The 124,856-nt window shown below is 42.4% G+C and overlaps 3 protein-coding genes across 4 annotated transcripts; 2 read left to right on the top strand and 1 right to left on the bottom strand.

Moving 5' to 3' along the window:
- Positions 1 to 24,516: 24,516 nt before the first annotated feature.
- Positions 24,517 to 30,214, bottom strand: ndufa10 (NADH:ubiquinone oxidoreductase subunit A10). The gene is made up of 10 exons (XM_079169852.1): positions 30,080 to 30,214; positions 28,175 to 28,343; positions 27,813 to 28,028; positions 27,545 to 27,631; positions 27,229 to 27,350; positions 26,912 to 26,991; positions 26,743 to 26,797; positions 26,561 to 26,646; positions 26,158 to 26,266; positions 24,517 to 24,674 (listed from the first exon to the last, which is right to left on the bottom strand). Exons 1-10 carry the CDS (start codon positions 30,152 to 30,154, stop codon positions 24,606 to 24,608), a joined length of 1,068 nt encoding a protein of 355 aa, XP_079025978.1. The 5' UTR covers positions 30,155 to 30,214; the 3' UTR covers positions 24,517 to 24,605.
- Positions 30,215 to 43,718: 13,504 nt separating this feature from the next.
- LOC306703840 (aryl hydrocarbon receptor-like) lies at positions 43,719 to 72,545 on the top strand. Of its 2 annotated transcripts, none has more exons than XM_079169962.1 (11): positions 43,719 to 44,291; positions 52,084 to 52,274; positions 63,884 to 63,987; positions 65,391 to 65,480; positions 65,651 to 65,765; positions 65,989 to 66,122; positions 66,678 to 66,874; positions 67,048 to 67,157; positions 67,661 to 67,802; positions 67,968 to 69,642; positions 69,850 to 72,545. In XM_079169962.1, exons 1-11 carry the CDS (start codon positions 44,233 to 44,235, stop codon positions 69,925 to 69,927), a joined length of 2,895 nt encoding a protein of 964 aa, XP_079026088.1. In that variant the 5' UTR covers positions 43,719 to 44,232; the 3' UTR covers positions 69,928 to 72,545. The 2 variants fall into 2 exon arrangements, with proteins under 2 accessions (XP_079026088.1, XP_079026087.1); XM_079169961.1 differs by having other exon boundaries at positions 69,847 to 72,545.
- Positions 72,546 to 80,034: 7,489 nt separating this feature from the next.
- LOC306703722 (aryl hydrocarbon receptor-like) lies at positions 80,035 to 115,320 on the top strand (the record flags this gene model as incomplete). Its single annotated transcript, XM_079169779.1, has 11 exons — positions 80,035 to 80,075; positions 85,319 to 85,506; positions 101,368 to 101,471; positions 104,550 to 104,639; positions 105,751 to 105,883; positions 107,419 to 107,552; positions 108,087 to 108,289; positions 108,513 to 108,622; positions 111,085 to 111,226; positions 111,515 to 113,129; positions 115,171 to 115,320. 11 exons carry the CDS (start codon positions 80,035 to 80,037, stop codon positions 115,318 to 115,320), a joined length of 2,910 nt encoding a protein of 969 aa, XP_079025905.1.
- Positions 115,321 to 124,856: the final 9,536 nt, after the last annotated feature.

The following is a 124,856-nucleotide window of genomic DNA, read 5'->3' as shown; positions in this document are numbered from 1 at the left end:
TTTGCATACAAGTTTTTATTTGAACATTTTAGAAGTTATTCATGTGATTTGCACAAAAGCAATCGCATTTACATAGAGAGGAGCTTATTGTCATTCAGTTCTGCAAAACCTATTCTGCATAGAATAAAAAAAAGGACATTTGAGTTCCCCTCTCATGCACAACGTCAGCCAGTTGACCATCAGTAGTGTTTCTCTCACCGCCTGTTTGAAGTCGCATAGAAATTGACAAACCTAAATCCTCTAATCTTCTGTCAACACCTTCAAGTGTTTCAGGTTTTCAAGTCTTGTCCCCAAAAATAAGCATTCAGATCGCGTTCATTTTGTTGTAGGGATTTCTAGCCGATAACGTTTGGATTTTATTTAATTGTGCAAATTCTTAATTTATTATTTTAAAGGAGCAATGTGTAAGATCTGGCCACCTGCTCCAAGAAAATAGAGGGAAGCATTTCACCTTCACTACTGGGTTCATACAATCTAAATGTGCAGTCATCAGATGTTAAAATGAAGCCAACTTCTAACAAACAGCACGGCAAAAGTACCTGACTCTTAAAATAACACCGCTATCTTACAATGTTTATTAAAATGAAAATCGAATGAGAAAACAAGCGGTTAGCTGTAGCAACTAGCATTTAGCCACCACAAAACCCACATCAGGCTGGCTCGGGGTCTCATCAACAGAAAGTCCCCCGGTCCGGGGGAGAGTCGGGGCGGATCCCTGGGATCAGTGCACTGCTGCTAAATGTAAGCTAACTGCTATCTGGAGGTTGGTAACTGGGGGACGAGGCAAGGATGCAAGTCAAAGCAAAGTTTTGTCCAGATCTTACACGTTGCACCTTTTTTAAAGTATGTAAGATTTTAAAAGCAATTATGTACATTGAATCATGAAGGTAGCAGAAATGGGATAACTAATGGAGAGGATTATCATATTTACATATATACAAAGCAGTCATGCAAGCAGTAAGGGTTGAACAGTCAGGAATCTCGCCAAACTTTGCAGGCAGCCGGTAATAATATCTACAGGAACAAAAACCTCTGCATCTACTGATACTGGTATTAAATCTGGCAAAGCGTTGAAGCTCTCAAGCGGTATCTTTGGTGTTCTTTAGCAAACGGGCAGCAGTGTGGTACTGTATGTACAGGAAGCGTTGAGCTCGGCAAGTACTTATAGGAGACTGGGTTAAACCAGCCGTGGGAGTCAAGTTTTGCAGTAGTGAAAACAGCTTGCACAGCTACAGTTATCTCCAGGGTCGCGACCTTCTCTACTACACTTTGCCACAGTACTTGAGTGAGTTTGTACCGCTGTTTGAGGTTGCAATGCTTGTATCTCAGCCCCCAGCCCGGCCAAACTGAAACTGTACACCAAACCGATGCAAAAGTTTAGTGTGTGTGTTATTTTTGCAGCGCTGGCCAGCTTAGAGCTTTTTTGCAACCAAGAAAAAAAAGGCCACATAATATGTTTATTTATTATCTGGATTACAGGGATAAGTGGTGTTTTCTATATAGTTCAAGCTGACTACTTTTTATATACATCTTACACTGGTTGATCCTGAGAGAGAGAAAAAAAAGAAATCCATAAACACACAACCAAGGCAAAAAGTCTAGAGCCTTCCTAGTGGTCCTGTAATGCACATTAAAACACCAGAGAACAAAAAGCAAAGCATGGATGAGAAGTGGAGACTTAGCTTTTTGTTTATTTTTTAGATCTTTACCACTTGTGAGGCTAAAACATACTAAGTTGGACCTGCAGGTGGTGTGAGAGGAAAAGCGATGTTACCTACATTTCTAAATCAGCTCGTTGGGCTCAGCTCAACAGATTTAGCTCATTGTCCACTGGCTTCAGCTGCTCCAACGCAGGTTAGCTGTCCTCGTCAGTGTCAGTAGTAGTTTTGAGCTGAACATGCTAAAAATAAGGGTTAAGCCCAAAGAAAAGCTGAATCTGAGGCTGACAGGAATTGTATTTTTTCCTTCGGTATCCTGTCATGAATGAATGAAGTCATTAAAATTCAACCACTTGGGAATCATAAATATCTGTACAAAAATTGAAGGAAAGCGATCCAACAATTGGGAAGATATTTCAGTCTCCTTTTCCAATTGTTGGACCAATGCACCGATGGACTGACGGATGGAAAAGACTGATGAACATTATCGTCCTCTCTGACGCTCCGCCGCTTCTGTCTGGCTAAAGCTCACGTGAGCGAAAGTGACGCGAGGTAGTGGCATGGTCGAAAGATCATATGGGTCCCATCTGTGCATGTCCTTGTTATTTAAGTTACCAGTGAATGAATACATACCTCTCAGAGTGTTTTGGTTATATTGCAATGGGTTATATCACGTGGTTACTTCTTCTTAATGATTTGTATAGCTGCAGTTTTATTAAGGATCTATTGTATAGATGTATAATTTAATAATAAAAGTGAATATATTGATTAATTCTCTGTTGTGAAATGGCTTGACTTCAACAGCTTTAAATGTGTTGTAAATAAGATCATTTCAAGGTGCATGACCCAAAGGTTGGAGCATTTTGATTGGCTGGTAGCTAATAGTGCTAACAGTGCTAACGGTACTAACTAGGGCAAACGTGCTAACAGAGCTAACAGTGTTTACCGGAAGGGGGAACCGGAGGACGGGTGCTAACGCTTCCAGGACCACGCAAATAGTTGTTTGAGCTATATTAAAGCTCCGATTGTAAGGTGTTTAAAGGCGTTTACGTCTGTGTCTTGTTCCTTGTGGCAGCCCAGCAGTAATTTCAGTCAAAGTACAACATTGTTCGCCGGTGGGAAGCCGGTGAGGGATTTACATCCTTATTGGGATCTGGAGAGGGATCTCATGAACCTCGCTGGCAGGTGAAAATATGTATTGCTTGTTTAATTTTTCTAAATACAGCTGCAAAAGGGTTGGGAAATAATGAATACATCTTGATACAAAGGTTGTAAATTGGCAACAGTTACTCCTTTTGAAGTCTCGACTTTCTCGTTGTGCCGTTGTCAAGAAATTCAGAAATTTCAAATTTCATCAAAACAGATAAACTGACAGACAATTATGCTAAGTAACTGACCTAAATCATGTCCAGAAATGAAAAGGGCTTTCAGTGCGAAACACAGTCAGACTCCACAACCGCTGACTTGAGGGCATTTTAAATTATCATGTTGTTATAAGTGAAATTACTTTCGATGGCTTCGAGTATAATTGAGTTACAATTGCACAGAATGGTCATGAATCATGGCAGTTGATGTAAAGTACACCATGCCTATGCTAATTTGGCAATTACATGGGAAATATTATAAAACTAATCAACTATTTTCAATTGATCCAATCATATCCTGTACTCATTTTGATGAATATTGCCTTGCCTCGCATATCCATAAAATAATCTTCACTGGACAATTGCTGCATACGAAGATCAATGAAATAATGATCCATCCATTATCTTCCGCTTTTCCTCGGCCTGCTTGTGGAAGCAGCAGAGTTTAGCAACGTATCCCAGATGTCCCTCTCCCCAAGATCACTTTCCTGCTCTTCCTGGGGAACCCTGAGGCGTTCCCAGGCCAGACGAGATATATAATCCCTCCAGCGTGTTCTGGGTCTACCGAGCGGCCTCTTACCAGTTGGACTCGTCTGGAAAACCTCTAAAGGGAGGCCTCCGGGGGGATCCTGATCAGATGTTGAACCACCTCCGCTGGACCCTGTGAAAGAACCTTTAACCTTTCGCAGACTTTTTTCCTTACTTTCCTAACAGTCTACTTTTAAGCAGATGACACCAACATCCTTTAGAGCCAAGGTATAAAAGCCTGATGTAACTTTAGTGCTGCGCTCTTGTGCTGTGGAGACGATTGATCTCTATATAAATCTGAGCCCATGTGCAAATGCTATAATAAACTCTTGAAAGACAATGTAGATATCAATCTTAATTTCAGGTTTCCACCGCACCTTTTTCGACGCAAAGGAGCAGCGTCTCTACTCCGAGTTCCCTCCAGATGTCTGACCTGCTCACCCTATCTCTAAGGCTGAGCCCAGACACCCTACAGCAGGCGGCAACCTGCGGTTCTGCTGAGTGAAGCCAATGCGGAAGTGTCTTAAAAACCTGCATTCTCTTTACTGACCAGCAGGGGGCGACTCCTCTGGTTGTATAGAAGTCTATGAGAAAATGACTCTACTTCTCTCTTGATTTATTACCTCAGTAAACATTGTAAACATGAGTTTATGGTCTCAATCTCTAGTTTCAAGTCTTCTTCAACACAGCATGATGTTCATTTAGTAGATTATGGTCCATTTAGAGTCAAACAGACCGTAAAGCAGGGTATGCTTAGGCTTACTGTGATTCCACCGCATTCGAAATATGGTTACTTCTTTTCATTGGCTGCAAAAAAAACAACATGGTGATGGCCGTAATCCAAGATGGGAACGGCAAAATAGCCGAAACTCAAGGCTTCCAAACGGCACCGATGGGTGACGTCATGATGACTACGCCCACGTTTTATATACAGTCTGTGCCCTACAGAGGAAGGCACTTGTATCCGCAATCTCATTCTTTCGAAACACTACCCAAAGCTCATGATCATAGGTGAGTGTTGGAAAGTATATGGACCGGTAAATCAAAAGCTATCACTGCCGACACTCCACTCGCTCCATTTCACACTCACTCGTTAACACGATCCAGAGATACTTAAACTCCCTCGCTTGGGGCAGTGACTCCCTCCCAACCCGGTGGGCGAAATCCACTGTTTTCCTGCAGAATGACATGATAATGATAATGAAGAAAGGTTGTTATACTTGGATCTGATGTCAGGAAATGTAATTTAACATGTAGAGGTACAGTAAAAAAAAACACAAGCTCAAGCTGCCAATAAAATGAGCTTTTCACAAACAATGGTTTACACATCCTCTGCTAACAGAATGTCAGGAGTGTAACGTGCAGAGGGACTTTGAAAAGCGCATGACAGAACCAGTTTGTCGCTTATGTAAATGTGTTAATGTTGTACTGCTTATTAATTCAGAACTGCCTGAACAGGTATTTTCAAAGAAAACTAATTGGTACATGGTGTCACTGAGCTACTCGAGCCTTCTTTGTTATGTTTCGCAGGCCGTTGAGTTGTGATCACAAACAAAAGTAAATACAATTTCACACTTTTCTTTGCATTTAATGGCTTCTTTCTTTTTTCTGGATGTTGACCTACTTTTCCTGTTTCTGTTTCCTTTCTGTTTTGTTCAGCATTATTTTTTAAATGAATGCACATGTGTTCCTGTTCACAGACATGAGCACAGCCACATCTTAGAAGCAATCAATCACTTTGAATGATGTTGGGTGTGCTGTGTTATAATATTGGTGCACTGAAAGGTACAATCATCAGGTGCCATTCTGGCGTATTTACACTTACTAATTGAAGTGTGTTCACTTTGGCTTTTTTCTATCCTTCAAGGATCCTTCAACACGAGACAAGAAGCTGCTTCCTTTGTGCACATTTTATACCAACATGGATGAGAAGTCTGTGGGTTTGTCAACTCTTGCTCATTAGTAAACATCTAACTATGTTGACTGTCTGTCTGTCTGTGGGTATGTAGATATGTGCTTTGCTTATCAAGAGAACCTTTCATTCGTTTCGGGGGTTTTGCTGGCGGCCCAAGAACATGCAGTGTCGAATGCGTAGACTGTATATAAGAAGTGGACGCAGTCACCGTAACACCACCCATTGGTTTGTGGACAATGGTTTGACCGCCGCCATCTTGGCATTTTTGCAACCAGAAGTGACACAGGAAGGCGGAGCTACAACCGCATGTCGAGTAAGACATTATAGTTGTCGACCAAAATTTGACCTTAAACTCAGAAACAATATTGCTTCCTTTCTTTTCATTGATTTTCTAGGTCCAGAGAGTCTTTCCATTTAAGCCACGCCCATTTCCGTGTAGATTGATTTTTACACCATTTTGAATTATGTTCAAACCTTTTTCTTTGTTATTCCTCGTATAAATGTTGAGCAATTGTCACAACAGACATGGTACAGACCATCTCTGGACAAAAACAAATCGTAATATAGCTCAAATGCCAAACATTTTGTAAATATTTTGTGCTATTGCAACCACATTTTGATGGCTTGTATCAATATGAAGTCTGAGTGACCGTGACACATTTACATTTTCTCACTATATAAAGGAAGGATTCTCTGTCTGCCTGTCCGTGTACGTGTGGATGAATGCCCTTCACATATCTCAAAAAGCGATCACGCAATCAGCCTCACACTTGCCAGGTGCTGGCAGCAATATCACAGCTCTCGACAACGCTGCATGCAGCACTTCTTGGGGAACATAGATTTCCTCCTCGACAGATAAAGACTAACTTACTGGCTCACCACTGCATCGCTTTTTGTTTGACTTCTTTAGGCAAAGCATTGCCTCACCACCACGTGAGTTTTGCCCTCATTTAGATAAAGATTAAAATGTTCAACTGAATCATCATGAATCTGTTTTGTAGATGTACAAATATGAGAAGAAAAGAAGAGAGAGACCGGAGGGAATTACTCGAAAGCTCCAGAACGAGCGAGTAAGTGGACCTTGAGTTGAGATTGTTCTGTCAGCTAAACTTTAGTAATCCAAAGTAAATGACAAAATATGTCTCTGTAAAATAAAACCCAAAATATGTCTCTGTAAAATAAAACCCAAAATATGTCTCTGTCAAATGAAACACCAGCGTTATCTGATGTGATTTTGGTTCATTGGATTAAGTGCGCTGCAGTGTCCCACATCACAAAACTCTGAAATGAATTTATGGAAACTTGTGCATGTGCATTCCTGCCACATTATTAATTATTCATAACAGTTTGTCAGAGCTGCAAAAATGCAAAACTATGCACATCACAGCATTTTCTTTTTCCCCGATATTTATCGATCCAAGGTCTTGATGCTCAGCTCCGAGCGCCTCAAGACAAGTTGAGCCTTTCGAGGCTCACGGCAGAGCAGTCAAAGTCAACATTTCCACAACCCGAGCCGCTCTCCAGCCGCTGATATTCTTACATTATGTTGACAAAAACCCGTAGCCATGCACGACACGATGTAACATGCATAATACATGTTAACTCTAGTTAACTTTACCTTTGTCTGAGCTTTCTGACAACACGCTGGTGCACACGGTGTGAGAGATTTGCCTCTTGTTCTTTTTTTTCCTGCCCCTGGTGGCTCTACCTTCAGCTCACAGTTTCTCTCCATATGTCTCTGCTCTGGGTACAGAACAACCCTGTGCCCTACAGTTACTTCTATATGCAGCTATTCTGCATCAGCAATTATATTTAATGTGGCAACATCCGGGTGTGAAAGTCGAGTTCAACCCCGCCACTGCAGGTTAACATACAATCACGAAGGCAACACTGTTTTAACGGTATTACTGTCGCTATGCCTGTCAAGCTTTGCACTCTAGCTCGACACCTACGGAGAAGAGAAATAACAACGACAGCTTCACCGCTCAATATGTCCGTCCGTTAACAAGGACATGAATGTCCCGCAACATGAAAACGATGCCAATAGAAAGTCAATTGGGATCCTTTATAGTGATGGACACACTAGTTAAAGGTATCCAACTATGTGGCTTTCTTGCATAAACCTTCCACCGCCTAGTTATTTTAATTAATAACAATTATGTTTTTCCTCAACATAATTAAGCCCAAACCTCACTTTCGTTTTATAGATTGCATTTTGTGACTATTTCCCAAACAGTCTGACTGATTTGTCTTAACACATTTAATTCCTCCAATCAGAAACGAGATAGAGTGATGACGCTTACTCTGCACATGCTCAGTAGGCGTCTCTGTCTGCCTGTGGAAAAGGAGATCATTTCACCTCGGAAACAGTTTTAATTCTCCAATTCTCTAATTTTGAGGTATGAAAGTCACTTTTTGCTCTGCTGTCCAAAGTTTAGATGACTGAGAATTTAAACTTGCATTCATTTTATCTCAAGGTAATTGGTTCCAAATGAACCAATGGGAATATAGGTGTTGCTTGCTAGCATACAAAATGTTGTCACGGCTGCAAGATCGAGGGCAATTGTAACACAGTGTTGCAATCATGTCCCAATGTCAGCTCCTGTTTGTCTGTGTCGACATATTTCACTTAATTCAAACGTAGAATGACATTCAAAAGGAGTGTATTAAAATAGTGTTTCATCTGGTATAGCAGCACATCAATAAAACACTTTATTTTAGAGAATAATGTAGGTTTTTATATGTATTCAAACAATATTAGATAGTAACATAAAGTGTGAATATTACATATTTATACGTATTATATTTGAGGTGCTTTTATTTGTGATACAGTGTGTTAATATAACTTATATTGTCAGTGTTACAATTTCCCCCAAGATTCTTATTTTAATATTATAGTGTTATCTGTTTCTTATATCAAAAGATGTACATACATACATACATACATTCATTTTGAAATAATGTGTCCTGGACTAGCAGTAAGCTAATTAACATGAACTGTATGTTAGTTGAAGCCATTTCCAGCTCACTTTTCAATGCATCTAGCTGACATGTGTGAATGAATGAATGCGCAAGGCGCCTGTGAAGGTGTCGTGAGTAAACATATATGTGTGTATATTTGATGTCTACATGCGTGACAATGTGATAATGTAGCACCACGTTCTGATGGAAATAAAGAGTGAAGACCGAAGCATACGACAAACCACCGGCTGAACCAACTGGAACTAAAGAGGAGCCGGCAGCTGACGAAGAACACATTTAATGTCATTTTGTCACAAACGTGTGCCAGATTCTGAACATTAATTCAGCAACACGCTGCAGATCCAGTCACTCCCTCTCCACTTACTTACTCAGCTGCTCCCCATTTACTTGATTAGTCCATCAGTATTTATACCGGCCCCGTCTTCACCCGGCACTGCAGATCTGTTCCACAATTTGGTGATGCTCTGCTTTGCCCTTTATTGGATGAGTTTACCCGATCTCACTCGTCTGTCTGGTTTTCACACTTCCCCTCTTTTTGACTAAAGTAAACTTGAACTTTAATGTTTTGCTGGGGGTTTAGCGAGTGGCCAATTAGTGTGGCCCGACAGTCAAGCCCAACATCAAACCGGTCATGCTTGTAATACAGCCTTTTGATATGTGTTAATTTCAACATTCATCTTTGCAATGAAGAGCCGCGGCAGGCCGTCGAAGCTGTGTGAGACGGCTCCATCTGTGCACATAGAGGTTACCGTGAATAATTGCTCACTTCAATCACGCTAAATTGGGCAGAAAATATACAGTGCCGGTCACAAGTTGTGATAAGTGAACCTCTTTGATAGAAGTAATGTAATGACTCCACATTGGTAACAGCCTCAGTCACAGCTGGTACTCATTTAAAATCCCTGCAGATGGATTCACATGTATCCCATTCACCAACTGTTGGCCTCCATGTATTTGAATTTCTCCCTCCTTTGTCCCTGAGACGCTCACACACATGCGTGGGCGCACACACACACACACACACACACACACGTCTAACAAACAAGAGAAATGAGATGAAGTGGCTGCAATCACCTCCGCTGCTTATTCATTAGTTCTGCTATACTTTTGTGTTTTCACTTCAGGGCCACCTACGCAAACTCCTGGGAGCACAGGAACTGTTTTTAGTATTAAGAAAAGTCACAGACAAAGTTTCTTTGCACCAAAACTTTTGAGTTAATGAGCGGCGGTGTATGAGACGCTCCTTTTTGAGCATTCTTTTAACTTCCTGTGTGAGAGCTGCTCGACTGGAACTAGAATGTAAGAGGATTCATTGTAAAGACGTGCATAGTGACACGTTGTATTTTCACGGTATTTTCACGGTTTCCCGTTATTCCGACACTGCAGAAGAACGAGATCGTCCAATGTCCGTTTTTGCCCAAATGGCAGCAATGCACTACATGTCATTCACCCATTTATACACTGATGGCAGGGGGCTACCATGCAAGATGCCAAAACATCAGAACTCTTAAACCATTCAGCAATTTGGGTTAAAGTGTCTTGCCCAAGGACACATGGACCAGCAGAGCAGGGGATCAAACCACAAATCCTCTCCACCACTGACTCCACTCTAACAGGATAACAGACTGAACGTACACGAGTGTTTATCCTGAAAACACTCGTCCATTTTTCCCGATGGCCCATTATTTCAACATTCCACTAGCACGAAAATAGTAACATTTTTATCCAACAGAAGGTTATCTCTAAAAGAAGAGTCCATTTTTTCTAAAGGCCGATTTATCCCCCAAAAAATAAACTCTCCGTGCGACAAACGGAAGCACATGGCTAGCTTTGTTCAGAACAGCATCATTGGACTTTCCTGATTTGTTTTCCTGCTCTTCATGACCCACCGCTCTCTCTGCCTCTTACCCAACAGAGGCAGAGTCGGGCGGGTCAAATTGCGGAAGCCGGCAGCGTTGAGACAGAGGCAGCCTTTTGAAACTAATTAGAATACATTAAAAACATGCAACAGCAAAGTACAACTTGCTAATCGAAGCTTCTAAATTGGACACACAAGTTCCAAAAAAGAAAACAGCATGAGCATATTTCAGCTTTTCAGCAGGAACGACTAAAGAAACCCTCTATATACTGATATACTGATGCCAGTAGTCGAGCCGTGACAGGGTGGGGACTAGTACTTCTCAGCAGAGTCTGCCCGCATACAGCCGCTGATGAGATGCTTCCTGTGGAGGATAGAAATATACAGAGCGCTGCGAGGCCACCATGAACCCACGACAAACGCCCACATTTGGCCGCCTGTTGGCTGATCCATCGAGCCGTCAATCCAAATGCAGCTCATTGCTTCTTCCGCTATTGTTGTTTGTTTTTTGGGGGGGGGGGTTCCGGCTCACGGTGAAAACAGCATCTGCATCTTATTGGAGTTGTTAGTGTTAGTTGTTTTATTCTAAAATATGAGAGTCGTCTGCCCTCATTATAATGTGTGCGTAGGTGCAAAAGACGAGGTACCAAAAAGAGAATATAGTAGCTGTCAAAGTGCCTGCAAGAGGGGCTATCACCTGCAGAAATTACCATTAAGTCCCAATGAGAAACCCAACACAGTAATTGTCTAAACATTCACATCGAGTAAAAGTAAAAGAGCGAAATAAGTCAGCTCAACTGTAAATTTACAGTTTTATTTTATTGTTATTTATTCAGTTTACTTGCTCAGGGACAGTTCATATTAATAAACATTCATGTAAATATGGCAGAATTAGTCAGGAGGCTAGTTTTCATAGTCTCTGGCCGGGTGTGAAGTTGGCAGCCTAAAATCAGCCTGAACTCAAGAAACAAGTTTAAATCAATAATCATGATGGAAGGCAAAAAATCTACTGACCCTTTGTAACCCTTTGTTTCTCCAACAGGAAGTGCCCGTTGGTGAGTAGCACGAAAAATAGAAGTTTGAGAAGAAGAAGTATTCTTCCTCCGTCGTTGTTACCTGCCGTAGCAAGAAGAAAACCGAGGCGTACTGGAACAATACATATACGGATTTGTATACAGAAATCAAATGAAACTTCTACTATTGCGCCTGTGTGTTTAACTTAATGCTCATTTAAATGTCAGGCTAAAAACGTTGTTAATTATGCTATTCACACTTCTTTTGTCATATCTAGTCAACCTTTTCTGCTTTGGACTAAATCATGGAGACATGTGCACCCAGTGAAAGCATTTTTTTCATCAATGTTAGATAATGTGAGACTTGTGTTGTAATATGTGCATATTATGGAAGCCCATTTTCGCCAGCAAAATAAAATGAAAAATCCACCCGAAAAAAATAAAATCCACCCAAAAAGAATTATATATATATATATCCACCCAGAAAAAAACAAAAAAGATTATGTTTTTTTTTTTTTTTTTGCATGTCGTATTTGTTCCGGAAAAAATACGACATGCAAATCTACACAAGGTAACTATTACTGGTGACTTTTGTTAGATGTTATATATCATTATAAGTATTAATATGTAGAATTGCATGTCGTTTTCATGGCGAGGAGATGAAGGGACCTGTGAGGAGATCGTCACTGAAGCGCATGTGCACTTCTAATCTCTTTTGCTAGCAAAAAAACAAAAAACATCATAATCTTTTTTTTACTTTTTTCCGGCTAGAAAGTAAAAAAAACTGTCTTTTTTGTTTTCTGGGTGGATATATATATAATTTATTTTTTGGGTGGATATTTTTTTTTTTATTTATTTTTTGGGTGGATTTTTTTGCTGGCGGGAATGGGCTTCCATAGGATATGGCGTATATCGTTCTGTTTTTTAAAATGTATTCTAAAATTGTAATCCACATTTTTACTGAATGCCATCTGATTTTGTCTTTTTTTTCTGTAATTGTTACGGAACACAGTTGCGTAACACAGATTTCTACACCTTCAACGGTTATTGCCAGCTGCCGATTGTCTGCACGGCTTCAGCCAAAAGACTATATTTATCATGTATATGGAGAATATGAATAGGATGATTCCTCTGTGCTCATGTAAATGCCACAGCCCTGATCTGATCATCAACGGGATAATCCTCCTAAACGGGTTATCAGTGTCCCTGTAAACGCACTCAATGGTGTTAATGGTTCTGGCTCTCTAACCTGCCTTTTCTCACATATTCACATCAATCTCATCACCATAATGATAGTAATTTCAAGTACATTGTGGACAGCAATTATAATTAGCATATACTAAGGCAAAAAGTGTGTGTGTGTGTGTGCATGTGTGTGTGTGTGTGTGTGAGACCTGGCCCTGTCACCATCCGACATGTCTCCTCTTGCTGGCCAAGGGAAAAAAAAATCCAATTAACCAACAGCGTGCTCTCAAGTGGAAGTGAGAGATTGAGAAACTCAGACAAAAGCATGGACACAGGAGTGACCGGAATAACAATACAGCAGCGACAACACACTTCAGTAACAACTAACATTACTGGCCAGGAAGAACTAGAAAAATAACCGAACCAGTTCTCACAATGGCAGCATGTGCATCACTTTATTGACAGTAAAACTCATAGACTGTATATAAGAAGTAGACGTACACAGGACTGTCTCAGAAAATTAGAATATTGTGATAATCCCCATACGTGTGATTTAGTTTACTGAACCAAGCTGAGTGTTTTTCAAGGCTCAGGAAACCCTTGCAGGTGTTTCGAGTTAATTAGACGATTCAAGTGATTAGTTGAATACCCTACTAGTATACTTTTTCATGATATTCTAATATTTAGAGATAGGATATTTGAGTTTTCTTAAGCTGTAAGCCATAATCAGCAATATTAAAAGAATAAAAGGCTTGCAATATTTCAGTTGATTTGTAATGAATCCAGAATGCATGACATTTTTGTTTTTTTAATTGCATTACACAAAATAAAGAACTTTATCACAATATTCTAATTTTCTGAGACAGTCCTGTAGACACCGTGTCATCACCCATTGGTTTGTGGACATGTATTTTGAAGCCATGTATTTTGGCCGTCGCCATCTGTTGTTTTTTCACAACCAGAAGTGACACAAGAAGGCGGAGCTATAAGTACAATCAAACGCTGAATATTGAGTAGAATGTGAGCTGAAAACATACTGTGAAAGGGTGAAAGTTCTCGGACGAAAACACAGACGACTCCCAGATTGGACAACGCCGTGGTAGCGACCTGTCAATCACTGTGTAGCCCCGCCCTAAAGCATCCCCTGCTTTATGGTCTGTTTGACTCTAAATGGACCATTATTTACTAAATGAACATCATGCTGTATTGAAGAAGACTTGAAACTAGAGATTGAGACCATAAACTCATGTTTACAATGTTTACTGAGGTAATAAATCAAGAGAGAAGTAGAGTCATTTTCTCATAGACTTCTATACAACCAGAGGAGTCGCCCCCTGGTGGACATTAGAGAGAATGCAGCTTTAAGGCTCTTCCACATCGGCTTCACCTTTAGAAACCGGAGGTTGCCGCCTGGGGAAACTGTAATAACGAATATTCATATATCAACAATGGAAAAAAAATGAATGTGAGTAAGGTGAATGGGGTCACTTGTACTGACAAAAAATGACTATCATTACATTTGGTTGTGTGTCTCAACAGCAATAGAAATTATGATTTATGCCTCCGAAATCTCAATTTCCAGCTCATTAATGAGTGAACTGTTGAATGTCCATTAAATAAGGAGTAGTAAATGAGGAATGTGTTGTTTATAATTGAATATCTGTCATTAACATTTTAACGGAACATAATTGACGGCAGAAGACACTCGTTGTGACAAATCACCACGTCTCTCCACCATATTTCACAGTAGACATTTTGACTTGGGAGAAACACGGGCGTCACTAATAGCATTAACATTGGCTCCATTCTATTTAAGTATTCAGCAAAGTCGGTGTGACAGTGAGCCAGCATGCACACAGTGGCAGGACCGTGAAACTGAGGCAGCGTAATGGAATTCAGAACATCATGAATTTTATTTTTCACACCTGTGCTACTGTTCTACTGTGACGTGTCAAACATGTTGTCCGTGAAAAGGACCCGCTGTTTGCATCCGACAGAAGCAGAAATCAGTGATAGCCTAAATGCAAGACAGCGAGCTCAGCTTGGGTTTGCCACATAGCATCAGTGATTCCCTCAGCAATCAAGTGAAAAGCCTTTTTATTCTGTTATTATGGGATATTCATTCTGGATCCAGTAGAGCTGATGAATTCATTTTCTTTATTCAGAATTCTTTCATTCAAATATTAGTTTCATTGTTTTCTTGTTTGCTTTTATTTCTAGTCATTGCTTCCTCGGAGCTCTACTTCCTGGTTGAGGATGATGCTTTCATAACGGCACGCACATGAATTCCCCCCAAAATAAGCTTTATAAAAATAGCAACAAAAAAAATGATTTTAATATAATTTTAATATTAAGTTACAGAAATACAGAGATTTAAATCTGCATAATATCATGACCTGCTCTTCACAAACGCTACCACAGATCCAGTGTTGACTGTCAGAGGGACGAATACGTCAGTCACTGCAAAATAACACAAATACCGAAACAGCAACCGCTTAACACAAACAGATCATAATGTGAATAATGAAATGGAATTGTTGCCATAATGTTTGTTTTGTTCATTTCTTTGATGCTTTCTATGCTCTCAAAATAACTCAGCGACAGCGACTGACACGACTGTAACACTGTCCTCTAGTCTACGGACCTCCTACGTACAGGAACATGAAAGATCAAAATCAGTTTGGTTGGTATTTAATCATGTCATAGTTTCCACACATTTCCATTCATAGCAGGTAGCTTAAACTCTGGAGATGTGTAGGCACAGCTGTTTACTTTAATCCTGTCACTATGTATGCGCACAAGAAAGTCATTTTGTTTCCACAGCGAGGTCGCTGACTCCAGATAAGGAAATGATTATTGAGTGATCAACATGATAAGCTGTCAAACTATTTTACATCATGAAATCAAAATAACACCAAACTGTTTTCTTACGATCGTTAACAAGTTGTTACAAGAACCAAATGACACAAGTTAGTTAAATGGCAAAATTTTTATATTTATTACAGACATGAGCAGCCCAGTCGCCGGGAAACAATGTCGGCATCGTATGTTTCTGCAAACCACAGAGACATTGACGTGTGGACGTTTTTGCATTCAGTCGGAGCAAGTGTAGAAGATTGACCATCATTGAAAGTTACTTGGTATAGTCTTGAACATATAAAGCGAGGTTGGAAGGGTCAAACAAATACAGGACTGTCACCCCAGAAACCGCTGTTCGTGTCCTGCGTGAAACCCCAACATTTGGCCCCAACTTTCTGCTTGTAACGTACCATTAGAATTGTGTTTGACGGGTCGATGCCCGAACATGACTTTGAGCGCGTCTAAATATTTAAAAATGGTATGGCAGGAGCCCATTGTTCCATTTTGCTTCCTTGCGTCAAAACATGTTTTTTTTTCAAGTTTCCCACCGGTGGCTGACGGTGGTTTGATCGTGTGAACACAGCCTCCCTCTTTCATTCCTTCAGACGCCTTCCTGAAAAGTTCGGCATTCGCAATATTTGCGCATATCCAAAAACCTGTTCGTATCCGAGTCCTTCATAATGCTTAAAAGAAGGTTTGTTTCTCCTTCTTTTCTTTTGGGCATGCATCTCTGCTGCAGCTTTGCAAACGGTTGGCTTGTTGGGTTTGTGTACAATAAACAGAGCTGGTCGTAAACAGGAAATGAGTCAAAACCCTGTTGAGACGCATATTGTGAACACGCTGTATTCATGTCCAAAGAATCCTAAACCCTGAATAATAAAGGCAAATCTCACATGACTTAATCGGAAAATGCTACATTCGGAATTCCAGAAAATCCTAAAGGATATGATGTTTACATCAAATTCTAATTATTGTGATATTCTGAATAATAGTGGAACATGAGTGTGCGTGCCTGTTCTTAACATTCCAGACTCTGTTTAGCTTCTGTTTAGTTCAGCAGTTCATTCAGGTTCTCAGTTTGGGTTTCTTGTCTGCTTGAAGACCTCTACTTTCCACCTGAATCTCCCCCAGGAAGCCATTATCCGTTTCCCTTTGCCTAACTGCATTGTTTAAAGTTTGTTTTGAATCCAGATTGAGAGAAATTGTAGGCAACTTCAGCCAAACTGTGTTATTTAGACGAATGAGGTTTCACCTGAAAATTCTTCCCTTGTGCAGCTTAAACACGGTGAAGCACGTCCTTGTGCTGTCCAATTCCCAAACTTGACTTCTTATTCTTAGTGAAAGGGCAGTAGGTCCAGCAAGATAATTCCTGCACTCGCAGGGGAAGATTAACAACCCCACAGAGGGCTCTGCTGAAGCTTGTCAATCAGGGAACTCACTGCTCCTTTTCAGCGCTTTGTTCTTTGAGCTGATGCAAAGGGCACCTAGTCGTGTCCATCACTCGCAGCTCCTTGAGAATATCCTTGCCGAAGTGCTCCGAGAGAAACAATCGAGGATGAGGAAAACGTTGCCACTATTGTAAGATGAAACAAAGGGATAGTTGTCATTCATCTCATGATTTCGTTGCTGCACAAGTATGAGAAGCAATGCTTTTTGTGCGGGGGGGAAAGCAAGGCAGAGATAAGCAAATGGCTTGGAAATTACATTTGCTATACAACCATTTGTACCAGTCGCAAGATAACGAAGGGAAATTCTATTCGCATTATCGTCTTCTGCAGACTTATCAAGAACCAATTGCAAATGCATCCCGCAAGCATGTATCAGGCACATTAATTAGCAGAGGAAACCAAGGCATGCAGTGTGTGTGTGTGACCATTAGTCAGATATATGCTGTGCAACAAATGCAATGAAATAGTCTCTTGCTTAACTGTTTTTTTTTTACTTCTGAAAACAAAAAAGAGGAAGTCTTAGCTTGGGCACCAAAATTTCATCGAAAAAATACCAGATGACACAAATTATTGTCTTGAAAGTGTGTCCGAAGAAGTGTCACGATGCACTGACCCGAGCGGGGGAAGGGAAGGGCAGCGCGGGAGGCGGGAGGAAACACTCAATCACAGCTCGAAGATGGCACACAGGGCGGTGTGATTCACAACATACAGCCCTTTATCGTCCCTATGTGCTGTGCATCCTGCAGAGACACATTTGGGACTCTATTGGTTTCCTGCCTCCACATGTCCACGATTACACAGCAGGCAGGAAGTTAGCAGTAAAGTGTTGTAACACTTATTAATGAATAGTCTTTGTTAAAATGCTTTTACTTCAGGAACCGGCAGCAGATGCTCAAAAAGGGAAAACATTGATTTTAGGAGAATAGACTCCCTACAACTTAGAATATGAGAATATAAAGAATACAGAAACGTATTCAAATCAAACAGAAGAGAAACTAAAAGCGTCTCTGGCTCAACTTTCCCAATCAATACATATCAGGTTATGGCTGCTATCAGAGATTTGACTGATGTTGCCCGGGCTAGTAGCTGGCACTGTTATTAGATATCAATACTAAGTCCACACAGTCCTTCAGGCACATATATTCCGGAGAAAATAAAAAAAATGTTGGTAGCGCATTTTGGAATCGGGACAGGATGAAAATAACAGGTCAGATAAATGGTGCACGGCATCCATAAAGTGTACAGTGTAATGCCGGTGGAAACATCCACAAGTACTCGGAGGCACTTTCACTCAAATATCACACTTGAACCACAGCAACACATAAAGCACCGGGGGTGACAGATTATCAATAACCCTATTATGTGACCCGTCAGTGGATGTGACAGAGAACTCTGCCGCCGTGTCACATCACATCATCCTGCAAACGTTCCGTCTCGCTGTTTTGTTTCTTTTGCAGTCAGCTATCCAAACCGATGTTGTTACATTCACACACTCGGGTGTTAGCGGCATGTGTGAACATTGGAAATGGAAGTGTGCTCTCCGTGATAGCAAGTCGAAATGAGTTGCATACAATCAGGGGAAGGTGCCGTCGCTAACCCTTCACAAATAGGACCATAGAGGTACATGTGTATATTCACTTAATTTCCAATTCTTTAATGAATTAGTAGTTAACAGTTATGAGGTGAACAGTCACAAGAGGGATTTAAATCAAATGCTTTGTATTTGATTGGTCCGCTAAAAAGTGGTATAGAAGTCTATGAGAAAATGACTTCATCTATTCCCTCAGTAAACATTGTAAACATGAGTTTATGGTCTCAATCTCTAGTTTCAAGTCTTCTTCAATACAGCATGATGTTCATTTAGTAAATGATGGTCCATTTAGAGTCAAACAGACCATAAAGCAGGGGATGCTTTAGGGGCGGGGCTACACAGTGATTGACAGGTTGCTACGTCACTTCTCCGTCGTCCAAATATGGTCAATTTCGTTAAAAAAAAAGCCAAGATGGCGACGGCCAAATCGCCAAACTCAAGAAACATCAGTCCACAAACCAATGAGTGACGTCCCGATGACGACGTCAACTTCTTATACACGTCTTTGGTTATAGATCAAAGGGAGAGTATTTTGCCGATTTTCAACCTGCATGTATCTGCACTCTGCATGTGCTGCCAGCGCAGCAGTGACACAGAGTGACAAGTTTCCCTCGAATGAATTAGATCTCAGCCGTATTCTTTTGGAAATGAAAACTATGTTTTTGCCCACTGATACTCAAACACACATCTCTTCCTATCTCTCCATAGGATTGGTCCGTCAGCTACTACTGCGATCCACAAACACGGTTTTATACGACCGGTTTGGTCTCATTTGATTGGATGATTCTGAGTGCAGGATGAGTCATCAAACATTTGAAACCCTTTATACAGAAGAGAAAATACAGGGATTTTGATGTAGAAATTATTACATATGTTTGTCTTATAACAAGATATAAATGAACAACTAACTGAGGGAAATGTATTTGTCATTAAGGTTTAGCTATATGGTTTACGGGGGCAGCTATTCCAATGATTGACGGCATGATAAATGCCTTTTCAAGGCAATGTTTTGGACGAGGTAACATGATTTGGCAATCAACTGCTGTTCTAGTGAATTATTATAGTCACTACGGTTGGTAATTAAAAACTCAGGTTTTGTGTAATAAATGCTAATCAGAATAGTTGAATGACCATTGATGGACGAGCTGACGTATCATTGGTTTTGATCTTTTCGTGGGATTTATTGACAATAGACAAAATATAGAAAGAAACTGTTTTATCCTATAAGGAGAGGAATCAACTGAGCTGTGGAGGTTTTCAGGAAGAAATGACCAATCAGCAAGCTTCAAATTAAAATTAAAATGCTCGATGCTAACAGTACAAACTGAAACAACAAAGCATATCGCACCTCTAATTTCTTCTCTATTGCAACAGCTGCTAAGGTTCATGGGTATTGTAGTATTTAGAGCCATCTACCAAAAGAAACTTGAACAATGTGATGATTTCTCAGAAACTAAGTAGAAATAATGTAGACTGATAGACTGTTAATCATCCTGTTTTTCAATGAATATTGAGGATATCAGTAAACATTACGATGGGAATATGAATTGGGGAAAATATTTCCGCAGCCAGCGGCTCCTCTCACGTCGCAAACCCGACTCACCCATTCTACAAGCAACGGCCAAAGTGATTACTCGAGTAACTGTGAGCGCGTATATCACTATCGAGTGGTGTTACGCTGAGACATGTGCCCAGAGCTACACATAATACTGTCGAAAGCCTCTCCCTGGACACTAGTTGCAATCTAAATCACATACCTTTGGTACATACTGCATTTGCCCCTACAAAGTACACACTGTTGCAAGCAGTATGCATTCATTGGGACATACTACTTTGGAACATAATCATAGACTGTACATAAGAAGTGAGCGTATAGTCGTCGTGATGTCGCCCGTTGGTTTGAGGACTTTTGTTTTTGAAGCCTCTGGTTCTGCGTTTTGCCCGTCGCCATGAACAGGAAGTGACCATATCTGGACTGAGGAGTGACGCAGAGACGCCGTATATGTCTCTGGTAGAGACCTGTCAATCACTGTGTAGCCCCACCCCTAAAGCATCCCCTGCTTTATGGTCTGTTTGACTCTAAACGGACCATAATTTACTAAATGAACATCATGCTGTATTGAAGAAGGCTTGACTAGAGATTGAGACCATAAACTCATGTTCACAATGTTTACTGAGGTAATAGATGAAGTCATTTTCTCATAGACTTCTATACTACTTATTAGCGGTCCAATCAAATACAAAGCATTTGATTTAAATCCCTCTTGTAACTCTACACCTCATATTAATTTCACTGTGAAATGCATCACAGTGCAAACGCTTTGTATAACGTTTGTTCTTTTCCCTGATGACGGACGTTGAAGCTAATTCATTAATTAATCAGAAATGATGTAAGTGAATGTACACATGTACCTCTTTGCTCCTATTTGTGAACGGTTAGCGAAGGCGCCTTCCCCTGATTGACATGCTTCCCATTTCGACTTGCTATCACAGAAAGCACACTTCCATTTGTTATGTTACAGGTAATAAATCAAGAGAGAAGTAGAGTCATTTTCTCATACTGTAGACTGCTATACAACCAGAGGAGTCGCCCCCTGGTGGACATTAGAGAGAATGCAGCTTTAAGACATTTCCGCATTGGATCCACTCTTCAGAACCAGAGGCTGCCGCCTGGTCATAACATGGCACTTGCTCATATATCTGCTGCGCAAAGGATTTTGGGTCGGAAAAGCATGCTGTATACTGCATACTGTTAGCTTCTATCATACTCAGGATGCAGTAGGACAGCCTGGTATTTTTGGCATACTGCATTGGACATACTGTGTATTGGGGACATACTAAATCTTTTTCCGCCACACTAAATAGTCTGGTGGTGGTATGGATGCTGGGTTGCACAGACTGTCTTCAGACGGAATGAATCCAGATAGCAACACTGCCATCTGCTGCCCCTGGACGAAAGCCTGATGGGTGATCAACAGACCATAGCTTCTGTTTCAGCCTTTCACGGTATCAACAGACACCTTGGAAAAAAAACACGATGAAAAGATTTTAGGCAACAGTTAAGTCGAGGTGCTTGATGAACGGTAATTAGCCTTACTGTGATTTAATCTTCCTTTTCCCTCCTGCTCTGGGATTTTCTGTTCCTTGGCTCAGGGGCTCCCATGATGCCGAGCAGCAGCCACAACTCGCTGCAGCTGAGAAATGAACCCAAGCAGCACCAATAAACCTCCCCTAAGCTCCATCACTGAGTCCTTGCGAGGCTTCCCCAGGCGTCTCAACGCAGCGAAATCTGCTTTCTGGTGCGACACTGTTCAATATCAGCCTGCTGTATGGCGTTAAATTAGTTTTAATCCTGGAAGCTGTGAGTTTTAGATGAAAGTTTAAAGACGGCTTTTAGTGAAGTGCTCCACGGGGGATGTCAAAACCACAAATCATTAACACATGGCGAAGCTCCTGCAGCCATCATTTGCCTCCAAAAGCCAGAAACCCTTTCAGTTTATTGACACAGAGTCAGACCACAAATTCTACTCTTTATTTATATTTGAACTGTTTTACTGAATCTCTTGGGCCACGAAGGGGATTTGTATTTACAGTATATGTTCACATTTTGACCAATAAGGTCATAATAAATGGATGCTGGCAGAACAAAGCGAAACATTCTTGTGTGTTTAAATAATCGGAATTAGAATCGAATATTCATTATGGTTTTAATCAATGACAGAACTGGTTTCTGGTTTCACACGGTGCGCGAACAGCGGCCTCGTGGATGAAAGGGACCCACCCGTCCACACAGACCTCCTCCCTGCGTGGACTGCACTGCTCTTTGCCAGGTCACCGGTCCTGACTCAGGATTACATGGGTTGTATACAAATGATAGTGCATTGCTATTTGAAGGTATAGCTACTAACAGTGTATGAGAACAGCTTGAATCATTTGAGGCTGAAGACCTGGTGTGAGGCCTCTTGGGACTCTAATACAGGTTGCCGGTCTCACCCAGACCCTCTCCTGGGATTATGAGGGTTTTTCTGGCTTCACCCTGACAACATGTGACATCACTGGTGCTGCATTTATTTTCTCTCTTCTGTCTGCGTTTTTTTTCTCCTGCTTCCAGATCTGAAATGTGACCTTTTCCCCCCCCGCAGTCCTGATAAGACCTCCGTGTCACATTATACCAGACCGCATCGTGCACCCAACTTCCCCCAGACTTCATGTTTTTCATCCTCCATTAGTTCAATGTGACTGCACCAAGCTGCTGTGCTGTCAATTATTCACACCGCCTTTGTCTGAGTAGCCCTGGCGCTCTGGCAGCCGGAGAGTGCAAGTAGACAGGACTTTGTTTTCAGCTCCTGGCAGGCCCCCGGCCCCCGGCCCCCCGCTGTCTGTCCACAGTCGATTTCTTTCTTTCTCACACTTTGAGCGACCTGTAAAGGTAAAGTGCTTTTGTTCCCACTTTACTTTTTTTTTTGCGTTGGTCAGTTTTCATAGGACGTACGGTAATTAAGATACATGCAGCTCTTAAAAAAGAAAGTATTGTGTGTTACCTGGCACTTCGTAACAAGCACATTTATTCCTTCTGCCTTTAGGTGACTTCCTCCTTCACCATAATTCCTCGCTCAGTTCCTCGGGCTTTGTCATAAGGGATGTAGCCGTCTCCCAGACCTGAGATAAAGCAACTCTTCAGACAGAAAGTTGAGCAACTTCCCCCCATTCCACACAAGGTGTTTGGCAACAGGAACCTTCGGACAGAGATCCTTGGGCTCCGTTGGGAAGGGTTGGAACGAGAATAACATCATTTCTGTGGAAGGCAGAACTTGTGTCAACCTTCAAGGTCTGCAGAGGCCGAACCAGCGGTCTCTCGAAATGATGAGGTAGTGCAAAATGTAAAAAACTTTGGAGTTTCATTTTTTCCCTCTTTATTTAAGATTTCATGAAACCTTTTTTCTTTTTTACAAATTGTACCAAAACACTGGCAACGAGGAAGATCTTGTGTAGATAATGAGAATAAATATGAAACAAAATTGAAATCATAGCCGCTAAACTAAAAAAATAACTGTGGTTTGAATTGAAATCAATCACCGTTACTAAGCTTGTTTACAAGATATCTAATGATCATAGAGGGAGCAGAGAGTGCACCGCTGGATGGACGGGAAAAAACAACACTGAATGGAAATGCTATTGACCGAATTCCTCAACAGTTACGGATTCATTTTGGGGTTACACTTAAACAAATTGCTTCCTCACAGAACTTGTCCTGCCTTGAGGCTAACTCGCCATCTTGGAGTCGCCGAGACTCAGGCTTGGTGTCCCCAAAATGGCAGAGAGAACGCCAGCCCTGCTTTTATTTCCAGTACGTGCGGACCGACTGTAACGGCCTCTTAACCGGTCCTCCCAAAGGGACCATGAAGCCGCTCCAGCTAGCTTCATCCAGGACTAAAAGAACAGAGCACATTACTCCAGTTCTGAAATCTCTACACTATATTCCAGTTAGTTTTAAAGTGCTGCCACTAATCTATAAATAACTGAATACACCTCTCGTATTAAATAGAAAACGAGCAGGGCTGTCAGCAGAGGTTGCATGTGGCTCCATCGCTCTGAGGGCATTGATATGCAGCGACGTGTTGCAACCTGTTCGCTATCCACTGGTGAGCAATTTGTTTTTAGCTCAGATTAGATTGGGCGCATCACCGGTCTGTCGCGGTGAAGAGGGAGCCGAGATCTGGCAGCGGGGAAGCACGTTATTCGAGATTTATTCCCCCCGCAGCTCTCTGGTGAGCTCTACTCTACGCCGCTGAGACCGGTTTATCCTGCTATCTGTGTTGGTCAATCAATTCTTAATTAGAACAAGTCTCCTCCTGCAAACAGCCACTAACAGGCCGTGCTCTGCCCGGCCTGAAGGACACTTACACCAGGAGCTGCAACAATAAGGTGAGGAGAATCGTTAAGGACCACAGCCAGCTGGATGATGGGCCCTCTCTCTCCCCCCCCCGATGAGAAGGTGGGGGAGACATCGGCCGGCACCAAGACTGAGCCGTCCTTGTTTCAGTAAGAAACTAGAACTTCAACCTTTCCATCATCTCCACGTCCAGAATCAGAACAAACGAAAAAGACATTTTGTAGATTCAAAATTTATTCTTTCAATACATACATATTATTTAGGACGTACAACAGGAGAGAACTGGATCAATAAGAGTTATGTGGACTCGTTCACTTCAGCCAGATGGATTTGTCTCCAACATCTGCGTTATAACCAGACGCATACTTCTTCCCGGGGAGCTACAAGGACAAAAACAACAAATGGACAATTAAAGTTAAAAAGGAGCAGAGTTGCAGAACGGCATACTAAACAGCTTGGGCTTGTTAAAAAATGTTTCCTTGATGCAGGAGAATCATTTTGTATTTCCAAATGAACATATTCTAATTGAAAGAGCTGAAAGCATCGAATCAAGACTACATTTTTCTATTTTTAACACTGAATATAAAGACATAATTCATGATGCAGGAAGGTTGTTTATTTGATCAGCAGAAAATGACTCAATTTTAATCAGTCATGGGAGTCGAAAACACAAATAACATTATTTGAAATGGAATTCCTTCATGTTTTTTGACGGTTATTCAGCGTTTTATGATAAAGTCAGTGGAGGTCGTAACACACGAGTTGCAAAACGTCCTTCCACGACTTCACTTTGTCGTCTCCAGCGTGCGGAGGGAGACTACGTCACCACGCGTCACACTTCTCATTCTTCCCCACTGAGATCCAGGCTCAGAGCTAAATGTCAGGTCACAGCCTCCTGTAGCATTACGCGACACGGCTTTTTGGCAGCAAAGGGGAGACAAAAAAAGTCTCCAGTCAATAAACAGAAAAGGTCAGACCCAAATGTTTCCCTGCAAGACCGATGATACCAAAAAGCCTCGTGGAATATTCCATGTCTGGCATTTGCCTCGTTGAAGCTCTGCGTCGATATTTCAGCGGAGGGAAATCAGTTCCATCGCGGCGACGGTGCGTCACGCGGATCAAAGGGTCGACGAACAGAAAGGATTCAATATGAGAGAGAACGGCGGAGTGCCTGAATATGATATTTATTTTAATAAAGGGATCATCACAGAGAAATAACTTATCCTCAGATAATGACAAAACAACTCCTCCAGCTGTGGGTTCAGCACGAGGGCAGAACAGCCTCGGCTACATTTATCAGTATTAGTTATGAAACATGAGCATTTCTTATTCTCTGTTTAGTGTGAATATAGAAGATGATCAAAGACTCTCTAAACATCTTTAATTCTGTATACTTAAGGGCCGGGCGATTCATCACATTTTTATTATTAAACTCATATCCACAGACTACTTTATTGCCTTTGTCCAGTATTAAATGTGTTATAAAGAAACAAAGGTTTAGTATCCTGTAAACTACTTGATTTGGCTGCTAAATATTTACTGAAATGAAGATTTTTAAGAGCTCCCGTTTGTAAAGCATCTATGAATCCTTGGAAAGGCTCCGGCCGTGAGCTTTACGGCGGCCCCGCCCTGGCAGCCCCGCAAGCCCCGCCCTGGACCTCGCCGCTTCCCGGGGCAGCGGACTCGGAGGGCCCCTCTGTCCCCGCAGACCGGTACGGGACCCCCGGTCGCTGTTGTTAACCGAGACGGACCGACCGCAGTGTGCCGTTCGCCACGCTTTGTGCGCTGAGACTTTCCTGTCAGCATCGTTCACATCTATACAACCAAATGATGATTCCTAAAATGATCCTCGTCTCTACGTACCGATTTATAGGCGTAGTATTTCTCATCGTACTCGTGGGCCCCGATGGTGATCTCAGGCAGAAACCTCGGTATGTGGGTCAGGGTGGCCACCTTCTGTTTGTCTTCCACGCTGTAAAAACACAGAAGAGAGAAAAAAAAAAGAAGACGTCAATAACACCGGCTCATAGCAAAAGTCTGCATGCTGATCTACGGGTGGAGGACGGCATAGAAAATGCAATCAGGGAGGAATCTGCATTTAAAGTTGTCTGCGTGATTCGTTTCAGGTACTTTGCATATTTATCCATAATGAGTGTGACAAACAAGAGGCTGGGGTCGTGCATCTGACTCAACCCGCTTGGAGTTCTTCCTCGGGTGTAATTTGCATTTAAATGTGGAAACGTCTAAACATCGATCAAGAACTCACAGCATCCTCATGTGGTGGTAGGTGACGTCGTCCTGCTCCAGCCACGGGCCTTTCTCAAACTTCAGGTAATCGATGTCCTCTGCCACCTGCGGACGTCGCACAATGAACACGTCTCCGGGAATAGTGCATACATTCAGGGATTACAATGATCAGTCAACCAAGCTGCTCCACTTTCGTCTTACCCTCTCGACATCTTGGGCTTGGGTCGTATCGTAAGCGAGCAGTTCTGATGTGGCGCTGAAAAAAAAGACAAACACACAAACCTCAGCGAGGTAAGAAAAGTAGCCACCAACTAGCTCGGAGTTTTGAACATCAAATCACAGAAGAATCATGTGTGATTGTTTCACTCACCTGATTTTGGGCAGGAAAGACTTCTTGTAGCTGTCCTCGATGCTCTTCAGGTATGTCAGGGGCACATTCTGAAGATAGGGCTGACAATCAAGAGGCTCCTTTTTAATAAATGATTAAAACATCACACTTCTTACTGTCCTCTTTGTATCTACATCGTATTTGGAATCTGATTATTAAAAAGGTGGTTTTTTTTGTTCAGTATTTCCAACTGGAAAGTGATCCTCTTTAAAGTTGAGACTGAAATATTGGGACAGTATGTTGCAGAGACGACAGTCTGACAGTATGTGACACAGTATCCACTGACTGCGTCTCTCTACCTTGCCGCTCTCTTTCAGCTTCTTCTGCACCTCCTCAGCTGGCAGGTCGACGTAGATGGCGATGTGTGGAGGCAGGAACTCACAGATGCTGATGCCTTTGATCTCATTGTAGTGCTGCACACCTGCGGGGCCCCGGGGACATTCTTTAAAGACGTCGTAACCAAACTTAACGTTTATTTTTGGGGATTTTAACCGAACTGAAATCAAATGAGGTGACAACCGAACCTAATTGGGAAATCCCTGTCCATATGTTCTTATATTTCAGGCTACTGAGATAATCAAGACTGCATCTTTGTTAGTGACGCTGGATACTCACACTCCTTCCTGATGTAGCCCTCTTTGAACATGGCCTCCAGGAACACAAAGTCACTGAAGGGAGAACGCTCCAGGATCACTCCTTGGCCTTAAAAACACAGAAGATCAGGAGGTAGATGAGCGATTCTATTCATAACAAAGTCGGTCTACTGACATCACAAGGGCTGCTAACTTGATTACATACAACAGTCACACGCGTGGGTTGTAAAATATGTATAAATCTGTTGTTTTTCCATGTAGAATGACCCAGCCGGACACGGCGGTGCTACCTGTTGTGAGCAGGTGTTCGATGGCGTCGGCGTACTGGAGCAGCCTCATGGTGTACATCCACATCTGCAGTCTGTAGCTGTTTCCGTCGGCGGCTTTGGGCTCCGCGTAGAACTTCTCCAGGCTGCACATCCCGTTGAAGTCGACGGGGAGCGGCTCCTTCTCCCCGGTCATCTTGTCCAAGTAGAACGTGTCCGGCTCGGGCATGTAGAGCATCCCTGTGCATACGGAACTAGAAGTTATTGTTTTCCGACCCAAACACCGCCCGTAATTATCCAAGCAGCTCAGTCAACGGCCGCGTTCACATGTGGACCGATAGTCCCGGTAAACCCTCGTGGGGGGATCCCTACAGTGAGATAGTTACCCAGCTTGTCGGCCAGCTTCTGGGCCAGCGCTCCTTTCCCCGAGGACAAGTTGCCATCCAGGGTGATGATTCTGCTGTTCTGTTTTAACCGCGGCGTCGTCCTCTCGCCCAGCGCGTAGGCCAGCCAGCCGTAGCGCAGGCTTCTCACCGAGCTCGTGTGAACACCTGCCTGGAGGAACAAAACGAAAAGAAAGCAGCACCTTTAATTGATAACGTCGGGGTTTTAACAGAGCAGAGCCAGATTCATCCACACAGGGCCAAGAAGAAAAACAACCGGCTGATACACAGAAACACCTTGCTGCCAGTTTGTGAAAAGGTCAACTCAAGTCTGCTTGAGTATGCATGATGTAAACATTGTTTCAGCTGAAATAAACAGGTAATACAACTAATTTGACACAAGGCCATGGGCATCAAGGTAATGTAAAATGCACAAACCACAGGGCCTCAGCCATTTACAGGCTTTTTCTGGTACATATTACCAAACAACTGAGCAATTAATGCAAATTACAAAGCTGGCGCCACACCAATAAACCGAGACCAGACACATTTGCCCCCTGTATAGAATATACAGTTTAAAAGGTTGTTATTGTTTTAGTATTCTCCTTTTGAAAACGGGACGATTAGACTACAAGCAGTGGTGACTTGCTGGTTTCTGTACCCTGAACTAACGCAGTGCAACAGCCCGGCAATGAATCCGGCCTTCATGAAGGTTCCATTGACCAGCTTTTTTTTTTTGTTTATCATAAACTGTATTAGAAAGGTGTTGATTCAACTTTAGGGTTATTCTGAAGGCTATAGTTTGGGAAGCTGTTGAATGACATCCTGCTGTAATGAAAAAGCCTGACGGCTGCTGTCTCAGTCCCCTAGTTTACGGTCTGTTTACACACGACTGTGTGGCCAAATATGAAAACAGCAGCATCATAAAGCTCAGAGGACACGCCAGGGATTGGTCTCAATGTGACAGCGATGAGAGAGCCTATAGAAGGGAAGTGGAAGATCCAACCACATGGTGCCATCATAACAAACCTCTAAATGTCATTAGGACGAAATAAATTCTTGTTAACTTCAGGAAGAAGAGGAAACAATATTCACATTTCCATCCATGGATCATCTGTTAAAAGTGTGGACAGGTTTAGATTTCTTGCTTTACAAATCACAGACACCATCAGATGGTCTATCGACACCAACAGCATCCTCAAGAAGGCTGAGTACCAACATTTCTGTGAACTTTTATCCCAGTACCATCGAGAGCGTCTCGACAGACTGTACTTTAGTGCGATTTGACAACCCGACAGCTCAGGACTGCAGAGTCAGCACCACAATAACATTCAGACCGCGTGCTGCAAAAGGAAAAGGTCAAAACATCATTAACACCAGCCACCCTGCTCATGTTGTGTTCTCTACTTATAATGCAAATTGCACAGCCTACTATGTTCATATTGTATATATATATATCATAGTATAAACACAGTTAATAACGCTCAGGACTTTATATAGGCCTTATTGCAATGACAATAACACTGAATCTGGTATTACATAATGTCAACCTCATTGTCTCAAAGTAAAGTATACAGACTTTAAATTGGCAATTATTTGGTTGAAACTCTGCATTTGGCAACATCGAGACTGGCTAGCTTAACCAGATAGCATCATCTAAAGGTGGCTGTCGACATGTTTGACTGGGGACGTCGTGTAAGCGTTAATACAACATCATTTAAAACGTACTCAGACGTACTGACAGGTTGTTTTCTCAACTGTCAATAACATTATAAACAAACCAGCAGCTAGCCTGTGATGTGATGCTAGCGACTAGGCAGCTAGCTAGCGAAGTTAGCTTGCCCTTGTAAACTTGACACACTCGTCTTGCAGTGACAAAGGAGAGTCCGTGTATTTCCTGTTTCTTACCTTCTGAGCAGCGTTCACCGCGTTAAAAGCAGTCGCTCCCGATGGGATGACCAGCCGGATCACCCTCAGGGCCATGATTCCACTGTCCTCCAAAAACCCTCCGACCTGACCCGAGAAATTACCGCTACCAGGCGCCTGAATAACACGTCAGAGGGAGTGGGGGCCTTTCCTAAGTCTTGGCTCACACGTAAAGGATGTCTCGTTAATGCCTGATTATTTTTATTTTTTTGATGAACAAAACAAGTCTAAAAAAATAAATAATGCAGTGACATATTAAATCTGCTTGTTTTATCTGACCATCAGTCTCAAACTCAAAGAAATTCAGTTAATAACGAAAAGTCAGTTTATCAAGAAAAGCTTTAAATGCTCAAATTTGATAAGATAGAACCAGCAAAAGGCATATTTTGATTGAAAACATAAAACTCTTAACTAATGGATGACAATCCACTAATCGATACATTTGGGTTTTGTAATTAAATACTTGTGTGAAATGCAATATTTTCCCCATAACAATGACCACTATAATAATTCTTGTAAGTGTTTTAAATTCTGATCATAGACTCCACACTTACTCTTAATCTATTCATATATCCTTGAGGGTCCCAGGAGTATTACTCCAGTAGCCATTAGTACTAGATCAATGTCTGGTGCAGCTCTGTGTTTTCACCACCAGATGACAGTATTCATTTCTTTTAAAAAAGGCCCGTTTTACTTCTGATGTCAGTAAATGCCAAACCTGTCTACTCATAAAACAATGCTTCTAATTAAGAATTGAGACCAGCTTGGTGCATTTTTCCTCTTGGTCAATCAGGGTGTGACGACGCCGTTTCGTTAGGGCCTGAGAGAGGTATTGGGAATTTAACACCCAGGTCAGATATTGTGGTCTTTTGGCCCTCTTTGTTGTAATCTGCTTTTCTGATTGGGGTACAGTAGATTTGGTGCATTCTGAAATCTAGCTGGAGTGAATATTAAAGAACACCTTTCCACCAGGTTACCTGCATCAGGGCAGATTTTAGTGCTATTCCTGCTAATGATTGCATGCAGGCTTTATTTTGTTATTTTGCACATTTTAATATCATTAAGGAGCTATTTTTTCACTGTGAAGGCACATGTGAGATTGGTTTCTCCATGTAAATATTTCTGTATTAATTGGTTGGGAACTGCTTCTCAGGCTTCTTCCTGATCAGCTAAAATCTGGGGAATCAGTATCGCTTACTTTGCGAAATCAAAGTATTAATACAAAATATAGTCAACATGCGAATTATGATGTATTAGATTGAACTACCCAACAGTAGGTAAAGTAGTTAAATTAGCTCCACCTCTACCAGCTGCAACACTAAAGTTGTAAGACTTTTACTTGTAAAAATGAACAAGCTTGTTCAACTTAAAATAATTTGTAACTTGGCTGACTTAAATGTTGAGTTAGGCAAGCTAAGAAACTCTAGTTCATTAAACTTAGAATAAATAGTTGAAATGACAAATGAAAGCTAACAAAATAGTTCCATCAACTTTATACTTTAAGTTAAATCAAGTTGTTTTTTGTGATACCAAGAATACATTTAAAGTCATACAAACTCTAATCTTAGTTGAGGCAACATAGAATAACTAGCTAAACAACAAACTTGTATTGATTTCTTGAGTTGTACGAATATGAAAATAGAAGTTGGCTCAACTAAGCATCTTGCTGAATTAACTTATCTTTTTAAGGCAGCCAAGTAACTTTTTCAGTAAAAGTTCATCTTAGTTGCAATGTTAATTCAAGAAATTATACTGTGTAATTTGCCTACACAACTAAAGCTTCTATTTTTTTAACAGTGCTACATAAAAACGATTCATCAACATCAAAGAACATTCAGAATGGTGCTTTATTCAATTTCAAAACATACAATGGCCATTTCGAGGCAAATGTCACATATTTAACATGTTTGTCTAGCTATTAAAATCAAAACTGTATGCGTAATGAAGATTTCTACATTGTGGTATTGCTACCTTTACTTCATTAAAGAGTTCTTCTTCCACAAATGGCAGGAATCCAAATTGGCCCCTATATCGGCAGGACCTTCAGTTTTCATCCTCATGGTTAGCGGGAACAGCTAAAAGTTGGAGCTCTGGCTCGGACCAGGCTCATGAGAGGGCTAAATAATTTAGCTTGGTCTGCTTTCCCACAAGAAATGTAAATGGTCGTAACACTACACAGACCGCCCTGAAAATGTATCTGAGGTTTTGTAATGCGATGGTGTGAACAGCAGGATTCAAACCACATTATCCTCCCACAGATACGCATAAACAGAAACTCATGGCCCCCTTTGTGGAGCCCGAAGCAACATGAGCTCAGTTTCTTTTTTTTTTCTTTTGTCACTTCGACCCTGAACTCACATGAAAAGGGGAAAAGCCTGAGATGTCCAGTAAGTAGTTATACAAATGTTTCTGGTTCAGCATGAACAGATGCTTTTAATCTTCATGATCTGGACTGGAATTTACATAATGTGGGTGTAAACAAGGCCTGCCATCTCATCGTGTCTTTGTAGTGCAGCGATGACTCAACAACGGGGCAGGTGAAGTGTGGTGGAGATGCTGTTGATTAGATCAAGCTGGTCTAACGATACTCGAACAAATGATCATTACTAATTCTGTCTTTCACAGTGATAATAACTCCACACATATGATCACTGTCTTATTTATCACTTACTTATAAGTAGATCCATAACAAAATGGCCACTGTATGTTTTGAAATTGGCTGCCTTAACAAGATAAGTTAATTCATCTAGATGCTTAGTTGAGCCAACTTGTATTATTTTTTGCATAACTGAAATGTATAAATTGATTTAACAAGATGCTTAGTTTAAACAACTATTATTTTCATGTTGGTACAACATACACACAAATAATCACCTCATTTTGTTTTTCCTCATCTTTTTTTGCACTTTCCCTCCCTCACAGCTACGAGCTAACTACGCTCAACACCTGAACCCTCGATACTTTACATAACACCTCCAGTCTGTCAGCATACATGTGTGACTCACCGGCTCTTTCCTCCGTAGGCCAGGAAACCACCAATGTAAACAAGGCTGACAGTCAACTACACCGCTTCGTGTTTCATAAGCCAGTCAGTATGAGATCTAGTGTTCCAGTTTTGCACAGTGATCTCTGCTCCTACGAAAAAACCCTCAGGCAGATCTAAATGAAATGAATGTAGACACAACACCTACAACAGACATCCTCTCTTTGCATCTGTTTCCTCTAGATTTTCTTTTCTTACTCTTCCTCCCTAGATTTTGTCAAACAAGCGCCTTGGATGCTGCATCATGTTCTAGTTGCAATCTTTTTGAAACTTAGCACTTTTTAGATAAACAATGTTCGCAATGTAGGGTAATTGTTTCTGAGAGCTAAAAGCTTAAAGCCTCAGTAGTGGCCCCGAGAGGCGACTGTATATTACTCCTCACAGCATGACAGCATTATTGACATTAGTTGAGTTTAACTTTTTAGGGAGGGAGGATAGAGGAAGAGAAAAGGGTTGTCTCCTAAAATAAAATTACATTTTTTTTTAATTGACAATGAGGATTTTATGGATCTGCAAAGTTGCATTGAGTTCATACTGAATTTATTAACAAAACATTTGTAAACTACGAATCCTACTATGGCAAAGGTATACCTCTTCCTACTCTGCCTCTGATTGGCTAGTACTGGGTTAAGAATGGTTAGGGTAAGAATATCAGAGGAGTACGGCATGTCCTCCCCTAGTAGGAAAAATAATCACGCCTGGGAATTATCTTCTTTGGTCCACGAACATCCAAAATGGCAGTCAGGCTAACAACTGTCAAGGTTTATCTTGTTTTGGACAGAAGGATGGATTGATGTTGAATGTCTTTTTCATTTTAAATTACACTGATGGAAAAAAGAACCTGTCAAAAAAAAAGAGTTTACTTTAATAGACGACTAAGCAAATGTGAGCAAGCAATATATCTTTGCAACCAACGTTGAGAGATTAATTTATTCAACACACACTCATACACACAGTTTATCTCCCCCCCCCCCCCCCCCACACACACACACACACAGCAGGAACCAGAGTAATTAGTCAACAGTAAAACAACAATACTCCACATTCAGGTCTCACGGCTGTGAGGCCAGCTGAGGGGTTTGGCAAATCCATCTCTGCCAAATTTCCGTTGGTTTTTACAGCAGGTTTTATTCCTCTGCAGTTTGGACTGACTTTAACAGCGCCAGCAGGGAGGAGGCTAGTCTGAATTGTTTATCATTAAAACAACTCAAAAGCATGGCAACAACAAAGAAACTCTACTCTACACCTTCCTTAAACCGTACACACAAACCTCTACGGCAGCAGTAGTGGGCTTCATCTCGACTTCATACAACAGCAATGTGTCGCACGACACAATAGAAAATAAACGAACTGATTAAAGTGGAACGAAAATAAGTGTCAGTACTTCCCTTATTCATATGGTGGTGCGTGAGTCTCTCTGTTCTTATTCATTTATTCATTCTTCAAGCAGGTTTAACTTATATGTTTTATTGTATTGTTAGATTATTATACCTGGGCATCTTCTATAGCCCATAATACTCAAATCATATTCCAAATGAACGTTCCAGTTTCATGGTGTGAAATAGTCAGGAAGTACATATTATTAGTTTTATGTACATGGATACGAATTGTCCTTTTTTTCCGAGGTAAAATAGTAAATTATGATCCTTTTTCGTGGTGGACACACAAATGAATTAATTGATTAGTATGCAACAGTCAGTGACGCAGTATCAAATATTGACAAACACAACCAAAAGTGGTTTCTTATTTGCTATAGTTGAATCATTATTTTATCATTTACACATATCGAAGCCTTCGTCTGAACCTTTCATTCTTCTGGAAATATTTGTCCTGTAAAATCACATTCTGTAAATCAAAAGAGCAGATTCAAAAAAATGTATAAAAACAATGCTTCATTAATTATATATGAAGACCAGTTCACAAACTCTTTGAGAAAAAGGACGTGAACATTCGTCAGACATTGTGGACTGTGGTGCACTTCAATATATTACAATAATAACTCTTTGAAATACATTTTCCTGACGGAAACCGACCTCCACTGGCTCACGCCTCGGACGGTTTCCTGTTGTGGTCATTTCTGACTGCGCCGTCAACGTCACAACATGTGACGTTACAAAAGGTCTTTGTGTGGAAGTGAAGAACACAGCAGGGTGCTCGATATGAAACCAGTTTGCAGGGTTGTGAAATATACCTGTTGTTTGTTTTTTACAAAGGGGGCTTTGACATGTGTTACTTTTGACTAGAGCTGAAACAATTAGACAATTCATCTTTAAATCCACCAACGGAAACTCTTTTTTTTGGGTTTCATTCTTTAAATCAAACATCAAGCAACAACGTTTAACATTCCTCCAGTCCAGCTCCTCAATTTCACAGATGTGCTGTTTCACATCCCCGTGGCTGTTATAACATATTGTGATGGCTGTTATAACATATTGTGATGGACATTTCTTTTGTTGCTATTTGATGATATTTTGTAACCAAACAATTAGTTGATTAATCCCCCAAAAATAATCAGCAGATTAATGAATGACGATGAGTTAACTGCAGCCCCATTAATGACTCTAATGACCAAAATGCATCTTAAAGCTTTTATTATTATCAAGTCCTGTTAAATATGTTTATTAAAGGGATGTGGAGTAATAAGTGGGCAGTGTGAACCTCTATATTCCTTTACAACAAACTTGCAGACTAAACGTAATGCCATTAATAAGATTTATTGTGTTATTAATCATCACAGTGAAACATTTATGTCAGTAATCACGGCCAATTAAAATAAAAGTCTGCATTGAAGAATGTGTCTTTTAGTTGTTTTTTTCCACCATATCCACTGCTGGTCACTGGTGCACGATGGTGGTTATTTTAGGCATCTTACAGAAAAAGCACGGACATTTTTGAGGTTTTTTAAAAAGTGCTTTTCCAGCACTGAACCAGATCCACGATCTTCCCCGAACATTAAGTTCAAGTAGCCGAAGCTTAACCACAACAGTACATGATGAAAACCCATAACTACTGTAGTGTGTGCACTTCCTGTAAAGAGCATACTCCCCTGGAGAGACAACAATCCTCGACTCTAAAAAAGACATTTCTGCTCTACTTTTCATCCCACAGTGAGGTCTCTCCGTCTGGCTGCCGACCAGCAAAACAGCAGCGACTTCCATCTCCAACTAATAACAAGTGCAAATGAAGAGAAATCATAACACCCACTGGCTGCTTTATACGGCCTTCTGTTCACTTTAACAGCGCTGTGGTTGAGGGTGTAATGGATCTCAGTTACATCTCGCTGTGTTAAAAACTGCCCTCCCGTCCTTCACACGCGATCCTTCCCTTCCCAGAGGGCAGCAGTCCTGCTTCTTGTCAAGCCTCTGCCTGTTTGAAAAGGACTCTGCAGTTCAGGGAATCAGATGCTGGATGTTTCCACCCGTTACTGCAGCTGCAGCATCGAATCTCATGGAAACACATTCCCACCAGCAAAACCAAAATACTCCAGTGAAGCTTGAAAGGCCCAAATTACAACTCTCATCTATATGTATGTTGTAGTAAATCAGAATTAATAGTAAAATAACTTCAAATGATTTTAATTGAAGTAAAAATATTGACTTCATATCTTTTCTTTTCACACTTATTTCACTCAATATTACTGACCATGGATAGTTTCACTCAATGTCCTGCTCACTGTCCACTGAATATGATTATAAATACTTCCTAGTATTATCTCATAAATACTTCCTAGTAATATCTCATAAATCATAACTTTACCCCTTGTGATGGCCCCTCTGCTTGGTGTCTTTGCTGTTGCTTCACACCGGATTGGAGAGTCATCAGCGGTGCAGGAGACACCTTGGGGCGATGTGCGCCAGGCGTAAAAGTAGTCCTTTGTTGGCAGATCTCCTCTCATCACACAGCTATGGAAACACATCGCCGCAATTTTGATGACAAAGTAAGATTATTATTATTACCACGAGAAACTAGAGTAAAAGTTAGCATCTGAAAATAATGAGTTAGTATTGTAACATTACGAGTTAGGAACTCAAAAGAATGCGTTAGAATCTCAATATCTTGAGCTTGTATCTCTACATTTTTAAATGTTAATAAAAATGTCATTATTTTGAGATATAAAGTCCTTTTTTCCTTTATTAGTTTGTCACTATAATGACTTCCAGGTTCTTTTTTTCTTCATCACATTGTCATACGTGGGCTTCCGTACACATCTTTGCGTTGTGGCTTTTGGTTCTATTCTCTTGTTTTTACACCTGAAGCACATTTTCACTCCTGACTTTACAGATTGTTCTCATCTATTAGTTTGACTTGTTTTTCGTTATTCTGTGGATAATAAATCACTCTATTTGTTAAGTATACCCATGTGTCTGTGTCCAGTGTCAGAGCCGGGCTGTGACACCTTATTTATGACTCGGTATCTGGTAATCATAACTTACATTGTGTGTATTTGATACATTCTAAACAAGGAGATAAGAAGCCATACGTTGGAGTTCATTTTAAATAATTCATTTTGACTTTGATATTACATTTTGTGGGGTGATCATTAGTATTTTTTGATTGCGTGTATTTACCTGGTGGGAATGTGTTTCCATAAATCTTGCTCAGCACACGAGGAAAGAATTAATCCCAGAAGATTTCTAACACTGCCCTCAAAGTGTGCAAGGCTCATTGCCTCAGCTTTAAATACTTTGTCTCTGAGCGGAACGGACCCCGGGACAAGACTGAACTGTTCAAGTGGTGGAATCAAAACAGCTTAAAAAAAACACACAGCGTTGTAATAAGTTTGAGGGAAGCTATGCAGTGGGTGGAGAACAATAAAAGGCAGTGAGGTAGATGGCCTTCCTGAATGGAAACCACTGCTGGTGCTGATATAAAACACAGCTCTAAAGTTAGTGTGAAATAAAGACACGGAGGCCGGTGTTGATGGCTGTGCACCGGTGGCTGTCACACAGGAATGCACCGGGGCCAAATAAACAAGCACGGAGCGGATTAAACGCATGGGAAACGTTGCACAGGGCGAAAACCAGCAACCACATGCCAACATTCTGTGGCACGGCAGCTGCGTGTTCACGTTTCCCATTTCTTTTTTTCCCTCAGAGCTTGTCTGCTCAGTGTGATCCTGCTCAGTGTGATCCTGCTCAGTGTGTGTGTGGGGGGGGCTCTGTCACGGCCTGGAGGTGCAGCTTTAAGTAGCTCTCAGGGGGGGCGGCCGGAGACAGCAACACGTCTACATAAGCTGAGGAAAAAACTCACCTTTTTAACTTGATTTAATGTCAGAAAAAAAGGATATTTCAGAAAATGCACCCAGATTACTCTGTTACCGTTATAATTACCGCTGTGTTCAGCCTGACGCCCTTCAATGCTCCCAGTGTTGCTGCTGCACAGCCTCTTCAAAATACAACCTCAGCTTCTTCACTTTCAATGAACAGTTTAATTAACAGTCACACTTCACATCTACGTCTAAAATCATTCCGTTGCACGAAGCTGTCTAGTTCTCAAAGATTCTCAGTAGGATTTATTTGCTATGAATTCTGGGTAAATTAAGACTTTTTTCACTATTTTAACTTCTGTACTACTTTGTGTCTTGAGTCTTGGATTCTCATTTTAAGCGTGTTTTTAAGACGTTTGACTGTGAGGAGATCATGCGTTGGGTCTTGTGTGTGTGTGTCTCTGTCAGTCTGTCCACGGCTAATCTCACCTACTACTTGACCCACCAGGCTAATATTGTTTATGCTTATTTAAGACTATATATGCTCAGGGACCTCTCGGGAATGTTTTATACCACCGCTGGCGGTTGACTCCTCCCTCCTCTTAACCGGCCGCTGAGTGATCAACAATTGCTTCAGTAAAAGAAAACTGCATTTCTGGCAATCAGCTCGGCTAAAAAGCAAGCCTTTCCTGGTCTGTTGCGGGCCACATTCGGGCGTCGGTTGTGGCACAAAAACTAACATCCATAGAAGAGTCTGGTCTCATCTTGAACCGGAGCATCTGCAGAAGATCCACTAAAGTTAAAGGCACGATACGAGATGAATAAATCCCTGTTTTTGTTATCTTCTGTCATCTTGGCTGTAAGGGAGCCCGGAGGGTCAAACTGAGTGAGATTCAGCTCTTCTTTGTTCGGAGGGTGGGAAAGAAGCTATTCGGGTGCACTTTACTCGTCTTTTCATGCTTCTCTCCTGCAGCAGTGCTGGAGGAAGCCTTGAGACTTGAGACGTTAAACAAAAAGCTCTCACATTGTCGTCACTGCTGTATCTGTACTGCGGCCTCTTAAATCTCCCTCCCTTCCATTTGCTCGCACCACAACATTGTCAGTAAAACCACGAATTATGAGCCATGTTTTACTGTTTGTCATTCGGTGCCCCTGACTGTTACCATGGTCACATGGCTGTTAGTTAGCTTGTGGGTAGTACGATAAACTAATCTTTAAGCTTAAAAGAAGCCAGGCTACATTTTTGTGAAACTTGCATGAGACTGATCTAAGATCAACATTAAGACTGGCTGAACACTACCGACAGGTCTGGAGTATCTTTGTGGAACCGGCCCCGGGGGGGTTTCACCATCATACGGGAAGGATCGTTTCAACACCACCTGGTCACGAGCTGATTGTTTGTGGAGTTTGCAGCCACGGGCAGATAATTGTAACTTGGACACAGGTTGTGGTCTAATAATATAATATTATTTATTCTATGCTGATATCTTTAAGTTAATTTAAATAAAAAATGGTGATTTTATTTTCCTTTCCTGCTGTTTTGTACTTCTTTCTCTGGGTGCAGAAGAAAAAAATGAACGTATGACGTAGTAAAGGCAGTAAATCAAGCACTGCATCACTGAGAGAAGTATTCAATTATGATATATGTATCAAATCAACCATAAAATAATGTATTAAAATGTGTTCTTCAACTTGGGTTCTACTTGTAAGTTATGATCTCGGTGAGATTCACAAGTTTCAGTGCAGGTGTTTTGGAGTTCAACACTAGTAATCAGACGGTTAATTAAAGAGTTTTCGATGCTTGCCCACCGTTTATAATCAAATGGAATGTCTTGTTGCCAGACCCTAAACATCCGGATGTGACTATATGACTCTGAGCATCTCCTGTTGCCAGGTAAAGAGTTATCTTTCCTCAGAGACATGACAGCGCTTCCATGTGAAAGCTTTCACCTCAGGCGTCTCTCAGCTTTCAAACTGTCAAACTGCGATCACCTGAAGTTCCTGATTAAAGCGCGACATGTCTGCTCTCAAACTCTTTCTTTTCTTTTTTCTTTGGGAGGTTTTGCACTTTGAAGTTTCTTGCTCCGTGTTTCTTGTTACAGATTTCTTCTTTTTTTTTCAGATGCAAATGAGGAAACAAGAGTGAGTGTTTAGTCAATAGTGACACAATCAATAAGACTGCATCTGTAAAAACACTAAACGCTCACTGCAGGCTGCAGAACATGAAACAACCCTGCAAACAAATCAAGCATTTAGAGGTGACATCATTCAGTCGCGACACAAAAGTGAAGCTACAAATACATGTTGTCATTGTGGAGATTATTGTGTGTGTTGCTAAATTCCAGGAATATTCCAGATGGAAACCTTACATGGGGATGAACAGGAATGTATGGGAAGTATCTGCTCAGGCTGTCATGAGCAGACATTATCCATTCATTTGCCAAATAGATTCATTCATATTTGACTTTAATTAGCTCTGCTGAGAAGGTGATCTACAATCGGCCATCCCTCCAGGACCCTGAGGCCGGGAGGAAAACCTCACACCAGTTTCACCTGCACCGGGCCTCATCAACAAGGACCCGGTCAAGTAAAGGTACTGTGAACATTTGAGCCCACATTATGGGCTGTGTGCAAACTCAGGGTTTAAAGTGAACAATGTATTTGAATATATTGTGAAATTGTGCAAAGAATCCAGAGCTTTTCCTCTCTTGGAAACTTTCCGTAAATGTTCCAAAATTACACCAAAATGTGTGTGTGTGTGTGTGTGCCGTCAGGATTGTGTGCAATGCCGCCGGCTGTGCCATCAAGGAAACAGAGTTTACCATGTGAACCAGAGACAAACTTCAGACGTGGAATGTGAACATGACAGACGGCTGTTATGAGGAAGTACAGTTCGCCCAAGATAAACACTGCTGTTTACAGAGGAACCATTGGGAGATGCCTGATTCATATTCCTGCGCTCTGTGCGGGAACCTCTCGCAAACGCCAGGCGCTCCGTGGCGGATGGCGCGTGGCGTGTGATTTATTTTTGATACGGACTAGAACCTTTTTTTAATCCTTTGTTTGGCGGTCTTCCATGTATTTGATAGGCGTGAGAGTCAGTAGTGCGTATAGGTTTGGCCCAACACAAGAAACATACTCCAGAGCTGATAAAAAAAAATGATGGAAGAGTTGGACGATAAGCCAAGAATGGTTGTTGTCCCTCCTCCCTGTCCCATAACCCTGGGCTTGTTTTGGTCGGTGGTTGTTTTGCGTCTCTTTGTTGTTGTTTAGTGTCTCTTTGTTGTTGTTTAGTGTCTCTTTGTGGTCATTTCTTTCCCCCCTGATTTCATGTTGAATCTCATTATAGTAATACTGAGTCTCTTTGTAGTCGTTTTTTGTTTCTTTGTTGTCATTTTGTGTCTCTCTGTGGTTGTTTTGATCCTTTTCGTAGTCGCTTACAGTCTCTTTTGTGTTTTGTGTCACTTTGCAGCTGTTTTGCATCTCTTTATTGTTGTTTTAGTCTCTTTGTTATCTTTTTGTGTCTCTTTGTGGTCATTTTGAGTCTCTTCCTGGTTTTGGGCCCCCGGGCCTGTGCCCGGTTGGCCCATACAGTAATACATCCATGTGCGTAGTCACATTTTTCTGGAGGTGTGCGGTGCGTCTCGGCGGCTCTCTGCGAGCTTCCAGTTCTGTGCAAGCTTTTCTGCAGAGGTGCAAATTAGGCATGAGGGTGTGAATGGTCTCTAGGCAACAGTCAACATGTCTCCAGCTGTCACTGATGTGTAGCGGGGTGAAGAAGAAAGTTGCTTTTCAAACACGAAGGAATTCAAAACATCAAACAATTATACAGTGAGGCGTATCTGTATTTAGTTTACTTTCAATGAAAACAATGGGGTGGACAAAATAATAGAAACACCCGCCAGTAGCACACAATACCGTTAAACTGTTATATAAATATATAACACACCATGATGTAGTTGTAAGCAGATGATTATTAATGTATTTGTTAACCACTATAACTCCTGCTGACGCCCCTAAGCGGAGGCTGCTGTACAAACAGATCATAAATGACAAGAAAGTAAAACACATTTGTACAAAAAACAGCACATTCAGAACATATTTGATATGCATGCTGACTTATTTGACCTATTTGCCAGTGTGAATGCACTACTTACTGTCCTCACAACACGCTTGGAAATGCATGATGTGGCCAAATGTTTGTGGACACATCTGTCATGGTTTGGCCTCCGTGGAGTCAAAACATTTTTCGAAGGGAAGACTTAATGCTTCAGCATACAGTGATAGCTGCAGTGATGCTTCCAATGTTGCGCCAACAGTCTGGGAAAGGCCCTTTCCTGTTTCAACATGACAATGCCTCTGTGCACAAAGCCAGGTCCATAAAGAACAGTGCGTTTCCACAGTTTAGGCATGAAAGCACTTCAAGTCCATTGGGGAAGAAACATCGCCCAACTTCAGTGGTCGATCCCACTGACTAATGATTATGTGGCTGACTGGGGTCCAACAATCGTGTGGAAGGCCTTTCCAGAAGAGTGGTGGCTAATATTAGCATATTCATGCATTTTGTTTTGGAATGGGATGCTACATCACATATGGGTGTGGTGTTTGGGTGTTAACATTGATGGCCATGTAATAAAGTTTGTAGAATAAAATATGGATGTAGTTAACAAGTTAAAAGCCCCTTTTTAACTTGTTAACTATAAACTTTTTGACTTACCCATGGAGCAAAACTTTGTGGTTGTTTTTAATCCTCACACTTGTATTATTATTATTATAAATCTGCAGCAGTGGCCATACTGGACATTGTATTGCTTGAAGCTCTGTGCCAGTTGGTGCTAAAAAGGTAAATCATTAACATTCCTTGTGTGTTATTTTATTAGTTTTAATAAATCCGTTATCATGGATGTGTAAGCATTAGTTTATTGTCCACTGAGAATAAAGTGCATGGTTGTATGTACGGGATTAAAGCATATAATAGCTTTAAGTCACAACAGCATACAGTGATATAGTGGGGAAACAGCACTGAAGCCAGGTTGTAGTGAGTTACAAAAATATGTGATATGTGTGCATCAGATATCATGGAAGTTATTAGGAAAACATTTCTATAACATTTCCTGCTGTGGTCAGAAAACTCCGCCAAAGAACATATTTTCCCAACTAAGTAAAAAAGAAGAAGAAAAAAAATCACAGCACACTCTGGATATTTCAAAAGCAGAAGTAAAACAGGCCTGACAGTCACAACCAGTCCAGTCCACCTTAAAACACAGCTCTGGCAGACTGTTCATACACATTTCCTGAAAACGCCCCGTGCAAGGAGAGAGAGAGAGAAGAGAGAGAGAGAGAGAGAGAGAGAGAGAGCGAGAGAGAGAGAGAGAGAGAGAGAGAGAGAGAGAGAGAGAGAGAGAGAGAGAGAGAGAGAGAGAAGGAAAGAGAAGGAAAAAGTGACTCCGGATTATAATAATAATAATAATAATAAGGCTGCGTTGTTTATGCATAGAAGGGGGATGGGTTGGACTTGTGGTGAATTCTGCGCCAAACTTTTCTAAATTGTCCCCCCCCCCACCCTTCACACAAAACTTCACCAGTTTCTATTCGCACTACTGCCTCAATCTCACCCTCAACGCACCACCGACCAAGGTCAGCTTCAGTGTCCGCCCACGGGAACTGGCAACGCGGCACCAAACCTCCACGAACCCCGGCTACTTCTTCTTTTCCTTTTTTTTCTTCCGAGCATGAGAGTTCGACTCGCTGGCTGAATAACGACGGACTAAAACACACCGACCGCTGTACACGGATGGAGAAAAGCTGCAACAACCAAGGAGTGAATTAGCCGAACAAACGCTAGTTGAACGTTCAAGTTTGTGTGCGTAAAATCGAAGTGACACCATGTTGGGAAACCCGGGGTCTTACGCCAACAAGAAGAGGAAGAAGCCTGTTCTCAAACAGTAAGACCTGTCTGAAAACTGTTGTGCGACTTTCGTGCTTTTCTCTTTGCATTGTGCGTTCAGCTGTTGTGGCTCTGCCTGGTATGTGAAACTATAAGCGTTCATTTGTTTTAAGTTAAAGGTATATTTGGGTACGTAAACGCACCATGCAGACCGCCTAACTGACTTTCAGTTTAAAGTGCTGCTGTTACAACCATAGACTGTATGTGCTTATAACTAAATACATGGGGTTAAAATGAATATATGCTTTATTTAAAAGTTGTAATAACTTTAGATTAGCTCATATTCGGTAAGTTATGAAATTAGACATCTTTTTGAAAATGAGAATAAACCGAATTAAGGTTGACCGCGTCCTCGTGTAAACTTGTATCATAATTATATCGATTATATATCCATAACTGTCCAGCAAAAGTACATCAGAATAACGAGTAACACCCGCTGAAGTGTGGTCTTGTGTTTTTTGTGTTGATGATTATGATCTCTCTCTTTTTTTTGGGGGGGGGGGGGGGGGGGTTGTTTCTCGACTCTCGCGGACTACCTTAAGAATGCGTCTAGCTCTGGATCTGGCATGGATATCTTGCCCTCGCGCATTAATCACAATCAAGTTGGAGACTCGGCCGCTGCTCTCACGCGATGCTCCGAGGAGGGCGGGGGGGGGGAGGGGGGGGGGGGCTCGCGGGATCCGAGTATGTTATTGTAATCTGATACGGCCTCGCGCTCCATCGTTGTGGGTTCAGTGCTGGTTGTGTGGGTGTGTGTGTGTGTGTGCTGTACTGTACTGTACTGCCTGTTTCTCTCCTTTTTCTTTAACCCTCTTGTTTCTTACCTTTTTTAAAGTTCATTTCACAAACATGTTGTACTTAAAAGTACTACAAGTATTAATACTGCTATAGAGTAGTATTGCATCATAAATAAAAGTGTTTTAGTTCATACAATAATCAAATGTACTCAACTATAAGTTAAAACTATGTTCAGTGTTTGGTTATTGATGCATTAACACACAAGCAGTAAGTTTTTTAATGTTTGAGCTTGTACAGGAAGGACAACTGCAGTAGAGTACAGTATTGTGTGGTACTCCTTTAAATGCATAATGTGGTTTAAACAAACAAAAAACTATAGTTTTGTGTTTGATTAATCTGCAGATTACTTTGTGGTGTAGGAAATGTCCAAAAATAGAGGAAATATTCTCAGGAGACAAGTAGAAAAATGTAATAATAATATAAATATTAAATAATATCTGATACATCTTCTGTACAAGAAGCTGTTTGTTCTTCTCAGGAGTTGGTGGAGACCCAACTAGAGCTAAAAGCAGAGTGAATAATGGACGTCAGTTGACCCGAAGTTTCAAACTTTAAAATGAAACTTATAGTAACGCCAGCCTTCTGTTTATTTAAAGGCATGTTTTCCTTCGGTTTACATGAATTCAATGTAAACACTGCGTCATGTGCTTAGCTTCCCATGTCAAACTGGTCACCATCACGTCATTAAAACTCACACTAATTCAATGTAAACCCGAGGCCTTGTAGGGATTAACAATAGACAACAAGCTAAATCCAAGTAAAGGCTTGTATATATAAGCAATATTTGTAACAATGTAGCGGTACTTTTAAAGTGTAATTACAGTACTTTAACAGTTATTTTAAATTGTATTGTTGTTTTTTTTTGTATTGCTGATGCAATGTTACAAAGAAATTACATATAGTGACATAAAGTGAAAGACAGGCGTATAGACGATAACATAAAGCCGTTACGATGACGTAGGTAATGAAATGAAAGAGTTCAGATGTACAACTAGAATGATATTGTTGAACACAGACGAGGCAGCGGAGTGCAGTAGAGATATGTGTGACTCGGCTACAGGCTGTTCCCAGTGTAAAGTCCCAAAATAAGGCGGTGGGCCGTGTGCAGACGTCTGTGTTGATCTGAAGACGTGGGGCTTGTGCAGCGAGGACCGAGGTTTCCTGGACGGCCAGCTGGGCTCCGCTGCACAAAGGCACCATTGAGCCCGACTGTAAAAAGAGCTGTGGTCACTACACAGGGGCATTCCACGGCAGATCTGCCCGTCCAAAACTCTCTCTTTTATTACCGTTCCGCCTTCTGTGTATGTTGCCAAGCATCCTGTTGCATTATTAAATAAACATACCCGTGTCATGTACCCTACCTACCACCAGAGGAGGAAAACAAGTCTTCCACTCTAAAACAAGCGCCATTTTTAAGTCCGTATGCAAGCAACTTAAACTCTCCACGTGAAAAATGCAAACACACAAGTTCCAAACAGGTGACCATCATGTCGTCATTAAAACCCACATTTCTATCTCAACTCTCCTACTTTAACAAGTTAAGGACAACAGCTGGCAGTGACTTATTGCATTGCTTTTGCTAAATTGTCTATATGTAGCTGAGGTGCAGCTCTGCTGACTGCCAGGGAATCAAAACTAACTTTAAAAAGCAACTCGGCCTCAGCTTTTAGTCTCTGTAACAGGAAACATGGTTGGCATTATTTAGTCGCCTTATACTTTGAGTAGTTAAGATTTTCTGCAGTTATATGTCAGATTAATAATGAAAACATGTTTCCATGTCATGTGTACGTTGCTTTGCAGGATCATTTCCTTCACAAATTTCCTTTTTGTTTTTGTTTGATCTGGTTCTTTGTCAGTCGAGTTGCTTTCACAGGTTGGCGTGTTGATGTTGACGTTTCAGTCAAAAAGCTGAATGTAGTTTCTCCATCGTCTCTAAAACAGAAGCCTGTTGTGTGCACCAGTAAACACACAACGCACATGCAGCATTTCTCTGGTTCCACCAATATTTAAATATCACTAATGCAACAAATATGAAAACAAAAAAATGATTTATTTTGAGATGCACATTGTGGTTGCCACTGACGGCAACCAACAGCCAAGAATAGCTTGCAAATTTCGCAAGTCGGTTGCCAATAACCACACTGACAACACAGGAAACTCATGTGAGTCTCTTTGTCCTCTCAGTCGTGTTCTTCAACAGTTGCAGCACTCTGACAGGTTGCTGTGGAAATATGAGTTAATTATAGTGTGCGGCCCCCCCCCCCCCCCCCCCCCCCCCCCAGAGAGCACAGTGGTAATGTGCACTTAACACTGAGAAAGTGGATCATGAATTATATGCTTCATAGTGACTAAGCATTTATTTTAGCAAACAATGGAATCCTTAATAAGACTGGATCATATTCTTAAACAGTGCAAATGTGCTTTGCACTGTAATCCAAAGGGATTGTGAGAAACGCACACACAGACACACACACACACACACACACACACACACACACACACACACACACACACACACACACACACACACACACACACACACACACACACACACACACACACACACACACACACACACACACACACACACACACACACACACACACACACAGGCAGACATGCTGATAAGAGGTTTGGCACAACACCAAAACACTCCCGGCAACAAAGTTGCCCTTTGTTCTTTGCCCTTTGTCTCGTTTTCAAAGAGCAGTCTTCACAAACAGATACTTTATTATCAACGTGCTTACAGGACAAAAATGTCTCAGTTTAAGAAAAATAAAGCCGTGTGCACGGCGGCTAACAACAGAATAATATAGTTTGGTGTGTTTGTTAAAGCTGTGTTGGATGACCAAACCCAGCTTCAGGTCAAATATAGTTTGTGTTATTATTATAGTGTGTGTGGTATTATGGATATGAAATGAGGCCGTTGTTGCTCAGCTGGTAGAGCTGGTTGGCCATTAACAGAAGGCAGGAGGTCTGATCCCGGCTGTACACATGTTGATGTGCTCTAAAGGACGACACAGAACCGTTCTGTAATCCTGATGTGTGTAAACGTAGGGCGACAAATGTTCGAGCGTGTCTGTGATCTAAACAACGGCTCATGCTGGGAACCATTTCTTCCAGACACGAGTGCTATCCCAGCAGCATCCCTAAAGAGCATTTTTTTAAAAAAACACTTTGCATGCGTGACAATAAGAAGCACGCTTCATTAGACAAAAGAAACCGGCTCCTTCCCGGAGTGCTTTACTCTGGCCAAACCAGTTCCAGCCCAAGAAAAACAAAAGCGTTTTTTGGTGCAAACCTGACCTGCAGCCAGTGCTTTCAAAGTCGTCTCTTCAGAGATCGTGGCTCGCTCTCTCCCAGAGGATGGGAGTTGTTGTGAAACATCTATAGAAACTTCTGCATCCAATTTCTCCAATTGTATGCACATTGCAGCACGCTTCAAACAGCCCTTACATACGTTACTTTGTGAGTCATGCTGTGGCCTCTGCACTGGATGCAGTGATGCAGAGGATGTAGTGCCGACGTGGTCCTGGATTTTCTTTTTTTTTAATGCCGCCTCGTAATTTAGATCTGCGCTGTATTATGCAACTGGAGAGTACCACATTTACCACATTTACCACATTTTCTGTTTTTTTTTAAGTAACAGAAAACCTAAAGTTCGGATTGATTGCAGGATATTGTTCAATAGAAGTGCTTTCATTGTAGCCCCTTCATCATCTTTGTTTTTGTACATTTCCGTGCAGCATGTGTTATTTCTTTACCAAGGCCTGCTATTGTAAACTATCCTCCTTCCACATTTGAAGTCTGTGTTTTCAGCCAAACGTGTACAGAAAGCAAAGCGTGCTTTTCTTCCTTTTAGAGCCGCTGAGTCATCGCTCTGGATCGGGCAGACGAATGTGTGTCAGTGTCATTACAGCCGATTGCAACACGACTCCGAGACGGAGGGTGAGCGGGTTCAGACCTCTAAGCTGTTGCTCTTGAGATAAGGAACCACATAGTAAACTGAGTGATGAGGTAAAACATCCTACAATGAACGTCTTGATGTCTGCTGCTCGAACCCCGTGATCCAGAGCAAATCAAGGTGGAGGAGAAAAAAACCCCAAGGTTGTGAATGCTGGCCTTTGTCTCCGCGAGGCATTTCTAGAGAGTGAGATCAGCCCCGGCTCCGTGTGAGAAGGTATAGAGCTCAGGTCTGAAGCCAGCAATCAAGTTCAGGCTGCATTCCCCACAGACTGTTCAGTGGCAGTGGAGGACATTTTATAGCCTATCATTAACCAAACTTTCGGTAAAGAGAAAAAAAAAATTTCGGGCGGAATTTGGGTCAGTAATTCACATGCTGAGACGGCAGATATGCTTCGGTAGAAATAGGCCTGGAGAAGTGGAGGAGGCTTTTAAGAGCTGGAACCAACCGCTTTAATGTGATTAGGTTTGGGCCAGTCTGATACAGATCACTGATTGGTTCCTGTTGATAAATCTCTACAGAGAAAACTCCTGCCTAATAAGGACATCTGACTTATTAAAGACTGAGCCTCATGTCTAAGAGTTACCCATAAAGGCCCGGTTATATACTCCCAAACAGCTGCGAACGCCACGCAGTGGTCGTGGTTCTGTTTGAACCAGGGCTCCAAAGCAAGGCTGGAGAAACTGGCAAACAATTTGTGGCCTCTTGGTTGCCATCAGTGGCAAAAAACGTGCACCCCGAAATATAATTAGTTTTTAATATTTGTTGCATTGGTTATATGTGAATTGTTGTTCCAGTCAGAACAGGAACCAGACAACTCTGCACATGCATTGATACATTTACTACACAGCATTCATATCTCATCTATTAATGTAATCATATCAAGGATTTTTATAGTAAATGTCTCATTTCTCTGCAGCGCCGCCGTCTTTAATGTAAACCGATCAAATCAAATGATACAGATGTATTCTTGCTGGGCCCTGATTCCTCATTGCTACACAGATATGACAGCGCTCAGCTGCCTCACAGAGGGATGCAATGATTGGCTGTCTACATCACATCCGCGTCTGTGATTGGACAGCAACAGTCAGCCTTGCTGCTGCTCAGTCTAAACAGCTGTAGACTCTTGCTTTCACTCTCACACTATAGGCCTCGTGAATGTTTAGTCTGACCATAAAATGACAACAACCGTTTTCAATTAAGTCAATTAACCGTGATAATTGGTGCTATTAATGTCTTTCACAGCGCACACAGAGCAGCCTTTGTGCATTAAAGACACGTTTGTGGCAGACGTTCTTGGCGCTCGTCAGGATTAGTTCATTAAACTTTGTTAAACTAAACAACGGATTGGCTCATGCTTATTAACATCACATTCGTCTCATTGGTAAATAACCTCGTTACCCCGACTGACTCCTCGCTCCTTCTGCTAAACGCGACTGCCGTCTATAAAAGCGGCCGCGGTCTGGTGGAGGCGCGCAGACGGCAGCCACGCTTTCCCACCCAACTCAGGATGTAAGCCTTTCGACGTTCAACCACTGAACTAAATAAATGCATACAAAAAAAGTTCAAAATGATCTTTCCTCCATCTTCAGCCGTTCTTTTCGCGGCAGGAACGAGCGTCCCTATCTATGAGCTGTTAAGTGTTTTTCCCTGCAGGTGTGCGGTGGAGGAATGGCGTCCCCACCGCACCCTCTCACTCACACTTGGTCTCACTCCCGGTGCAGCATGTGTGTCTGATTTGTGAGTAATGACATGTATCTCCAGCCAGCGTTGGGTGGTCTCACCAAAGTGAAAGGGAAGCGGAGCGAATGAAGCTGCTGTGATGGTGAAAGACGCTTCTGTCAAACGTCACACGCAGTCAATGGAGTGACTTGTGGTAACGACGTTCTATATTTTCCATTCTGGCGTCTTGTGTAATTCATTGTGAGCTGAAGATTGTGTCCTGGAGGAACAAACACACACACACTGTGTTGTTTTCATGTAGGAGACAGAAAGTGGACTGGATCTGTTGGCTGATGGCGTTATTTCACTTTCAAGACAGTTTCAAGACAGTGGGCGAGTAGACGAACCGCAGATAATCCTCCAGGAGAACATTTAAGAGGCAGATGTTTATTGTTTTGTGCTTAACAGCAATAAGTGAAGACTTGAAGAATTCCAGCTGTCAGGAGGGGTTTAAGAAAATATCTCCACACTTGAGTGTCACGATATTAGATTGTGTGATACTGTATTGAATCTCAACAGCACTGTCGATTTTAACTAACAGCTGCTTGTGATTCATAGATTTTGTTTTAACTTTTTTTATTTTTTTGGAACATTGTTGATTTTTCTGAGCTCTGGCGCAGCGATTTAAAGTCAACCAATCACATCTGGTGGAACAGAAATGCCTGATATCTATTTGAACCTTTTACTGCCTTTTAGATGCAAAATATTCACAGGCAGTATTCTCGTTTTTTATTTGTCATGCCTCCGGCGGTGTGTGACGTCCTGAAGACCAGGGCTCTGGTTCACGGTGCTGGACTTCCAGCTTGGTGGTGGTGGTGCATTCAGCGGCCCTGGAGAAAAAAATAGCTTCAGCCCCGTCAAAACGTTTTATGCAGCCGAGTTCAGTGTGATCAGTTAAGTCACTGCGCAGGTCAATCAAACACCTGTTCTGTACGGAGAGCCGAGCTGACATGAGGATCTGGAATAATGCTGATTGTGCATTCTACTACTAAAGACCTCATTCCTCTATCTACACTCATCACGGGAGCTGATGTCCTGTTGACTCGCCTGATCCGCTCTTGTTTATTAGTCACAATCATGGCTGCCTGGTTTTTATAGTAGGTTCAAAGCTGTCTGCTGAGAGTTAAAACGGCTCATGTCTGATGTGGAATGTGTCACCACAGATGGCATGCTCAGGCAGAGCCGGTTCACCAGGCCTGAACTGAATCAGCCCTGATTCACAGTCTCGATCGCGGGCTTTCTCATTCAGCATTATGTGGCCCTTCAATTAACCGACTATGTGTTTTTTTTCCTCCCGCTCCCGCAGGAAGAAGGCCTCTGAAAGCAATGACGTCGTCAAGTCGAACCCTTCAAAGCGCCACCGGGATCGGCTGAACGGCGAGCTGGACCGGCTGACCGACCTCCTGCCCTTCTTGGGGGAGGTGCGCTCTCGTCTGGACAAGCTGTCGGTGCTGCGCCTCAGCGTGGGTTACCTGAGGGTCAAGAGCTACTTCAAAGGTGAGGGGTCGGAAACTGGAAGCGGTTTTCTAGAGCGGCGCATGCAGATGCACCGGCGGCGCGTTTGACAGCCGAGGCAGGAATGTGAAGCATGCAGGAATCTGGTTATAGGAAACAACACATCCTCGATACTCCACCCTCTCTATTAGCAACACTTAACAATAGTCACTATTAAAGAAATATTCTTTTGTTTGCCTTAAGATTCACGTCCGCACCGTAAGTTGATTAAACTTGCAGGCACCATGGCTTTGAATGATGAGTCAATTATGTGTGAGTCACGCATATAATATGTCCACCACCCGCAGATGATTCAAACAGACATGTTAGCCGAGGTGTTGGCAGACAGGCTCCTGAGGAAGTTGCCCGGTTGCCTCGGGGCTCCACTGATGTGGTTACAATATCTGTGTCTTGTCTCGGTTGCTTTTTTTTGGTGCGTTTTCTGTGCGTTGTTCTGCCTGTGCTATCTCGTAGTAGTTGGACATGTTGCACTGAATCTGTGTGTGCAACAAAAACCCGACTCAATCTTGGATTTAGTGTCTAGCTTGTTGGCCAGTGGAGTATTGGCTCGCGCTGGGTATCGTTTAAAACATCACGATACCAGTTCCGATGCGTAGAGTCATTCGAATGGAAGCTGTGTGTTGCACTGGCGAGCTCTTAGTGTCCATGGTTCCCCACAGTTTTTACACCGTTAGATTGAAACTCATTCAGCACTGTTGTCGTTGTTAGCGCTTTTAGCACCGTTAGCTTCTAGCCTGCTGGCTCAGACATCTCCGTGTTCATGACCACAATCCTGTTTCACGGGTTGAAGCTGCTGCAGTGCTGTCTTTTTTTTGTAAATCCAGGCACAAAGCTGATTGAGTTTCGATACTACTGGGTACTGGGTTATTTCGGTCGATACCTTTTAAAGGTACCAATACCCAGACCTAGTAGTGGACTAAATGTGCACAGAATGTATTGGGTCACCATGATGTTATCAGGATTAGACATCTTTGTAGTCTTATTCAGTTTCCTTATTTTTGTGCTAGTACGTTACAGCAGTCGTCTTTCTATAATGTGATTTGTCTAACCTGTTATCACATGCGATGCTAACCCAGTGACAATATCAACGTAACAAAAGGAAAACCTAAAACAACTCAAATGCATTTTAAACATTTGTAGCTGCAGACTGTAATTAGCAGTGTGAACATCGGGGATGAATGGACGTGTAGTCATCATCAGACTTGTGACATTCCAGCGCTGCTCGTTCTCACAACCTCTTGCCTACTTTTCTTTGCTCTACAGGCTCGATGGGCTGAAGTTGCGCCATCGTGTAGTCGTTTCAGATAGTAGCTTCTATAAACTCTGCTCAAGTGCGTTTACAACATGACCTTTCTAATCCATGGGAAACTCTGCACCAGCTTTGATTACCTGCTTCAAGTCATTTTGCACATCGGTTTCTCTATTGATAGATGGGTTGGTTCCTTTAACTAACATGCAGCTGGTGTAGACCAGGGAACATAACTCACTTTTATCAAGTCAGTCAGCATTTAAATACAAAAACCATAGTTTTCCATGCAAGGCGGGTTCAACGTGGTTTTCCTCGACGGTATTACTAAATGGACAGACAGCACATGTGGAACATCAGTGGAGCCGTATCAAACACCTGGAGCCAGATGTTTCGTTGATGCGTAAGCGCCAAAATGACGCACATGCCCTTTCTCACACAAAAATGTGTGTTGATAAATGAGGAACTTTGCGTGCGAATGTGTGCACCTCGTGCATATTTCAGAACATGGTTTTATAGCCGGACAGGGAAAAAGTGAAAATGAAGAGAGAGATTTATATGTGAATAATTTATCTAAAGTTCAGCTCAGTGCGTGTTGCAGTTTACACCCCTATCAATTGAAATGATGCTAGTGTGAAAGAAAAAAAGCGTGCTTGACAGTTGACACCGATGCAAATATGGGCATGCATGCATTTTTCTGGTTTTATGCATCAGATCCTGTTTTAAAAGAAACGTTTTGACAGCTTCCTCCTCTCCTTAACTCCTCTTGGCATTTTATAGTCCTTAACCAATCACAGCACGCCGTCCTCCTCATTTAACCAACACAACCATTTTTCTCCTGCAGCGCTCGAGGCAAAGGTCAACCAAAAACATCCCGCACTAAAGTTTGCATTAGCCGACAGCCCCAGCAAACAGACATGAAACATCTTTGTAATCCACATTGGAAAACATGAACTGTTGAAGGTGTGTGAGCTGATTTAAAAGTCTGCGGTAATGGTGCCGAGTTTGGAAACGCTACAACTGCACATTTTGAAATCAAACTTTTTTAAAACTCAGCTGTCGTCGTTACCTTCAGACAGTCGTGGAGATTTTGATGGTTTGTCACTTTGTTCTTCTTTGTGCAGCGTTGTGCGTCGCAGACATCCTCCTGCAGCTTGTTTTGTTTGAGCCTCTGCTCGTCTCACCGTCTCCTTCAGTTGGTTTGACATTGGCAGTGATCCGGCTCTCTGAATAGACGCTCTGTGCCCTGTAGTGATCACAATCACATGTCCCACCAAACAGCCCATGTGCAACCCATCACCCCCATGAATACTGCTGCTCTGTCACCGTAGACTTCACTCACTGTGCACCATTCCACAACATTAGCAGGTAATAAGACCGAAGGTATCGATTAAATAGTATGTCACTCATTGGTTTATGTACCGAGACATAAACTAATCTAGTTACTGATATAAGCAGAGAGCATTACTCTGGTGAAATGAGTCACTTACAGGATCGGTCAATTAGCATTATGTTTCAGTGCTTATCATCTCTCTACTTCAAGATATTCATTGTTTTCTGAGAGGAGAAACATGAGTAAGTAGCTGTTAGCTGGACGAACAGGAAGTGTGTGAGACAGGTTTGAAGCGTGGCATTAACAGAGCATCTGTGGTATGTTTACATTTAAAGTGTGAACGCTTACTGAGAGTCACGTGTTCACACGTCCTTTCCCGACACTGTCGTCTGAGTTGTGCACGTTGTGCAGTTTGTCAGGTCTATTAAATGATCTCAGCACTGATCCTGCTTTTTTCTGTCCTGATACGACGCCTGGGCTTTGGCTATTGGCTGATACAGAGAACCAATCAGACACCAGTGTTTTAATTAATTAGCTGCATGCCTCAAAATTACAGTACATAATATATACAGTAAAATATGGAGTTAGTAAATATAGAATTGAATGGAGAGGCCAAAGTCCCGCCCTTTTCTGTGGCCCACGATGAGACCTTATTGGTGATGGGTCTCATAGGAACACTGGAGGTGGAGGGACTTCGCCTCTCTGTAGATCGGCCCCATTGTCACCGATATCCGATCCCGCCTGGAAGAAAGTGAGAGCGAGACGGCGTCCGTGTGTGGCTGATAAGAGAACAAGAGAAAGAAAACCTACCTTGTAATTATGTAAAGCAATTGTACATAATTCTACGGTTTAGCAGTAAATTGCAGCGAGCAAACTCCACTGCAGACTGGAGTCTCTACTGACGGCATCCGTCACAGATGAACCCGCGGTAGTCGTCCCGTATGAACAGGTCCAGCTCAGGACAGACGCCTGTCTGCTGCGGGGAGGAGGCATCAGGGTGTGTGGATTAAAACAGAACAGCCCCCTGAACGCTTTCACAGGCGTCAAACACGTTCTAGACAGCCTGCACATATGCAGTGTCAGCCATGCCAACTGTGTGTGTGTGTGTGTGTGTGTGAGTGTGTGTGAGACACGGCTGTCTGACAAGTGCACGGCGGAAGCCAAAAAACAATGTGTCGTTCATTATGAGGTGTGATATTGGGTTGCAGCATCGTGTATGTCTGCTGTCATCAAACGGCTCTGATGTCGTCTTCAGTAAATCAGGTTACTGACTGTTTATTCCAACCTGGGTGTTGATTTCTCAGACACTCGATCAGTTCGTCTAGAAATCAACGTTTGCTTATTGTGACTTTGTTGCAGCTCTTGTGACGTCAGAATATTAAAGAGTGCAAAAAGAGTGCAATCAGGACGGGCAATGAGGTGAATGGTGGTCTGCTGGTGGTGTAGATGGCCAGATACATACATGTGCCATGATATGGGATATACCATTTGTTCCGTAATAGAGCATGTTTATCACTGAGCCTGTGCTTCCCTTTATGCTGAAACTAGACCCAGAAGTCGGACTCTAAACGCTCAACTGGAGACTGAAGACAGTCTCCCTAAGAAAGAGAAAAAACCTTCAAAGCAGAACCAAACCAAAGTGTGAGGGCGGCCCACTGGCCCTTAATAAGTCGTGTGCCTGTAAACACAGTCGTAGCTGTTGGTGCTACAGACACACAGTTGGTTCATTCACTGCTGTTCAAAGTTTAAAAAACTAAAATGATCTTGTTATCTCTCTTCCTGCCAGTAAACGCCTCCACAATGTGAGTCGAGGACATCTGCATTTATTTAAGTTTCCACCCACAGATGACATTTGAACACATGATAGCGTTATTATTTACCTTTCACCTTATTTTCACTGAGTAGAGCTTGAAGCCGTCACAATGTAACTCAATGCAACCTGCATACGTTAGCTGTTAGCTGCGTTATTTAGCTAGCAGGACTGTGCTGCCCACCGGCTGCTAACAGCTAACGTTAGCTAGCTCCTCCTGCAGATTTCAACACAGATTTGTTGTTCACAAAGTAGCATTATCAGGGAGAAAATAGGCTGCGCGACAATGTTTAACCACGGGTGTGTCGTACTAGTTTGCACATGCTCAGTAGGCAGGATGTACGGATCGTTGTTGTTCCTGTGTAGCCTAAATAATAATGATATGTGTTATCTGATCGATGCATAGTCTGGCGTAGTCGCCGATACACGATTCCTAATTTTAGGATGTATCGGAGGCATTTACGACTTTAATTAAAGCATGTAAACACGTTCTTGTGGGAACCCAAAATACAAGTATGGATCTGAAAATGAGCATGAAATGTTCTCTTTAATTAAACTCAGCTCCAGTTTATCAAGTTGGACAAGATGAATGTGCGCAACGTTTGAACGGATCACGGCTGCTATACGTCTAAATGAGACCGCCATGGTTGCCTCTCCGGGGTTATCCCAGTCAAAACCAGGCCTGGGATGGATGTTCAAGTGGGGACATGCCTAGAAGTTCAGATAATGATCTGATGAATCGTTGGGTAACAAGAAAAGAACAAACTTCAAATTTCAGGGGATACGAGTGGGATTTAAAGACCTGATAATGAAACAAAGCTATTTATGGCTGCCTTAAATGGCAGATCTTGTTTCTTTTTCTTTTTTTCAACAAGAGCGGACTGTTCGGCCTCATAGCGTGACTTTATGAGGCAGCGCTGGATATTTTGAAAGGCTTGTGGCTCGCTGCTGCTGAAAAATGCGTATTTGCTCTCCAAGTTCCATTGAAAACATCCAGGGCCTGTTAGCAATCACAGTTGATGTGGTAACCCTGTATCATGTGCTATAATTTTGATGTAATTTGGTATTTGGGATATCTGAACCATGTACGAACAAACCCATCCACACGACACAAGTGTAACAGAAGGAAGAAAGGGGTGAGGACAATATCTCTAAAGTCCTGGAGACGGTCTGCAGCTCGTAGGAGAGTCTGTGAACGGTAGAAGCCCCGGTCTTGTTTGTTATTGAATCCCAGTGGACTCAAAGACGTCCTACTGATGCATGCACTTAAAACCTGGACATGATTCACCTGTCAGCTCGGTAACATCATAACATGTGAGAGGAGGACGTCTCTCCGGGGCTGACAGAAGTCGCCTGTTGGCTCCAGATTCATGACTCGCCTTTCAGTATGTCGTGAGAATGCAAGCAACCGCTGGGAGACAGATTTAATCACGTTTTCATTTTTTTTTTTCCCCAATTTCCATTCTCTGGAAGGTTTGTTCTCCGTCTCTCCAGCTCTACAAACCACAGCGCTACATCACTCGTCGTACCCAGACTTTCTTTCTTTCTTTTTTTTTTCTCTTGGTTTCGATGTTGGCTCCGGAGCCGAGCTCGCCCACCAAGGCTTTCTGTGACATTTAGAGTCTTCCAAAAGCGCTCGTGTTTGTTTATGGGCCGTCTTCCCCACTTAAAGTTTGGTTGGGGGGGATCAGAAACACAGAAGACGCATTATTTCATTTATTTAAGGCTCTTGATTACAATCTTTCAGGGTTCGGAAGGAATTTTGATAATATAAATATTTTTATCCAGGAGTGTAAATTAGCTTTCAGTGTAATTTGCATATATTTCCAATAGCTTCAACATCCAAGAGCTCTCTATCTGTTGGCTAACCTCCTCCCCTCAGCGCTCTGATGACCGCCTGCACACTGATAGGAATCATCTCAGCACGCCTATCGCAGCAACCTGAATTGTTTTCTCTTCTGTCTCCGTGCCCAGTCCTCAAACCGATGACATTACTTTTCAAGCCGATAACAGGAGCCCAGACAGCCCGAAATAGCCGAGTGTGCGTTGATTAAAAGAACAGATGCACCCAGAGTCCCCCCCCCCCACCCCCCACACCGGCAAAACACATTGTGTCCTGAATAGTCGAGAATCAGTGTTTGTTTGATGTCAGTTCTCTGCTTGTGGGTTCTGTGCTGCAGCACACAAGCCTTTCCAAAAACCTACAGGGTTCACTCAAGAGAGCTTTTTTGGGGGGCCCGCAAACAACACCATCCAAAAGGGCCGAGGTGTAAGAAGTGGCCACCTTCTCCAAACAAATAACCTCGACTCCTCCCATGCAATCTAAATGAACCAACTATTAACTAACAGCCGGGGAAGGATTATGCAAAATTCAAACAAACTGTTGAAACTCAGAGTCGGTCAAAATGCTGTTTAATTTAGAGTAACCTCGGCATAATTACAAGATATATCCACAGCGATCATAAACCTGTGCAAAACTCTGTTTTCCCTCCAAAGCTGCTCTCTCCTTCTTTTCCTTGACATGCCTCGATGACATTCTTGTCTGATCATAAAAAGGCTGAGGCTGTTTCCTTCCCCCTAAAGTCATTGTTGTAAACAGGGACATCCATCTAGAGGCTAGTGGGAGGTTGAGCCTACGGACTGTGACCCGGCTCATTGGCTGTTATTTGTTGCAAGCGCCGCCCTTTCCTGCACATCCTCGTGAGAACAGCGATCTCTGTACAGGATCTGCTGGAACTAAATGTTTTCAAATCAAGATAGTATTCCCCTATGCATTGCCGGCATGCTTTTATACTCTCTCTGGATCTGGCAGACTTCCAACCCGTGACAACATTTCCCTTTTCTCTCCACACGTTTCAACCGTGTCCCAACACATGCTAACACTTTCAAGGAGACCTTGTGTAGTTGTTTTCTTTTTTTGGTTCAACTTTCAGTAGTTCAACAGCATTTCAAGATCTAGTTTAGTTCTTCATGGACTTAATATGTGAGTCCATCTAGTGAGGTCTGTGTTTTATTCTCACTCTTCAGTGCTTCAGGCTTCCCCGTCGTTACTCTCTGACTTGTTTTCCCTTTTGCTTTAACTTGTTTCCCTGAGTAATCAGACGAGATCGCATTTCGAAAAAACTCCTCGTCGGCTCCTCAGTTCTTTGGATTTCACTTAATTACCGCATGATGAAAAGACGTCAAGTCCTGTTAAAGCCCGCCTCGCTCCCTGAGTGACAGGGATGTTTGCCTGGAGTGACTCTTCATCAAAGGCATGCTCTGCACTTAACCAATCCTATAATGGCTTGCTTACTGAAACAGGAAGCTACAGTTCTGATGCTGAAGTGACCCCTCTCGGTGTCAGATTTCACTTTTTGGAAAGTATTGGAAGAAGCTTCTCGGGCATCTGTTAAATGTTTCGTACGAGAGCGTATAATCGCTGTTTAGTACGATACAGAGGCTGTTTTAGCCAAGAGCCATAACTTGTACGTTTCACAATGTGAAGTTGTTTCTTTTGCGTTTTTTTTTTTTATCAGATATCAAAGAAAAGACGTACTGCTGTCAAGGTTGTTCATGGGTTCAAATCCCACCACTGAGCCCTGGGGCTCTCTATGAAACAAAGGAAAGAGAATGTTTGGCACTTTTGTGTGAAAAATAACTTTAAATGTTTTATGCATATCAGGAATTGTCGCTCTACTAATCCTTTAATCGGCACTACCATTATCTATGTAGTGTTGCGTAGATGCAGGAAGGCCCAGGCTGAGCTGTAAATCAGTTGTTATGCTGTCAACAGCGCCAGCACCAGCTCAGTGAAGGAGAATACATCTCTAGTGTCTTTTCACACACAAATACCATCAGACACCATTAACTGATCTGTGTACAGCCCTGCTCTGTGAAGGTGTGTACGGTTTGATTTGTTTTCCTTCACTGCCTCCCACAGACTTCAGGAAAGTCTTTTCCCACTTCTGGTGAAGCTCTGGCTCAGGTGTCATTAAGGCGAGACACAGATACAAGCAACAGCTGTGTTCTTCATGTTACTTTGCTTCCACAGCAAGTGTGAGGAAAACATCCAAAACACACATTTATCTCTTCATTTTACTACTTTGTCTGTTTGTGTCTGTAGATTTTTCCTAAATCCACCAAAAGTTACCATCAGAGAACGCCTCATTTAAACATACATTTTCAGAAAACTCGTAATAACAAAGATTATCGTCTTAATGTGAGTGATGAAGTGGTGAAGGTTCATGGTGATATCTATGAGTTCATGTGTTGACCCTCTTCACCTGTAGAGTCTCTAAATGTCTGTAATGAACTAAACGTCTCTTTAAAGGACGTTTTCTCTGAATGAGTTTGTTCTCAGACTCTGATGATAAATCTCCACTTCAGCAGCTCTTACACACACCAAACTCTACACGTTCACTCCTCTCTATGTGCTGAAGGTTCTCACATCACTCACACACTCATTTATTCTACATTTATTAATAAAAACATGGAGAAAATAGATGTTTTTTATGGCTGTTTATGGCTTTTTTATGGCTGTCCCGTCTGTAATGTCAACAAAATGAAGCGAGACATTTTTGAAACTGTCTTCATCCGATGTTCAGATTTCTGTTCTGGAAATGTATGAAAATGGGCACATATTTGATATGATAATACATCATTTAAAAGCATAATATTGCACGTAAGTAATAAACTGTGTCTTCCCCTGCAGCTGCATGGAGACCCGTACGTGCTACATGAACAACAGCTGAGCTGTTAGCGTAGCGGCCATAAAGAGGCCACGCACTCACACAATCACTGAGTGGAGACAGACATCGGACTGTGGCATGACCTGCGTTTGCCTGTGAATGTCTGGCTGAAGCACTAATCATTCACTGTGTGTGTGTGTGTGTGAATGTGTTATTCTATGATTTCTGCACATGTAACTCTCCTTTCACGCTGACGGTGGTCGTATGCGTGGATGGCGTTGTGTGTGTCAGACCTGCAGCTCTTGTGTGGCGCGTCGACGTGTGATCGTCGGATCTGTGCGGTTTCTGTGTGTTTGTGCAAACACTGTGTGAGTTCTCGCTGAAAGGTGGGGAGTGTTTGAGCGTTCAGGGTTCAGGGACCTCTTCCCTCCTGAAGAGAAGTAGCGTGACAGAGCTGGACGGGTTGGGAGAGGCCGTATCCTTGGATTTTCCTGTAGTGCCGCTCCAGATAAGGGAAGCGCTCTTGTCGACTATCGCTTACAAAAATAAAACCCCAGGGGCAGATGCAAGAGGCCCGAGTGTGTGTGCGTGTGTGTTATGTGCGTGTGTGTGTGTGTGTGTGTGTGTGTGTGTGTGTGTGTGTGTGTGTGTGTGCGTGCAGATATGCAGGCTGCCAGATCAGTTCTCCAGCTATGAGAACGCCTGTCTTCTGGCTCGAGTAGAGCTGTTTTTCTTCTGCTGCTGCTCACTCATGATCTTACATTCAGATATGTATGAACCCATCCACAGTGTTCAGCGTGGCTTTACCCTTTTACAGTCAACATAACTTATGATGACCGGGGACTAAGTATGAATAAGTACAGCTGCTTTTGTTTCACATGGCAGGGTTTTATTTTGGATATTATGGAGGCAGACTCCAGTGCATGAATCCATTAAAAACAAAGAAACAACAAAGGTAAAACATGCTGAACATCCATTGTGATTCCTGCTACATGGTCACATAGTGAGACCTATCTCTATTATAAAGCCAGGCCCCCACTTCCTCTACTGAGCCACAGAGAACATAGATCTGTATGTGTTTTGCATCGTATCCAGCCTTGAAGCTCGTTCTACTGTACACATGCAAAATGATTTCCTCATGTCAACATCTCTCACAATACGAGCATGACTCCTGTGAGTTCTGAGGAGCGTTTTAAACATGACATGACACGGTGGGGCCGCCCGGAGAACAATGGTGAGCAGTGAGAAGGCTTTCCGGCAGTGGCTGAGTCACTCCGCCAACATGAAGCCAAGATAAGCAGTGGAGCCGAGGAGTTGTTGTTACTCAGTGTTGGTAACAAAGTGATGCAATTCCTGCCTAAACTCTTGTTCGCAGCTCACTCATCTCCCTAATATAGAAAGCAAACAGACGCGGTGCCAAGACTCTCTGTAATCCCTCACCTGGAAATGTTTGTCTAAACTGGCTCAGGTGAACGCCGATCCTGTCCCTGGAGCTCTGAACTGGTTTGAGTACAGTCACGTGTGTGGACGGGCCTCTTCAGAGGCCTCACCGTGTGCCTATCTCAGCCTCGAAACACGACGGAGGAATGTGAAACAAGTCGCGTTCTCAGCCAGCGAAGTGTATTAATCGAGCCCTCCACATGCGGTGTCTTCAGGCGAGATGCAAAGATTTGATGTTGCTGCCATGTGATGTGTTTCAAAGAACCGTTATCTGTTCCCAATGCACTGAGCTACATACACAGTGACATTTAGTACAACAGCAGACCTGCTTGTGTGCTTTGTATCCGTCAGATAGAAGATCCATAACTTTACAGCTTAAATAAAGCCACAACATGTCGTTTATTTCAGTGCATAGGCACATTTCAGACGTTCATGTTGAGCTTCAGGGTTCTGTGTGAATGTGAGTGTCGCTCTACGTCCTCAGAGTCGGCGATGAATGATGAGAAGCGCCGACAAAAGAAAAATACATCGATTCACTTCGGTTCCTTTTAAAGCAGACGTTTTTTAACAATGTTGCAGAAATGAACTGTAGTAACCTGCCCACCATCTGAGTTAAACTTTATCAAAGAGAATTCCATAATTATTATAATAAAGACTAAACTGCAGGTTTGTGACTTTGAAAGAATACTACGGGAATGCTTTTCACTTAAACGTCTCCCGTTCCTCTGGGGATCATGTAAAGGTGCGGATGGAGTGTATCGTCAGACAACAGGACAAACTAACCGGTGTAGCTATAGTTTAGAATATCGTTACTGAAACCAAGTGAAAGGGAATCTTAGACGTGTTCCAAGCTGTCCGTTGTGTCCATTAGATTTGGCACAGCTGGTAACAGTGTTGCTAAAATGTGGATTTGTGATCAGATCTCAGCAATCACAGTAATATATATATATATATATACTGTATATATAACTACAGATTTACTAATTAGATATGTTGGTTTAGCCTTTCAACACTTTAAATCCTTTGTCACACAGAGCTGTTTGTATGACCTCTGCTGACCCCTGCTCTCCATTCTGTCACCTTTCTCTGCAGCGACCATGAACACCGGCAGCAGTCTGATGTTCTCTGGAGGGAACGGGCAGAACGGGAACAACACGGACACCTCCGGCTTCTCCGAGGGGGACCTGCTGCTCCAGGTAAGACGCGTTCATTATCCATCGTACTGCTCGTTACTTTTAGCTTTTTATTTGAACAGAAAGCAGCAAATACTGTAACTTTGTGATGCTCATGAAAAGCAGCTTTCTCTTCGACGTGGATCCTAGTGAGCATGTTTGGTGTGACACCATCAGAGTGTAGTCTCATTGTCCTTTCTGCAGGACAACCGGGTTCCTGCACAACACATACAAACTACATTACTACACAAAACTGCATTAGATAAAATTGTGTTAAATACCAATGAGTTTTGGTTTCTATCCCCAACACGCTTAAACTCACTCCGTCTCTCTTCTCCTCTTGGTTTTGGTAACTCCGGTGGTTTAGTTAATAAACTAAATGCCATTTAAATGTAGAAAGAGGAATTCCCCGTCCCTGAAAGAAAGGCCTGTTCTCCATCGCTAACCGTTTTGAAGCGGTGGTCAGGAGGAGCGAGGTCATGAAGCCAGGTCACATGTCTGTACGAGAGAGCAGCAGCAGACCTCTCACACACAGATCACAACAGGCAAAGAGCACACACACACACACACACACACGCACACACACAATAGACACAAGAAAGAGTGTAAACACGCCTCTAAACCGTGGCGTTGAATGTCACTGCTGTACGCAGAAGGGAAAAAGTCCCACGGCCTGATGGATAAGTGAACGTCCCGAGGCTTGCAGGTGCACCAATGCCCGGGCAGACTTTGTTTATTTGGGCGCTAGCCGCGCTGTGTGGAGCTAATCCAGGTCTTTCCGCGCTGGAGGAAGTTTTGACAGGTGAGGCCGCTCGTCTTGGGGCCTCTTGCCAAAAGCCTGGGCCACGCTCTGTGGCTCCTAACAAAACCAGCACTTTGTCAAGGGCCCCGGCCTCGTTTATTGACGTTCACCTGTCAGCCACATTGTCACACTCCGTTCGTCCTCGTGAACACAACGGGCTGTGATTGTGAAACACAAAGGGCCTTTGAGAATCAGCAGCTGGTGCAGTTATTTTGGGATTATCAACAGGCGGCAGGATTTCAGATTTTTATTTTCACAGAATGAGATTTAATCTGGACGTATTCTGAAACGGGTGGAAGTTAAATCGTAACATACATGACTACAGAGCTGTAGTTTTCTCTCTGTGGGGACTTTAAGTTAGTGGAAGCATATTCTGTTTACTGTAAAACCTGCTCAGCTGTCCTCTGGTAACAGCAAAGACCTTCAAAGACTTGAGTTACAGAGTTACAAGAGTTACAGAGATTACAATCTCATTCATGTTGTTAATTAGTGTGGCAACCTTCCAAAATGCACAAAAGTATTAAGTTAAAAATTGACATTCCAATGAATTAAAGTAAAAAGCAAAAAGGAGATTCCATGAAAAAGAAACTTCTGAGTGTCGACTGACTGTCTGTTCCTCGTGCAGGCGTTGAACGGGTTCGTGATCGTGGTCACGTCGGACGGATCGGTGTTTTACGCCTCCTCCACCGTCAAGGACTACCTGGGCTTCCATCAGGTGAGATGACGTTTTTTTACGAGATACAATAATTTAATCGGGCAGTCAAGAGATGTAAGTGGTGGTGGAGAGGGCTGTCTAACACGTTCAGTCTGTTTTGAATTATTCAAACCATGTCTTAAAGGACCTGAACTGCTGACCGAGCGTTGTGTTCTCTCCTCTGCCGACAGTCGGACGTGGTTCATCAGAGTGTGTTTGAGCTCATCCACACCGACGACCGGTCCTTGTTCAGGCAGCAGCTCCACTTTGCTCTGAACCCCCCGTCTGCTGCCGCGGGCGGAGACGGTAAGAACTGTGAATGGAAAAACAAAGATGAGCTCGGTCTCCGGCTCTCTCTCTGTGTGTGTGTGTGTGTGTGTGTGTGTGTGTGTGTGTGTGTGTGTGTGTGTGTGTGTGTGTGTGTGTGTGTGTGTGTGTGTGTGTGTGTGTGTGTGTGTGTGTGTGTGTGTGTGTGTGTGTGTGTGTGTGTGGACCAGACCAGAGGGTGATCTCGACCTGTTGTTCTCAGTGTTGCAGAGTGTCGGCAGCAGCAGCACGGTGATGTACAGTCCGGAGCAGCTTCCGCCGGAGAACTCGTCCTTCCTGGAGAGGAGCTTTGTGTGTCGCTTCCGCTGCCTCCTGGACAACTCCTCCGGCTTCCTCGTTAGTACAATGTTTCTAGTTCTGTTGTCAAAACATGGGGTGGAATGTGGCTCAACAGCCTTTGGTTGAATTAGAAAACTCATCTCACAAACAACATTTCATGCAGGTCTTTTGGAATAACGTTTCAGCACAATAAAAGCCTTTTTTTTGGCTACACAAAATACAATTTGAAATTCAGTTTGATACATTTTACCAAAACCCCATCCCACAAGTAACCCTAAGCTATGACTTTAGTGATGAAAAAACACACAAAGACCATCTTTTCTACCTGACCCACAACTGGAACCAAATGGTGTAAAAGTTGCCGGCACAGCCTCTTGTAGCATAACAATGTATTGATGCATAAGATCTCTAATCCATAGGTTGGAAGTTGGGGGACGTTTGTCCTTCCGTTGAAGCAGCATGAGTCTCCTAGCCCGGAGCGTAGCCTGTGTTCGCCGTATTGATTGAGAGCCTGCGCTACTGTGCCAAATAATGCTCTCATGGCGAGAGGCTTTATTGAATATTTTTAACATGTAAGAAAATAATTTGATGTTCTTTCACCCCCCGAACCAGGCGCTGAAGTTCCAGGGGCGCCTGAAGTACCTCATCGGCCAGAAGGTTTCCAACGGGAACTGTAACAAAGCTCAGCTGGCGCTCTTCGCCATCGCTGTGCCCGTCCAGCCGCCGACCATCGTGGAGATCAGAGCCAAGATGCTCCTCTTTCAAACCAAGCACAAGCTGGACTTCACACCCTTGGGCGTTGATAGCAGGTGCTACAAATCCTTCCTTTCTCCTTTTTTGAAATGATTTCTTTGCAAACTTTTTGTAATAATAAACTTTTAGATGCTCCACTTGTTCCGCTGTGTGTTCAGCTGCTGCTTGTGGACTGAAATGAATTCCAGTTCAACAAACTTAATGTTGTTCCTCTTTTGTGTCCCTCCAGGGGGAAGATTGTTCTGGGCTACTCAGAGATTGAGCTGTGTATGAAAGGCTCCGGCTACCAGTTCATCCACGCAGCTGACATGATGCACTGCGCCGACAACCACATCCGCAGTACGTCGGCGATTTTGACTTGGCTTTAACATGAAATATGAGTATTATTTGGTGTTTTATACACATTCACATTGTTTGTTTGATGCAAGAGGTAATCAGACAAAGTAAGAACCAAAGCTACACACAGCGGCATTTTGGGTTTATCGCCACATTATTTTACTCGATACAAAATGTTAAAATTCTTGTTTGTGATATTATACAACATTTTACTAAATAATTCAAAGAAAAAAAGCTTAAAAGATCAGTGAAATACATAAATACAGCCGTTTACTTCTCAAAAGAGTTCATTGATATTTACAAAATGATCAATATTTGTAAGGTTATTTTCTACTTTGTTGTACGGACAAAGTTAATATCGGTAAATGTTTGGTAATGAACAATATGGATCAACGATCTGTGGCTGTGTTTTTGTTATTGAAGAATACGCGGGCCGGTCGGTGGAACTCCTGTATTGCTGCTTTGCTGGATAACCATTATTGTGTGTTGTTGTCTTCGTATCGCAGTGATTAAAACAGGAGAGACCGGTCTGACTGTGTTCAGGCTCCTCACTAAGTCGGGTGGCTGGGTGTGGGTGAAGTCCAACGCCAAGCTCATCTACAAAGGAGGAAGACCTGAATTCATCATCGCATATCAGAGAGCTTTAGTGTGAGTGTTTCATCCTTAATGACTGAACTGTGAGGGGCTTGATTGGTTACGATGATGATCAAATTAGATGGCACATTCCAGGACAGCGGATTGACCGGGTTTCTAAATCATAGGACTCTTGACCTTTAGTCGGTAATGTAACGTGTGCTATTTGGTCCGTTTCAGCAACGCGGAGGGCGAGGAGTATCTGCGTCAGAGGAGGCTGCAGCTTCCCTTCAGCTTCACCACGGGAGAGGGCGTCCTCTACAACACCGGCCCCGCCGTGGACGTCGCGCAGTTTCAGTTCAATAAGATGTTCAGCAACGTGGAAGACATGAAGAAGGACGTGACCCCCGGCTCTTTGCTGGACTGCTTCCTGAGTCAGGATCAATCGGTGTACATGCAGATGCCGGACACCCCTCTGCCCGTGGATCAGGTGTTCATGGACAGCCAGGCGCTGGTCAGCGTGGCCGGCGACGCGTGGCAGGAGAGCGGCGGAGACACCACCGCGATGGGCAACGCCGTCGTCGTGAAGGAGGAGGCCAAACAGTCGGTGATGGCTGTGATCGACAACCTGGAGAAGATGGCTCAAGACGGCGACTTTTGCACGGCTCTGCAGAACCTGGACGTCAGCGACGAGGAGCTGATGGAGTGGGAAAACACCCTGAAGAGATTAAGTCAGGACGGGGATCACCAGAGCAACGTCAAGGCTGAGCTGGACAGCGTCCTCACCAACGACATCTTTGACTTCATCGACACCGTTTTGTTCAAGGAGAAGGGAGACGCCAGCCCTCCCAGCTGCCTCACGGCGGCCAACAACAACCAGCAGGACCCCTTCGCCCGGGCCGGACTCGGCGAGCCACAGCTGTTTGAGACGCCGAGCCCCGATCGTACGTACTCTCCGATGAACGGTCTCTACAACGGCCCGGTGATTGCAGAGTCTGCTCAGATATTCACCCAGAATCTCTCCCACCTCGGCCCCCTGATGACTCAGGCTGACCCCAACCTGCCTGCTGTTCAACCGCTGCAGCTCCGGGACATTTTCAGCCCGTCTATAGAGCTCCCAGAGCTCACTGTCCCTGACGCCTCAGCCCCTTTCCCGTCCTGCGGGCGGGCACCTATCAGCCACATGGGCCCTCTGACGCAGCCCGGCCAGCTTCTGCGGTGTCCTCAAAACAGTTTTCCAGCTCCCGCGATCGCACCAAACGGACAGTTACTGCAGAGCTCTGCTCGACAACCAAACAACGTCGCGCCCGGCGTGATGGACATTTTGCCCCCCCTGATTCCTTGCAAAGCCTTCAATTCTATCAGCGCACCTACTATTCCCGTTCCCTTTGCCACCACGTGTCTACAAGGAAGCCCCTCGTTTGAAACGCACTGCCAACAGGTTCAGCAGTGGCCGCAGAGCCGGCAGCAGAAGCCGCCTCACGCCGGCCTCGTGCAGAACGGACACGAGCCGATGCCGGCACGTCACAGCCAAACTCCCGGAAGCCAAACGCTCCCGCGCGCCGGCCTGTGGCCGAGCGGCGTCGCCGGACTGAACCACGCTCAGCCGGGAGGGCTGACGTGCGGCCAGGCAGCCGCTCACAGCAGCTGCATGTTCGACCAGCACTTTTCTTCCAGTCCAGCAGGAGGCGACGTCCTGGCTCTCTCCGGCTCTTCGGGCCTGAGGGGGGCTGACGCGTCGCTGGATCAGAGTCCTGCTCAAGGTTCCTGCTACTTCCAGTGGAGCCACAGTGAGTCCGTGGTGGGCACGTCCGCCATCAGCCAGGAGAAGACCAACATCAGTCCGCCCAGCATGAGCTCGTCGGAGCACTCGCTCAACATTCAGCACTACCTGGAATGCCACAGACAGACTCAGGTAAACACGTCATTTCACCCAACAGGAAGGTTAAAGGAGGAATGATAAATGATTATTTTATCACAACAATCAAATGTAGAGCCTGAACTAATGACTGTCTTCATTGTCAATTCTGTAATTGTGTGAATGATTGAATTAACTAACCCGAACAAAAGCAAGAAGAGAACTCCTCCTCTGACCTCGTGTCCTCTCTGCTCTCTCCAGCAGGATGCGAGAGGCTCCGCTGAACTCAATGGGATGTTTGCCTCTCCGGCTCAGGACGTAGCCGTGTACCTGGCGGAGTAGAGTCGGCCTGTATCAGCGCTTATCCACAGACTCTCGTGCTTATTGTCATAATGTTTTATATCGTTTATACTCTTGTCCAGTCTGTAATGTTTTAAAAGCTGTGCGCGTCAGTTTTGAGTGAAGATACACTAGTAATAATGAAGTACAAAGCCACAAGTGCGTTTATCAGGATGGAGCTTGAGCCAGCTAGGAGGATTGGTCAAGTAGATCCAAATAGCCAAAGAAATAGGTTTTTATAAGGGAAACCAGGTGTTTTCAGCCTGGGACATTCATTCATCTCCCAATTTTGAATACCTAAAATACGATAAGAAAATAACCGGAACAAGCATATTAAATAACATATATATATTATGTATATATATATAATCATTCGAAACGTTGATGATGACCTTTCTGAAAGATGTCGTCATCATCTTTGTAAAACAAACTGAAAATAAATCACTTAAAGTGACCTGAAAGCACAGCAGTAACGTCAGTTCAATGTTATTACAGATCAAATAATCTGTATATTTTTTAACGAAACTCTTAAATGTGGTTGATGTAAATACAATCTGTAATCCAACTGGTTAGTATTCGTTTCACCAAAAGAGCCTCGCTCAGATGTACAGCGGGTCACACGCGCAACAATCAATGTGCTTCTGTGGAGAGATGCTGCCGAGGACCAACAGTACACACGAGCAGAGCAGTCAGGACACGACGACCCTTCTGATTGTCACATCAACTCTGCTTCCTGTAAGCTTCTGTCTGGGATGAAAGCATTTTCATTTGTCGCATTATTTTTCATTTCAGTGACGTGTTGTTGTTGTTTTTTTAAACTGAACATAAGCATCGCTGCAGTTGAGTTCTTTTGAACGCACTGCTGCAGATATTAGACTCGAGGGTCGCTTTGAGATGCAGCTTATTATATTCAGTAATGGAACTTAATGTAAACTGGAAGTCCCGTGACAATGAGCCTTAATAAGATATCAGTCCGTCAATAAAACCCTTCCTCGTGCCACATCGGCCCCGCACTGTAATCACGCACTCGTCTCAACAGAACGCGGGGTGCTTGTGAGAAGAAAAAGAGTCTCAGACGTACATGAGTCACAGTCTGAACGATCTCCCAACTATTCTACAAACAGTGAAGTAGTTTTTTACGGGAAAGCTTTCTCAAAGATTGCTCCAACACACAGTCGATACCGTCGGCCCCGTTCCGTTGGCCCGCTCCTGAGAATGACGCGTGAGCCGCCGCCGCTCTACGCTCTTCCAACAGTTACCAAAACCGATGGTGCCTTCAGGTGCTCTTCAGTCAAAGAAAAACGTCACATCTGTCGCAGCAAACTTGCCCCTCAAACGGACAACAGAATGCTAAGAACCCCAGACAGTAAATGAACACGTTGAACGAGGGAGCGGGGTACAGATGACACCTCCTCCCGTTCATCTCCATCCTTCAGAGGTGTGCACTGCATGGGATGTATTTTCTAAAATCAAATGCACAACTTGAAAGGATGGTCTTCTGTTCCATTCTCCCATATCTTGTGGTCCTACATAGGAACGCCCTAAAACGTGTATCGACCCAAACATTAATTTATATGATGGCTTCATGACCATACGCATTTTTTCTTGTGCCTTCGTTCCGAGTGGGCAGCTTAAAACGTATCTTCATGCAAATGTATCCGTGCCTTCTTGTATAGTAACATATTATTTTCTAAGGCCATCCTTCAGAGCTGCACTAATATAAGGGAAGTGTCCATAGGGGATGCAGTGTGTTTACTCTAGAGTAAAGCTTTTATCCTTAAGTGCATTTCAAGGCTCCGAGGAATCTCTTTAAAGTCCACTCTCCATCACACAGAACGTCCGAAACAATGGAAACAAGGGAAAATACTTAAACGTGACCTATCTCTGTCGAGGTGGTAAGATTTCTTGCATTGATGAGTAAACAGGTCCCACAATGCACTCTGTCCATATGTACTTTGTTCCTTCTCTTCATCGTGGCTCCGTTATATCTGCTCTTCTATACCAGGTCTTTATTTCCACACTACAAGAAATGGTTTGGATGAACCCGAGTGAGGTAAACATGGCAGCTCGATCGTATTTCTGCTGCACTGTGGGAAATCACTCAGTATTTTTACCTTTTTCGTTTTTGGAAATAGCTTTCAGTGAAATGCTTAAAAATGGTGAAAACATCAATAAAATGATGGTAAAGGTGTCGGGGCACAGATGTAATGTGCCCCCCCCCCCCCTGCTGTGTCCTTTCTGCTAGTTTGTCTTTGTTGTGTTGAAAGCACAATCATGGAGACGATCTCAGTCCGTGGAGTCTATCAGGACGATAAAAACATCACCTTTGATATTGAACTTTAATACAGACGTGTCATGACTGTAGCCACTATGAAAAGAAACCCAGGAGCCAAATGTGTTATTCACAGCTGTGTCGATGTTGTTATGCTAACATGTGCCTTGCCATATTTCTGTTTTTTGTTTTTTTTCGTAAAAGGAAAAAATAGCAGAAATCCGTGTCATTATAATCCACTTTATATATAGCCAAGTAGTTATAGTATCTATATCATAATATATGTTGAACAAATAACCAGCCTTTGTCTACTGTTAAATGCTTTTTTCATAAATATGTGTGCAATGATTCAAAATGTGTTTGGCTCATTTGTTTATAAAACATCCATGTTTAAGGGCAACTTCAGCATTTGTGCATAATTTAACCATGTGCACACGTGTACGAACATAGCGACATTACCCAGCATGACCCACCTCTGCTAGGACCAAGAGCACAGCAATGACATTAGGAACATTACCAAAGACAAACATGTACAAGTATAATACAGATATAATGGTAAATAGATAAATAAAACCAAATACAGTAAAATAAAAAAAGTGTATATAATAGAAAAAGAGGGAGGGTTTTGAGAGGGAGCACACACAGCACTGGTGAGAGGTTCTTTTTTATCATTTTGTAGAGAGCAATGTTGGTGTTGTCCACCAGAGGGCGCACTCTCCCCCGTCTGTGTCTCATGTCAGCAGCACTGACATTTAACAGAGAACCTGAAATCTTTGAATGAGTCTGTGATCACACATCCATCGATATTACAATATGAATCAGGTTATAAGTAGCCTATATATATATATAAATGTTAAACTTCTCTTGGGGCAAACATGGCATACAAACATACAGTATCGCCACAAAAACAAGGTTGATGCTCGGTCGGATCATAATATCAAATTGTGCAACTTCCACCTAAAATAAATCACGTTTTAAAGCTTTTTTTTTAACTCAGCCTGCTTTAATCTGGTAACCTGATTTAAACAGGCATTTAATTCAATTTGGGAAGCATTATCAATTTATTGGGTGTATTAAAAGATCTGTCAATCAGTTTGAGAGTGACAGAAGGTTGAATTCAGCAGTGATTTCATTTAAACTATATACTTTATAAGTCTTTTATAAGTTAATTTCATTAGAATTTAGCTGAGAATATTGTTTTGAATTGCATATATTATACATAGATTTAGATTTTGGACATTTCTTTCTGATATTTACATTATTTAAATACCTTTCAGGTTATTTTTATTTTTTTAAATGCAATGTCTTCTATGTCAGACATTACATTGTACTTTACGTTTGTAGCACAACAAAATGCAGAAAATCAAAGGCATCATGATTTCTGTACAGTAACAAATGTTTGTTCTTGATGCTCCCAACATCATTCTCTTGTCGTATAATGTGAAGGACTCTTCATTGGCTTTTATTTCCTTGAAGAACTAAAATAAATATTTAAAAAAAAAACGACTTTATGTCTTTCAAACCAGGAAGTGTTTGTGGTTTTATTCAGGAGAACAGAAAGATAAATGTGTGTGGCCTTTGTACTAATTCCTTCTACATGTAGTAGATGTAATAATTCTTTTACTGCCAAAACCCCACACAAAGTTATTAGTTTGTATTTTCTTTAAAGCTGTAAAATAATATCCGGCCCCTTTTTTCCCCTTAGGGGCCCCAAAGCCACATTTCAACTGATGACTTACAAAGCCGCAAACCTCAAACATTTTTCAGTAGTTTTCCGCTGCAAAGGCACAATTTAAAGTTTGTGGACAAAGAGCCTGCATGCTAATGTATTATTATATAAAACTCACTGTAGGATTTGACATCCCACTTCTCTTTGATAGTCTATCCCCGTTGTAAGGTTCGGTGTAAAGGTTGAAGGCTTGAGTGATTGTTTGTGCTGCCATGTTTGTTTTAATGGTAGATACGGGGCTGTATCATTTGCCCCATTTTTGACAGATTGTCAATGTTGCATGCATGATATCTCATATTTAAGATGGTATATACTGTATATGTTGAAGAAAAATAATGAATGATTATTTGCAAAAATAAGGTAATTATATTAACAGTTAAGTCATTATATTATACGAATACTCAAGATAAAGGGTCAGGGGAATATTGTTTTTTTTATTTTAATCATGTCAGTGTCTTAAACATACAATAATGAGGAACTGAGTTGCCAGTAAACCTAAAGCATGTCTTCACCACATTCTCCGCAGTGCGAGATTGCAGTGCTATTTGCTGATAAAAAAGACTGCATGCCACACAGTACACTACCTGTGTATTGTTTGGGTAAACAGTAAACAGTGTAGCATTTACCGGGGAATTAGCTGTCCACTATAGCTAGTTAGCTAGCTTGCTAATTTCGCCATGTTGTGCCAAGTGAAGCCGATGCGGAAAGGTCATAAAACTTGCATTCTCTCTAGTGGCCAGCAGGGGGCGTCTCCTCTGGTTGTATAGAAGTCTATGAGAAAATGACTCTACTTCTCTCTTGATTTATTACCTCAGTAAACATTGTAAACATGAGTTTATGGTCTCAATCTCTAGTTTCAAGTCTTCTTCAACACAGCATGATGTTCATTTAGTAAATGATGGTCCATTTAGAACTGTCACAAACCAATGGGTGACGACACAATGACTACGCCATCTTCTTATATACAGTCTATGGTTTCAGCGGGCTGGTGGCAAGCTAGCTAGTGGACAGCTGGCTAGTTTGCTAGCTTGCGAATCCCGTCATGCTACACGTGTTACGGAAAATGATGCACGGCTCCCCTTGCAGGCCGACAGGACAACCTTGACTGGCAGACAAGACTTCAAAAGACCACAAGCTCTCTTTCCTCCTCGCTCTCTTGGGGCTCGGAGCATGAAAAACACATTTACAGCTGTGGCGATGCCGTCCCGTGGGACACACAAGTGTCTAAACAAACGCACAAGCTCCTGGAAGCATGAAGGGCAAGTGCCGACGGATTTCTGTAGTGGTGTGTACAGGCGCATACAACAAAAAAACATACACAATTCAAAGTCAAAGGAAGCATATATGACAACTTATCATGAATAAGTGCTTTGCTGAATGTCTGTGTGTGCAGAGGGATGAAGGCTCACATCCATAACTTACATGCACCGATCTGATGGTCGCTACTGCACCAAAATACTTATTTAGATTTGCTGGAGAGCTGCAGACATTTTTGTGATGCTTCTTGAGCAAAACCAGTATTTCATTTGAATTATGAACGTAATATTTGTGTATCCTTAACGGTACTGTTACATGGCATTTTTTAAATTTAGCTCCTAATGTGTAAGTATTAGCAAAGTCATAGTGGTGGGATTGATGTTGACGGGACCAGAGGAGGTGGACTCTGTGTTCACATCTTGAGGCTTGGTGCTCAAACACAATGTTTTCTCCTCATGTTGAATGTTTAATGTGAAGATGTCGGCCATATTATCTGACCAGAGAATTGTTTTTGTTGCTGCTGTTTACATTCCTTATGAAGCAAATTAAAAAAATGCACTACAGGAATGTACTTCTGTTTCTGTTTAGTTGTGTTTGTTGTGTTACAAATGGGCTACATCTGCATTTCATTGTGTATCTCTGTGTAGCATAATGACAATAAATGATCCTTGAACCCTTGAATCCTCAATAAAACAACTACAGACGGGGGACAAATTAAAGGAAAAATGTGAATAAAAGAGAAACATATCAAATGCAGATGCTTTTGTCCACCAGGGCTCACTGAACGTTTTGGTGAATATTGAAATGATGTGAATAAACCGTTACGGCCTTTACAGTCACCAGATCTCAACAAAATTGAACATCTATGTGCAGCACGGTTAGTTACTAATAGTGTAACATAAACTTATTTTACTCACTTCATTTATGGGATGTCTGCGCCTTTGGCTATGTTTGCTTTTTATCTTTATTTCTGCTGTACTCGGGTCTCTCAATGATATTACCTGATTTAATAAAAGGTTGTTTTATATGAATGAGAGAATATCTTGTGGAGGAATGGTGAGGAGCACTGAAGCTTTTCTAGACGCTCGTGGTGCCTGATTCCATTCTAAGACACTTCATGTTGTGCTTTCATCCTTTACATTTCACCAGCTTTGTTTTTAAACTGGGCCACACTGGACCAGGAAGGAGCCTTTGGTCACAAAAGTTGCTCACATCCATGTGCACCTCTACCTACAATTGATTGAGCCCAACTTCAAGAAATTGAAGGATTACAAATCTAAAGCTCATATTGGCCTCTGGCAATGTACAATACATTGCAAAAAAACAACGTACTGAAGGTTGAGATCATTTCAGTGGAAGTTTAGCCCAATAGAACAACCAGGCTGTCCTTTAACATGAACATTCTCAGAGACTAACATTTTAGATTATAGGTATATTTCGTGCATAGTTGGCATTTCGTTGAGAGGATGAAACTAATAAAAAAAAACACGTAGTGTTCAAAATGAAAGGGTTAATCCTCTGGAAACCTTGAATATTCAATTGATACTCTGGACGAAGGTCTTTGACCGACTAATACACAGTTAGTGTCCTTTATATAAAAATAGAACCATAAGTCATCCTGAAAAGCAGGGGAGTTCTGATGCTTGACAAATGAAAGATAATAAGAGCCCACTACAATACAACCAGCATGTTGGCCTAGTTTTCATTCTCCATGTGCTGTGGGGGTCTTGAGTGCCCAGAGGGGGTCTGATGTGGTCATGTGACTCAACGTATAGGCATTATGTATTTCCATATAGCACGAACAACTCGACATATCTGTCTTTGTCTGCTGTCAAAACACAATCGTGTTTGAACCTCCGCAGCTGTTTACACACAGTCTGACAAGATGAGACTGAAGTCGTGAGTCCAAGTGTCCCCGAGGCAAATTATCAGAATTATTCATATTTCATTATTCTGTAAAGCTTTCAATTATTTTGTATTTATTGGATTAAAAGGGTTTAGAATATAAATGACAATCTGAACTGACTGAACACTTGATCACATTCTGATCAAAGAAATGATATTCTTTCATATGTCCTTGTTTAAATGAGTAAACATTATAACTTTAGACTACATTCTAATTTCAGGTCTAACAAATCATCGTTTTGCAATCAAAATTATTGTCTAAAACAGGTATTTGATATTATAAAATTAGCATTTTGCTCTCAGGTGTGTGTTGGTGTCTGTGTTTGATTGACAGCAGGCTGAACCAACGAAAAAAGAAACAAACAAATGCTGCAATTTACAAACCAATGGGCCGACAGTGGGCCTTTCTCATTTCCCAGTTTTGTAAATCCTCGATTCCTTTCCTCGCCTTCTCTCATAGCCTTCACTATAGTGTCTTTGTCCCGCCCACAGGAGATGCGAGCGGAGAGAGGAGAGAGGAGTCAAGGCAACGAGCAATTACCAATGAGACGTCCTCGGAGCCGTCATTTTAAAGAGACTTAAATTAAACATGACCTATGGAACAGCTGCATCAGCTGTCCATTGCTTTGTCATACCGCTGCATTTTATGATCTTTGTTGGACTATGACAGTTTTCATAACTATAGTGGTATATATATATACACAGTATATATATTATAAATTCACAAATTCAAGATAAATACACAAGTTATGTGATGTCAGTAAGGTTTGCGGTTAAAACAGAGCCTTTGCCAGGCGCTACACAAACGTTGAAGGGAAGAAAGTTTGATCATCAACAAATACAACTCATAAACACAAAAGGAACACAACATTCCAGCTGTGTGTCACGCCCAGGCAGCAACCTCCGGTTCTGTCAAGTGAAGCCAATGCTGAAGTGTTTAAAAGCTGCATTCTCTCTAATGTCCACCAGGGGGCGACTCCTCTGGTTGTATAGAAGTCTATGAGAAAATGACTCTACTTCTCTCTTGATTTATTACCTCAGTAAACATTGTAAACATGAGTTTATGGTCTCAATCTCTAGTTTCAAGTCTTCTTCAATACAGCATGATGTTCATTTAGTAAATGATGGTCCATTTAGAGACAAACAGACCATAAAGCAGGGGATGCTTTAGGGCGGGGCTTACTGTGATTGACCGGTCGCTGCAGCTAGACGTATCTGTACCTCCGTATTCCAAATATGGTAACCTCTGTTCATTGGCTGCAAAGAAAACATGGCGATGGCCACAATCCAAGATAACCAAACCAATGGGTGACGTCCTGATGACTACGTCCACTTCTTATATCCAGTGTACGGTACGCGCTCTTTTTTGCCAGCAGCCATGTGGACATGTCCGGGTAAGAACAGGTGTCATTAATCAAATAAATGTTGTTATTTCGTGTGTCACAGCCATTGAGCTGCAGCATGCACAATACCAGGGCCCTGACCCACCTAAATGGAATGCGGCCATAATGTTATTAACCCGTGTTTACCCTGCAGGTAATGTCCAAATAGCTGCGGTGAAAAGGGCCTACTGATGATGAGTCGGCCCACACCTGCATCCTTTACGTGCTGGTTAACGTGCTGCAGCTGAATCCAGCAGCACAGGTGAAATGAATAACATTGACGATGACTCTGTTGGGAGCCAGCGAGCACAATGCGGTGGCCGCCTGAAGAACGTAAAGTCCAATATTCTCTTTCTTTTAGCTCAGTTTTTGGTCTCCACCACCTCATGAGGGGAAACGTCCGTCTCTTTAGCTGCTAACGGCTCCACTGTGTTCACCAGATAGTCGCTAACGGTGTCCGTCTGCTGTTTGCTGCTGAGCGGTTAGTGTAAAGTGACTATTTAGAGATTTTTTTCTAATTTAACAAAACGCCGCCCAGCAGCTGAATCAGGTTATAATACTCCTTGCATTGTTATTACAAAAATATGAATTACAGTCACTTTGTCTAATATCTTCTATTGCAGATCAATTATCGTTGTTCTTCGTAAACACAGAGTTCCTCCCAATGTTGGAATGAATTCAGCTACATTATTTAAAAAGTCTAACCTCTGACCCACATTCAGCACGGGCCAATGCAGGCTCTACATAAACCTCCATCTCTCTCGATGTGAGCGCTGATTGGACGCCGGGACCCGCTCGCGAACGCCCCGGCGTGGACGCGCTCGGCCCGTGTTTCCAGGAGACTCTTCCTCGTGGGCGCGCGTCGCCTCCTGCCCCTGTCCTGTAATTTTCATAAGAAGCTTCTCGTGCTCGCAACCGTCGGAAATCTGTGTCGGGTGTGCCCGCCAGTGGAATGCGCGCACTCGCTGCTGCCCCCCCTCCTCCTCCGTTGCAGCTCATGTCCGGCGCTAATTGGAGTGCAGCACTGATGTAGATTATAAAATGTAAATACTTGGAGCTTTCTATGCGTTTATTTGAAGATTGTTTTGTTGTATTTATAACCCGGAGGGAGGATGAGGAGGGTTCCTCTGCAGACTGCGTCTCCTCTCAGATAATTTCATCTTTTTCTTCATGAGGATGAAAACTCAACATCGTCTTTCTACTTGGAACAACTTCATCTTTCCGTGAGGGCCGATGGGACCGCAACCGTTTCCATATTTTTCTCTTTTTTAATTGATTTTTTAGCGGATCTCATTATTCCCAATCTCTTGTTTTTTTCCTGCACATTTTGATTGAACTCCGAAGTGCAGCGGCCCATCGAAAAAATACGAAGTCCTGTTCGTATAACTTATTTCGTTTGGCTATTTTTTTGTTTGTTTTCTCTGTTTTTTTATTTTTTAAAGAATGTGTTGCCGGTCTTGATCTAAAGGATTATAGCAGAATATTGTTGGTGGCTTACATGTAGCGCAGAGAGGCTCTGTGTGTTTCTGAGGGATTCATCGGAGGCTTATATAAGAAGAGCCGTCATGTATGCAGGACGCAAGCGGAGAAAACCAGTCCAGAGAGCGTAAGTTCCTTTATTTATTTATTTTATTGTAAATGCCAATTAAATTCCCTGAAAACAGCCTCGTATTAAATAGTAAAAACCGACCTGGAGAGCATGAATTCTGATGTTAGTTCCTAAATGCACAGACCCGCTGCGAGCCTGCAGCACTTCTACAGAACATTTAGAGAAACCAGTTTCTTTCATCGATTTAGAAAATATTCCAGGTTTCGTTTGTCAACGCAAATAAACGTCAATGCACCTGCTGGGTGATACGTATTTGTGCTTTCTAATGGGATGTTTCTTGATGTTCTATGATGAAAACAATAAGGTGGAGATGTTCTGTGCTTTGTAAAACGTTGTGCAGGGTTCCTTTAATGCCTGCGGATTATTGCAGGCCTGCAACTGCGGCCTGATTTTAACCTTCAACGCTTCTCTCTTAGATTTGTATTCATAGAGCTATTTAAATAAAAAATACCCCTCCAAATAAGCTTAAAGAACACACGCGTTTTTTATTTAGCATTATTTAGTAATGTGTTGTTATAACGTCTCTGAGTCACTGGGACCCTCGTGCAGGTTGTTGCGCCATTTTCTGTCAAAACGCCCTTCAGAGGATCAGACACATTGTTTATAACGTCGTCAGGTTATTTTTGATTGGTTTAGGATATTTAATAATCCCTCTTATATTAATAAAAACAAGTATTTGTTGAGCTTATACTGTTAAAAATCGCAATTTGAAAGAAATAGCCTTTTATATGTTTTAAGGCTTTGCCTTGACTGTAAAACCCAAACGTCTTTTTTCCATCATGATTAAATCCTCAGCAGTGATGATGAGATCATCCAAATTAAATATTGACTTTATTATAAAGTGTGAGCACTGTAAACTGTGTTGATGAAGACTGAACAGGAGGATGATTCACCTCTGTGTCTTTATGTTGTGCTGCTTCTGCTCTTCTGATGAAGTCATTTATTTGATCATAAGTAATTCATATCCTGCCAGTGAAACATGTTACAGGCAGTGAGACGGTTTCCTTTTAAAATGCTTTAATCTGGGAGAATTTCTTCAATCAGAAACTGATGATAATTCCTAAAAAAGAGACAGAGAGAGACTTGGTGTTTGCAAAAGTAGCACAAATGAAAAATACCCATAATCCTCCTCTTGTGATGAGACGACTCATGATGGACTCAAACTATGGTGAGGCACCTTTTGGTTACAGAGAAGCTCAGATTTGACTCAGTGGATCAGTGTTTACAGAGCAGGGTCAGTGTAGAGGTGCGGTTCATGACGAGGCTTTTCTCACACACACACACACACACACACACACACACACACACACACACACACACACACACACACACACACACACACACACACACACACATTGATCAGTGACTGCTTTGATAACTGATGGATTTATTGCTCGCTGGTTGCAGTTTTCACAATCTAAAGAATTATTGCTTTTCTTTTGTGTGTTTTCATATCAAGGTTCAATTTATTCATTCATAAAATCCATAAAAATAATAATGTCTGCCACCTGAGCAGCCATATTGCTGAAATCTCCAGATTGACCAACGGTTAACGTTTTGGATTGTTGATCATCAAACATGCAGTTTTACGACATGACTCTGTACTCTGGCAATTCATGAAAGACATTTGATCAAATTACACCACAGCTTATACTGAGTGTGGGAAAATATATAGAATCAAGGTATTAAATATGATACAATCTTTTTTTATCCTAGTTGTATACACACATAAAAGACACACCGACATCCATCACTGGTGTCCAGTACAAACAGATGATCATGTGTCTATGGCTGTCGTGGTAGAACTGCACACTGCTGTCAGATCATATTGCTGCCATGTTGTTCATGTTTGTGGAAAAAATAGAAAAGACAGCAAATAAATCTAACTTGTAAATGTTTTCTGATTCTGTTAAATGCTTCTTTATATTAGTAATGTTTGTAAACAACAACAACACGATGCATTTTCTTCTATTGAGAAACAGAAAATGCTTAAATTATGTGAATATATATTTGGTTTTAATCAAATTAAAATTGTGATTTTCTGTATTGAATGAATATCAACACATGAAATATCATCCTGTAATAAGATTATATATATTCTGGTGCACTGTTAACATAAATACTAGACTTTAGGCTTTCCTCCCCTGCGGTTCATTGAAGGCTCTTTTCTGATCTGATCTCGTTACAAAGAATCAACTGGGAAGCAGGTTACACACAATCAGCAATATGTTTGGTCCACATCTGTGTGTTGCCATGTGGAGTCCAACCTCTTTGGCTTGTGAGCCATTTAAACCAATCTTTGTCTGATTACAACCTCCTCTGTGTTTATACAGCATGTGGCTATCACGGTCCCCAGAGAATGTGAGCAGTTCCACTCAGGAACTTGTTTAAACTCTTCTTACAGCCCCGAGGAGTGAAGCTGTTTACTGTTAAAGACAAACAGAAATATGTTTTTTCTTATTATCAATCTTGTTAATCATCCAGTTTATGTTGAGATCTCTTGCAGGGTCTCAGACCCCAGTGAGGAACTGTTTATTATGGACTGTATAAACTGTCAATTGTTGTTGTTGTTGTAGATGATGTTGGTTAGTAACTTGAAAAAAGGTAAAATACCGTAGAATACTTTTAATGTTAAAGACAATAAATGGAAAGTAATTATCAAACAACAATATTGATAATAATAGGTTTAGAATATATAGACCAGAGTGCCAGAAGTCTCTTTACTGAAATCATTTGGGAACACAGTCAGTGCTGGAGATGCACTTTTTGCAATATTCTTGGACAGATTTGATTATTTTAAAAGTTTGACCTGCAGATTAACATTTTCTTACTTTGAACTTTAATTGACAGCGAGGCTGCTGACGAACCACCATCCCAAAAACTCATTTCAACCATCATGAAGTCAACGTAAACCGTTCTAAATGTTTTCCTTTACTTTGTTACTTTTTTGCGTAAAAACACACAATTCAAACGAATAGGGAATAAAACAGTTTTTCTATTGATTGAGAACAATGGCATTAGTAGTTTTAATTCTATAAGTTGCATATGGCTAGTGTTAAGAAGTTGAACAGGTCATTTCCTTCTCTAATATTTATTTAAGTTCCTTCAAACCACTGTATTAATTCAAGTTCCTCACCAAAAAACGTCATCTTCCCGCCGTCATCAAATGTTTGTTGTTGAGTTTGAGCTGGGGTTGTCTCCAGGTTTATTTTGTGGTTTACATGAAGCTACATTCGGTAGCTTTAATAGACTTTTTGTCATATTAGCTCAAACTGTATTTATATTGTGACATTAGTACAAGAGACGGATAGTCTGTCAGAAAGTCAGGTTCATCTGCCTCCTTTTATTGCTCCTTATTTGCAACCGTGCCTGAAGGAAATCACCCAATCAGAGCCGAGGAGTCTCTAAAATAGCCAATCGCTGCTCGGGAGCTCCGGTCAGACTGGGAAACGCTGATCAGACAGAGTGCAGCTGGAATGAGTCCTAAAGCCCAGAAATGAGTCAGCATTTTTGCAGATGCACTTCCCTCGTCTCGAAGTCAACGAGCTTTTTTAATCTGTTTTTGGTTAGACGCCTGAAATAAGATCTGTGGTTAATTAACACAAGCTCAAGAGTTTTTAATGTTTTGTTCTAAAATAGGTCAGTAAATACCTCTGTGGTGAATTTAGAAGTGTCTTAAATAAAAGGCGGCTGCTAAGAAGTGTCTAAACGAGACGACTAAACGTCCTCACGAGAACACGAGTCCTCCTTCAGCTTATTGGTGGAGACGGGAAGTCATGTGACCGTGGTGGAGTTCCTTTATACCCTAACGTTAGCTTTTTACTCCTGAATATTGTATTCAGGCTTTAAAAAAAATCATAAAAGTGTTGTTTATGTTTGAAGATTATCTTGCTGAACAAAATGTGTTAAGTATCATAAACGTTTGTTTGCCACAGAGATTATTTTCTGCAATAATCCAAAATCCATTTGTGGAAGAAACCATGTGATGCTAACTTGGCCTACAACAATATGTCATCCCTGCAGCACTCTATATGAATTAAGGTTATGTCACTGCATTGCCTCTCCCCATCAAAAATATCATATATTGTATTTGTCACTTTACCCCCAACAAATTCAGCCTAGTCTCCTAAAAATGGATCATGGATTTAGTTTTTGACGTAGGCCGATCATAAATAGGTTTCTAGTAGTAGTAGTTTTTTTACCTAAAACTAACTGAGTTTTCCGCAAAGACGGAAGTTTATTTTGAAAAGACCGTATGCATGTAATGAGTAGAAAGCGACACGTGTTGCTGGCTTTTGTGGAAAAAGAAGGAGTAACTTTTCGTAAGATAAGAACCGTTGCATGAGGATACGTTGTTCTAATCATAGTCTGCGGAACTCCACATGGAGAGACCTATCGGGATGGATGAATGGGTTGTCACAGGACTTTTACTGAGGAGGCTGCTGTTTGTGTCCTGTGTGAAACAAAAAGCAAATATTGACTTATTTTAATTTACATCCAGGCGGCAACCTCCGGTTCTGCTGAGTGAAGCCAAAGCTTCATGTGTTAAAGCTGCATTCTCTCTAGTGTCCACCAGGGGGCGACTCCTCTGGTTGTATAGAAGTCTATGAGAAAATGACTCTACTTCTCTCTTGATTTATTACCTCAGTAAACATTGTAAACATGAGTTTATGGTCTCAATCTCTAGTTTCAAGTCTTCTTCAATACAGCATGATGTTCATTTAGTAATTGATGGTCCATTTAGAGTCAAACAGACCATAAAGCAGGGTATGCTTTAGGGCGGGGCTTACTGTGATTGACAGTAACTTCTGTTCATTGTTTGCGGAAAAAAACATGGCGACGGCCATACTCGAGGCCTCATTACGGCAGTCCACGTACCGATGGGTGACGTCACAATGACTACGTCCACTTCTTATATACAGTCTATGTTTACATCAGTAAATAACGTAACACACAAACTAATTTTGAGCCAAACCACGATTTTTAAACTTAACCAAATCATGTTTAAAACTGCGGGTGCAATCAGGGATGAAATACGTTTGCTTTGAAACATAATTGAGAATTCAGTTTAGGTTGTATGGGAACCGACTTTTGGAGGAGACATTTGTTTTGACCCAAAATGTCCTCCCAGCGCCACACTGAAAGCAAGGCAAACCCATTTTAAATTGGTTTGGGGTCCTCTGTTGGTGCCTACTGATGAGTTTATTGTGACCTGTTTCTCCGTTTATCATGTCCATCAGGGTGAAGCAGGCACCGACTGAAGGGGCCAAGTCCAACCCGTCCAAACGTCACCGAGACAGGTTGAACGGGGAGCTGGAGCGGTTGGCCAGCCTGCTGCCGTTCCCCGAGGAGGTCACCGCCAGTCTGGACAAACTCTCCATCCTCCGCCTGAGTGTCAGCTACCTGCGGGCCAAGAACTTCTTCTCTGGTAAATTTACTGAATCTGTGGTGCTCTGCGTACAACAGGAATGGCTTTGTAACTTCATATCATTCATCATGCAGTTGAATTTTCTCCTGAATGTGTGTTGCTATTCGGTTGAGTCCTTTTACATAAGAGCAGTCACATGGACGCATTGATCGCGTCTGTCACATAAACCTGTTTCCAATTAGTTGGGACAGTTTTGGGAAGTCGTCTCGTGTGCCATGAAACTCAGAGAAGATCGATATCAAATTAATGAGCTTCTGTATGTGTCCAGCACACAGAGAGAGGTCTGCGATGAGTTTAGCCTAGCTTAGCACAAAGACTGAAAGCAAGTGGAAACTGCTAGCCTAGCTCTATCATCAGTGGAAAAAAATGCATGTTATGGCAATCCCACAGTTGTCTTCTTTCATTCTAATGAACCTTGTCACATCTTAGTGAACATTATCAGATAATCACTTAAATTAATAATTATAATTGTATAGAAGTCTATGAGAAAATGACTCTACTTCTCTCTTGATTTATTACCTCAGTAAACATTGTAAACATGAGTTTATGGTCTCAATCTCTAGTTTCAAGTCTTCTTCAATACAGCATGATGTTCATTTAGTAAATGATGGTCCATTTAGAGTCAAACAGACCATAAAGCAGGGGATGCTTTAGGGGCGGGACTTACTGTGATTGACAGGTCGTTGCTACGACGTTGTCCCCGTCTGGGAGTCGTCCATGTCTTCGTCTTACAACATTAACTCCTTTTACAGTGTGTCTTCAATTCAAGAAAGTTGATTGTAATTTTTTCGTTGCCTAAAATTGTCTTATTCAGCGTTCGGTTGTACTTAGCTCCTCCCTCTTGTTTTGTTGTCTGGTCGCAAAAAAAAAACAAGATGGCGACGGACAAAATTACATGAGAGTGTAAACAAAGGAGAAACAAACACATACATACGATGTATAACATAAAGCACTGCCTCTCCAGAACATCTTCACGGGAGCTCTAGTTTAATTTTTTATTTATATTTCATGCTTTTGAAGTTTTTACATTTTTTAACACCCTGCAGATAAACATGAATATAAAACATCATAAACCTCTTTATATACAGAAAGAAAGAAATGAGTTTTTTGTAGAAATGATATAGAGATTATCCAGATATTAGTATATATGCCTCTTCTGTTATCAACATGATAGTTTTATGAGTGTTGAAATATAAAATGTTGTTCAACTTACACAAAGAACTTACAAAGATTAACAATTCCAATAGCAAGTGCTGCAGTAAACACTCATTTATCTTAGAATATGGATACTAAACACCAGGAAGGCCTCTTTCTTTTTCAGAAAGACGAGTGAAAGCCTTTCAATGAGACATTTCACTGAGTCAAATACTGTTTTAACTCTGAATTAAACACCAGCTGACTCTTGGATGGATTGATGCACAAGTCCAGCAGCTCTTCAGCATCTTTTTGCAGATGTGTGTTTTTTTTAAGCGATAAATTCAAAACGGGAAGGGAAGTGGCTGCTCGTCAATGCCTTCAGGTGTTGCTTTGGTCCCTTCGACCATTACGAGAATGTCACAACAGCCGAGCCGCTCGCTCTGTGTTTGTTTCCCCCACATCTCACGGCTCATCTCGTCAAACCAGAGATGTGGCAACCAACCGCGGCAAGAGAAGAGCAACCAGCCGCCGCCTTATTCAGATGTTTTCAATCCCAGAGAAGGGCCCCTAAATTTTTAATACAGACCCACGTCTGTGCATGTGTGTGTGTGTGTGTGTGTGTGTGTTTGTGCGGCATCACTTAGTCCAGGATTAGGGGGTGGAGCTCTGCATGGCGTCCATTAAAACCGTACACGCCAAAGCATCGAGAAAGAGAGAGTTGCATGCCAACGGACGGCCGTTGTACGGTCGTCTCTACTTATGCAGAGGGAAGACATTGTTATTTTAGGCGGTGATCTTTCACGGAGAATGCTGCAATGCGGCCGCCGGATGCTCTTGTGGAGCATGAATAATTGAGAGAAACCCCGGAGTTTAAAGAATTTATGAAATGGAGGCAGAGGCAATGTTTGTTTAAGGCGGCGGCTTTTTGAGATGGCAGTTTGGGGTGAGACGGACGGGATAGGCTACAGCGCCGGTGATACCAGCGTGTCTTTTTGGGCGGATGTAGCAAACGGGTTTCATATTTTCTATTGTGTGTGTGTGTGTGTTGTGTGACTGCTGGGTTCACATGTTGTGTACACGGAGAGGCTTTTGATGCCCTGAGGACATAAAATGAAGCCCACTTTCTATTTCTTTACTGTATTTAGAGCTATCAGTAATAGTTATTGCTCCCGTTCAATAACATATGGAATAATTCGCCGGCTACTCGTCCTGTCAGAGTAAATTATTGATAATGAATTTCAGCACCAATAGGTCAAAGTGTAGCCTATAGACAAGCCCTCTTGTCTAACTGCATTAGCCTACTTCCTGGACGGTTCTCTAAGTAATTAACGAGCTCAGGGCTCTTACATTAAGGAAGCAGCTCCGCGGAGGGGAAAGCTCTGCGGACCCCGAGGGGGCCCGATGCTCCGGGGGCCGTCTCTGGTGGTCAGCCATTGTTGTTGCATGTAAACAGCGCGAAGCCGACTCGTCAGAGGCATAAAATATTGGGTGGTCTGCGGAGCGATGACTTAGCTCCAGTACACTCTGGGAACGCTGCCATTGCTTCAACCCTCGGCTCTGTTTGGACGGTCAGAAGAACCGTTCCACACTCAGGCAGGCTCACCTACACGCAGCAGTAAAATGCGTTAGAACGGTTTGTGCAGAGTTTCTCTTGCTGGATGCTAAATTTCGGCAAGGTTGGGTTTTTTTCGGGCCCAAAACACTCACGGTCATGGCTGTGCGTGTAGATGAACACGTCGTAGGAGTCGAACAAAAGCCCCGGCTAATCTGGCTGACACGTATTATCCAGCCCAGCTGCCATCTTTGTTATTGTCAGGAGCTGCAAAGGGCTCGTCCCTCTCAGCCAATCTGAGGAAAGGGGCGTTGACTCTCTTAACACCGATAACCCTGGGATGGATCACCCCACTCTGTGGTGTGAGGCTGCCGCTCTTCAGCCATAAGAACCATCTTCACAGCTGTCGTCTGCCTTTTTGGAGCATTTATGCTCCATGCGTGAGAGGCAGAACTGTGCCGAGTCGACGAGCCGAACATGGAAATTATGTTCAGGGCTCAACACCGAGTGTTAAAAGTGGTTGCAAAGGCTGGCGACAACAGCTTGTGGTTGCTGAAACTTAAAATACGGTTGCCATTTTTAGTTACCTTTCATGTTTTTAATGTAACATGACACGTTCTTTTGCGGTATGTAAAGGATTGCCATTGAAACAGCTGTTTCCAGGCAGGGAGCTGAAGCCATTGTATCCATCTATGCTCTCGCCAAACGTTTCTTTTGATCGGTAACGAGAGAGATCTAAGAAAGCATAGATACCGGCTTCAATTTCCTGTCAGAAACATGTACTTTTAGGTTGGCCTTTGTTTTAGATGTCTGAAATATGTTTGGCTGATTGCTTTGCTGCCGTACAGGTGCTCATTGTCTGCTTCTCCAAACTGGGGGCGTGCCGACCGCCATCTGCTAACACACTGACTATAGATAAAGTACCTCATACAACTACACTTCACAAGACCTAAACTATAGTTTTTACCAAAACCTAAAGTGTCCACCCTCAACTCCTGGTATACAGAACAGCAGCGGTGCAGCTGGTTGTCACGTTCTTCACGGATCTCTCAGAGATAAATCCAGCAAGCCGCCGGTTTCTTGTTCATCTAAACTGTCTCTTTTGTATCTTTCTGGGTCTTTGTGCTGATTCCCATCACAGATCCATTGACCCTTCAGCATTGAAGCCTTGGATTGTGGGGTCCCTCAAGTGACACCAACATCAGCTTGTCCGTCATCATCAAGGCCACATGCAGTGTTCCAGCATGTCACAGATAATTTGGTGTGGACAATCACTGATATGCTTCTCAGTGTTAGTTTGCTCTCTGCTCTGTATCCACACGTGTGGGGTGAATGTTACTGTCAGGGAGTCAAACACTGCTCTAGTCCAGAGACACATCTCAACAACTAGCAGTGAGACTGAAGTCAAATTTGGTTTGGCTATTTAATTGAATTCTCTGAATATTGACTTCCCTCCTGTGCTGCTTTGAAGCTCCGATGTTCTACTGACCATCATTTAGTTCCATAACTTGAAAACTAAACATAAATGTGTACATTCATGTCCTGCAGAGGCTGAATCTTTTATGTCTTCTAGTTGCATTTGCAGGCAGTTTGCTGGTAAGGTCCAATACACGATATACCAGATTTTCTTTTTAAATCATCATGTGTGTGTATAGAAAAGCAGCTGCGATGCCAACCTGTTCTCACTCCCAACTGAAAATACCAAAGCTTGGCCAGTGGCCCTGTAGGCGCCTGATACCAAAGCACAAATGCACCTCTTAGTGTCTGTATGAGACGCATCGCAACTCCAACGTAAACCCATCAGCTTCCATATTAGACGGTGAGAGCGACGTAAAGAGCAAGAAAGTCAACGAAGGACTGGTGGGAGTGGCTTAATTTACCTTAGTTTTGTTACGTAACTTCCTCACTTCACTAACGCCAGCTATGTCACAAATAAAACACAACCACCATAAGTAAAACCCAACTTGTCAGATACCATCAGTGTATTGGTCTTCAGTAAACATCTCACAGCATTGAACGTTACATTAAAAGATGCTGCAAGACAGCATTGCCATTATGGATTTCTTAATTGTTAGTTCCAGCAGATGAGCAGTGGTTCATCTCCGTAGTGAGGACAGGACCTTGGATGACACACTAAGCCAACAAGAACACTCCTGGGTTTCTTGGAAGAGTCACTACTGCAGCTGCCAAACCTCTTGATTGTCCCTTTTCCTTTTCCTTCCTGCCCTCATTCACACTGGATCCCTTCTTCTTCTTCTTCTTCTTCTCTTGTTTTTTTCTCTCTCTCAGTTGCATGTCAGATGGCCATGATTGTGCTCAGAGATAACACTGTAGCTGGTGTATCGCTGTTTAAAACTGCCGTGGTACAGGATATGAAATTATGATTAATCCTGTGATGTTCCCGTAGTCTGTTGTTAAGGAGAACTCGTTTGAGATGCACTCTATTGTAAACATAGATGAGATTAGAAGAAATAATCCCTGTGACTGCTGGGGGATTCACGTTGCTGTGGTTTGGTGTTGGCTGTGTGTTAGTGTGGGAATGCTTGAATATTGTTTCTGGTTTTACCAGAATCTCAATAAGAAATACCTGGAATATTTTACCAGGTGTACAACTTTTTAACTGATTTCCACTAGTGTTTCATGTCAACACACAGCACGAGGCTGTAATGGATCAGTTAGCATTAGATAACGCCTGATCCAGAAATCTCCACTGCAGCAGCTCTTATATACACCAAACGTTACCGTTTCATTCCTCTCTATATTCTGAAGGTTTCTACAGAGGGGTTTGTTCACATACCATTCATAGTCTGATTTATGCTGCATTTTATGACTAAAAACATGGAGAAAATTCTTTATTATTATGGAAATATCCCAAATCCCCTCTGTGAAAAACGTTTGACTCTAATCCGTCAACAACATGAAACAAGAATTTTGAACCAGGCTTCATCCAAAGTTCAGATATCAGTACAAAAAAACAAACGTCTTAATGTCCGTCATCAACTGGGGAAGTTTCATGGGTTCAAATGTTGACCCTGTTCACCTGTAGTGTCTCCCCTTAAAGCTTCCATCATATTTGTATACGGTTCTAATATGTGTGAGCTAACTATGTCACTAGAATAGTGACGCCCTGTCGACAGTGAGACACGTTTGATTCTTTTGTTTCATCCGCTCTTTCAGCGGCAGCAGCAGGAGATATACATGTTTCATAAGTTTCCATAAGGTTAGACCATCATATCTATTATAAAAGCTCCGGCTTTAAATGTCTTCCATTAATAGAGTCGGCAAACATGGACCTGCACATCACATGCGTTACGCAACTCCCGCTGGATCAGGACATGAATATAGAGAATGAATTATGTAAAACACTGTGCTGATCCGAGTAGAATGTAGCTTTGTCGCGTACGCTCAACGCGCACGCTGTAGATTGATTTAATAGACGCTATATTAAAGTAGAGTCTCTTGTGAGACGTTTTTATTGCCAAAAATAAAGCGGCTGAATTCACGTCGATCAACTCAAATTTGAATTTGCTGTGGGGTTCTTCTGCAGAACGTGTCGCTGCGGGCCTGAGGTCCGAGAGAATACCAGGCCGAATAACTCAGTTTTAATGAAATGAAAGTGCATACATCGCTGCCAATGACACGGCACGCAGAGAACAGCTGGAAATATCTGCAGCCTTTCTATAGCATGCCGCCACCGCTGCTGCTGCTCTAGGACCGGTTATGTAAGCTATTGTGAAAGTCTTGTGACATGTCATGATACCTACATCTCTGTTTTGGTCTGAATGAAGGCGATGATTTGTTGTTTGAAAAAGCCACTTCCCCTCCCCCCTCCCCCCTCCTTCCTGTAGGTCATCTATGTGCACACAAACGAAAGGCAGAGCTATCTGGGTTACATGATCGTCAGCGGGTCATCCCTTCATGACGACCCTGCCTCCCTCCCTCCCTCCCTCCGTCCTTCCCCTACAGGGCTTAACCCCCCATCCCCCAGCCCCGCTGATCACGATACGGCACAGTGAGGAATGCAGGCCACCAAAGGGGGAAAACCTGGTAATCAGCAGTGACCCCGCCCCAAATCCCATCACTCCTCACCACCTCCTCCTCCTCCTCCTCCTCCTCCTCCTCCTCCTCCTCCTCCTCCTCCCACCTATCTGGATTCGCCTCCCATAAGCAAATATGCAACCATGTGATCGAGAAACCTCGGGAGACACGAAAGCAGCACAGGGTGCGTGCTTTCCCCTCCTGCATTAGTGACCGCGTGTTCATGTTCAGCCTCTATACGTGTGGCCGTGTGTGTGTGTGTGTGTTGCGTGCATCCATGTGTATGTTAGTGGATGTGGGGGTGGTATGTTTGCATCGCGTGTTCATTTACTGCAGTGTTTGGGGGGGGTGAAGGAGTTGAAACGTTCTATATTTACTCCCCTGCCATTCACACTTTGGGTAGAATAATTACCGCACAAACACAGACACACACATACCGTGTGCGCCGCACCGCACCGCGCGGTGTGTACATGCTGAAGCACACAGTCGCTGGTTCTGCTCTCCTCGTCCTGCACAGCGAGGAGATGGAGCAACGCAATCGCTGCCGTGTAGCTCGTTGACCTTCAGAGGTTGAATGCTTTTGTTCTGTCACGTGATGACAGTGTAGTTCTTGTGATGCACATTAGGACCCCGACAAATTATTGCTCAGAAAAAAATGGTGTGTTGAAGCGTTCTGTGTGAGAAAATGCTTCAATTGTATACATTTAGGAGACTTACGCATAACATAGCAGTTATAAATAGCACTGCTGATCAGATCACATCTTTTACTAAGTAAACTTAAAGCCCAAAAGTATGTGCATCCAAAATATACTTTCAAGTCCCAGAAGTAAAACATACTTATTATGCAGAATGGCCTATTTCATGAGGTTTGTTATTGGATTATAAGTATTCATGCATTAATGTGTTCGTCTTTAATTGCAGAGAATGAATTATCCACCCCGGATATCGTTAAAGTTTATATTATCTGAACCTGTAACAATGCATCGTAATGTATTTGTTGATTATCTTAACTAAAGTTGTCAGATAAATATAGTGGAGTAGAAGTATAAAGTAGCAGAAAATGAAAACATACATATACGGTACAAATACCTCAAAACTGTAGTTAAGCGAGGTACTTTAGTAAACGTACCTGCTGAACAAGCTAAAGCAGCTGTAAGTGTTCTCCAACGTTCAACTCAAAACATATTTGAGCTCTATTCTGGTTGAGTTAAACAGCACAGCGCTGTGAAACAACAACGCACACAAACTGCATGTCAGTTGTCACAGCTGATCTGCATCCAGAGTGCTTCCTCTACGCTGTCAGCATCCTGAACTGCACTTCCTGATGAGGTGCGAACATGTTCCAGATTATCACCTGAGCTGAGCAGACAGTGACTTTAGACTTCCTGGTTACAGAGAGATGCTAAAAGAAGCTCATTAAAAAACAAACACGGGTGCAGGTTACGCTGTCACGTTACTCGGTCCGTTGTTGTTGTTTTTATCAGTCAGACTTTATTCTCACTCCAACAGACCATGTGGCATCGTGCACAGCGTGATTCAAGGCTGATGTGATTTTTTTAAATGACCCACTGTCGCCCCTCACAAGCTACGTGGGGTATTTTACGTTTTCTAATGGTTAAAACGCTGTTTTCTCACAAACTAGGTTGCATATTGTGTCCTGCAGCCTCCATCATGAAGATGAATCTGTAGTCAGAGAACAGACCAATCGATTTGTAATTTAATGTTTTGATCAGTTGTGTCAAGTGCAGAGGAAATGTTCAAGTCGCCTCTGATTATCCAAATGTACAGCTTCTAAAACCAGGCAGCGTGCTGCAGGCCTCAAATGAAGCATGCGTCTGCAGCTGCAGGCATTTTGCTCATCTCTTACTCTCACAAACTCACTTTGGTGGAGAGTTATGGAGGCATTTCATCAGAAAGCAATGACCAATGACAGGTCAGGAGTTTGCTGTTTTATTTCAATAGAGAGAATAACAGTTGATTTTCTATTGTACAGACTACTTGAAATGACGCATTAGTCAAATATGTTCATGCATTTTCAGAAAGTTAAATAAACCTACAGTGTAACCTAAAAAGGTAAAGCATGCAAACTCTCTGCAGGTGCATTTCAGGGTCGAGGCACATAGAAGTAGGAGGGAACAAAAAGTAAGAGAATAAACAGGACCTACATGTGAAAGTCACCAGTAAACCCAGCAGACAGTGCAGTAAATATACTCTGTAAGAGAGATGACTGACGGCCTTCTCCTCCCTGAAAGTAAAAGTAATTCTGTTTTTGCTCTCGTCCACGCGGCCTGAATCGGTCCTGGCACGGGTCCAAAACAAACCTCAGCTCCTCCACCATGTCACCAGTATAGTATGGGCCATGCGGGAGGGGCGTGTCCTCTAATCGTCAACATTAACACAGCGGCTGAGGATGTCCGACATCATGGGTCCCTGTCACCGTGCCCCCCCCCCCTCTACAGGGCTTAATACGCCGGGTTAATGCCGTCCAAATATAGCACGGTTTCATGGTTCAGACTCCTGCTATTGTCATATCATGTGACCACAGACATGCAATATGTGGTGTAAACAAACAAGTTAATTCTGATACGTCACCGACTGAACAGTACGCAGAGGGCTATATATATATATATATATATATATGGGATTATTTTTAATTTGATTAGTTATATAAAGAAAGATATACCATATCAATACTAATACTCACACTGTAGCTTGAGCCGCATTGTGAAGCTCACTAAAGTCTGCACGACCGTGATGAGCGACAGAGAAGAGAAAGTGTCCCTGTGTTGGTTTTAACAGCGGCTCTTTGGCGTTAAGTAACACTTTAGCCCAGATCTGTCCTGTGATTGGTCGCAAAAGCTTTGTTAAGTCTCTTTTTGGCAGCGTCATGTGTGTGTGTGTGTGTATGTGTGTGTTTCGTTGTCATCGAGGGTACAGGGCAACCTGTAACAACGCTCTGGAAAGAGGCCAGGGTGGCATGTAAGGATGGGCTGGGGATTGAGGCGGCACAAGCACAGAACATCCCCGCTAATCCTGTTGTAAATAGCATTATGGGACAAATTGAAAATGGCCAAAATATTTGGTAAATGTTTGCAGTGAGCTAAATGTTTTTTGGGTCTCAGCCTGCAGCGGAGTGAAAGCCCCCCTGTGAGATAAACCCCAGGAGGTCTGGCTCTCTCCGTGGAGCGGTGTCAGTAAGCTTTGTGCCAGAGGCCCCGGGATGAAGGCCGGGACCAGCGCCAAGCTGGCTTCTGGGTCACAGTCCCAGGACTACGGGACATCATTTAGTTTTGCAGGTCTGCGCCGTTCTAAAACTTTGTCTCCAAAAAAAAGGATAACATTCATAATCTAGGAAGAAAACCAAATTCCTGCCTGGATTACGTCCACTGGCAACGTTTCCTCTCCAGTGACACATTCTTCTGGCGCGATAAAGTGCAGGACCTTGACACCAGAGTGTGGTTAGCTTTGAGACGATAAATAGTCATTTCTGTATTTTACAACCCTATTTCCCCATGTCTTGGTTAATGGGGACAACATTTTTTTAAAGTTGGACAATGAAAAACAACATGAGGTCACATGAACAAGCAGATATTTAGTGTTACATTTCAGAGGTTTTTTTGTATTGCCACATATTGACCCCACTATTTAGTATAAGTTGTTTTGGATTCGACTGCACCATTCTCTGGTGCATGGGTGGCGGAGATAAGTTAAAATATATATTATGATAAAGTTTGGTTCAAGCTGCATCTTCTGCCTTCTAGAGGCACCGTGCAATAAAAACAAACACCAGCCGAAGGCAGCTGAAGTGTCTGGTTTTCAGGGTCACTGCTTGTTTGTCAGGTTTGATCTGTCAAATACTGCAGCAGATAAGAGACCGAGGGCCGACGTGAGGCCCACGGAGAAGAAGACCCACAAAGTCCTCCTCTTCATCACTCTACTGCAGCTCTGGAGCGACACTAAAAAAAAACGAGTTACAAGAAGATACAATTCAGCCAAATTACTGGATGACGACCTCATGGCCATTGCACACACCTGGTATTGTCAGGTCTTCTTGGGTGACCCAATCACAAGTGAGCATCTCCAAGTACATCAGTTCACACCTGGCATTAGAATTTGTCTCCTCATGCGTCTGGAGAAGGGCTGGGTATCGTTTGAAAACGACGATGCCAATAGAGTGCTTCATTCAATACCCATCATGTGAAAGGAAGCTGTGTGTGTGTGACCCATCGGCTTGTTCATCTCGGCAGCTCTTTACGGTCCTCAAACAGTGTTTACTGCCTGTAACGCCTTTCCAGGGCCGAGTTATTGCGGAAGCGTAACGCCCATCCTCTTAGTCTGCCGGAAAATTAAAAGAAGAAGAAGAAGAAGAAAATCCAAGCTGTACAGACTGACCAGAATCATCCAAAATGTGTGATACACTCTTAATATATCTTTAAGGGCTTTTAAAAAAAAAAGCCAGCTTCACCGATTTGAGGAAGAGAAGAAAAGCCGCAGCTTTGATGACGTACTTTTCTTTGTTTCACGACGCATCAGTGTTTACACTTCACAACTATGCGGTCAAACAGACAGGTGGTTTGAGTTTAGTGCCGTCTACTTATGATCCGATCGGCCAAGACGGATTTTAAAACCTAGCTAAACAGCGCCATCTGCTCCATTTGAGAAGGTTTGAGATTAAATCGGCCAATGTTGAGGCAAAAAAACAGAAGTTATTGTGCAAAAGCAAAGTGAGGATGGTTTCATCTGGACATTAGAGGTCATGGACGCTGACCTGCTCGTGTCATATTCTGTGTTTTGATTTTGACTTTGTTTGTTGTCCGGTCACTTCGGAGCTCCGTTATGCAAAGATAAGCATGTTTGGGAAAGCCAAGCTGCTCTACTCAGTTCACTGGAGTCGCCTCTGGGAGATCGCCCGAGCGCTATCATGCCACATGTATGTGACGGCAGTGGGAAATGTAAATTTTTCATTATGTACACTTGTGCCCGCTGAAGCTTGATAACGAGATCTGCTCTTTGTCCTCCTCCCGGCCATTCAGCAGGCTTTGTGTTGCCCCACTTCTTCTGGCTGGATTACGCCAGCGACCGCTGCTGCGTACCTGCGGTTTCTGATGTGTAAACTACCAAAAGTGCAAACACAGATGCTGACAGAAAGAAGTGCTCACTGACAGAAGAAACACAGACGCAGAGAGAGAGCACCGTGCACGTCAGGGCAAACGGTTTCACATGATCGTAACGTCACAAACTTTGTTTTCTCGTCATCAGGAAACAATTATCAAAATGACTTTTCTTTCCTGTTATCGGGAAATAATGATCACAATAATCTTTCTTTCCTGTTGTCGGGGAATAATTATCATATAATCGTGATACGATAAGCTTTGTTTTCTAGATATGACAAAACACTTCTATCTCGACTTTAACCGGTGATGATGTAATAACGCTCTAAAATCACGTCACTGGCAGAGAGATTGACCTTTTGCTATTAAAGCTGGAGCTGCAACCAAACTGAGTGTCTCATAATGTTTTAGTGGTTGATGGTGAGCCAAATTACAGATGCAAGGCCCTGCAATGATATGATTAGAGACTCAAACTGTCTGCGGTCGGGAACACTTAGTTAGATTACACATGAGTCAACTTCTGGCAGAAAGCTATTTATATTTTTTATCACACCAGAGTATCACAAATGTTTTTTGTTATAATAATCACAAGAAGCTAACAGGACTTATGTCTTGATCATTAAAGGGAAATGTTGTGATTTTGTAAACAAGACAAAATAGTTTTGGGATCCCAAGAGAGGAAATCACAAGTAAATGAAACATACAGGCAAGGTAACCGCTAATTATAACAGTTGTAGTTGTAGTTTCTTTTGTTTTTGTTCTACTTTTTATTTTTGGACATTATAGATATATGAAATATGTGTTTCTTATGGCTGTAGTATGAAAGGGTAGTACACAAAAACAGTTAATGTACTCCAAAGTATTGTGCTAATGCTAAAGGATGAGTAATATATATGATGCATGAGTACATCTATGAATACATATCAATACATAATCAAAAGTGAGAAAATAATCTTCGACAGGAAAACTTGAACCGGTGAACAAATGGCAACTAAAGATAATTTATTATTGGTAAATGATTTATTTACGTTTCTTTTTGTTACTTATAAAAACAGGCTTTTTACACGTTTACTTCAAAAAAAGATGTTGTTAAGCAGTCGGGCTGCAAAGTAGCGAAGAGGGCCGACTAGAGTTTCTGCCTCCAGATCACTCGTTTCACTCCACCAACAGTGCAAAACTCAAAGATGTGACGTATGGAATATTTATAGCTGAGCGCTCACATTTAAGAAGCTGGAAGCAGCAAATGGTCGTCTTTTTTCAATGATGAATGACGAATCAAAATGTGATAATTGTCTCAAGCTTTTTTACATGTGATAGCTGATCATGGAGACGGACAGCGAACAAAGAGAGACGCAAACAAAGAAGCCTGGCTGTTAATAAACTCAAGGACATATCTAGCATAATGCGATGCCCACGGCATCTCCTCACCGATGCGTTAGATTAAGTCGCACATTGTTCTCCTACGAAGAGTCGACCCAAGGTGTATGGGAATAAGGTCAGGGGTGTCGAACCAAAGCCGTGCCTCGTGTGAAGGTACGAGCCCCCGTCGGACCCTCCGGACAAAGCCCGTATGCTGTCCGGTGCCCGCCCCGACACTCCGAACGCCGCCCCGCCCCTCGGACGGACTCCTTGTTAACCCCCTTTGCAGACAACAAAAGATCTGACCCAGAACCCAGTCACCCAATCATGTCATACACCACCCTCGGGGTCAAAGGTGATCGCGGGTCGCAGCACGGTGCTCCTGCAGGGGTCAGAGATTAATGTGGCTGACCGCTGCTCTCTTTCTCATGACATCACCGCAGCTCATCGTCTCACATTAGAGAAACGGAAAATGGTTCTGATGAGATCAGCCGCAACTAGCGATTCATGAATCAGCTGATGATCTATTGTCAGCTAGGTGTCCGACCAACTGTCCGAATCCTGAGAGATCTCAACTCAAAGAAGAGCAGCACAACTTCCCACTGGAGAAACAATCAGTCATTTGGATTGTCGTTCAAGTAATCGATATTGGGAATTAAATTATTGTCTTATAAGTCCAAACATCCTACGAAACCAATGAGACAAAAGCACCAAAGAGTGGAGATAACTCAGCTGCAGTTATTACCAAACAAAATGAGTTCAATAGACGGAGTCTGCAGCTTATTAGGTCCTATTGTGGTTGACAACACTTTACATTTTATATTTAGTTTTTGTTACATACGGGAGCCCTGAGAGGCAAGTGACAAAAATGTATTTGGTCCATTATCTGATCTAAATATTCGTTCCTGTGTTTATGACTTAAGAACAGGTGAAGAACAGGACCATGTTTCTCATTTTCAGGTCATTTGAAACATACATTGTTCACATTTGCAGTCTTCTTCTACTCTTTATTTGGCAGTCAGATTGTACAAATTGTGCACAACTGAGCACCTTTCATTTGATCCGACGTTCAGGGATCCGTTCCACGAAGAGGCTTTTCTGAGTTCTCTGGAATCCACTTACACCTGGACTGAAGTAACTGTTCAGTGTTTTCTCGGCAAAGTGCTCCAGATAACTCGGTGAACCTGCCTCTCGGGACACATCCAGGCTTTGTTTTGTGACCAATTACATTTTGGTAGAAAAGCAAACAAGTTAAGAAAATCATGCACATAGAGAATCCTGAGTTTCCTAAAAACATTATCTCAGATTTAACAGTTTAACATCAGCACCCGGTGCACAAACAACACAAAGAAAAAGATAAAACTGCTCTGATGTCACGCTGGGAAACAAGGAGAATCCCATTAGGATGAGAGCAGCTGGGGCCACCAGCCAATGAAGGACTGGGAGTGTGTGTGTGTGTGTGTGTGTGGGGGGGGGACTGTCGCCTAAAGGAACCGTCGCCTCGCTTGAGCGTAGCAACGACTCATTTCTGCAAAAGACAGAAAGCTTTTTTATCTCCAACAGCTCTGTTTTCTCATCAATTCGTTTGGTGGAAAGATTACAAATATTTAAAGTTTTGGCCTAAATTCGCAAAATAACCTTAATTTCATAAAGATCTGACTTGTTATGTCCATAATTAGATTGTTTTTTAAACTTAGCTTTCGGATGTTGGCTTTACTTTCATCTGTTTTTGTGGACCTCACTGCTGTTTTTGATTTATATGAAGTATGAACTATGAATGAACAATTATTCCTCTGTTATGAAAAACAATTACAAAACTCCAATAACAAAAATCTAATTTTCAACATATTTTGCGTTCGGGATGTGTGGCGCTGCGTAACACTCATCACATATCTGTGACGTGTGCGTGTGGAGCACATGAAGGATCCATGTATGGAGCCATGTTCCACGCTTTTTAAAGGGCCGGTGGTCTCCTGGACCTCAATCAGAACATTTGGGTTAAGAGAGGTTTCTTTTTGTTTTGGAGGCCTAAATAATTATTTTCATGACTGATTAATCTGCTGATTATTCTCTCAATTAGATGATTGTTTGGTCTAATACAAAGTCAAAATGGCACATCTTCAATGATGGTTTGTTCAAAGTCCAAAGATGTTCAGTTTGCTGGAAGAAAAGCAGCAAAAACTCACTTAATACTCGATTTAAAAACCACAAAATGATCCATTTGTCGATATAGTTACGCTTCCCTTTACTCAGTCAGTCTCAGGATGTAAAAGACTAATATTCATTCACTCCAGTCAGTATGTATCAAACTGTGCTCAGTGTGTAAAGCTGCAGGGCTGCAGAGCGAAAGAACAGCAAGAGATTTGTTTTCCTGTTCTGGTGTAGATCACTGCCGACATAAAGATTGTGATGTAAGCAAGTCAGACCAAACAAAAGCTCTGGATTTGGCGAAGTAGAACCTTCAGATTCCATGTGATGAATGTTTAAGGAGCCGGGGTCGGGGCCTGCATGCAGCATCTTTAGCTCACTAAACATAAAGCGATCTGACAGTCGCAGCAGTGCTTTGCAAACATCATCACAGGACTAAAAACCTGTCTGTCTCTCCTCCTCCTCCTCCTCCTCCTCCTCCTCCTCCTCCTCCTCCCCGTCTGTCCCTCTCTACAGTCACCCTGACCGGAGCGACTCAAGCTGCTGTGAACGATGACGACAGCAAAACAGCAGCAGCAGCGGTTGAGGCCAAGATTCCTGAAGGCGAACTGTTGCTGCAGGTATTAAAGCCGTGTTTGTTGTTGTCTCTCTGTTTCTATCCACCTCACCTTTATTCATGCATCTTTAAACACAAACGCTTCATTTCTCCAAAACAGCCAAAGTTCAATACGTTCGTCGTGTTTTAGAGGACAGCGATTTGTTGCACTGATTCAGTTTGTGTGTCAGGACCGCTCTCGTGTTTTCACTTTGTTTTGGGGTTTTTTTCTTCCTGACAAGTGCCCAAAATCTATTTAGGCCAATGACCGAGGCTCGGAGGCTCGGAGGCTCAGCAGCTTACCACTCAATAAGTCTGCCGCTGTCTGCCGCTGTCTGCCGCATCCTAATCTGAAAGAGCTCCATGTTTGGGATAACTTGCCTAAATGAGGATTCCTTTGAACAGAACGGTGACGTGTAGAGCACGATTTGTGGTTCAAAGACAAGACTCAGTCAGTTTTATTCGAATCACTGTCGACCTGTTTTTACATTTTATTTTTTTTTACAACTTGTCATATTTGTGTAGTTTCCGACATACTTCCTGTCAGTTATGTTCTACTCATATTGAAAGGAATTTGTTTGACATTTTGGGAGTTGGTTAACGTCATCACGCCGACTAGTTCGCCTTCAGCTTGGCGGTGGCGACGTGAGGTCATGTGACCTGAAGTTCCTTTATAGCTTTACGAGACATGTAGAGTACATTTTAAACAAAGCAACCATTTAAGAAAAACTATTTTAAGCTTAGATTTGTCTCCTAACGGAAGCGTTGACACATGATTAGTTGAAGGACCTTCAGATATTTAATAATCTCTCATTTGAAACTTTGCTGATTAAAAGAAAAATTGCCTTTCCAAAATACGGGTATAGGGTTCAATAAGACAAACAACATAAGGAGCAAATAGAATGAAAAAATAATCATAATTTGATATCATCTCTTTGTAAAATACAACATTCACTATTTTAAACATTTCACCAGACTTCCAGGTCACAGTTGAGCTTTTTTAAGAAAAGGTGGATCAGCAGCTTTCCATTCCGGTGAAACCGGAGTAAAAACAATCCTCCTGGTTCGCGGCGGTTACGCGGCCTCTGCACCGTAACGTGGGACTGAGCGGAGAGCTCAGCTCGCCGGCTGCCAGATCTGTTTGGGATCCGCCGGAGTCATTGATTTTCCAGTCCAGTTCCTCCCAATGTGCATCGCGACGGCATTCCAGGAGAGGAGAGGAAACAGCCTGCCCGCCGCGCCCCGACCCGACCGGGGAGGTTTCGTTATTATGATAAGCCCGCATTTCCCCGGCTTGGTGGTAATGAGAAATGAAAGCTCGTTTGGAGGAAAAGCGAGTGAGTGTTCCACAGGGGGTGGGGGGGGACTCCTCCTCCTCCTCCTCCTAATAGTCGGGATGAGAGCGGTTCACAGGCTGAGGAATGCGAGGTTTATTTCTGAAGCCTGAGTCTGAGTCGGTCTCCTTGCTGTTCTTCACATCAGACGTTGGTGAATTATAGACGAGATGTGAGCACATCAATTATTCAGACCCAGAAAAATGGAGGAAACATGGCAGAAAGTTTTAATTATGGTTTACTCTTTCTTCATTATTGAAAACAAAACATGTAGAATGGGTCATTGTTGACAATAGCTGACAACGACGATCTTTATTCTCATGAATTTATTCTATTTCATGCAAAATAAATCTGTAAGCCGTCGCTCTTCTTGCGCTCACGCTCGTGACTGAATCCAATCACTTGCAGCTGGGAGGTTAATGAGTGCGCATGAGTAGAATATCTGGTGTTAAAAGATATGGCCTCATTTCTGACGGTTGCACAGCTTTGCGCATCGCAGCAGCAGCAGCAGCAGCAGCAGAGCATGTTCTTCTTTTCCTAAATTTGAATTAACGTTGTGGGGAATTACACAAGAGGTTAAGATTATTTTATTAAGATTAGTGCAACACGAGTAAGTGAAGAAGTGATATCATGGGATGGAATTTAGCGCCGGCTCGGTGGCTGTTTGTGTGAAACGCTCAACCTGACATTTGGATGTTTGTGTGTGATGACTCAAAAAGATAACATCTCCAGCATTACTCATCTCTGATTTAGGAAGTGTGTGTGTGTGTGTGTGTGTGTGTGTGTGTGTGTGTGTGTGTGTGTGTGTGTTTGTATGGTAACATTTGGTAAACAGAGGGAGGGCATGGTGCGTTTAGTGAGGTGGAAACGTTGCACCAGCTGTTCCCCTTTGAAGAGAAACAATCAGTGTGCTCCATTTCACTTAGCATGCTTCCTCCTTTTCCTTCCTCTCCTCCTTTCATGTCCTTCCTTCCTTCCTTCCTTCCTACTATACTTCCTTTTGAGATCCAAGCTTTATTTTACTGTAGTGCTCCAATCTACTCCGACATTACAAACCTGAACCTCTGCTGCTGTTACTAACAAATTGAGGAACTTTATATATATTCTTTTACCTTTAACACAAATTCAATAATTCATATATCTTTATTGACTAAAGGTCTGCATCTAGGCACAAAAACACATTTACCCTCAACATTGTTCCATTATTTAAGTTAGTGATTTACTGTGATTTATTGTTTTGGATGCAGACGTTGGGACAATGTTCCTCACTTCTTTGATATCGAAGTGCCGAACCGACTCGTTCTCAGTCCACAGTCACGAATACGGCAGCCTGGTCAGGGGCCCACATGCACATTGTGTCTCTTTGTGTTGTTTTTTTGTCTCATTGTAGTTATTTTGTGTCTTATTTGGTTGTTTTTTGTGTCTCTTTACAGCCGTTTGATGTTTTGTGATTTTTTTTTGAGGACATGTGTATTTTTTGGTTGTTCTGTGTCTTTGTTGATGTTTTGATCCTCTTTTTAGTCTTTTGTGTCGTTTTATTTTTGTATTTGGTCATTTTACTGTAGCTAACTCTACCAGTTCAGAAACCCTGAAATGAGCGACATTCATCAGGATCACTTGCAAACCACCTCCTCATATATAATGCTTTGGTCGATCATTACTGACTAGAACAAAGCGCAGGCACAACTTCTTACAATGTGTTTTCCATTTTCTAAACTACAATAACTGAATGTCCTGTTAACTGTCTGCATCCTTTGTTTGACCCACAGGCTCTCAACGGTTTCGTCATGGTTCTCACAGCCGGTGGGACCATCTTCTACTCCTCTCACACCATCCAGGACTACCTGGGCTTCCACCAGGTATTCTTTTCTATGTCCATACCTCTGACTTGATGCTGTAGCAACTTCCTTTTATTCTCATGAGGTGAAGAAAAAAGAGAAAATGTGACATAGAGATCCCCGACTGTAGTCTCTGCCTCTACATCTCACACACCTCCAGCACCTAGAACGGTGTGTATTTATTAGCTCCGCCCCCCCCAGGAGGGGCTGGGGAGTCTCCAAAATCAGTCATGAGGGACTGCTATACTGAGCATGAAGAGGGTCATGTGACTGACAGATATAGCCAACAACAATGGCTACTTATTGGTAGGTAAATTAAATGTACTGTCCCTTTTTTGTTATATTTTTTACTGATGAGCTGCATACGAGCGATACCATTACAGTTTAAACATGCAGGCAGAGTTCTCATTTTTCCTGAAGCCTCCGTAATGTTGGCACGCCTTTAAAACCCCTAAATTCATGAGCTAGAGGTATAAGAATTGAGCTTGAGCTAGCTCGGCTACCTTGTCCGTCTGTTAATCGTGGACCCTAGCTTTGATTCATCTCTGTGGAACCCATAGATGCACATTTCTGATCATCTTAAACGACCAGAGGTTCTGTTTTACAAACCCACAGACCGGGTCCGGGTGGTAGCCTTGCGTGCAGCATCTGCTGGGAGCGGCTCGGGGGTCTCGTTTGACCCGTCGGTCTGCTCTCGGCATGGTGCACAGTCAGGGGCCTCACACACCAGCAACAGGACCCTGACCTATTTATAGCTTAGCCTTTAGCACGAGCCGGCGGTCTCAGCGGTGGGGCCGCAGTGAACAGAGCAGCACACACTGAGACTCCTTTGACAGCTGAGTGTTTACCTGAGCACTCGTGTTTCTAAGAAGTACGCAGTACAGGGAGGGTTTACCCATGTGGGAATACTGCTACTAATGCTACATCTACTACCATAATACCTCTGTGACTGCAAAAACATGAGAGCTTACTCAGATTACTAGTTACTATCATGCAACACCCTAAACACCAAACCAACAAGCATGCAACCTGATATTATTCGTATTTCAGGTGTATAATCTTGCGTACATCCTGCATGTAACTTCTTTTATTTCGGCACGAGCTAATTCTTCCTCTCGTTGTCGTTTCTCAGACCGACGTCATGCACCAGAGTGTGTACGAGCTGGTCCACACGGAGGACCAGCAGGAGCTCAGGAGAAACCTGCACTGGGCTTTGAATCCTCCTCCTGTCGCCGCGCCGGCCATCACCCAGGACTCCCCCCAAGGTGACGACTCTCTCCTCCTACGTGAGACTGTTATTCAGAGAAAGATCCTACAAAAAATATGTTTTATATTTGAAAGGAAGTTGGTTTGTTGAGATGAAGGTTCTATTTTGTCTCATCATGGCTCCTAGTGGTGTGTCTGCAGTTGGATATTGTGATGCTTTTGCCTCTTTATGTTGATATTTTGTGTCACTTTGTGGTCGTCGTGCATCTATTCATGATTAAGTGTCTTTGTGGTCACTTTCTGTCTTTATTTGTTTGTCTCTTTGGAGTTGTTTTCTGTCTTTTTGTGTCTCTTCGCGTCTTTTGGTCGTTTTGTGTCTCTTTGTGGTTGTTTTGTGTCTATCTGTTGTCTTTTTGTGTGTCTTTATAGTCTGTTTTTGTTTTGTGTCTCTTTGTTTACGTGTGGTGTCTTTTTGTTGTCTGAGTCTCTCTGTAGTCGTTTGGTCATTTTGCATCTCCTGGTTGGTACGTGGCTCTTCCAGTGATATTTTGTAAATGAAGGTTGGGGGGGGGGCCCCTGACACGTTGGGCCCCTGGGCCTGTGACTGTAGGCCCGTTCACTATTCTCTCTATGGAAACTGGGGATAGTGACACACTTCTGCAGGTATTTTCCGGGCATTGATTGAACATGCATCGATTCCTCTTTTTGCATCAGCACAACTTCCTACAAGTCACTGTTTATCTGAAATTTAGCTTAATTACAAACTTCTACTAAATTTCTGTGCAAAAATAGTGCTGCGCTCCACTGCAGCCCACAGCCTGTGTGAACATACACATTTGGACATCAATATCAGACGGTGAAGTAAACACAGTTTCAGGCATTAAGCCATAAGACCATGCTCAGGTCAAGTCACATGACTCTGTAATCTTCAGTGTGGCTTAGGAAGTAAAGTGGCCCCAGATCTGTATTTGGGTTTTAAGTTGCTTACGTCTGTGTGGTTCTGAGCAATGTGTTTAGACCAGGACCCACAGCTCTGACTCAACTCACCCACTCCTGCACCGAGACGCCGTTCACAGTCTTTCCGCCTCCACTAGCTGCAACAAACGCTGCCACCTGGTGTGTTAAGACCGTTCGCTCCAGGCCTCGTTACATAAGTCTGTTTCATGTGATGAAGGGCAGCTGATGATATCAGACAAGATTAAAGTCCAGCTCAAGAATAAATGCAGTGGGCGGCATGATATGTTTACGATTTAAAATGTGCTTTTAGTTTATTTTTTAATTTGTGACATTATTTAGGCATTCCAGGAATCAAGAAACACTGTAGAGGTGTTAAGCACACGCACAACTCATGTTAAGATGTATCCTCCGCATCCACAGCTCAAAGTGAAACCCAATATGTGACCTGGGTGTCATTTCGAGAGGAATCTGATCAAATGATTTTTTTGATTACATTGTTGTGGACGTGGTGTTGCAAATAAACAGCGAAAAAGAGCTGTTGTGGGATTGTTAGCTCACTGCCAAATTCTCAAGTTAAACTGACTTTATATTGTTATTGCAACTGACGTCAGCCTCGTATTTCTTTTTATAAATACAGAGATGGAACCGGACAGCAGCTCAGCCGTGGTCACCTACAAGCCCGAGCAGCTTCCCCCAGAGAACTCGTCCTTCCTGGAGAGGAGCTTCGTGTGTCGCTTTCGCTGCCTCCTGGACAACTCCTCAGGCTTCCTGGTAGGTTAGATGTTCACACACGAGAGAGAGAGAGAGAGAACCTGCAGGATGACGGCATTGTGACTCAATGTCTGCGGTCTGTGAAGGGACTGTTGAGTCCACTCTTCCACCATTTCCACCTGCTCCCACCCACAAGGTTTTTTCATAAAAATGTGTCTTCACTTATAGATTGTAGAAATACTACTACAGTCACTAAACTGTGTTCAAGAGACATGAACAAAAAATAGCTTCAGGTTGAGAGGAGCTGAAGGATTCTTTCTTTGTTTCTCTGATAGTTTACAGTTTGTTCTGTGTGAGAACTGAGATGGAAACATTATCTTAGTTAGATTTGATGAACAAATGTGAGCGTTAAGAAAGTATGGAGCACTTGGATGGACAGCAGAGAACTGGAGCTCACTGAAGGTCATGGGCCTCACAGAAATACAGGTGATAATATGAAGTATTTTCCTTTGCAAAAGCTCCTGTGCGGCTCTGCAGTCTCTCAGAGATCAACACATTTCAGAGACTTGATCGGTTTTCCTTTCTCCCTCCGAGGCTTTGAACATCCAGGGCAGACTGAAGTTCCTTCACGGACAGAACCAGCGGCAGGAGAACGGAGGGAAGGCGCCGCCTCAGCTCGCCCTCTTCGCCATCGCGACTCCTCTGCAGCCTCCGTCCATCCTGGAGATCAGGACCAAGAACATGATCTTCAGAACCAAACACAAGCTGGACTTCACACCTTTGGCCTGCGATGCAAAGTAATACTAACACATAAACATCCCACGCATGTCTTAATGTCAAATATCTTCTTGTCACTTGACTTGTTGAGATGCTTTTAAGAGATGATGAAACAATCGTAGCAGAAATGAATGTTCCATTGTAGGAGACACTTCCTAGAAGAAGATCAGAGATGAGATGTAAGACGTGTTGTGTATCGTGCATAATGTGTCGTTGTGTAATCATGGTCTTTTTTCTGTGCAGGGGGAAGATCGTGCTGGGGTACACAGAGGCTGAACTGCGGGTACGAGGGTCTGGCTATCAGTTCATCCATGCAGCGGATATGTTGTACTGCGCGGAGAACCATGTCAGAAGTAAGTTGTGTTGGGACGCCGCCGTGGTTGAGAGGTCGAGACACCGACCGGCGAACCACGACGTTCGCGGTTTGAGTCTTGGCGGAGGACTTTCGTGCATCTATCTCTCCTTCGTTCCCTTTCGTCTCTCGACTAGAGCTTTCTAATAAAGGATTCAAGCAGCACGTGTTGTCATCATGCAACACGGGGATGCACAACATAAGAAAAACATGACAAACTAAATAAAAACAGTAGTGCATTCCTGTTGTGCAATTTTTAAATTTGCATCATGAGGAATGTAAACAGCAGCAACAAAAACAACTCTCTGGGCAGATAATATGGCTTGAATTATAAATTATAAATAAAGTCATAAAATGTCAAAGAAATAATAACAAAATACACACAAAAACATAAGGTGAATTTCTTTTATCTGAATAAAAGAGAAGTGCATTTGGAGCCAGAGTGTGCGACACTTTCTTTTACTACATTCAGGTCTATTACCAGGTTATTTAAGACTGTAAGTAGTTATTACATGTCAATTACAAAAGATGTTTTTTGTGTACGTTGGGAATTCTGTAATCACATCATAATTTGCAATAACAATAATGTATTTTATGTAAACCAAAATGATATTCCGTCATATAAAAGTATGACAATAAAAGCTTTCTCTAACATAAATACAAAGATCTTGAAGTGACAAAAGTGCAACTCTCTCCACGTAGTTCCTTTGATATGCTGCTACAGGTCTGCATAAACTCATAAAAATAATCTCCAAATACTTTGATAAGAGTCGACACATGCAATTTTCAACTCATTTGATCAGACGGTGACAGTAGAGAGCTGACAGGAAAGGATAAGGTCACCAGGCTGCCTTAAAACCAAGCTCACCTGTGATTAATCCAAGTGAGCACACTTTACTGCAAGGTTTCCCCAAACACCGCTGCTGACTCACTTTAAAAAAAATGACAAACCATCACGACCCAATTCCCAACAAGCCACATCTATAAATCATGAGAACAGCGAATGTTTCTGATCATCTTTACCGACATTTCCACATCACCTTATATTCTCTTGAAGAGGTAAACCAGCTATTTAGAACAGATATTTGTTTTATGCATGTGTTATTGAAAACATACACGCATGTTAAATACTTTATAAACGAGACCAAATAAATGCATTCAGGCAGAGACAACAGGCGATCTCGCTCTTCTAGTTTCCTCTCAGTTAAACAAACTGCAGATATTAAAGATTGGAAAAAATTCAATGAAGGAAATTCTGCAAAAGTATTTGTTGACTCTAATAAAATCTCTTTGGGAAAGAATTTATTGAGTGACGTGAATATAAATCCTTTTTGGGATAGTCTGGAGGCAGTTATGTGGGATGCACTGTAACCGTCAAATCTTTCTTACGCGCAAGATATTGAGGACAAAATGCCAAAAGCAGCCACTCTGCTGATATATAACGAAGAGAGAATCCATTCATCTCAGATGTTTATCTGACAGAAACGTGTCGCTATTTTTACATTAATCCCGTTGATAAAAGTTGAGGAGGTCTGCTCCAACCTGGTCAGAGAGTTCAGACAGCTTGCGTAAATAATCCCGCTGGATTACGAAGCAGATTGAGCAAAGCTGCAGAGCTGCCAGAGGAAAGGATGGCGACCACAAATCCAACGCTTGAGCGAAGCATCGGAGATGATCCATACAGCAACACACACAAACACTTCAGAGGTAGTGCAGCCACATGGTTTAATCAAGACGTTAAAGCTACGAGAACTTCCTCCGTCCAGCCGATCGTTGTTAATGTTGAAGGAGGAGGTTTGTGGCTCTCTCAATTTATTGTAAATGCATATTACTGAATATATTTCTGAAACCTAATATATTGCGAGAGGATGTCAGTCAGTTGTGTCGTCAGTCCACTTTGATCCACTTTCAACCATAAGGTTTTCAACAACTACTGGCCAGATTCAAACCAACATTGTTGTTGATATTCATCATTGATCCCCCAGAGTGTAACCGGCCATCAGCAAGCCACAGCTTCCACTTGTTCCCAAAGATTTACAGGATTTCTCTTGATTGATTTTCCATTTAATATTAGTTACCCTTAAAGGAAAACTTCAGCCACAAAATGACCATTTTTACATGAATTACTCACTGAATGTTACTCTAAATTCTTGAGGAAAACTTTAGTGTGTGTACGACTGGATGAATGATACTTGGATTTTACCAGTTTAGTGTTTGTATATTTTGATAGAGTTTAACTTTTTCTCAGTTTTCTGATTTATGGTTCACTGTGGAGGCATGCCAGAAAAATACAAATAGTCTTTTGTCGGTGAAGAATCTCTTTAATTCCATTTGAAGCCACCAATGTGCAACATTACAGTTTTGGACTCCGTCACTGCTGAAATAAAATGCTCTCAGCGGGTTTATATTCTTTTTGTCCCACAGTTCAGTCATTATAAGTGTGTTTGTGTCCTATATCCGTAGTGATGAAGACTGGGGAGAGTGGTCTGACGGTGTTCAGGCTCCTCACCAAGGAGAATCGCTGGAAATGGGTCCAGGCCAACGCCAGGCTGGTGTACAAGAACAGCAAACCGGACTACATCATCGCCACCCAGAGGCCTCTCCTGTATGTTTTATTGTCCGTTTCTGTTGTGTTGTAAACAAACCAAAGACGGGCATAGTAAACTTATAGCACCTTGATATAATATAACACTTTCTAGGGGGACAAATTATAGTTTGCCATGTGTTTTTAATCTGATTTATGCAGGGAATTTAGCTCAGTCATGTGAAAACTATGAATAGAAGTATGTATAGTTGTCAGTTATGATGGGACACAGACTGGGTAAATGGGTAAGCTAGCATCCTAAATAAATGAATTGTGTCCAGACAATAATCATGTTTTCCGTCTTTATAGGGATGAAGAGGGAGGAGAACACTTGCGTAAGCGCTCCATGCATCTACCCTTTACCTATGCTACAGGTGAGGCCCTGCTCTACCAGTCCAACCATCCCTTAGCAGCCTTTAGAGACGGAAGCCATGAGAAAAATGGCGGTAAGTCAAAGAAGAGCCGGACTGAAAGGCTGGTGAGGGATGGCTTGGACCCTGGCTCTCTTCTCGGGGCGCTCATGAGTCAGGATGAGTCGGTGTACGTTTGCCAGCCCGCCCCGGAGCCCAAAATGTCGTTCCATAGCTTCTTTGGAGAGCAAATGGGCTTCTCAGACTCTGAACCCTCCAGCCTGCACAGGAGCTGGGACGAGCCGAGCAACGGCGTGCCGGGTCCAGGCCTCACGGAGATGGGCAACAGCTTCGACCCGCTGCTGGCTACTCTGGATTCCCTCTCTCTGGAGGGCCAAGGGGTCGTGGATTCGGAAGAGGGTTGTTCGAACGGCGATCTGTTTGGAGCTCTGGAAGGTCTGGGGCTGAGTGCCGAGGACCTGGAGCTGCTGCTGCTAGACGAGCGGATGATCAGGGTCGAGATGGACCCCGAACGCGTGCCCACCTTGGACGACCTGCTGACAAACGACGAGATCCTTTCATACATCTACGACTCCATAGAGGGGAAGACGGAGCCCACGGAGCACCGAGGGCAGGCGCCTCTCAGCTCTGCCTCGAAGACAGCCACCGCAGTGTCGCTACCTGAAAGTAATGCCTCTTCTGACGCTAACGTGCAAATGCAGTTTCCTCACCATAAGCCTCCCCTGGTGGGGCACGCTCCCATCCTCCAGCTGTCCCAGCAGATGCAGCAGCACCTCAACATGCGGCCAGATAAAGTGGGGCACGACTGGACCCAGCAGAGCAACCACTCGGCCAGCACCACAGTTAACGGAGAGCTGCTGGGGCAAAATCAATCAATCGCCAATGGACAATGGAAAGCCCAAGACATTCTAGTCGGTGCAGGGATACAACTGGAACACTATAAAACGCAACAGACTGTTTTCAACGGCAAGGCCTCAGAGCTGGACGGAGAGCTTCATCAACAGCCAACGCATCAACGATACCTTCAGCAGCAGCAGCAGCAGATACCCAGGGTGCAGAACCATCTCTCACAGCAGTGCCGTGCCGATCAGAAGGCAGCCAACCTCAACGGACTGTGTGGCATCTCCAGCACGGAGCATGTGGCGGGAAAATCCCAGTGGCAGGACTACGGATTCGGTCAGAGTCTGGGAGGCAACTCCTTCCTAGAGAACGGCCGAAAACCCCCGACAAACCCCTCGCTAGACTCTCGCATGGATTACAGCGTGCCTGATATTGACAATGCGGATTACACCATGAGCGGAGGTGGTTTGTTTGGGAGGAACGGACAACAGCGCGAGGCCGAGTCCACGGTCTCGTCCTTCCAGGGGATGAACCGTAAACTGCAGCCGGAGCAGATCCCGGTTCCTTTGGCGCAGGTCATCTCCAGCCTGTCGCAGTGCCCTCCGCCCAACGCCTCCCTGGAGCAGATCCTAGGAGTGGGCAAGCCCTGCCGGCAGTTGGACCACTATGGCATGGTGGCCTCTGAGATCCCTCTTGAACCCGGTCCCAATAAGGTGAGGATGCTGAAACGCTGACATGTTGTTGTGGTTTGAACTTGGCACTTCATTCTCGAGTTTTGGGAATCGTATGTTTAATATCTCTATAATATCAAAAGGTATACTTTCTGGCTTTTTGCCGCTTTCAACTGCATCTCGCACTCTTAGCTAAAAACGCTGTTTGGGGATTGTTTTTTGAAAACGTTACAAAGGATAATGCATTATTGTCGTCATGTCTTTGGTAACATTCTTTGTATTTAGCCACACTAGCACTGGTGCTCTATGGTTCAGTCCAATAGAGCTTCAACAATGGATTCATTGATGAAAAGAAAATGATTGGCATCGTTCAAGTAAAAATACTAAACATTTGCTGGTTCCAGGTTCGCAACTATGAGAACGTGTCGCTTTTCTTGGTCTGATATTATAGTGGAATTATTATTTGGGGCTTGTCACCATGTCTGATGTTCAGCCTGCATCTTGACTTTTAAGTGAGACGTTCTGCAGTTTGATTCAAGCCTTTTATGATCCTCCTTAGCTTGTGAATATTCATGAGAGGATGAGTCCTAATGATTTCGGTCACACTCTGACCTTTCCTTTTAAATGGTGGATGTCAACTGTGCCTCCTGCAGGGCGCCGTGTCAACATGATGTTTCAAATGGTAACGGGCAGGCAGCCATGACATTCATACAGACGTATACAAACATCATGAGACTTAATGGATATGATATTAGGGAGAGCTGAATCCTCGGCTTAACTGAACACTGTATTTTGCCAGTGGATGGTGTTTAACATCTGAAAGACTACAAATGTACAGAGTACTTTATGTGTGTGCGTCCATGCATCTTAATTTCCAGTAAAACTTAGATTGAAGTACTTGCATTGAAAAATAGAATTACTAATAAAAGTATTTGACAAATTCAAAAAATATTTTTTCATGAGATCACACAGATTTAGTGATTTGTTTATTTAGATTCATATTTAGTCAGTGTTATCATGGACATGGGTTAGTGTTATAATATGTGCACTATCGTGACTTACTCAGTTGTTTGGAGTTTATGCAGCCGAATTTACAGAACATCTCTTTTATCTCGTAAAATAAGCGTACGTAAATATAATAATATGCATTGTTCATTAAGTTCAAAAAAGGTATTAAATCTTACTGTTTATGGATCAAACTTGAATCAAAATATGTTAATAACTACATCGTGTATCAGGCCTACGTCTATAGCCCAGAATAGGACGATAGTTCTGAGAGGAGGAACAGCGCCGTCTTTTTTTCTACATCTATGTCTTGTTTGTTTTGTTCATTTCGGGTCGTTGCTCAATATTCACAGGTTAAAAACACGGGATGTTCTGTGACCTGCAAAACATGGAAGCGCTGCATTTTTAGTTTCTGCAGAGACTGAAAGTGTTTTTGCAGGACAGAATGAGAAGAGATGCAGCGCAGGGATTCTCAACCTAATACGCAAACAATGGTGCAAGAAGTACAGTTTCATATGTTGTAGTATTTGGAGAAAAAACTCTGAATTTCCAAGATTAAAGTCGTAAATATACGAGAAAAAAGTTAATAAAGAGTTAATCTCTGAGATTAAAGTGGCAATTTTACTTGAAAAAAACAAACGTGTCACATGTCATTCGAGTTGACTCGTTTCTTTCCCTTTCTTTTTACTACGGCAGAAACGTTTGCTATATTTAATATGATTGATGTGACTTTATTAACAATGTGAAAATATAAAGGTATGTACTTTACGTCAAGTCACCAGTTTCAAGCACTATTTTTACACATGCTTGTTTTATTTTTGTTTGTTTTTTAAATTGTAGTCTCAGAAATGGTGCCATACTGCTGAGAACTTCAATCTTGTATTCCTACCACACCTCCCCACGTGGTTAATATAAAAACATGGGTTTAAATATTCAATTAATTTAACTTTAATGTTGAGACCGGGTGTTGAGGGGTTTCTGTTTCCTGAGCATTGCTTCCTCTTCCTCCATGTATGACTGTATATCATAGCATCACTTCCTGCTGTCTGTGTTCCTGACGTCCTCTTGCCTCGTGCAGATGGAGAACGGCTGCCTCCTGACCGGTACTTACCCGGGAGGCTGTGCTCTGCCCAATAGAAATGGAGCAGCGCCCCCAACTGTCCAGATGCCCGTCCCCGAGACTTTGTCCAGCCTCCCCGACCCGCCGGCCACCGGCTTCTACCTCTGACCAGCTGCCCCGCAGCAGGAAACACACGATGACTGGACCAGCCTTATATAGACAATACGACAAACAAAGCTGAATAAACGTAGGCCGATAGGTTTTGTTTTTTTCTTTATTTCGTTTCCAATTTGTAATTATTTTTTTTTGTGTTTGTTGTATATCCAGTCATATTATCATGAGTCCTTTGTTTACAATAATGCAGTCGAGAGAGCTCAATTTATTTGAAGTAATACAGAAAATGTAAATATGAGGGTTTTTTTTAAAGATGATTTTCACAAATCTGCGTTCAGATACAACACGAAGCAGAATTTAGAGTTGGGAGCATAAAAATAAAATATGGATAGTTCTGTTTTCCAATATTTAAATCTTAACACACATTGATCTGTTATTTCATGTTTTTTTTGTTATTTTGTACGCAGTGAAAACGCAAGATAACACGAGGAAGACGTGTCCTAAAGTATTCATGAATAACGGCTTCATATTGTGTGTTGTTGGGTAAATGACGGATATCAGTTTATTAGTAGAAGCTCAATATGAATTGTTAAATACCACTTTATTAGTAGATTAAAGGATTAGCTGATCAATGGGAAAATTGATTATTATTCTTAGTAATTTTTTCAAGCAAAAGCGTCTGCTGGATCCGGATCTGCTGACTTTCTTCGTCCTACATGGAACTGAATTAGATATATTTGAGTTTTGGACAGTCGGTCGGACACAACAAGACATCTGGAGAATTCTTTGTCGGCATATTTTGCAGTCCTGAGATATGAACGAACTGAGGCGGAGACAGGTGGTCGTCCATCTCCACGTCATGAATGTACTGAGGAATATTACGGACAAATATCTGAGAAAGCATCAAATGCAGTTTTATGTTGTGACTTTATGTTTCCCATCAGAATTTTCCTGTTTTCAATCATCATTTGGTTTTAGGGTCATTTGGTTCACTTTGTATCTGAACGCACCATAAAACAAACACACATACACACGCACACACACACACACACACACACACACACACACACACACACACACACACACGCGACTCCCAACGTGACTGCAGTTTTTTTGGCTTCTGGCAGTCGGCAGCATCACTCACAAAGTTTTTCCGTCATGTCACAAGAATGTAATCTTTCATTTCTTTCTTTGTTGAACTTGTCAACGAGATTAATCCATAAATGTTTTTTTAGTATAGAATATGGAAATTATGGCTAGAAATATCCTGCACTTTATTTCAAGCAGCCGCTTAATGCAGACGTGTGGTCGGGGATACGACGGTGATGAGAAACATCCGCTTTATCTCTGAAGCTACTGATGCAACATGGACCAGTTTTGCATTTTATTTTATTCTTATTTGAGGCACATTTCAGGTGACGGGTTAATGTCCTCACAAGCACAAACACTTCCGTACAATTGTTAGTGTCATCATTTTTATCTTCCTCCACTTGAAGTATTATTATTATTATTATTTTGTCGTCGATGATGATGTTGGACCTCTGGATGAGTTTTATTTCTTTTACTTTGGTTAAAAGTTGAACCAACTTGAATAGAAGTCCTTTTTTTCCTGTATTTATTCCTGCAGCAAGGAAGCATTCTTGATTGTTCTGAAGTTGATGTGTGAGACATTCTCTTGTACAGAAATAAGAAAAGACGTCGTGCTCCGTCACCCCTCTTAGCGAAGCGGCGGTTGCACTTGCTCTCCCGAGGGAATCAGTGAATCCAGACAACAAGTCCATCGCAGCAACAATCCCAGATCACTGAAGGAAAAGTCTTTGAGGATGTGAGGAAGCGAAGGTCGATAGAAACTCACAGAGATGAACTTGTATCAATCTTCTCGTCCGACTTTTTCTTTTAAATGCTAGAAAGCTTGTTGATATACAGTATATCAGGTCAGTGACTTCAGGTCTACGCAGCAGTTACAGAATGGCAAACACTGAAAAAAAACCAAATGTGAGTTTTAAAAGAAGAAGAAGAAGAAGAGCGATCTCTACTGGACGGACACAGATCTGAATGTTTCTTGTATTTAGCAAAGCGACTGGAAAGTGATGCAGAGTAGAACTATTTCACGGCGAAGAGATGCTGAAAAGAGATTTCCATTTTTATTGTTCAAATAATGTCATTACTATTGGTATTAATATTATTGTTCTATGTTTTATGTTGAAATGTGATACACGCGTGGTTACATGTCATTCGAGTTGACTCGTTTCTTTCCCTTTCTTTTTGCTACGGGCGGAAACGTTTGCTATATTTAATATGATTGATGTGACTTATTAACAATGTGAAAAAAAAGATGTGTATATAAAAAGCAAACAAGCTTTGACAAATACAGGTATGTACATAGTTTTACGTCAAGTCACCCGTTTCGAGCACTATTTTTAAAAACACATGCTTATCAATCTCCTTTGTTGATTTGTTTTATTTTTCTTTGTTTTTTAAATTGTAAATAGTACTCTCGTCACGAAACACTGGACTCTATGACAGCCTGAAAATGGTGCCATACTGCTGAGACGTTCGATAGGCTGCGATGTTGGAGAGTTTAATTTTGTCTTTTGGTTTAGCCACGGTAACGTTAACATGCTAACAGGACGAGGTGGAGCTCTGACCCGTGTCCTTTGACTGCTTGTTTCAAATGTATTCTTTTTTCTTCCTTTTTGAAATAAAAAGGAGTTCTTCGGTCACAAAAGTGAAAAAAAAACACAAACATCTCATGCGTCTCCCTCTCTGAGAGCTCCGGATTTTATTCACTCTGGGCAGTGAGCGGCTAACAGCGGGGGGGGGGGGGTTCTGACCTGTAAAGGTGATATGTGAAGCGTTTTAACATCAATAAATCATTACCACATTAACTCTGAGACGTCTGCATGATTAACTGGAAACGGAGACGCTAAAAACAATCATTGCTCATTTTAAAAGCTCGTTGTCCTGCTCAGCAGTGGAGGAATGTAACTAAGTACATTTACTCACGTACTGTACAGTTCTACATTTAGAGACTTGTACTTCTACTTTGTCTCCACTGCATTTATTTAATGATTAGAGTTACTTTGCAAATCATTGGACACAAAACATTGTAATTTTTCATGCAAAAGTTTCAAACCTTTCATGGTTCCAGCTCCTCAAATGTGAACATTTGCTGCTTTTTCCTGTTGATGGCTTTAATACTTTTTATTCAGTTGTAATAGCGTTGACTTTTGGACATAATTAACATTGTCACTTTGCACTATGGGTAATTGTGTTTTTATATTTGCTATTTTCTGAACAATCCATTAACGAAATGAACACTTCACCACTTTTATATCAATTATTCATCCCGTGTTACCTGAAATTCTTGAGAAGTGTTTTTTTCTCGCATGCTTCCGCGACGAACAAAGACTCAAAAAACGGCTGAAAACGGAGTAAAGTGTAAAGTAAAGTGTTTTAAATAATCACGTTTAAGCGAAGATGCACGTGTTTGTGAAGTATAGCGAGAATACGACTGGATAAGTTGCACGAGTTCTTTGTTAAAGGATGTTTTGATATAGTATTTTAGTTTTGTTAATTCATCAAGACTTTTCTCAAGTTTTCTTAAACAATTCAAGGTAACGTGTGGTAAGTAATTGATGTACAAAATGGTCATTTTAAGGGTTAAGTATTCCTTTAATGCAGAACAATCAGCAGATTAATCCATTAAATAAATTCATATTTAAAACTATAACAGTAAAACCAGATTGTACATCAATGCATGAGTAATAACGACTTAATGATAAAACATATTATGATATATTTCTAATAGCCATTTTTCTGCATGGAGTACTTTTACTTTTAACACTTTCATGCTTATACTTCATTACTGAAGTAACATTTACAATGCATGACTTTAACTAGTAAAGGAGTATTTTTACAGTGTGGTATTAGTACTTTTACATCAGTAAAGTACCTGAATATGTCCTCCACCGGCCTGCTGATGAGTAGCTTTTAAATCTACGCTGCAGTTATAACTATTGCTTTACAACAAAAGGCTCACAAAGTCAGTCCAGGAATCACTAGAGCTCATCCCAGCTGAAGATCCCAAGAGCTGTCCTCTTCAGCACCGGTCCGCTCTGAGATCGTTTGTATCATCCCTGCTCCTTGAAGAGCCTCTTACTTCCCTGTCAAACAAACAGAGGCTCCTGCATCCTCGCAGCTGCTGTTGATGGGACTCGGCCTGACGTTGCACGCGCTGCCTGCAGACTTCACCGTAATGCGTTGTGATCGTCGGGCGGCCAGAGGGGGGAGCAGCGCTGGCATTCTGAATAGGTCGACGAGGGACACGCAGTCACAATATGGTCCCCACACCGTTGCAGGCTTCGTACACTTCGTCACACACACACACACACACACACACACACACACACACACACACACACACTGCTCTTCCTGTCGTTAGTGGGGCAGCATGAGCGAGACGGGACTCCGCCGTGTCAAGTCACAGTTTAAAACACTGCTGAGGAGCTGTGTGGTGTCTCTCCAGATTTCTTCAGTGAGGACACTTGTTAGGAGATTTGGAGGTTCAAGTGTGTGAAAAGTCACTGTCATAAGTGAACTTACTGGTATTACTCCACCGAGGAGGAAACTATCCAGGTTTTAAATGGTCTAACGATCTGGGATTGTTCAAAAGATTTTTAAAAAAGCGTCCCATGTCTCATGAATTATTCCACCAATTTAAATGAAAGAATTTGATGATTTTATCCTGTTTCCAGTTTCCAGTTAATGTGTTTTGATGCAGTGACTCAATGTGCACATACACTCCTATTATTACCCTCGATTTAGATGTGACATACGGCCGTGGTAAATTTGATCATACATTATTTTACAAGATAAACCCAATAATAGCATCATTAAAATGAAGATGTGGAGGCGAGAGTCAGAGAGCGGCAATAGGAACGTCACTCTGAGTGGGTGTAGCGGCCTATTTCCAGGGTGAGGCTGGATGGTGGTTGGCGGTGGGGGGGGGAGGCATAACCTCTGCTTGTTTATGCAAAGACATCTCTGCCTAAAGAGAGAACAATGGGACTAAATGTGCCCGAGGCGTATTGTTATAGACGGGAGCTTTGTCATGGCTGCAGACATATTTAGATAGTAACTGGCCAATGTTAGAGTGTGGCCCTCTGAGGTGGAGGGAGAAGGGACACGTGACTCATCACCCCGGTATACGTCTCCCCTCTCTCAGCCTGTCGAGGCCCCGCTGTGGTTTTCACGGACGTCAGATACAGAAAAAGAAGCTGCCAGAGAGGAAAACATCTTGCACGCAGAAACATTTGGCTGTCTCAGTTTATCTTAATTAAAAGCTGTGGGAGGGGGGGGGGGGGAGGGGGGGGGTGTAGACATTTTGACTTGTCGAAGGAAAAGTACAACTAAAGTTATAATATAAAGTTTATATTATTTCCATTTCATGCTACATGAAGCAAATATCACACTCTTAATTTACCTTTTAGTCTTCAGTTTCAAGCTTTTACATAAAAAAAACACATATAATAAGCTTATAAAACATAATGCTTCTTCATATATTAAACCAGCCAATGTCTACCTTTTTGGCTGGTGGCCCCATGTCAGTGTGATGATCCAGCTAAACGTTACAGGTGAATTCACTGTTCGAGGCAAAACATATTCCAAAATACGAACACTAATGTCGCAGTACTTGATTTCCTCTCCCGTTAATCATCTCACACACACACATTGATGTTCGGACCCTTTGGAGGGCTACTGGGTAACCACCTGGGAGGACTAGCACCAGTTACAACTGTAACATGTTGTGCATTGAACATCCGTATTAATGTAATCTGTTCACACGCCACTCACTGGGGACAATGTTTCAGCAGAACTACATTAGCTTTTCTTTAATCACGTTGTTGCTTCTGTGCTTTCAAATCAGTGGGATTTATAATGCAGGAATATTTCAGGACCCTGAAATCAAAGCAGCTCAATAGAATTCAGCCGTCATTCATCTTTAATATTAACACATAAAAAGATGAAAACAATGCTGATTCCAGTCTTTATTGTAGATGTTGTGTGTGATGGAGAAGCAGCGTTTTCAGTTTCCTTTTATTAGATCATTTCTTAAACTGCACCATAACATTCATTCTTGTATTTTCCACCTGTCTTCTTCAATTTGAGCTTGTTCTTATTTTCTATTGGATTTTAAATGACTGTTCATAAATGTTCTTCTAGAATTTTGTTTCTTTTGAACTTTGTCTTTTGATGTTTTTATGTAAAGCGCATTGATTTGCCTTTTCTTGCTGAAATGGGCTTAATAAATAAACCCGTCTTGCCTTGTTAATGTTGGCCACGGTACAGCGTCAGTGCATTGAAAACCCTGCAGACGCTCACAGGTGTTTCCACTTACTCCGGCCAATCAGACCTCTGCTGCGGTTGCAGGTGGGCGGAGCTTTGCCGGGAATTACATGAGCTCATGAAAACAGGTGCAACGCAACTAACAGGAGACCGAAGATTGAAGATGTCAACCAATCTCAAGTGCTGCAGAGGTAATAAAGTGAAAACACCTGTGTGTGTGTGTGTGTGTGTGTGTGTGTGTGTGTGTGTGTGTGTGTGTGTGTGTGTGTGTGTGTGTGTGTGTGTGTGTGTGTGTGTGTGTGTGTACCAAGGCCTGGTACAGAATTTAAAACATTTGGCTGGAGACACATGATCACCGCTGAAGGCTTATACTGTAGACCAGGAATGTTTCTACCTCAAAGCCTCAGAGCTGAAATGAGTGCACTGAAACCAGATGAAATCATGCAGGTTCACCAGAAACGTCTTCAGCTCAGACTCCAGCAGAGACCGGTCCACCGTGGACAGACCCAGATCCTCCAGCAGAGATCCAGATTGGACCGGAGGGAGAGCTCAGCTCCCGGCAGCAGCATCAGCGTCTCCTCCTCCTCCAGGAGCAGAGCTTCTCCTCTCTGGGAGCCGACACCGACACCACGCTGCTGGAGACCCAGGACGTGTTGCTGGACCCGCTGGAGGGAAGGGAGGCACAGGAGAACCAGAACCAGAACCAGGACCAGGACTGAGAGGGGCAGACTATCAGACCCTGCTGCAGTAAAATGAGAGGTTTCTAAAGAGACTGGTGCTCAGAGACACGACCACTTCAGTCCACATGGGACCAACAGAATCAACACAACATGAAGGTTCCTTGTAGTAGCTTTACATAATTACACTGCAAACACATTTGAATGTGAAGCAGATTGAATCAGTGGTCTGAGTCTCCCTCAGTTGTTCACTGTGGGTACTACACTGGCTTTCTAAATGTCTCCTGTCCTTAAAGGACCTGTACACAAGTACTACATGAGGTCATCATCGCCCATGTTTTCTTCTTCTCTACACTCTAAACGCACAGCTGGTTCTGGGCTGTTAGTTACTACTGTGTGTATATTCTGTCATAATAAGACAAGCCAAAAATAACAACAGTAAATAAAGATCCTTATTCATGTGTTATAACACGGTCAGTGGTTATCTTCTCTAGGCTATGTTAGGACCCGTGGACGCTCACATGGTGCAACAAGCACATTTGGATACCGTGAATTTCTGCAAAGTCAACTCGTTTAAGATCTAATTAGTTAGCTTAGTTTGCCCCACTTGTTTCATCAAAGTACTAAACCGAATGCTTAGCCACTGATTTGACTCATACGGGCGGGACAATGAAGTTACTGTGCAAAAAGAAAGCAAAGGATGTCTAACACTGACCTCTATGGGATTTAGGAAATTGTCTAAAATCAAAGTGCCACAGGATTTTGTGTATTATTTCCCTCTAATAGAGCATCACATTCACTTTCTGCATCATTCAGCAAAGGCTTTATAGAGCTTGCTCTGCCTTTTCTTTTGGCTCACAATCTGCACGAACCAGGGACCGGAGACGAGGGCGACCAGAGGGCAGCAGCAACAAGAGAGAGTGAAGATAGTGGGATTCAAATTTCCACAATCGGGTTCATGACCTGCAGAGCGAGGGACAATCATTTCATCTGGACTCTTTCTGCACGCTACTTCCTCCTTCTGACACATCTTGAGTCTTCGCTCTGATGTCAAGTCTGTAAAACAATTCACTCACAGAAAAGGGAATCTGACCAAAAAAAACCCCCCAAATATAGATCAACCATAGGAAACGATAAACTATGACTAACAGGAAAGCAATGGTTTAGGACCAAAAAGAAAAGCAGAGGAATGCAGGAAAAAGAAAAGATTGGGGGTTTGTGATTGTCTCTCCTCAGTGTCATTGAACAAGCCAGCATGCAAGAAGTCTATTATTTTGAAAAGCCCCAAACCATCCGTTAAAAGCGGCCTGAGCAGGGCTTTAACGGGCCCTCTGGAACTGTCAAATGTGGCAAAAACTTACGTGACAATTTAGCTGTCATGCGCAGTGCGTTCCACTAGGTGGCAGCAGCACACAGCGAGAGGAGCCCGACACTGGAGCAGCTTTTCATAAGGAGCCGATGAGGTGATGTGATCAGGGAGAGAGGAGGAGAAGCCCACACCGGCAGGTACACCAGAGGAGGAGGAGGGTCAAAGGGGAGTTAAAGGGACATGTTCAACAATGAGCACACAGGCTGGAGACTAAAGACTGAAGCTCCTTCATCAACTCTGCTGAGATGAAACAGTTAGAATCTAACACTGCGTTCATCAGCTGTGATGGATTAACAGAACTTAATGAGCTGAGTACATCGTTTACTCTCCTGTTAGAGCTATTCAGTATATAGATTATTGTTGTGCCAAATGATTTCATATTTATATCCTTTAACATATATTCTCCATTTACAACTTTGCTTAGGTTATTAATATGTTGGCACACATCATCCTGAATCCAGGAGGCGGTATAAGTGGAGCATTTATCGTTTGCAGACACCTCACACATGATCCAGCAGCTCTGGTTTGCTCTCCACTGATTCCTTTGTTTGTCTGCTGTGTTGCTGCTGGGCAGGAAGCATAAAGTTGATTTATTGGAGCTTTGGCTTTAATGAGTGTTCAGTAGTAAATGTGCTGTAAAAGCAAAATGATTTGCTCAAAAGATGCTAAAAATGTAGCTCAATATAATTGCAGACTTGTGTGTCCCTATAACAAACCTCTTTTCACATGCTTTCATTTGATTCATTGATAACATTGATTATTTGGGCGTCAAAGATCATAGAACTGTAGATTATGTGGGTGTTGTGTGATGTGGATACTCTTCCACCATCACTGGCCTACCTGTGTAAAATAAACCAACATGCTGACATGCTGACATGGACACATCCTCGGCCCAGTGGAGCCTCAGTGGCTCCGCCTCCTCAGACGTTATATCTCAAGTCCTGCAGGACCTCCATCCTACAATAGCTGACATTTGTAAATGTCACTCTATTTTCACTCCTCCCTTCTAACAATGAATTATTCATTATTCTTATTATTGATTTTATTCTTATTATTGTTCTTCTTAGTAATATTATTATTATTATATATTTGTATATGATTATTGGTCATTCTTATCCTTTTCTCTACCCTTACACACACACATTAATACACATACAAATATGTTTTACTTCAGTAATTATCCAATCTATGTCACA

Source organism: Pholis gunnellus (assembly GCF_910591455.1).
Source record: "Pholis gunnellus genome assembly, chromosome: 12".
Classification (NCBI taxonomy): Eukaryota; Metazoa; Chordata; class Actinopteri; order Perciformes; family Pholidae; genus Pholis; species Pholis gunnellus.
Note: the sequence above shows the minus strand (reverse complement) of the source record. Positions and strands in the feature narration are given on the sequence as shown.

Coding starts and splice junctions, on each gene's coding strand:
- ndufa10 (XM_079169852.1), bottom strand. CDS start 30,154: ATGGCCCTGAGGGTGATCCGGCTGGTCATCCCATCGGGAGCGACTGCT. Junction 28,344..30,079: donor CGGTGAACGCTGCTCAGAAG/GTAAGAAACAGG, acceptor TTGTTCCTCCAG/GCAGGTGTTCACACGAGCTC. Junction 28,029..28,174: donor GAAGCTGGCCGACAAGCTGG/GTAACTATCTCA, acceptor CCGTATGCACAG/GGATGCTCTACATGCCCGAG.
- LOC306703840 (XM_079169961.1), top strand. CDS start 44,233: ATGTTGGGAAACCCGGGGTCTTACGCCAACAAGAAGAGGAAGAAGCCT. Junction 65,481..65,650: donor ACTACCTGGGCTTCCATCAG/GTGAGATGACGT, acceptor CTCTGCCGACAG/TCGGACGTGGTTCATCAGAG. Junction 67,803..67,967: donor GCATATCAGAGAGCTTTAGT/GTGAGTGTTTCA, acceptor GGTCCGTTTCAG/CAACGCGGAGGGCGAGGAGT.